Raw genomic sequence first — 138,129 nt, forward strand, 5'->3', positions numbered from 1 at the left:
CTGGGCAAGGGGTAAATAAATGTCACGTCAGAGGAGGCTGTGTCCTCAGGGTTCCACGAGCCTGAGCAGGTCCCAGCACCTGCAGCACCTGAAAGTGGACTTCCACCTGTGCCCTCAGGGTCCTCTTGTCTGGGAACTGGCACAGCCCCCTGTGATCTGGGTCCTCCTGCTTTGCCAAGGCAGGAGATGACTGTTCTGAGGTGGCACTGAGCTCTGCCACAGATGGCACCCCACAATGGCCAAGCCACACCCACACTCTCGCTGTACAGGTGCTACTTCCAAGCCACCCACAAATTCACTCCTTTACTCTAAACCAGGGCAACTGATGCATAGAGGGACCAGGTGCCTCAAGACAGCTGCCTCCTACCCCCAGAACGCAGTTTCTGGGCCAGCTGTAGACAAGAGGTCCCAGGTCCCAGGGCCAAAGTCACTCACTGCTTTCAAAAACTTTTCCACAGTGAGAGAAATGACTCACCTTTCTCCAGGACCTTGTGTTCCTAGCAGCTGGAGCCCTTGACTCCGGAGCCCTAATATGCCCCTGTGTGAAGGCAGATGCACAGCAAGTTGTACACCGTAACCGTGGTGCTGCTTGAGGTGACCCAATCTCGACCATCCTCTTGTCCTCCCTGGAGATGCTGGCAAGCCCTGCCTCTCGTTTCCTTGTGATATGTGAGAGGCGGAGGCACCTGTGCAGGACATGGAGGCTGATGGTCTGTCAGCTGCATGTTAGGCTTCTTAGTCCCAGGAGGTGTGAGAGCTGAGTGGAGCCCCAGGCCTGCCTGGTCCCCAGAGGGGAAGAGAAGAGGACCCAGTCATGTCTCAGGACAGAGAAAGTGGAAGGAGTACAGAGATCCCTAGTCAAGGCAGTTCCTGGCCCCCAAATGTCACAGGAAGCACATCAGAGAGGAGATGGGTCCCCACCAGCATGACGAAGGACATCCACCCACAACAAAATCCTTTCAGGCACCTCCAGGCTGCCATCTCACGCTCTCATAATCTCTAGAGGTCCCAGGACTCCCCAGAGCCAGTGGCCACAGTCGTGATGCCCATGGCTGTTCTTCCTGTCTCCACAGCCAACCCTGGTGGTATCCTGGTCATGAAGTCCTGCTCACCAACCTGTCCCAACAGCACTGTGTCCTCGGATGGCCGTGCCCTCTCCGTCTCCTGTTGCCAGGGCAACCAGTGCAATCGCAACGCTGCCTCAGGCCTGACAGGCAGCCTTGGGGCCCTGTGGGCCAGTGCCTCTGCCAGCCTGCTATGGGCACTGCTTCGAGCCGCTTGGTGAGGGTCTGGGTGGCCTGTCAGCAGGGGTCTGTCTGAAGCCTTGGCAGCATCCCACACCCCACCCAGCCCCAGCTGTCAGTCACCCACCTGGCTTCTCCCAGAACACACACAGTCCTCCCCTCTCCCCCACAGAGGGAGACTACAGGCCCCTAAGGATCCTCCTCAGGGCAACTTCTGACAAGGAGCTCCCCACAGGGAAGTGATTTCCCAAGACCCACGCCTCTAGGAAACTTCAGCCCTTCACTGAATGGGAAGAACCCCTTGCCCTATCCTCCATCTATACTGCAGGCCCTGGGGACAGATCCTTAGCCTTGTCTTGGAGTTTCTATATCAAGCTTTGCCTGACAGGGCCCTGGGAACATGGTTGGGCCTCGGTCTTTCCTATGCATAGGGTAGCCGGGCATGGAGGACATGGTTGTGAAGTTTGGGCAGCAGATCCCTCAGACTCTGTGTGCTCCACTGTTCACAGGCACACGCCTACCCATGCGTGAATGCATCTCCCCACCCACCCACCCACCAATCTGTCCGTCCATGTAGCCACCCATCCACCTGTCATGCATGTACAAACTCACGCACCCACCCATACATGCGCTATCCACTCCTCATTCACCCTCTCACAGGGATCCATCACTGACCTGCCGGCCAGGCCCTCCAAGGGTTCCATCTGTTGGCCAATGTCCCCGGCTCAGGGACTCTGGCCAACTCCTGTCCAAGAGAACACAAGACTTTTCTATGGTCCCCTGGATGCCCACCGTGGGGGGTGAGGCAAGTCTCCTTTGCAGGCACTGGAATGGGGGACCATCCTTACTTGGTATGGGGAAACTGCCCTGTCTCCCTGGCAGCACCATCTTGCCAACCAGCCCCCACCCCCCACCCCCCCACCACACACACACAGACTCCATGCTGTACCAGAAGAAAATAAAGCTACAAATCTGCTCAGTTTGAGATGCCGGCTCCGAAAGCTTTCTGGTCCTTGCTCAATCTCCCTCAGAGTAGGACGGAGACACGTGGGGGCCAGGTGCACTCCTTGATGCCGCAGCCCAGGTGCAGAGCAACGTATCTGCTGCGGAGCCAAGCCTCCTGTGTCTATGCTTGGCCAGGAAGGGGGAAACAGACTTCTACCAGACCTAAAGTTGGGGGACACACAGGATCCCCTGGGAGCTCTTCTGAGCTGTAGTGCCTCCTATCTCTGCTCCCCCTCCAAGAAGCCCACATTCTGCACAGTGCACACAGATCCACACAGTCTGACTGTGCCCACAGGAGACCTTCATCCCTCTAAACAGGCTCCAGGACTCAGGGCCTCACAAGGCCAGATTTTCTTGGAAAGCAAAGCCAGAACTCCCCAGCTCCAGGAGAGTTTCGAGCCCCATTCCTGACCAGGACTCGCCTGTGCGAGGCTTGTCTGTGGGTGTCTGCCCAGGTCTGGAGCACATGCACCTGGATCCCTGGCCCCAGGCCTGCAGGGCCCACCCTGCCCTGCCAACCTGCCGGTCCAGTCCCAGGTCTCTGCCCTGATCTTCTGCCATTTTGGAGCTCAGAGGCCACAAGAGGTGGCTCTTTGCTACGACGTCCACTTCTATACCCTCCCCCTGGGGCTGGAGATGCGGGTCAGAGGTAGAGAACCTGTGGAGCCCTTGCAAAGCCCCGCCTTTAAGCTCTAGTACAGGGAGGAGAGTTTCCCAGGTGACAAGGGACAAATGGTAGCAAGTCTCCACCTGCCTAGCCGGGACAGCTTCCACCTCCCAGGTGAGGCCCAAAGCTCCCTAGGATGGTGCTTGCTTCCACTAAAGGAATCTGGGGAACCTGTGTCCCCTTCCTTTCAGACTCCCTCTGCCCACCTTCTGGACCCCCCCAGGCATCAAGGTGGCACGTGACCCACCTATCTCCCTATCTGCTACTTCCCACCAGACCGCCAGCTCCCTAAGTATTTTCACATATCCCAGCGGGCTCCTTCTAGCCTCATGGGACTGCTGCCCCTTAGGACTCAGACTCAAGCCCCGTGCCTTGCAGGCCCCAAAAGACTGTCCCGAAGAGAGACCCCCCTGAAGCAGCTGGTTCTGAGCAAAGCTCTTGGAGGGTGAGAAGGGCTCCCATAGCTCAGTGAGGGTGCTGTGGTGCTGAGTGAGGTCCCCTTATGGACAGATGCTGACATCCCCCTTGGGCCCGTGACTCTGATGTAACCTTCCCGAGTGCCTGGCCTGCTGCTGGAGGGTCCTGAGGGGAAGTCACCCAGAAACACAGCGAGGGTAGTTTTTGTTTGTTTTCTGGTTGTTTTGTGGGATATTGCTCTGACTAATTTCCCCTTACCTCACTCATCAGAGCAACCAGTCCCCACCCTGAAAGTCCCAAAGAGGAGACCGCAGCAGATGCTCAATGGCTGCTGTTTCTCCTCCCCGGGCTCCACTTATAGAAGTTGGGCAGGACAGGGTGGCAGGGTGCCACAAAACTTGGAACGCTCCCTGACTTTAAGGAGGATGTGGTCGTGCACAGAGCTCTCCCGACCCCCCTCCCCCGCCCTGTGGCTTCTCAGCTGGCAGGTGGTGTAGGCAGCCTGAGCTCACCCTCGGCGCACCCACAGGCCTTGAGCCAGCATACTCAGGAAACCTCCTGCTGCTTTGGGTCCCACAGTGACCATAGATGCCAGCCCTGCCCTTTTGGCAGGAGATGGTCCCGCCAGCAAGATAGCAAATCCACGTAGGTCTCTGTGAGGGACAGCGAGAGGGTTAGGCGCTTGGGGAGAGTGAGATCCTGCTGTGGGAAGACACCACACCTCCAGCCCACAGTGGCATAGCACGGGCAAAGCCTGAAGGCATGAGGGACTGGGACAAGGGACCAAGGGGCTAGAAGGAGACCCAAGGGGTGGGCAGAGAGAGCAGGGCTTCTCCAGAGTGGGCAGCGTGTAGTGGGTATGGCCAGCCCAGGCCAAGCTCACGGGCAAGGTAGGGAGATGAACTTGACCTTAAGAGCAATGAGTCAGTAAGTCAGCAGGGGTCGGGGACTTGGAAAGGGGAGGGGAGAGGGAGTGATGGGGTGGGGGGGCTGAGGGGCACAGTCACAGTGCTGCCCCCTTAGCTGGTGGGGGTGTGGGCCGGAGGAAGCAGAGTAGAAGGGCCCAGGTCCTGGGAGTGTGTGGATAGAGGAGGTGTGGGCACCTGTGGGGGTGGTGCTATCAGCAGGTGGGGACACTAGCTCCCCAATTGCCTGAGGGAGGATTGGGTGGGGGACGGAGGCACCTTGAGCTCATTAAAGCTCAGGCAGAGATTCAACCCTCCATGGAGCCAGAAACCTAGGGACCGCCCCAGAACGAGGCCTGTTTAGACAGCCAGTGTGAAGTTCCACCAAAGACTTGCTGTCTGCTCTCTGTCCCTTGTCAGCCCCGCCCCCGACTCCATTTCCTGCACAGAGCAACCCTCGCTCTAGCACCTCTGCCCCCAAGGAATCTTCCAAACCCCACTTGTGGACTTCTGGATATAAGACACACTTCTTGATCCCTTAAGCTCTTAGGACAGGCCTTGAGCTTCCTGGCAAGCCCCTTGCTTGGGGACCCTCCTCCTTGCCGTGAAGCTGTCCCCACACCCAGAGATGACAAATTCAACATGCAGACTCCTTGTGAACACCCCACCCTTGTCCAGAACCCAGCACCAAGTGGCACCCCTGAGGCTACCAAGCTGAGCCTGCCTGCGCCCACCTCGACCTCCCTAGGTGAGGGCGCAGAGTTTGGCCTTTAGCCCCGGCCATGCCGTGTGAGGACAGCTCACCTGCTGGGCAGGCAGTGCCCATGCGTGGCAGGCGGTGGCAGAGCAGCAGTGCGGAGAGGCGGCTCTTTCTCTCTCAGGGACAGAGTGAAAGACATCTTCCCCTGCCAGCTACAATGGCTCGAGCCTGATGGGGTGTGAGGATTAAAGAAAGACAGGAGACAAGTGTGCAAGAAAGGACTCCAGACAAAGGCTGAAGCTCTGTTTATTTCTCAGCAGTCCCTTTTATAAGCTCTTGCAAACAATAAGCCACCGCACAAAAATATTCCATGACCTTTATATAAGTTGCTATCAAAACAACTTCTTTGTATTACAGAGTCACGCACCTCAACCACATCTGGGTGCAAAAGTTATTCAAAGATTGGGAGATAGACAAACTCTCTTTCCCAGCAATAACTTCCTCATATAAGCACAAGAGTTAAAGGATCGGTCAGCTCTTGCCAGAAATGCTGAATTTACTTGCTTACTTGCCAGTGCAAAAGTGTTATTGCCACACAGCCCAATGCTACAGATTCAAGGCCAGCCCAATGGCTCCTGACAGCCCCCCCCCCCCAAGTCCTGGCCCAGTCCTGAAGTTATCATATACACTTTAAAAAGACCATGTCCAAGCCTAAGTGTCCCAAGTCCCACAGCTGCCCTCCATGAACCCCAGTTCCTGCCTGAAGCATCACGTTTCTCTTGTCAGGGTAAAAGAGAGGGGAGGACTGACCAAGCAGACGCGTTGCTGGGACTGCTGGGTCCCCAGGACAGCAAAGCACACTGTGAGGACCCAGGCTGCGGACAGTGTTCGCAGGCGGAGCTGCTGCAGACCACCAAGTGCCCGTCCTTCTGGGACTTCTGGGAGGGCAGTTGGAGCATGTCTGTATTGACTCACAGAGGAGGGCCCGTGAGTGAGGCCGGAACTCCACAATGACTCTGAGAGGATTACAAGGAGTCAGTAGCCTGTCCTGAGGTGGGGCACAGGTAAGGACTCGTCATCTCAGGGAACCCTTCAGCTAAGGGAAACATCCCATCAGCGTAATTCATCCCGTGCCTTTTCCCGTGGTCCCGTTCTTCCCGGACCATAGGTTCTCACACAGCCTCATCACGCCCTGCTCAGATCTCCTTGTCTTCTTAGGCTCTCTTCATACCCAACATCTCAAAATACACTTCACTATCTTTGCTGAATGGAGACCTGAAAATGCTGCCCTGTAAGGTTGGGAATGTACCTTATTCCCATTGCATTCTTTTATGTTTGTTTGTTTGTTTGAGGTAGGGTCTCACTCGAGCCCAGGCTAACCTGGAACTCACTATGTAGTCTCAGGGAAGCCTCGAACTCATGGTGATTCTCCCACCTCTACCTCCTCAGTGCTGGGATTAAAGGCGTGAGCCACCTTTTTTTAAAAAAAAAAAATTAGAGAGAGAGAGACAGCAAGAGAGAGAATTGGCATGCCAGGGCCTCCAGTCACTGCAATCAAATTCCATACCTGTGCGCCCCCTTGTGTGCATGTGTGACCTTGTGTGCTTGCATCACTTTGTATGTCTGGCTTACGTGGGACCTGGACAGTTGAACGTGGGTCCTTAGGTTTCACAGGCAAGCAACTGAACCACTAAGCCATCTCTCCAGCCCCCATCTGTGTTCTTGCATGTTATCCAGCACAGTGACACAAGCATGTCTAGTATTCTCAAAATCATATTTATGGGATAGATAGATAGATGGACAGAGGGGTATGGTGGTGGGTGGGTAGAGAATGGATGGGTATGTGGGTGAACGGATCAGTGGATGAGTGGGTGGCTGGCTAGAGAATGGATGAAGGGTGGGTGGGGTGGAGGGGGAGAATAGGTGGGTACATAGGCGAATGGGTGGGAGGAGGGTGGGTGCATTGAGGAATGAAGGGATGGATGAGTGAGTGGATGGATAAATGATGGATGGATAGATGAGGGTGAATAAACAATGGCTAGATGAATGGCCACATGGATACATGGATGAATGAATGGATGGGTCAATGAGTGGTGGGGGAAGGTATGGATAGAGAACAGGTGCTGGTAACCAGAGTCCCCGAGAATGATCTAAGGCGTAGATGGAGCTATGCCAGGTCCTGAGAAACAGGTGAGCAAAGCCCATGTTCTAGGGCAGTGGCTCCATGCATCAAGGGTGTGGAGGAAGAGCCCTGGGCCTAGAGGCCAGGCCCAGCTATGGATCCGCTCACTAGACAATGCTGGCTAAGGCCCTGCCCCTCTCTGTATCATCTGAGGCCCTACCTCTGCGACTGAGGACAGAACTGGCTCCAGGCAAACAATCTCGTTTGCTGCCTGACTCACAAAACATTCGCCTGGCCTTGCCAAGGAAAGAGGCAGAACAAGGGCGTGGTGGGACATGAAGCCAGGCCCTGATGTCTTGTTCCACCAGCTGATGGAAACTACCCTCAGGTCCCAGCTTAGAGGACTCCACTTAGTCTAATGTGCCCCAGTGTCCCAATCATCCCACTCATGCAGTGTACCCACGGAGTCACAGGTTGTCTGTGTCCCCTCTCTGGCTTATGTGGTTCCCTGAGAGCTGGCCCTGCCTTTCTCCTCTCTCAGGCTGCCTCATAGTCACAGTGCCTGGAGTAAGGTAGTATTTATGAAATATCATGGAATGAAAGAGGGACACTTGAGTTGAAGAGATGGCTTAGTAGTTAAGGTACTTGTCTGCAAGGCCAAAGGACCCAGGTTCGATTTCCCAGGACCCATGTAAGCCAGATATACCAGGTGGCACACGCATCTGGAGTTCATTTGCAGTGGCTGGAGGCCCTGATGCACCAATTACCTCTCTCTCTCTCCCTCTAAAATAAACAAATAAAAACAAAATAAAATAAAAGAGGGATGTTCATCGAGGTTTAGAATAGTACTATGTGGTGGCACATGCCTTTAATCCCAGCACTCGGGAGGCAGAGGTAGGAGGATTGCCATGAGTTTGAGGCCACCTTGAGACTCCATGGTGAATTCCAGGTCAGCCTGGGCTAGAGTGAGACCCTACCTTGAAAAACCAAAAAAAAAAAAAAAGAAGAAGAAGAAGAATAGTATTGTGGCTCCTCTTTGTGCTTCAAAGGTTTTGGCCACTTCTAGCCCAGGGGCTTGACTGTTCATCTGGTGACCTCCTCAAGCCAAGAGCCAGGGCTGCACTTTCAGAAAACCTGCAATGTTACGCTGTGCTGCGCTGACACAAATACTTCACCTTTGCACCTCTTGCTGCCCCTGTGAGCTGAACAGCACCCACATGAATGCAAGGGGAGAGGGAACTTCTGCTCTAGATAGAGGTCCAGGCTTGTCCCTCAACTTCCTGGCCAGCCTGCCAGGGTCAGGGAGCGGACAGGCCTGAGGGACGGGTGATGGCAATGCCTGCCCTGGGCCCTTCCTTGCGCTCCCTGGGCACCATTCTGCTGCCAGAATCCTGAAGGACTAAGTCAGGTCTTGGGGCTATAAATGGCCTGGAAGACCCCATGCTCTCTCTACAAGGGAGGGCGGGTGCTAAGAGCAGATATAATGGACATGATGGTTTTTACCCCCAGTCCATCCCAAACTGCCTCCGAGTTCTCGGCGGGGCCTCACCTCCAAGGCCCTGGCTGACCACACTGCCCTGAAGCGCCCAGACTCCACGCACTCCTGCCGCCAGAACGACACACTTTCCCGAGAGCAGACTTAGTCTGTGACTGTTTCACATCTCTGTCCCGGCAGTGACAAAGACATTCCCACTCTACCATGGATGTGGACCCCAGCTGCCACCACAGGCTCCAGGACCCAACACTTCTGGGAAGCCCGATACCTCTGGGGACAGGCAGGTGGGCAGAGCTTGGGTGTGGGTGCTGGGCCTGTGGTGCACTCCTCGTCTGCCCAGCATCCTGGACCCTCCAGCTCTGCAGGCTCAGGGGAGTTCCAAACCCGTTTTTCCAGCAGCTTCCCAAACTTCCCCAGTGAGTCATCTTTCTCCCACCCGCCATCCTCACCATCCCGCCCTGCCACAGAGCCCCAAGTTCTTTTCCCAAGGCTCCGAATGCCCCTCCCCCTCCGCCCACCCATGATCCCTCTGTGGCTGATGTATGCAGACAGCCCTGAAGCTGGGTGTAACTTTCTAGGGAGACATAGGCTCTGAATTCCAGGCCTGTGACATGACATTCCAGCTCCCTAAACAAGCAAGCCTCCAGGAGCTGGGTGCCAGCCAGCATGACAGGGCCCCTAACTAGGCATGGGAAGAAGAGGCGGGACTGCTTCAAGGGCTCTGACCAGCACCCCTCCCAAAAGCACCGCCATGTGATCCTCTGCCTTCAGGCAGGTCCTGCTAGGCCCTGGCACTAGCTCCTGGAAAAACAAACCATGGTTCCCAGGCAGTACGACCTCTGACCCCAGCAGATGACCATGACTTGGCCCCAGTGAAAGAGCTAGCCCCGGGCAGACAGGGCAGAAGGCCCTGAGGCCTTTGGCTAGATCTGACTGGCCCAGAGTCTCGGGGGGGGGGGGCTCCAAGAGCCCCAAGTCCACTTCTGTGAAGCAGGCCCTGACCTGACCACCTTTAACGGCCACCTGCTCTGTAGGGATGCTGACGGGATGGACTTAGGGTTTCTCTGTATAGGTGGCCAGCCAATTTTTTGACAGCCTGCTCCCCAACTCAGGGAACAGGCACAAGGAAGGCTCTGTAGGGCCCACCACGCTTTCAGCTGGAGAGACAGAGCCAGCAGCAAGGAGGGCAGTCTCTGTCCCTATCAAAACTGAAGCCCAGTGTGGTGGCACACGCCTTTGGTCCCAGCACTAAGGAGGTAGAGGTAACTGGATTACTATGAATTTGAGGCCAGCCTTCTACAAAGTGAGTTCCAGCTCAGCCTGAGTTATAGTGAGACCCTACCTTGAAAACTCAAAAAAAAAAAAACACCCTGGAACCATGGAGTCAAGGGGAAAGGCTCTCCCCTGTGAGTGAAGATGGAGCTTGGCTTACTCTGCTAGAAGACCAAGCTAGTAACTGCTGGGGCCATCGCACAGGAGCTCTGAGCTGTGGGACCAAGCCACAGAGGCAGGGGGATGGCATTGTTAGAACTCTGCTGTCTGCAGGGGGCAGGGGTCTCTATGGGCATGGAGCAAGGGGCTCTGCAGTGAGGGAAATCATGTCTCCCTAACAATGAGTGCCCACGCCCTGGTACCCACAGCCTGTCCCCAACCCATCAGCCCTTCTCCCCACCCAAGGAGAGCCAAGACCCCCATGGCCCGGGGTCTCCATGTCCCCCATCTAGACACACTCAGCAAGCACACAGGCCCCTGCTACCCTCCCCTGCCACCAAGTCCCATAGCCAGCCCCATGTCCTCACACTTCAGCAAAAACTCTTTCCTCCTGGAGGTTTCTTTTTCTTTTTTTCTTTTTTTTTTTTTTTTTTTTTTTTTTTGGTTTTTTTAATGTAGCGTCTCACTCTAGCCCAGGCTGACCTGGAATTCACTATGGAGTCTCAGGGTGGCCTTGAACTCACGGTGATCCTCCTACCTCCACCTCCTGAGTGCCGGGATTAAAGGCGTGCGCCACCACACCCGGCCCTGGAGGTTTCTTGCTCCAAGGCTCCCCTGGGTTGAGCTAGTACCCCTGAGTCCAGAGCAGAGGATGGCAGGCTCTATGCCTCCATACAGGCTGTAACTGGACGAAGCCACCTGCGGGTGGGGAGAAAGGAAAGTGACAAAGAGACTCAGGGACAGACAGACAGGAAACAGCAGAGCTGAGATACGAAGCACAGTTGGAGACTCCGCGGCAGAGCCAGGAACTGAGACAGACTGGGAGGCCACTGTCCACTGCCAGCCCTTCTCAGAGTCGGGTGCAGAGAGGAGGGGGCCGGGAGCCTCAGACCCTCCAGCGGGCAAGAGATGGGCATACTGGGAGTGGCCAGGAAGGGTGGCGTAGGCCCTTCTCGCAGGCCCCTGCCAGCCCCGCCCTGCTCCTCCCACGCCTCCTGCTCCAGCTATAAGGCCTGGGGAGAGGAGGGCCCCACGACTTCCTCATGATGCTTGGGAAGAACGCGGCCCTGCTGTTCCTCGTTGCCCTAGCTGTGGCCACCAGCCCAGGTGAGAGTCTGGACTTTTGGGTTAGGCAAGGGAGGGTAGCTTTGTCCTATGTGCAAGACACCTCAGCCCCAGACAGTCTGGGCCTGACGGAAGGTCACCAGAAGCTGGGAGCTGGAATTGTCTCCGAGAATGCTGACATAGTGGGATGCTTGCCTCTTAGAATGTAAACCACCGGGAACCTTCATCTAACCTCACGGGAATCATGGACTTGCCTCACTGCTGAATCAGGGATTTTTAGCATTGTCTTGTGGATTCATAGTTTGATGGGGGAGAGCCAAAGCCGTCTTAAGAGACCTCCCTTGCTCCCAGGTCCTCCTCCTCAGTCTTGAGCAGCCCTGGGGTACCAAGTCCCTCCCCATCCAGTTACAGGCAGCCATGCTAAGCACCTGGCCTGGCTCAGTTTCTAGAGCTCAGATGGTCAGGATGGGGGTGGCTGGGTCCTTAGCCAAACCCCAGAGTTGCTCCGTGCTCCCTCATCTTCCGTACCTCCCCCCAGAGGTGACCTGGAGAAGGTTCCAGAGCACTGGGGCCCTGACACCCCTCCTGATCTGAGCACAGAACAGGGACCTCATGGGGTTCTAGGGCTAGGGGTGCGGCACCTGCCTAGGGCAGGGGAGGCGGCAGGCTGTCATGGTGGGGCCTTTGCCTGACTTGCTCCTGACCCCTCCTCCCCCAGCCTGGGCACTCCGCTGCCACGTGTGCAGTAGTACCACCAACTGCAAGCAACCCCAGACCTGCCCGGCCAGCTCCCGTTATTGCAAAACCATGACCACAGGTAAGTGGCAGTCCCCGTGCCTGGGGCCCGGGGGGTCTGGCCCCAAGCGTGACGCTGGTGATGGTTGAGTCACAGCAGCAACCATGTCTAAAGCGGAGGGTGCTGTAAGCGGTCGGGGTCGTGTGGTGATGCCCTTGCCCCTCTCGTGTGCAGTGGAGCCTCTGGCAGGGAACCTGGTGAAGAAGGACTGCGCAGACTCCTGCACCTCTGACTACAGCCAGCACGGCCAGGTCAGCAGCGGCTCCGGCTTCACCCAGTGCTGCCAGGGAGACCTGTGCAACGAGAAGCTAAGCAGTGCTGCGCCTGCACGCACCCTGCTCAGCAGCGCCACCCTAGGCCTGGCGCTCACCCTAGGCCTCCTTATCCTCATGGTCCCCAGCCTGTGACACTCACCCCAGATGTACCCTTGCTTGCCCCTGCCCTTCCGGTTCTTGGGGGGTCCACAGCCTCCCACGTAGCCATGATGGAGGAACCAGATGCTGAAGCTGGGGGCTGCCTCCGAAAGCTGGAGTCAGATCCTGGTGGCCTGGAGAGCTGATGACTCAATTCCTGCCCCAGCAGAGGGAGAGGACTGGCGTGGCGGGGAGGGGACAGAGAGGCTCAGTCTCTTCTGATTTTGTATTCATTCCATTTATTTTTCTACTTGAACTTGTGCAAAGAAATAAATGATTGAAAAATATTGTGGCCGTGGTGTAGAGAGGATGGGGCAGGCATCTCGTGGATTTTCCAGCATTGGTCACCACGGACCCGCCTTGGCAGCATGCAGTGGCACCTGGCACGTGGCCTGGAAGGCATATCCATCCTGGGAGGGGCAGCTTCTCCCTCATGCCCCTCTCTTAGAGGGTGGGTGTCCAGCAGTTCCTCTAGCCCAAACATGGGGTGAGGCCTGGGTAAAGCGGGGTGGAGGGCTTGGAGGCATCTCTCAGATGCCTGCTGCATGAGGAGGGGGTACCTCTCGCAGATCCAGCCCCTGACATCCTGGTTCCCATTCTTTGGGCTACTAGGACACTGACTGTCCACAGCTAAGCCTCAAGGCAAGTGCAGCCCCCGGGACTGACCCCTCCTCAGAAGTCCACCCAGGGGGAGCACGGTGGAAGTATGACTCAGGACAAGGTCTGGTGAGAGGCCCAAAGGCCTGGAGGGGCCTGTGCAGAACACAGCCCCCAGAGGTCCAGCATCCAGGTCTTCTTAAGCTCTTGCCCACTGCCGGGGGTTTGGGCAGTTTCCTGAATGTGAGGGTGTGAGGTCAAGGTCCTCAGAAGATGCCAAAACACACAGCCTTCCCTTGTCCTGGGGAACAGGCCAACCCACTCCTCCCCGCAACAACCACTCTTGAGGCCCCTTGGGGTGGGCACAGGACAGCCCCGTTCAGCCCCCCCTTGCATATGGTGGAAGGGTGACTGCTGAAGAGGGGCCACACGCGCCTGTGCATGTTCTTCTTCCCTCCCGCTTCCCTTCGTAATAGGAGTTTGGGGGTTCACGAAGAGTTCTCGAACTCCAAACCCTGTTTTCTCTTATCTATTTTTAACAAAGAATTGAAACAAACAGACTGAGAAGCCAAGATTATAGACTATTGGTTTTATCAGGGGAGTCTGTGAATCAAGGGAGGGGGCTGGATACCCCCATGTGGCCTGAGCCCACATGGAATGCTGAGTATGGGATGGAGGGAGATGTGAAAAGGGCTTTAGGGAAATGAAAAAAGGCCAGAACTGAAAAAGTGCACGCCTTTAATCCCAGCATGTGGGAGACCAAGTAGGAGAATCTCTGTGAGTTTGAGGCTACCCTGAGTCAACAGAGTGAATTCCAGGTCAGCCTGGGTGAGAGGGAGAACCTACCTCGAAAAACAAACAATCAAATAAATAAAACCCTGGGCTGGAGAGATGGCTTAGCGGTTAAGCGCTTGCCTGTGAAGCCTAAGGACCCTGGTTCGAGGCTCGGTTCCCCAGGTCCCACGTTAGCCAGATGCACAAGGGGGCGCACGCGTCTGGAGTTCGTTTGCAGAGGCTGGAAGCCCTGGCGCGCCCATTCTCTCTCTCCCTCTATCTGTCTTTCTCTCTGTGTCTGTCGCTCTCAAATAAATAAATAAATTTTAAAAATAAATAAATAAATAAAACCCTTAAAAGGTAAGGCAGACTGCCCAAGCTGGGGAGGCATGGTCTCACTGAAATGAAGTGAAAGGAAGGGGAGTAGTGTAAATTGCCCCAAGTCTCTGCAAATAATTCCATTGCAGTTGGCTTTGCCCTCAGGCTCAGGTGAGAGAGAGGGAAGGGGGCTGATTAGTCTGAACCCAGGGGACTGGCTCAGGAAGAGGCGAGCACACCTGAGTAGGGACACGAAATCCCAGTTCTGCTGAAGCAAGCCTGTGACATCTCTTCTGGTTCCCTCTATCTGACTACCTGATCTTCATGCACCTCACCGATACCCTGAACTGAACCCTCTGACCACAATGGCACCAGTACAGGGGCATTGGCCTGGAGGCTGGCAGAGGTGGAGTGTGACCTGGGTGGCATTCACTCTTACCTTACCTCCTCTGAGATCCTGGGCCATCACAGAGACCCAATGCTGAGTCCAAAGCATGCCAGGCAGGCACAGTCTGGGGTGAGCTGGGCTGCCTCCACTCTGTAAATCCCCTTTTCTGTGCTCGGTCCCACTTCCAGGTCCCCAGTGGGTGCCACCGAATAAGGTTCTCAGCCTCCTGAAGCCAGGGTTTCCAATCTACACAGGATCTCAGCACCACACCCAGGTCTCACTGCTGCTGTGTGATAAGAGCTGGTTTGCCACGGAGCCTGCCACTCTCACCAAGCCAGGGCAGGGCGTTCACCTACCATGGGTGAGAGAGGAGAAGGAAAGACTGGAAAGACTGTGCCCCAATCTCACAAATCAGGAACACTCTCCGGAGCACTGGGCCCCACCCATGGTCCAGGTGCTCCCCAAGTCTGCCAGCTCTGGAGCTCTTGAGCCAGGTCTGGTGTCCTGGTGGCCTGAAGAGCCTGGCTTTTTTTTTTTTTAATTTAATTTATTAGTTTTCTTTTCAGTAAATACAGGCAGTTTGGTACCCTTGTTTAGGCTCATCTGTGATCTACCCCCTCCCATTGGACCCTCCTTGTTGATGAAAATGGGTCTTGCATTGTGGAGTTAGCCCCCAGTTATTGGTATGATAAATGTCTCTGCAAATCATGACCCAACATGTGGCTCTGACATTCTTTCCGCCCCATCTTCCGCAAAATTTCCCTGAGCCATGTTGGGTTCATTTTTGGTCTGCTTCAGTGCTGAGTTATTGGGGGCCTCTGAGGCTCTGGCTCTCTGATTTGGTAGGCATTGATTCTTCTCTGTGTTGGTCTCCTTCCCCCTTGTGCTGGTATCCAGTTCACAGGAAAACATCACCCTTGCTTGTTTCGCCAGTTGCCGTAGTGACAGTTGGGCTCCTTTTGAGGTATGTTGGGGCAGCTCTCTTCTTATGATCTGCATCTATCTGGAAAAGAGAAGCAGATTCTCCAACGGAGAGTAAGATAGCACCCGGAAAATTGAGATAACACTTACTTTTTTGATAGGCAGTATGATAGGTGTAGGCCCTCTTATACCCCATGATTGATGGTAGCTTGATATTGTAGAGTGTGGCTTTTGAAGGTAATGGCCACCAAAGACTTCATTCCACAAGGCACCTGGCCACACTCGCTACCGCTTTTCAGCAGTGGCCCTGAGATAGCGCAGGCACAGGAAGCCACCAGAAGAAGGAAGGAAAGCAGAGAAAAGGTCCAGGGGAAGCCAGGTCGCAGCCCTAACCATTTCTATGTGAGGAAAACAAGTCAGGGAGAAGGAAACTGACACATATATATCCCAGGGCAGCAAGGACACAGGATTTCTACTCCAAGGAGAGCCACAATGAGGAAGGAAAGGGGCACTATAACTGGTTCTGTCCATTGGCAGAGAGAAACGTGGTCCGACCCCAGCAATGAGGAAGCAGGTGTGTAGGCATAAATCACATGAAGTATCAACACGTCACAGATGGGGGGAGTAACGAGTACCACCACATGGGTTGGGTATGGCTTTAAGTAGCAGTGACAGCCTAAGGGCCACAGAGGCAGCGGAGCACAGCGTGGGGAAGATCTGACAGGGCGGGAAGGGACAAGGAACATATCACAGCACGAAGAGTGGTTTGGACAGTGCACATAACACACACGAGGACTGGGGGACAGTGCTCATATCGCACACGAGGACTGGGGGAGAGTCTCACATCACACACGAGGACTGGGGGACAGTGATCACATCACACACGAGGACTGGGGGAGAGTCTCACATCACACACGAGGACTGGGGGACAGTGATCACATCACACACGAGGACTGGGGGACAGTCTCCCATCACACACGAGGACTGGGGGACAGTGATCACATCACACACGAGGACTGGGGGACAGTCTCACATCACACACGAGGACTGGGGGACAGTGATCATATCACACACGAGGACTGGGGGACAGTCTCACATCACACACGAGGACTGGGGGACACTGCTCACATCACACACGAGGACTGGGGAACAGTGCTCACATCACACACGAGGACTGGGGGACAGTCTCATATCACACACGAGGACTGGGGGACAGTCTCACATCACACTCGAGGACTGGGGGACAGTCTCATATCACACACGAGGACTGGGGGACAGTCTCACATCACACTCGAGGACTGGGGGACAGTGATCATATCACACACGAGGACTGGGGGACAGTGCTCACATCACACACGAGGACTGGGGACAGTGCTCACATCACACACGAGGACTGGGGGACAGTGCTCACATCACACACGAGGACTGGGGGACAGTGCTCACATCACACACGAGGACTGGGGGACAGTCTCATATCACACACGAGGACTGGGGGACAGTGATCATATCACACACGAGGACTGGGGGACAGTCTCATATCACACACGAGGACTGGGGGACAGTCTCACATCACACACGAGGACTGGGGGACAGTCTCATATCACACACGAGGACTGGGGGACAGTCTCACATCACACACGAGGACTGGGGGACAGTCTCACATCACACACGAGGACTGGGGGACAGTCTCACATCACACACGAGGACTGGGGGACAGTCTCACATCACACAGGAGGACTGGGGGACAGTGATCACATCACACACGAGGACTGGGGGACAGTGCTCACATCACACACGAGGACTGGTGGACAGTGCTCACATCACACTCGAGGACTGGGGGACAGTCTCACATCACACACGAGGACTGGGGGACAGTCTCACATCACACACGAGGACTGGGGGACAGTGCTCACATCACACACAAGGACTGGTGGACAGTGCTCACATCACACTCGAGGACTGGGGGACAGTCTCACATCACACACAAGGACTGGGGGACAGTGATCATATCACACACGAGGACTGGGGGACAGTGCTCACATCACACACGAGGACTGGGGGACAGTGATCACATCACACACGAGGACTGGGGGACAGTCTCATATCACACACGAGGACTGGGGAACAGTGCTCACATCACACACGAGGACTGGGGGACAGTCTCACATCACACTCGAGGACTGGGGGACAGTGATCATATCACACACGAGGACTGGGGGACAGTGCTCACATCACACACGAGGACTGGGGGACAGTGCTCATATCACACACGAGGACTGGGGGACAGTCTCACATCACACACGAGGACTGGGGGACAGTGCTCACATCACACTCGAGGACTGGGGGACAGTCTCACATCACACACGAGGACTGGGGGACAGTGCTCATATCACACACGAGGACTGGGGGACAGTGATCATATCACACACGAGGACTGGGGGACAGTGATCATATCACACACGAGGACTGGGGGACAGTGATCACATCACACACGAGGACTGGGGGACAGTGATCATATCACACACGAGGACTGGGGGACAGTGCTCATATCACACACGAGGACTGGGGGACAGTGATCATATCACACACGAGGACTGGGGGACAGTGATCACATCACACACGAGGACTGGGGGACAGTGCTCACATCACACACGAGGACTGGGGGACAGTGATCACATCACACACGAGGACTGGGGGACAGTGATCATATCACACACGAGGACTGGGGGACAGTCTCATATCACACACGAGGACTGGGGGACAGTCTCACATCACACACGAGGACTGGGGGACAGTGATCATATCACACACGAGGACTGGGGGACAGTGATCATATCACACACGAGGACTGGGGGACAGTCTCACGTCACACACGAGGACTGGGGGACAGTCTCACATCACACACGAGGACTGGGGGACAGTGATCATATCACACACGAGGACTGGGGGACAGTCTCACATCACACACAAGGACTGGGGGACAGTGATCACATCACACACGAGGACTGGGGGACAGTCTCACATCACACACGAGGACTGGGGGACAGTCTCACATCACACTCGAGGACTGGGGGACAGTGCTCACATCACACACGAGGACTGGGGGACAGTCTCACATCACACACGAGGACTGGGGAACAGTGATCATATCACACACGAGGACTGGGGGACAGTCTCACATCACACACGAGGACTGGGGGACAGTCTCACATCACACACGAGGACTGGGGGACAGTCTCACGTCACACACGAGGACTGGGGGACAGTCTCACGTCACACACGAGGACTGGGGGACAGTCTCACATCACACACGAGGACTGGGGAACAGTGCTCATATCACACACGAGGACTGGGGGACAGTCTCACATCACACACGAGGACTGGGGGACAGTCTCACATCACACACGAGGACTGGGGGACAGTCTCACATCACACACGAGGACTGGGGGACAGTCTCACATCACACACGAGGACTGGGGGACAGTCTCACATCACACACGAGGACTGGGGGACAGTGCTCATATCACACACGAGGACTGGGGGACAGTCTCACATCACACACGAGGACTGGGGGACAGTCTTACATCACACACGAGGACTGGGGGACAGTCTCACGTCACACACGAGGACTGGGGGACAGTCTCACGTCACACACGAGGACTGGGGGACAGTCTCACATCACACACGAAGACTGGGGGACAGTCTCACATCACACACGAGGACTGGGGGACAGTCTCCCATCACACACGAGGACTGGGGGACAGTGCTCATATCACACACGAGGACTGGGGGACAGTCTCACGTCACACACGAGGACTGGGGGACAGTGCTCACATCACACACGAGGACTGGGGGACAGTCTCACATCACACACGAGGACTGGGGGACAGTGATCATATCACACACGAGGACTGGGGGACAGTCTCACATCACACACGAGGACTGGGGGACAGTGATCATATCACACACGAGGACTGGGGGACAGTCTCACATCACACACGAGGACTGGGGGAACACTGCACTACGGTAAGAACCCCAGCCTTCATATCGCCACAATGTCTTTGATATCGCCTGGATTCTCAGCAAAGTCATATGGTCTCGGGTCTCCCATCCTCTTCTTCACACCTGTCCTCTTCATGTGTCCCCGCTCCTGCCTCCTGGCTGCCTTGATGTTATCTCACTGTGCAGCCTTCTCTGCTCTTAGGCCCAGCCTGGCCAACCCTAACCCTGATCAGAACCCCCACAATCCTGTCAATATGTCCAGATTCTCAAGCCAATGGGAGGCTACCAGCCCTGCCTCTTATGCCCAGTAACCTCCATGAGGGGCAAAAGGAGGAACTTATTCAGGGGGAGCCTAGACCAGACTCCAGGCCTGCACAATGATATCCTCAGTGGGGAAAGCAAAGAGCAGGGCTCCAGTCTCCCACCTCATACTCTCCTAGTGCCCTAGAGTGTGGAGGCACTGACCCCATTAGAAGGACTTGACAGACCTCTGATCCACCCAGGATTCAGAGAGACAATGTTCTCCCTCTGTCTTTCCAAAAATCACTGCTTGCAGCCAGACCCAACATGTAGACAAAATGTTGCTTTTCAGGGGACTCACAGAAGCAGCTTACTGTGTTTTCTGAGACAGACCCCATGCTCACAATCCCTGATCCTCCCAGCCCACCAGAATGAGCCTCCCTGACTGCCCATCCAGATCGCACATCTTGCAGAGTTCATAAGGCCCAGTCAACCACCTGTCCCTCTATTCAGCCACCTGGAGACCCAAGGCTGACTTATGACAGGTCCTCTGTGTGATCATGGACAAGTGTGACCAGTACAGTGTCCCCTCCTGGGCATTTTTAGAACGAGCTTTTGCATACCCATCCTTTGTATTGTCTCAACTTTTCTTTCATTGATTTCTTTTTTGCTTTTGTTTTTATCCTTTTATTACTTTGTTTGGATTTTTCTCTGCTCATTCTAGTTTCTCAAGGTGTAAGTTCTTTCCAGAAACCTTTCTTGTCAAACACAGCGCTTGTGTGGAATCTCCCTCCTTGGTCTGCTATAGTTTCTCTCACTGGCTTTGATGGGACCCATCTTCACCTCACCTGCTAGAAGTATTTTCTTTTTTAATTTATTTATTTGATGGGGGGGCAATGGGCGCACCAGGGCCATCAGCCATCACAAAGGAACTGCAGATGCATGTGCCCCTTGTGCCCATGTGCCACATTGCACACTTGCATCACTGTGCGCCTGGCTTATGTGGGACCTGGAGATTCAAACATAATTTCTTAGGCTTTGAAGGCCAGTGCTGTAACCGCTAAGCCATCTCTCCAACCCTAGAAGTCTTTTCTGATTTCCTGTTTTATGTCTCCTGTTTTTCATAGGTTATTTATCAATATGTAGTCACCCAATTTCTACATATTTTCAGATCTTACTGTCATTAATTTCTTTTTTAACATTGTTTGGAAACTTCCATAAACAGCCAATATGCCATGACCATATCCCAATTTCATCACCTTTCTCAGCTCCCAACCCCACCACTGAACCCCTTCTTCCCAAATAGTTTCTCTTCTATTCTGATGTCATTCTCCCCCCCCACCCCATGCAAGTCTTGGGTAGGTAGCTATAAAGCTTGCTACGTCCGCTGCTGGTTAAGACTGTTGATGACTTTTCCCCACCAACAGGCTACATAGCTCTTTCCAGCATCCTGACAGCTTGTTAGCAGGGAGGAGAATTCCATCTCAGGCCAGCTTGATTTCTCAGTGACCTGCAGGTCAAGCATGTGAAGTCTTTTAGCAGTAGGGTCTTAACCATCTAGTTCTTGTGGGAAACCAGGTGTCTTGGCAAGAGTTTATAGTGTTCTGAGGCATCAGGGGCCTCCCTGGCAAACAGCTCCCACCCTGGCACTGAAATTTTTCTAATAATAATCTATGACTTCTGGGTACAACATCATTCATCCACACAAGATACTTCTGCCCAAACTCACTCATTCTCTCTCTGTCTCTCAACATATATATATGATTATCTAGTGAAAAAGTAGGATTCTAAATGGCTTATTCATAACATCTTGATTTTTTTTAAATTTTTTGGTTTATTTTTATTTATTTGAGAGCAGCTGACAGAGAGAGAAAGAGGCAGAGAGAATGGGCGTGCCAGAGCCTCCAGCCACTGCAAATGAACTCCAGACACATGCACCCTCTTGTGCATCTGGCTAACGTGGGTCCTGGGGAATTGAGCCTCAAACTGGGGTCCTTAGGCTTCACAAGCAAACGCTTAACCGCTAAGCCATTTCTCCAGCCCTTAATTTTTTTTTATTTTTTATAAAGATTTTTATTTATTTATATGAGAGAGACCAAGAGTGAAAGAGGGAGAGAGGGGGAAAGAGAAAGAATGGGCATGCCAGGGCCTCCAGCCACTGCAAACAAACTCCAGACACGTGAGCCCCCTTGTGCATCTGGCTAATGTGGGTCCTGGGAAATTGAGCCTTGAACCGGGGTCCTTAGGCTTCACAGGCAAGTGCTTAACCACTAAGCCATCTCTCCAGCCCATATCTTAAATTTTTATTAACCCTGCTCGCTCTTCACCTCCATCTACTCCCCTGACCCTCTTTAGACCATTCATTATATTGCCTGTATTTTGCACCTCTATTTATATCTATTATACCTTCCCCTTAATCCCTCCTCTCTCCTTCCTGCCTCATATAACCTTTCTACCTTCCTGGCCTCTGCTACTGACTTTTACTCCAGCAATGAGAGACTGTGTCACGGGGAGATATGGCAGAAGAGTAATAGAGGTAGACACTCGCCTCGCACCCATCTACACACGTACACACACACACACACACACACACACACACACACACACTACTACACACACACACACACCACACACTACTACACACATACACACACCAAAAAGGTAAGTGATCTGTAAGATTTCCATCCCTCATGTGTGTATTGAGATTTATTTTGTGGCTGAGGACATTGTCTATCTTGGTGGATGCTTTTTGAAAATGGAATTATGTTCTCCTGTATGGTAAAGTCGAGCCATGCTGGATGTTTGTCTGACCCTTGAACTTTCTGTCAGCTGTGAAGGGGTGGGCGGGCTCTCCCTCAGCTGTTGCAGCTTTCCTTTATCTCTCTTGGGTCCTCCTGACAGTTTCAGGGCTTGGTGTATTTTGAAGCTCAGCTGCTGGACAGTGAACAGTTAAACTGCCCTGTCTTTGTCATAAGTGACCTGGCTGCTTGGAAAAATCCCTCTGTATCTGGCACTAAGCCCACATCATTGGGTATCACTTTAGCCATTCTTGCTTCCTTTTAACTGGTGCTGGCATGGTGTTGCAGTTGCCTTCTCATTGCTGGACAAACACCTGACCAGAAGCAGCTCATGGGATGAAAGGGCTTACATCAGGCTCCCAGAGTCCAGGGGAAGCTCCATCATGGCAGAAGCTGGCTCACTTCCATAGATCCTAGCAGAGAGACACCAACAACAGCCAGAAAACACAAATAATCAGAGCTCAAACTGCTGTGAACACAGCTTAGGGCTGGACAACAAGCTCCACCCCCAATGACCCATCTCTTCACAAGAAAGGTTCTGCCCACTGGAGACTCAAGTTGCAGGCTCTATCTTAATCAAAAACACCTCAGTCTATGAGGTCATATATTCAAACCACAACATTCTGCCCCTGGCACCCATAGACTCATGACCATCCATAGCAGACTGCTTCAGGTTCACTGAGATGAACTTCTAGACCAGGCAATTATGGAAGGACGAGGTTTATTGAAGCTTATCCAGGGGAAGTTCCATAATGGCAGAAGTTGGCTTGCTTTCACAGGACCAAACACAGAGAGAAAGAAAGCCACAAGCCAAAAGCCACACAGCATACTTCAGGAACTCCTGGTGGAACTAGGCACTTTGCATTATCTTTAGATTTTAATTTCAAACCCACCACCATACCTTAAGATCCGCCCAGTGACACCTCCTCCAGCCAGGTGGCTGTGGATCCAAACTACAAACTAATAAAACAATGAACATAGTGGGGGCCATCTATTCAAACTACCACACCATCTCACAATGCAAACTGCACTCAGTCCAGCTTCAAAGGCCCCCATGTCTTTACCAACTTTAACCTTGTTCCAAAGTCCAATCTCATCTGAGATTCAAGACTGTCTCTCCAGCCCAACCCTTGTGTCTTAATGCAGGTGTTTGGATCAGATGAATCATAGTGTGATTGGGTTGAAGTCTACCATCCTGCAGCTTGTGTCCTGTTTGACATTTTTGGTTTTCTTTTTTGCCGTTTTTCTATCTTTGATAAGCAGGTGGATATATTATGATTCTGTTGTACTTAATTTGTTGATCGATTAGATAGTTTTCTCTTTTATCCTTTGCTTTCTTTAGTCATTACTTTAGTGGTCTACTGAGCACCCTTACCTTTTACAAATCCTCTTCAAGTGGCAGTGCACACTTCTAACCTCAGGGTTGTGGTTACCTTCCTGTTATTGGGACAAAACACCTGACCCAAAGTAGGCTACAGGAGAAAAGTTTTTAGTTATAGTTCTAGTTTCGAGGGGATGCTTCATGAGGGCAGAGGAAAGCAGGGCACGAGCAGAGGCCGGGCCTCACTTCTGCCACAGTTGGGGGGGGGGAACCTGTTGGGGAGAGTGAGCTGAGATCTGGAAGGGGGAAGCTGGCTATAACCCCTTTTAGCCTCCCCCAGAAACACCCTCCAGCAAGGCTCCATCTGTGACATTGCACCAATGGGGACCAATAATTTAGAACACATGAGTTTGGGGGGCCATCTGATTCACAATACCACACCTGGCTTTTGGGAAGTTGAGGAGGCCTGCCAAAGTTCAGAGCAAGTCTGGGTAACATACTGAGACCTGTCTCAGAAGTAAAGAAAGTAGGGAGAGAGCGGTAAAGGAGAAATTATGTTGTCTCACACATACTGTAATAAGTTTACAAGGACATACTTCTGTTTCCCTATCCTGGCCCATTTTCCTTCAGCTTGCTAAAAACCCCTTAACACATACTTAACTGTTTGTTCATCAAGCAACCAGTTATCTCCTGAAGTGATTTAAAAATCAGAAAAATAGGGGCCCTGGAGAGATGGGTCAGTAGTTAAGGCACTTGACTACAAAGCCTGATGATCAGGCTTCAGTTCCCCAGTACGCACATAAAACCAGGTGCACAAAGTGGTGCATGTTTGTAGCAGCTGGAGCCCCTGGGTACCCATTCTGTGTTTCTCTTCTATCTTTCTCTTCTTACAAATAAATTAAAAAATACATGTTTTTAAATCAGGAAAACGACCAGTACTGGTGTTCTGGTGCTCTGCACTCCTGTGTAGATCCATGAGGTGTCTTGGGATGTATGGTACATTTGGGGTATGACTATTTGGTAAAGAGCGCCACCAACAGGTCCAGTTAGTCTGAGACTGGATCTCACCAGCTACATAGGGCCCACAAACAAGGTAAAACTAGCTGGACGTTGGTGGTGTACTCCTTTAATTTTAATTCCAGCACTTGGAAGGCAGAGGTAGATCGAAGGCCATGAGTTTGAGGCCACCCTGCGACCACATAGTAAGACCCTCCCTAAAATGAACAAATGGCAAAACAGTTCATTTCTTTTAGAGAGGAAAAACTGAGTTTGGAGTCAAAGGACTGTTATACTTTCTTCCTCTGAAATAAGAAACTGAAAAGTTTAAGGCTCATGAAACCGTACAAAGTGCCTGCCCGGGCGGGGCCTCTTTACGGCATCAGTGGAACAAGTTAGAAGTGGGAGAGATCTGGCCTCAACCCGACCCATGGAAAGTGCGGGCCCTGCATGCGCAGCTCGGGGTCGCGAGTGTGTCGCCGTGAGGCTGCGCAGGCGTCTGGTGCATGGACCGAGGTCAGGACACACGCCCCTGACCCGCGATCGCGCCAGGACCGGCTGAACCGGGCCCAGAAATCTCAGGAGCCGGAGTCTGGCCCGCGAGGGGTTCTGACGTCCTCGAGGGCGGGGCCTGAGCGGCTGGGGCGGGGCGTGCGTCGTCGGGGGCGGGGCTACGCGGCAGGGGCGGGGCGGGGCGTGCGTCGTCGGGGGCGGGACCTGCGCGGCTGGGGCGGGGCGTGGCCTGCACGGCAGGGGCGGGGCGTGTGTCGTCGGGGGCGGGGCTGCGCGGCTCGGGCGGGCGGGGCCGGGGGCCGGGGCCCAGGGCCCAGGCGGCAAGGGCGGGGCGGAGCCTGCGGTGAGCTGGGCTGCGGGTCTCCGGCGGACCGGGATGAGTTTGGCGCTCTGCGGGAAACGCGCGAGACGCACATTCAGCACAAGGGTGGGACCTGGGAGCGGCCGTGGGTGAGTTTCTGGACGGCGGGGACTCGAGCTGGTGAAGGTCACGGACGAGGTCACCCGTACCCCGCCCGCGCCCAGAGCCCTCCCGCAATGGACTGCAGTCTTTGGGGCGGGGCTCCGAGAGCGGGGGCGGGCGGCGTCGGAGCCGCGGGTCTGGCCTGATGCTGGCCCTCAGCATCCCGGGGCTGGCTCCACGAAAACGGGTCAGGGATGGCTGCTTTCTCCGGGAAGTGTAATTAGTACCCCCGGCTGGGGCTGGCTCCTGGATGGAGGGAGGGGACGCTTGCTCCAGATCTCACCATTACCACTTTCCAGAATGTACCCTAGTCCCAAACACCCAACCCAGCCTGCGGAGCTCCTTCTCCTGCCTTGTCTGGTGCCAGTGCCCTCTGGCATGAGTCCAAATTCTGTTTCCCCACTAGCTGGACACGTTCCCCTTACGCAGTGGCCACAGACTCAGGGCCGAGCTCACACCTTCCTGGGAGGGGTCCCCCATCAGGACAACTCCAGGAGCAAATGCTGGGAGAAGCAAGAAGAGACTTGAGCCTGGGGCCCCGCCCTATTCTGGCCAGCACGCTGGGCTGAAGAGGGGGAGAAAGCCGCTGCACCAAGGGAGCCCTGGGTGAAGTTCTGATTTGGATCTTTGCTGTTTAAGGTCCCTGGGACCTCCCGGGCTTCCAGTGATGCTGTCCGCCCCTCCCCTTCTCTAGCTCCGCCCCTCACCTCTTTACCCGTTCTAGTTGTGGGTTGGAATGCCATTTGCCCCGCTCCCTCCTACAGCTCCCTCCAACACCCATCTGCTGGGATCTGGAAACCTTAGGTGACACCCACTGAGTTGGAAGGCTCTTCTGCCTACCCTCCTGCCTTCCCCACCCAATGCTGACCTCTTGTCTCTGTCACCGTGTAGGACTGCAGTACTTCTAGGAGACCTAGGTAGAGCAGGGCGCTGCCTTGGCCCGAGTTGGACCAGGTGCTGGCTTGACTGCTGACACCCAGGCTGCCCTCTCAGCTCTACCATGGCACCCCTGCACGCGGTGTTCCTGGTGGCCCTTGTGGGCCTGCCTCTGGGTAAGGTGGACGGAGGCTGGAGGGTTACACATACCTGTGTGAGGGACGGGCAAGCTGAAAGTGGGGAGGCTGGCCAGAATGATCAGTGGCTACATCACTTTCTGGCTGCCCAGTCCTGGGTGGGTTTGATGGGCAGGAGAAGAGGACTTGCCGTGCTTTGTGACCCCTGTCTCCCGGTCCCCAGCCCAAGCTCTGGACTGCCACGTGTGTGCCTACAATGGAGACAACTGCTTCAACCCCATGCGCTGTCCAGCCATGGCCATCTATTGCATGACCACACGTACTTGTGAGTCTAGCAGCCCCCGGGCCCTACCTAAACAATGGCATGTAAGAGGGAGACTCCCACCCCTGGGTCTTTCATGGGATCCCACACTGAGTACCTTGCCCAGTGGCCCTGCATGCTGGGGCGGTTGGTGAGCTGGGGTTCCACTCCTCTCAGGGCAGCCTTCTTGCCCCCCACCATTCTCTACAGACTTCACCCCATACCGGATGAAAGTGAGCAAGTCATGTGTGCCCAGCTGCTTTGAGACAGTGTACGATGGCTACTCCAAGCATGCATCCACCACTGTGTGCTGCCAGTATGACCTCTGTAATGGGGCTGGCTTTGCCATGCCAGCAACCTGGGCCCTGGCCCCCATACTCCTGGCCACCTTCTGGAGTCTGCTATAAAGTCCTGGTCCCCATGCAGACACACTCAAGAACAAATCTCTTCAGAGACACAGTTGTACCCTCTCACACTACACACCCCCAGACTTCCCCAATACTCCTCAACCACACCCAGGGCCCAAGGCTACCTACAAAAGGACTGCTGATCCCTAGCCACCCACAGGGCCCCAGTGGAAGGCCATGATCTTTCATTTTTAGAAGGCTGATGTGTGTGGCCTGGAGCTCCCAAAGGTGCCTGGCTGTTGGCAGGCTGGGCCTGTCCTCTGTCCAGGAATGAAGACATCTGGAAGTCAACCAAGGAACACTGACTTGATGAAACCAGTGGTCAAACTCCACCTTCTGGGTAGCAAGACCCTGCCTCAGTCTTCCCAGTAGAGGGTAGGTATGCTGGAGGGGTGAGGGAAGATCACGAATGGGCTGAGGGTTATCAGGACCCAACAAAGCAGTCCCCACTGAGTCCAGCAGCTGCCTAAGGGCAGGTGTGGGGTGAGAACTATGTGAGGAAGACCTTTCTCTCTGTCAGCTGCTCTAGGAACCCTGCCAGACCTGGTGTCAGAGCAGCTTGAGCTGTCTTGCTCCCCCAGGCCCTTTGACCTCCATACCCCTACACTACACTGTCTGCTAGGCCCTGAGGCTGGCAGGGATATGGGACAGGTGTCCCATGCTGTATTCAGTCTGGCCTGGACACTGACCAGTGTTATTCTGGGCATGGAGGGAACAGGGAGAGGTAGGGCAGAGCAAGGTTGAGTGGGCCAGTGGGGGAGGGTGGGGGAGGTCAGGGCAGTGTCCAGAGTCGGGTCAGCTGCCTAGGTCCTGCAGGCAGCTCCTGCAGCCCTCTCCCCTCTCAGTGAATCCCAGCAGAACGAATACAAGGGCAGCCAGCCCGAGTCCTTCTGTGACTGCCTAAGGGTCTCACGGGCTCCTTCAAGCCTTGATTGAATCTGTACAGAAGGCTTGAGGTCCACTCTGGCTGAAGCAGCCTGCTGGGTGTCAGGATCTCCAAACCCTAGTCCAGGTTTGGGAGTCTTCTCAACAGCCTCCACGCCTGTGCGGGTGGTCCAGGAACTATTGCCCAGTGCCAGTAAGCCAGACGGCCTTGTCCTCCTCACCGACAGCATCCCAGCTCAGGGGCCCACTGAGAAGACTCCTCAGGCTCACCTCGCTTAGGACAGCAGAACGATGGCCAGTGTTCATCTGCCAAGCTTACCATGGCTGTCTGGGGAACCCTGCAGGTCACTGCATCCCAATAGCTTTGCTTGGATCACCAATCCCTGAGAGTTCAGGACACAGGCATCCATCCTGGGGACTCCCCTTCCTGGTCTGATGCAAGCCTGATTCTGCCCCTGGCGTTGGAGGTGGTCTTCTGCCATTTCCCCCTCTGGAGAATAAGCTGCTAGGGGAGGGTGGGGAGGTGGAATCCTGTGAGGGCTCACCCAGATCCCAGCCACCTTTGCTTCTTCCCCTGATCTGGGCATGAGCTCTCCTGGAGGAAGCCCAGTGCTGTCCCTGAGCTCCCACAGGACACCTGCCAGCAAGCGACCAACCTCAGGACAGTGACCCATGCAGGCCTCAGGGTACAGACAGGGAGGGGTCAGAGTTGAGTTTGACTCAGTGGAATAGGCCTGGGAAGCTGTCATTACCCCTCTTGGGCAAGTCCATTGTCTCCAGTTAGGTGGCACCTGAGCACTTTGAGATCAGCACCTCCCCCTCAACCTGGGGATGATGGAAGAGGCCTGTGGCTCCAGAGTGGCGGAGGGTTCTGCAGGGCTGGAAGCAGCTTCTCTCACCTTTCTCCTGAGTGGATCCAACCTCCACAGTGACCACAGTGCTCCAAGCACCTGTCCATACGGCCACATCCTGCACAGACGCGGTCCTGCTGCCGTGGCCTGTCCTTGGTGTCTAGCATAAAGCATATAGAAGTTGTTCAGCCAATGTGGGACACCCCTCCTGGAGAAGTGTGCACTAGGGGCCTGGGACGGCAATGCTGGCTGGCCTGTCCAGAGCCTGCCTGGGGTGATGAGGAATAGCTGTCCAGTCCCACTGCAGGTGGCTCTGAACACTGCACTGAGAGGTGGGGACCGTTACTGTCCCCTTTGGCCAGCGGAGTACAGAGAGCTGGGGCGCCGCCCACTGAGCTTCACCCCACCACGAGGGCTCTTTCTCAGCAGTGGGGGTTCTTGGGGCTTCTCTGGGCACTGTCTGTATAAACCAAAGAATCTTAGTGTGTGAAGTTACAAGAGCTTATGTGTTAGAAAGCTTAGAGAGAGATCAGCAGTGGAGGCTCAAGAAACTAAGGCTCAAGTCAGGAGCCAGGGTGTCCGGCCGTGGGCACTCTGAGAAGAGGGGCACGGAGTGGACTGCCAACAGAGGATGAAGCGGGACCAGCTGTGGGGCAGCCCTGCCTGTGATGGGGCTGGCAAGGCAGTGGTATTCCTGCAGTGCCGAAACCGGAAGTCTTAGCATGGATGGGTGCTTAGGGCGATTGGTGGTAGATCTGTAGGGAGTCACAACACGGAAACAGCTTGTAGACTTCACAAGGCCGTGTGATGGGACTGTGGTGCCATGAGGTATTCTGTCCGTCGTGGGAGGTGGTAGCCTGCAGAAACAGCCAGGGCTTCAGCGGTCAAAAGCAGACTGGAGGTGGAGAGATGGCTTAGCAGTTAAGGCATTTGCCTGTGAAGCCTAAGGACCCATGCTCAACTCTCCAAATCCCATGTAAGCCAGAGGCACAAAGGAGAGGCAAACACAAGCCCACACATGCCCACTAGGTTGTGCAAGTGTCTGGAGTTCGATTGCAGTGGCTGAAGCCTTGACAAGCCAATTCTCTAAAATAAATAAATGCACAGGCAGACTGGAGCTAAACGCAGCCGCACGCCTGGCGCCAGAAAGGTGTCAGGGAGATCAGTGCAGGGCGCCATGCTGCCGTGCTCACAGCCAGCGACCCTAGACACAGGCCGTGAGGAAGGGAAGCACACAAGCTGTGGCTCCTCCCTCCGCAGCTCTTGTGCTGTGGTGCGTGTGTGGCCTCATCACGTTCCTGAAGCTCCAGAAAGATGGAAGCGCGGCCCCCCTGCCCAACTCATCTCCCTGGGCGGGCAGCGCCCCAGCCCTCTCGTGAAAGGCAGAGACAGCACCTGCCCAGCTGGCCCTGGAGACCACTGCACAGCCCAGTCCACGCAGGTGGCCCAGGAAGATGCATGAAGCTCCTTGCTCCTATCAGATGCCTGACACTTCCCTTGGTCACGTCTCTGCCCCCACCCTACCCATGGCAGGTGCATGGGGCACACCTTTAGGCTGTAGTGTCCTCTTCCCCAGCGCTGGGTTCCCGCCCTTGGGAGTGGTCCTGTCAGCGACTCTGAATGAGTAAATAAATAAGGGATGTGTGTGTCTTCCCTACTCTCTTGGCTCGTTGGATCCTCCTGATTCTGAGGGCCCTGGGCTCATGTCCTGATATTAGAGCCGTCCCAGGCACAGGAACTGAAAGCAGGGTTTCCGTGGCTCGCTGGGAGTCACCCTCGTTCCCTACTGAGGCAGACCCACCAGTTTCCTCCGAGGGACCATCAAGCCTTGGAGCAGACCCCGGCCTGACACTCTGGCTTTCTGCTTTCTGAAGCCGTTTGCTTCTCTCCCTGAGGAAGAGGGTCTCATTCTGCCAGCTCCCCTTGGAATATTCCCTTTGCCCTTGGGCCCGGCCCCCAGGCTTAAAAAGCCCACAAGATAGGACGGAGCAAAACTGCCTGAGTAGCATCTAGACCTAACCACCCGCAGCGCCCAGGCGCTGGAAGAATGAGCTCTACCCTGCAACGTGTCCCTTTAGCCTTGAACACCATTTTGTGTGCACACACACCTTGAGCAGCAAGGGCCCCTCCTGCTATTACTGGGCAAGAACCACAGGACTAGAATCCATGGTACCATGCCAGCACAATACCTTGCTGGGTAACATTCACCTCTCTTTGCTGTGACAGAGTACACTGCCACGCTTCTCAGCCACTCCCAGCCTTATGAGGCCAGGACGATGGGACTGGCAGGCCCACTTGACAGATGAGTTCTGACCTCCTTGCACATCTGGCCACCAAACTCCCTTTAAGGTTGAGATGCCCTAAGCTCCGTCCCCACTTGCTGGGGCAAGAGGCAGGCTGGTTGCCTGTACCAGACTCTCAAAGTAGCCACATGGTGAGGGCAATATGGCTTCCAGCCGGTGCCAGGCCTCTCACAGAGCCTTGGGATAGACCATTGGGACATCCTTTCTTCATAGAGGAGGGAAGAAGGTCCATGGAATTAACCAGGCTTGCCCAAGGGCACAGCAAGGAGCTCTGGAATCAGGTGGGGGACCAGTACCTACCTAGACCCAGCCCAGCTCCTGGTGAGCCAGGTTACAGGTGACTCAGAACTGGAGCCAGCGGGAGGTGAGGGTGGAGTGGAGGCACGGCAGGTATAAGGGGCGGCCAGCGCCTCATCTTCATCCTCACCCCAAGAACATGAGACTTCTCTTCTGCCTTCTGCTGGCTGTGGTCTTGAGCCTGGAGTTGGGTGAGTTCGGGGGGTCAGGCCCCCTCTCCCGTTGTTCTCTCCTATCCCTGTCCTTCTGGCCCAAGCCACTGTCACTTGGAGACCGCTTTTTCCTGTTCCTGCTTCCAACCTAGGCTTCCAGCCCCTTCCTTTCTATCAGCAACTGTCCTCCATCTGTGGGCCTCGCAGCCTTCATTCTAAATCCACCTCTCGCGCCCACCCAGCTCCTCCAGTGCAGCCCTCATGGAGAGCCCCCACTTAGTTCAGAATCTAGTGCACACTCCCAGGCCTCTCTGGTCCCACAGTGACTCCCTTGCACACACGCGCGTAGGCACACACACATACACACACACACACAGGTGTGACTACACCCCTGCTACTTTGACTGCTCTCCAGACCTGGGTCCCTGGCAGCTGGTCTGGGGCTGCCCTCGTGACGCGCTCCCACCTCAGCTGTGTTTCTCCGGCTGTGTCTCTCTGTCTCTCTTGTCTCCTCTGAGCCAGTCCATTCACTCGTCCCCAGTGGGCCTTCTGGCTCCGCCCACATGTCCCAGGCTGGCTCCGTGTCCTGTAGCTGTGGGCACTTTGCTGCTGAGTACTGCACAGCACACCCAGTGCCTACCTTCATGCACAGCCTGTGAGGATCCCCAACTCTGAGGTCTGAATAAAACAAGAGCTGTCCCCTCACCCTGTGACCCACCAGCAACTCCTCCAAACCCAGCCAGCCTTAGCTCTGGTGGAGGGGAGCAAAGCTCCCCTTCCTTCTACTGGTTCAGGAGACCCCCTCTGGGGACCATCCTTCCTGGTCTGGTCCCCATGGGGACGCTCTCCTGAGGGAGGTTGAGCCAAGAACCCTGAATGCTGCCTTGGGGTCGCCAAGGCAGCTCACCTCCACCTTGATAGAGATCCACAGTCCCTCGGGACGCTCAGCTCAAAGTGGGGAGGGCTCTTGTCACCTTCAGGCTGGGACTTCAGGGGGAGTGCCTAGCCTACCCTCCCTGTACCAGCCAGAGCCTGGGGAACCCCATGAGCATCTGTGACCCAGAGAACATTCCCTGACCCTCAGCCCCTCCTCCACGGAAATTCCACCTACTCCCAAGGACAAACCTCAAGCCTGACCAGTGCTCTCCTCCTTGGAAGATGGGAGGACTCTGGCTCCATGAGCCTTTCTCGGGGTGCTCCATATTCATTGATGAGCGTCTGCTCTGCCATCCATGGGCAGTGCTATCTTCCCAGGGTTTACCTCAGCCTGGGAGAGGCCAGGAGCCTCCTAAATTGGCTGTAGTGTCAGCAAATGAGACCAGAGGGAGTCACTTGCCTCTGGCCTCATGGGGGCAGTGTGGGTCCAGAACAGTGGGACTGGACCTAGCTGAACATGCTGTTCTATGGCCCAACCCATTGTTCCTCCCTGGCCTCCTCAGCACCTGCTCTGTGACCTGGGCCCTGTCCCTAGGGCCCCTGCATGCCATGGCCCATTTCCTGATGTGAGCTAAATCTTACCGGCCTTGATATAGAAGGTGCAAAACCCCAACTGGAGACAGCTGTGCTCCCCCCCCTCTCTCTCTCGTTCTCTCCTTCCCCCTCCCTCCCTCTCTCTCTCTCTCTCTCTCTCTCTCTCTCTCTCGTTCTCTCCCTCCCCCTCCCTCCCTCCCTCCCTCCCTTTCTCTCTCTCTTTCTCTCTCTCTCTCTCGTGAGGACCTGGCTCTTTCCTCCTTCCTGCAGTTCAATCGGTCGTTCATTCATTTGTTCATTCATTCATTCTCCAAGGTGTCCTAGCACGTTTTTAGTATGCAGGATGTGGTATTGCAGCATGGGACTCAGTGTGGTGCGGGTGCAGCATGATGGAGGGTGAAGTGAGATCGGGGTGCAGTGTGGTGGGATGTAGCGTGATAGGACGAAATGTGATTCTGTGGTGCAATGGGGCACAGTTAGGGGGATGAAGTGTACTGGGGTACAGCATGATGGGGTGTTGTGTAGTGGGCACAGTGTGATGGATGCTTTGAGGGGGACACAGAGTAGAGGAGAAATCACCTCTCTAGCATCCTCATTTCTGGTGGAGGTAGAGAGAAGACCCGAAGGAAGATGTGATCACAGGGGCAGGGACCCTGCAGACATAGGTGGGGGCATCAAAACACATGAGAGGCCCCTGGGAGAAGAAGGCCTCTGGGCTGGGCTTGTGCTGCCTAGAGGGCAGAAGGACCACCCTGGGCACAGCTGGGAGAGGGAGGGGGTGGATCCTGTACGTAGTTCCCACCACAGCTGGGAGCTGGGAGTGCATGTCCAGCCTGCCAGGTGTCCTTAGGATTGGTGATAAATGCATGGGCTTTGTGGCTGCTGTTGTCACTGTTCGTGTTGCTGGAAGTAGTCTCACTTGCTCTGCCCAGCTAGTGGACAGTCATGACTGGTGCTGAGGCCCCGCTGTGGCAGGAAAGCTCCGTCCACCGTCTGCTCCACAGCCCGCAGACCCAGACAGCTTAGAGCTGCGAATCTGCCAAGAGCCTAGGGGCTGTTAACCTTGGTTCCATGGAGGAGGGTCCAGCTGCTACCCTGACACTATTGAGGCTGGCATAGGCTGGCCTAGGTGGCACAGGACAGGCCTGGGCCTTTCACCACCCAGTGTCCCAAGTACAGAGTAGGTCAGCTCAGGCCTGTACATTGGCACAAGAGCACAGTTGCAGGCGGTTCTGGAGAGGCCCAGCGCCTATGATTGGATCTGTGGTGGAGTGTGTGCCAGGAAAAGGGCAGAGAGCTCCGTGGGCCCCTGACTTCCTTCTGGCTGACTGTCCTGGATTTTTCGATAAGTCGAGGAAGGCTGCGTCACCTCAGACAGCAGGACAGAGACCCTGGGGATCTAAGGATCCTGCTCAGATTCTTGGAAGTGGAAGGGGCATCACCAGGGTAGAGTTCTCAGGTCCCTTCAGTTCCCCACCCTCGCCCCAGAAACCAGGTCCTGCGCACAGTCCCCACGCCTCACTTCTGCTTCTTCCAGTCCTTGGCATGATGGGCAGAGGTACACAGACCAGCTGGCTCCAGAATGTTCCCCTGTGGGCCACACTGTGGCTGAAGCCAGGGCCTTGTTTGGTCCTCAGCCGAGGCTCAGTTCTTGGAAGGAGGGTGACTTGGGAGAGCTGGACCACAGAGCTGGGGGACTTGGCTGAGCAGGGCTCTGGGTAGAAGAGTGGGTGCTGTCCCCTACAGGAGTTACCCACCCACTCCTCTCTGTTCCTCTGCCAATAGCTGCAGTCAGGGGTCTGCGCTGCCACCGGTGCAAAGGCTTCGGCAAGTGCTCCCATGAAGCCAGCTGCCCGAGGGATTCCTCCCACTGTGTCATCATTGCTACCCGTAAGTGCAGCGGGTGGGGTGCGGTTGGCCATGCCCTTCTCCCCCAAGTAGGGGGAGCTGGCTCAGAGGCTGAAGAGCCCCATGCAGGTGTCAGGGGCCAGGCAAGTGTCCACAGTGGTCCCTGTGTCAAATGGGTCTGCGCATTTCACAAGGACAAGGGATTTGGGTAGCCTACAGCTTCAGGGAACACCCCTGTCTCTCTTTTGTCCCCCAGGGGCTCCCATCAGCTTCACAGACCTGCCGCTGGTGACCAAGATGTGTTACAATGGCTGTCCTGATGTCCCCAGCCTGGGCCTGGGTCCTCATGTGTCCATCGTTTGCTGCCAGTACAGTCTCTGCAACCACAACTGATATTTTTCCTCCACGTCCAGCTGGCTCCACACAGCCATGTCCTCCCGGCTAGGCCTGGTCCCCGAAGACTGCTGTCCCCTGGCCAGGCCACAGCGCCTCAGACTTACTCTTGTCAGGAAGTTCTGCAGTGCAGACCTAAGACCCTTCCTGTGTGCTGTTCCCGATCCAACAACTGCGCAATAAAAGGTAGCCAGATCACGTGAGGTGAGCCGGCTAGTGGGAACAGGGCGTCGTGTGTTAGGTCTGAGATGGAAGGGGAGCAGCCTTAATCAGTGGCTCTCCCTGTCTTCATCTTTTGCAAGGCATGCATTCTCAGCTCCGACTGCCTGCTGAAGGCCTCGTCCTTCATCCACTAAGAGCTTCTGCTTCCAGCCAGGCACACACAGTCATGAAAAGCACAAAGGCGGCCGATGACCCAGGTCCTCCAAGCTGGTGCTGCTCGGGAGCAGACGATGAGGGGGAGCTGGGTCTGCAGGCACTTTAGGGGCTGGGGCCAAGCACCACTCTGACCTGGGGCGGGGGACTCCTGTGGAGCACTCCAGCCTGGGACTAAGGGCTAAGGAAAGCCCAAATCTGGAGTTGGGGGCCCAGGAGCACCCACACCTGGGGCTGGGAGCATTTAAGGATCTCTTCTTCCTGGGACCAGTGGCAAAGGAGCTCCTCCTGTGGGGGACCCCAGAAGCCTCCTAGATATCGAGAGCCATGTGGTTTAGGAGGGAAGAGGGTGCCTCCTCGGCAGAGGAGGAAAGGCTGCTGCTGGCCGCAGGCCTTCTGAGAGCATTGCGGCTCCGCTTTCACCCACAGCGGTCCCTGGGAACCCCCGCTGCCTCCTCTATCTGCTGTCTCCAGTGCCGCCTCCTGTGTCACCCCACCCTTTGTGAAATCCCCCTCTGTGTGTTTTCAGAACGCCTGGCTTTGCAAAAGCAGAGCCCTGTATGCTCCTCTATGGACACAGGGCAGCCTGACCACTTACCTCAGGGTGGACATGGGAGTTAAGACGCCCAATGTTTGTAGAGGTTACTCACTCAGCAAACACTTAATCACTGCCTCCTGAGCAGGCCCGAGGCTAAGTTTCGGTTTCAGAGACAGAGGTAGGCCACGGCTGACCCTGCCAGGAAACACAGGCCCTGCCCTCTGCTTGCCTGTCCTCGGTTTGGCAAGGTCCTCATGAAAATTAACGCGCAAAAGGCGATACCCATGAGGAGGGCACTGCCACCAGCAGAAGACCAGGCACAGTGTAGGGTCTCACCATCATTCTAGACATGGAGAAGGAGTGCTGATGCCCACACGAGCCCCAGTGCAGAGGGGAGCCAGGGTGGTGGGTCATAACCACAGTTGTTCAGAGCAGTGGGGAAGGAGAGTTAGCTGACCCCCACCCCAACACACACACACACACACACACACACACACACACACACACACACACGGAAACAAGAAGTGTGGGTTCCCAACCTCTTTGTCTGACCAAAGACATTCCAAGTGAACCAAGAATTCAACGTAAAAAGAAAGCGATCTTTTGTTTTGGTTTGCTTGTTGATTTGAGGCAGGGTTTCACTATGTAGCCCAAGCTGTCCTTGAACTGGTTTCTACTTTGCCTCCTGAGTGCTCTGATAATGGATGTATTCCCCAAGTCAGGGCTGGAAAGGGATCTTATAAATGCTACTCTCATTCCTTAAATGCAGTCCTCTACTTTCATAAGTGGCCAATTGAAGCCATTAAACCCAAAGTTACGGCCCGACACACCAGGTGTGCTCTGCACCTGACCCCAGCGGCAGCAATATTCACCCAAATCGGCCCACTAATGGCCAAGCAGGGTTATTCCCACATAGTGGCCATGAGGGGAAACCCAAAGACCCATCTCCTGTGAACGGCCACATAGGAGGTGACTCGTCCAGGCCTTGGAATGTTAAGGAACACTGCTAGTTAAGCAGAGGAGTAAGGTATTGTCACACACTACAGCATGGATGACCCCTGAAGACATCACAACAGGCAGAAGCAGGACACAGAAGACCCTGGACTCTAGGATTCTGTCCGCACGCAATAGCCGAGCGGGAGATTGGTACGCTCCAAAAGTGAACCAGCTGGTTGTGTGGGACAACAGATGCACTTCCTGTTCTCACGACATTCCATAACTCTGATCACCAAAATGACTGTACATTGTTATTATTAAGTATTACTGTTATTGCCAATCTAATTTATTGGGGCTAATGGAGTTGGAACACATGTGCCATAATGGAGTCCAAGAGGTTGAGACAGGCTGGGTGCCAGTTGGGTGGGCCTGGAGACCTGAGGCAGGACTTGGTAGCAGCCGGCCCTGGCAGGGACAGGCGGCCCTGTCATGCTGCGTCCAGAGCATCTTGTCTGACTTGCTGCGCTTCTACAAGTGTGTGTCCATGTGCAGGGTATGCAAAGGATGGGTGTGTACGGAGCAGGGAAACCCCAGCAGGGCTCCTGGGAAGTCTTTGAGAAAGTGCTGGTGTCAGACAAGTGAATGGGCGCCTTCCCACCAGACTCTGTGTGTAGTTTGGCTGGGTCTGACAAGGAGGTAGTCCTGTCCACCAGCCATCTGACAGCAGACCTCAGCCGGGCATCCTTCTTCAGCTCAACAGGACACCAGCTGCCCACAGGCAGCACCAGACCCCAGAGGTCAAAGGCTTTGTCCCCAAGATTACCCTTCCATTCAGGTGTCACTCTCAAGCCTCTGGCTGTGGTCTGAACCTCTAACAAACTATACACCCCATTTCTTGAGTTCCTTTAAGGGGCTCCAGCGGATGGCAGAACTGAGGCAGCACTGTAATGGTTTTACCGAGGATGTGATAATGGACACCACGTGGGATGATGCGGAGAATGAGCACGTGGGAGTGGCTAGAGTCTCCATGCACTTTCAGACACACGTACTTCCCCAAGGACTTCCTGGGAAGTGCAGAACCTCCTCTGTTCAGCGGTCATCCCGAGGGCGTGTTGATTATGTGGTCACTGACCGCTGGTGATCGCAACACCTTCAGCTCCTCCGTTCCCCAGAGGAGGCTGCAGGTGAAGCTGAAAGTCCATAACCTCCGATGATGCAGAGTTCTCTCAGGTGACCAGCCCCATCCTGGAACTACCTAGGGCGCCCATCCACCTGTCACTCGTCACCCATTGACTTACCAAAGACACTCCTATTGCTCCAGAGGTTCTCGGAGGTTTTGGAGCAGTGTGGCAAGAAACTGGGATGAAGACCAAGTATACATGTCACAACACCACAGGGATTGAGGGACAGGGCGGTAGCTGGAGGCATGTGGTTCCCCTCTGAAGTGATGGGAATCGCCAGCCTGGCTGCAGATACACCAAAGACTGTTGAATTGCGCACTGGAAAACTTGTGTGTGTGTGTGTGTGTGTGTGTGTGTGTGTGTGTGTGTGTATGTGTGTGTACATGCTCATAATGCACATGTATGGAGGTCTAAGGACAACCTTGGGTGTCTGTGTGCCTGTGTGTATGCATAATTGTACCACAGGACATGCACACAGATCTGAAGACAAACTTGTGTATATGTCTGTGTGTGTGTGTGTGTATTTTGAGTGTGCATTCGTGCCACAGCACATGTATGCAGTCTGAGGACAACCTTGTGTGTGTATGTGCGTGTGTGTGTGCACGCATACCACAGTACTTGTATGCACTCTGAGGACAACCTTGTGTGTGTGTGTGTGTGTGTGTGTCTGCATGCACGCATGCACTCGTACCACAGCACACAAATGCAGGTTGGAGTGTTTATCCTCTCCTCCCACCTTGCTTGAGAAGTGTTTCTCTTTTTTTTTTTTTTTTTTGTCTCTGCATGTATGCCAGTCTAGCAGGCCCTTAACATTCCAGATTCTTCCGGCTCCATCTCCCACTGATGTAGGCACATTGGGATTACAGGTGCACATGTGACTTTGTGTCTGACTACCTGGGTGCTGAGAAAGTGAACTCAGGCTGGCAGGTTTGGAAGCAAGTGTCTTTGACCACTGAGACATCTCCCCTACCCTATTTATTTTAAGAAATATTCTCATTATGTAGCCCAGGCCAGCCTAGAACTCATGGCATCCCTCTTACCTGAACCGCCTATGTGCAAGGATTACAGGCAAGCATCACCATACCATAAAATTATACACTTTTTAAATGACTGAACTGCAAGACACATTCAAATTAAACTGCTATAAATTAAAAGAAAGCTGGAGTGATGGCTCAGCAGTTAAGACACTTGCCTGCAAAGCCAAAGGATCCAAGTTCAATGCTCTAGGACCCACATAAGCCAGATGCATGAGGTGGCGCATGTGTCTGGAGTTCATTTGCAGTGGCTTGGAGGCCTTGGCTCACCCATTCACTCTCTCTTTATCTGACTCTTTCTCTCTCAAAATAAATAAATAAATGCACTTTAAAAAAATAAAAAGATAAACAAGATGAAAAATTCAAATTGGGAAAATTCACTAATGAATACATAAAAATACACATGGAAGCCCGTCATACTGGCTCACCTCTATTATTCCAGCACTGGGAGGCTGAGGCAGGAGGAAGGAGAGTTTGAGGCCAAGCTGAGATACATAGAGGAACCCTGTATCATAAAAAGGAGACAATATCACCACTCAAAACAAACACACTTCTTTTTTCTTAGTCTTTAAACTTACTTAGCATTTTCCCATAGATTGTACCATACCCTCCCTGCTGGTCCCCTTTCTCTGAGGCCGCCTCTGTAGGGGTATCCGTGTTCACTGTGGGGTGACTGGGGCCTCTGTCTCCAGAGGGAGCTGCCGCTGTCCATCACAGCCCCTGAGCCTTGGCGGGTGCATTAGCCATCAGTGTTGACACCCCTGCAGCCTCTGTGTTTCTGTTAGGATGTGCTTGGGTTCCCTGTAGTGTTTGTTGCTATTTTCCTGGGTGTGGATGTCTGGCTAGCGTTGAGAGCAACATTCCTGTCGCTGCCTCCTCAGCAATGTCTTCTGGGTCCCGATGGTGGTGGTGGAGGTGGCGCAGCTCCTTGAGAACATTCAGCTGTCTTTTCTTGTGTTGATGGATCTTGGGTCTCCCTAATAGTCTCTGCCATCTGTAAAATAAAACAGATTCTCTGACACAGGGTGAGAGTTTTGATTAAAGGGGAGATGCCCAGGAGCTCAAGAACATTTTGATGAGACTTCCCTCTCGACCTGTGCAGGGAACACTGGGGGCTGCCCTCTGGGTTCTGTGATTTCCTGACCATGGGGTGCTGACTTGGTTCCCAGTACCAGTTAGAGTTCTATCCCACTGAGCAGGCCTCATGTCCAATCGGAGGGCAGTTGGTTACCCACAACAGCTGTGTGCCACTATTGCACAAGTGAAAACAAACACGCTCGGCCAGAAGACTGTGAGCAAAACGGAAAGGCAGAAGACCAAGCAGGAAATTCCTGTGCCGTACGTGCGAAGACGCGTGGGCCTGACCCCGATACTCACCATCCCCAGGAAGGGCAGTGCCGCGGAAATGGGCAGAAGACACGCACAGGGAGGCAAAGAAAAGGGGAGTAACCAGGTGGGCGTGGCTGGGCCTCATCATCACCTTCACCAAGGCTGTGACAAGTGAGCCAGAAAGCACCCTGTGAAGATGCCGTGGGTGCTACCTGTGGGTGGGGTAGGCTGGGGTACTGCCCCTTGGAGTGCAATCAGCAAGACTATGAAGTGTCAAAGTTCTGTTCAGTGGGGCTGGAGAAATGCTTGGCAGTTAAGGCATTTGCCTTCAAAGCCAGAGGACCCCAGTTCAATTCCCCAGGACCCACGTTAGCCAGATGCACAAGGGGCGCATGTGTCTGGAGTTTGTTTGGAGTGGCTAGAGGCCCTGGCATACCCATTCTCTCTCTCTCTCTTTCTGTCTCATAAATAAATAAATAAAACATATGAGCCGGGCATGGTGGTGCACGCCTTTAATCCCAGCGCTCAGAAGACAGAGGTAGGAGGATTGCCGTGAGTTTGAGGCCACCCTGAGATTCCATAGTGAATTCCAGGTCAGCCTGGGCTAGAGTGAGATCCTACCTCACAAAAACAACAACAACCATATATATATATATATATATATATATGAAAGTTCAGTCCAATGCTAGCTCTACAAAGTGTGCTCTAGACACGTTGCAGCTCCCAGGCCTCAGGAGCAGTTTTAAGACAGGCCTTCTGGGGAGGACCTGGTGGAGGCTGGCTGAGGGCCTAATGAGCAGTCTAGAAGTCAGGGCCAGGCTAACCCAGCACTCACTCTTGCAATCACAGGCTGGCCTCGAACTCACAGTGATCCTCCTACTTTTGCTCCGCAGTGCTGTGGTTAAAGGCATATGTCACGACATCCCTCCCAGCCCCGTACTTTGGGTATAGTTAGTCTAATGGCTTTTTCTGAGGTGTCCACACGTCTTTAGGAAGGGCTTGTGATTATTTGTAGCTTCTTGTCACTTTTACCTTCTTGGGAGCCTACTGCAAGGTCGAGCTCTGGTGATGAGGACTTGTGGGGAGAGCTTGTCATCTGTCTGCCTCAGGGCAGTTCCAGATTGACTGGGGCTGAGCATTTTCCTTCTAGAATCCCAGCCCCCATGCCTGGTTAATGGATACAAAGAATGGGTACAGAGAAGATAGTCATCACCTTTTTATTTTTTTTTTCAGAGAGAAGCTATACATTTCACACTCATGATCCTGGGGGCCAGCGAAGGGGGCTCATGCACACCAACATCCTTCGGGAAGGACTCAGGAAGAATGGGGCACAGGAGCCTCTTTCCAGAGTATCATCCCATGGCTTTTTGTAAACCCACTTCCTGCTCAATATGGAAACATTGACTTGAGAGCCTGTCCACACTTCTGGATGCCCCTCAGGGGAACAGCAGAGCCAGAGACTGTGTGGAAATTCCCCTTGGCCCTACTGGGGTCAGCAAAGAGTTCAGACACAGGTCCCCTGAGCCTTCTGGGGAGGAGAGCAAGGGGTATCATTCCCCAGGGAAACACTCTGGGGTGAGGTTCAACATGGCTAATGTGGCTGAGGGTCTGTGGGTAGGGGGCTCTGCCAGAGTGGATGACCACAGGCCGTGGGATACTGGGTGGCAGGGGACCCTGGAGATGATGTGACTGTACCCATTCCACCTGGGCACTTTGACCCACTGAATTATTACAGAGCCATGGGGGCAAGGGGTGACCCCTAGTCATGCCCTCCTCAACCACCCAAGAAAGGAGACCCCTCCCTCTGACCTGCAAGGAGGGGTCTGAACAAGAACTGGGCACAGGTCTCCTTAGCAGAGTCCCAGTGTGCCCAGAAAATAAACAGCCATGGTGTAGGAGAGAGGCAGAGGGTGTGTTCTTATCTCTAGGCCACAGTTATGTTCTTGAGGTTAGCATCTCTCCAAGAGAAACCATCATGTCCTAGCGGAGCAGAAATCCTGTGGAGGCCCTCCTTGATCACCCTCTGAGTCCTGATCCTGCTCACACACTGAGCTTGGGTCCAGTGAAGGTAAGGGTGTGGGCCCCTCACAGCAGAGGCCTCCCCAACAGAGCCAGTCTGGATCCTGGCTGGCCACATTCCTCTGGGCTCTAAAGGAGGAGCAGCCCTGCGCAGAAAGTCTATGCAGCCAGGTGCAGCCCGCTCGTTCAGGGGTCAGTGGAAACTCAGAGGAGGCACTGCCCGGGGCCCTGCATGATCGGGTAAAGCAAAGGCGGAGGCCCTGGGCCCAAGGACAGGAAGGAGTTGAGCTGGGCCAGGCGTGCCAGAGGAATTAGGTTAGGCTGTGGGAGGTACCTGGGTGTGTGTGGTGGGTGTCTAATCTAGTTAGCTGCAGCACATCCACGCTCACTTCTGCATTGCCATGGCTGCACAGTAACCGACTTGCAAAATCAGACAGGCTTGGACTGCTGCCTGGCTTGCCAGGTGACCTTACCTAAGTAATTAGCTACTTGGAGCCCAGTTTCTTCATCTACACAAAACGAATGAGAGCTCTGCACCTGCAGAACTGCCACAAGGAAAAATACAGCCTCTGACCGAGTAGTCTCTCCTTGACTCATGCCAGGGTTGGGGGAGCTCCGAGAGCCCACAGTCAGTCTGCCTGGCGCTCAGGAAGATGGGTTTCCAGGCTGGTGGAAACCAGACCCCACTGGTGCTGCTGCATAGGAAAAATATTTTTATTTATTTATTTTTTTTTTAATTTTTTTATTATTTATTTATTTATTTGAGAGTGACAGACAGAGAAAGAGGGAGGGAGGGAGAGAGAGAGAATACGGGCACGCCAGGGCCTCCAGCCACTGCAAACGAACTCCAGACGCGTGCGCCCCCTTGCTCATCTGGCTAACGTGGGTCCTGGGGAATCGAGCCTTGAACCAGGGTCCTTAGGCTTCACAGGCAAGTGCTTAACCGCTAAGCCATCTCTCCAGCCCAGGAAAAATATTTTTAAATTAATTTATTTTGTTTATTTGGTGGAGGGGAAAGCAGATAGAGAATGGGCATACAAAGATGAGGCTGGAGGCCATCAAAGACCACTTCCGTTGGAGGAAGAGAGGAAGAACAGAGAGCCTCCCTGCCGCAGCAGCTGGGGCAGGCCCAGACGGAGAGTGAGGGCTGCCCACCCAGCCAGGCTGCAGTCCTCCCGCAGGCCCCATCAGACTGTGTCTTGATCCCCAGGGAAGAGCAGGCCCCTGTCACTGTGGTGCCCTCCCCCTTCCCGTAGCTATGGGACTTCAGCTGAGGGTGCTTTAGGGAGATGTGTATGGGGAAGGGAGGCGCTGGGGCCAGCAGGTCTTGGGGAACCACTTTCCTGTCTGAGCCTGGGGCCTGGACGCACGCCCTGCCTTCTTTCCCATCTTTCCCTCGTTCCTCGGTGGAAGGAGGTGGATCTGCTAGGAAGTCTTGCCTGAAAGCAACCCATGAGCCATTAGAGGCCAAGGCGTCCAGATCAGTGAGGAGGGACTGGCCCTCCAGGGGACATGGAATAGCATTGCTTAAGCAAACCTAGGTCCTGCCCACTGCACCCTCCCTCCGGGACTTTTCCTGTTGACTGGGCAGATTGTCTTTGTTCCTTAAGCGGCAGAGCAAACTCCAGACAATTGAGCTTCTCCCGGGCTGGCCACTTCAGCAGGGAGGAGCCTTAGACTCTAAGCTGGAGTTGCCAGACCCTGCCCCTGCCCTGGGGACAGAGCAGGACTCAAGGCAGAGGGTCCTAGACACATCCAGGGGTGGGAGAGAGTGCCCCCCTCATTCCATTCCAGGCACTCTGGAGGCCCCTGGCCCAATTCAGGGGAAGAAAGATTCCCCTGGAAGGAGTTGGAGGGAAAGCAGCCCAGTACTATGGGGGTGTGGAAGGTCAGCAAGGGGTGAGAGGACACCCTAGAGGGTGGGGGTGTCAGCAAGGGGTGGGAGGAGCACCCTAGAGGGTGGGAGTGTCAGCAAGGGGTGAGAGGACACCCTAGAGGGTGGGGGTGTCAGCAAGGGGTGAGAAGACACCCTAGAAGGTGGGGGTGTCAGCAAGGGGTGGGAGGAGCACCCTAGAGGCCTGGGAGAGCCCCAGGGCTGGGGCGGGGTCTGCACAAATCCACCCTCCAGAAATTGGATCCCACTAATCTGCACAGCCAACCGGTCAGACCACCGCACTTGGCATCCCCACTGGGCAGGCCAAGAGCAAGCTCGGACCATGCAGGGGACCTGGCTGGCACTGATGACCCTGGCGCTGGCGGCCTGCGGGGAGCTCGGTGAGCAGCGCAGGAACATGGGGGCATTAGAGGGTGGCGACTGTGTTCCCCGGGACTCTCCTACACTGTCTCGGAGAGAGATGCACAGGAACCTGCTGAGGAGGGGAGCAGGGCCATGGGGAGCTGAGCGAGTGAAGGGCAGGGTCCTGGGCCCATTGACACCTGGAAGGAGCTGGCCAAGTGAGTCCCAGCAGAGGGCTCAGGCAGGTCCCCCAGAAAGACACGGAGCTGGGGAAGGGAGGGAACACCTGATAGGATGGCAGAATAGATCTGGAGGTCACAATGGAGATGGAAAGATAAGGGGACCCACACGTGTCCCGAGATGGGGGCCATAGGACTTGGTGTTGGAGAGAACAAATGGGTTCCATGTGGTGGCCACATTAATTCTGCTACAGACTTTGCAGAGGGAGGAGTGGACGTTGGCTGGGGCACAGCCCTATGACCAGGGCACTGGGGCTTATGGCTTGTTTTGTGCACCTGGGCTGCTAAGACCAGTGGAGGCACCTGGTCCACTGGCACTCTTGTGGTCGGGCAGAGACGTTGACAGAGTCCAGCACAGCAGCTGAGAGCCAGACTCTGTCCGAGAGCCCCTCCCCTCAGCGGGAGGACATTCCTGCTAAGCTGGCCCCTGTGGGCTCCCAGGCATTGTGCCCACCGTGGCCTCCATGGATGTGTTTGACCCTAGGGAAGGCGGCCCTTTAGTAGGGCACTCTGCTGGTGAGGAATCTGTCCTAGTCATGCCCACCTAAAAGCCCCCCGTCCCCGGGCCCCTGTGACTGGAGAGACCCTGGCCTCCATGATACTATCCCTCCTGAAGGGCATTCCAAAGCGGCTGTGCCCACCTGGAGCCCAGGCTGAGCCCACCACTCCAGGGACACACTGCTCCAGGGATCTAGGATCTGTCAGAGCTTAGCCTGTCTACCCTGAGCCTTTTCCAGAGGAAACTTGATCCCTGGCACATGTCCTTGTCCTTGTCCAACTGAGCCCCAGGTCAGGGCTGAATGAACATTATTTGCAGACTGTCTCTGGGGTTGGGGAGCAAACTTGCTAACTGGTCCTTCACCATCTCCTTCCTAGCAGTGGCCTTGAAGTGCTTCACCTGTCATGAACCTGAGAGCGTGTCCAACTGTGTCACCATTGCTACATGTCATGAGAATGAAACCATGTGCAAGACCACGTTATACTCTCTGGAAGTGGGTCAGTAAGACAGGACTGGGGGCTAGGGTCACAAGTTCATGGGCCAGCACAGTCTCCCTGGCAGCTGGGCTCCTGCACAGCCTAGAGCCACCACCTCACTGTTTTCAAAAGGAAGATCCTTGTCCCAGCCCACCCCACTCCATGTACCCGCACCCCCAATAAGAGGCACTTGGGAGTCCCTTGGAAGGGCCAGCTGACGGCGGGGCTTGCCCTCTCTATTGCTCGGTGGCCCAGTGGAAGGGTAACCTAGACCACTGTGGCTTGGAGGCAGAAAGGAGCAGCATTTCGACCTGACACCGCCTCTGTTCCACAGTATTCCCTTTCCTGGGGGACTCCACCGTGACCAAGTCCTGTGCCAGCAAATGCGAGCCCTCGGACGTGGATGGCATCGGCCAAACGCGGCCAGTGTCCTGCTGCAACTCTGAGCTGTGCAATGTGGACGGAATGGCCTCCCTGCACCGTCCCTCCGGCCTAGCCCTCGCCCTGACGCTTACCTCACTCATGGGTCTCCTGCTCTAGAGCCCTGGCCGACCCTGCCCAGCCCAGCCCCATATGCCCTGAACAAACCTCCACCTTCACCCGCCTCCTGACTTTGCTTTGTGAGTGCTTAACTGCTCTGCAGGCAGGGAGAGGGGCCGCCTGCTGGGTCCCTGCCCTCACCCGGCTTTTTCTCTCCTGTGATGGGTTGGGGCTCCATGTCATGAGCAGAGAGTCACCAAGCCTAAGACACCCATTTAGACTATGCCAGGCAATTCTTTCTGCTCTTTGAGCCTTGGGGGCTGTGGGCAGGCTGACAGGTGGGCAAAGGCCAGGCCAGAGATAGCAACAGATCACTGAGCAATATCCCCTCTCCCACACGGGCATCCACCTCTCCACCCTGTCCTGCAAATGGCTCTGCAGGCCTCCGCCAGCCCTGCCCCACACTCCTGCCTGGCTCTGGGCCCACGTGAGTCGGCTCATCATCGGGGGCATTTCCTGCACGGACAGGCAAGGTGGTCTTTTCTCCTGTGCTCCCCCAACCCCCAACCTGAATGGGGGGGTCTGTCCCTTAGCCATCATCCCTTTTCAGGGTTTCTGGCTCCTGGGTTAAAGGCATTAAAGTTCTCACAAGTTCCTATGGTTGGAGAAGGCCCCTGTCCCTGGAATCCTTGATGCCTGTAGGGCTTGACGATCCTGGGCTATCTCTGAAGAACGGGGCCCCCACAGCCCAGTGAACCCTCTATTTGCCCCAGGAAACAACCAATCCTGCCTTGGCAAGGGCCGGCATGTTCACTGTCTGTCTGGAGGACCCTAGGGTACAACCAGGGCCGCATTCCAGACTGGAGGCTGGGAATTTTGTCGCTGATTGGGGCACCCCCACCTCAGGCTGTGACACCTAGTTCTGTTAACAGGGACATGTGGTTCTGTCACGTGTATACCATTTCCTCTTGCCTTGCTTTTCTTATACCACACGAGCACCCAACAAGGGCCTGTTCCCACAGAGACTGGGGACAAGGCCCACCTATGATCAAACCTAAGTCTGTGAAATGGGAGCAAGGCTCTGTCTACAACCAAGAATCAGATGTTTTTTAATTCATTTATTTACGAGAGAGAGAGAGAGAGAGAGAATGGTGCACCAGGGCCTTCAGCTGCTGCAAAGGAACTCCAGACACATGTGCCACCTTGAGTATCTGGCTTACATGGGTCCTGGGGAATCAAACCTGGGTCCTTTGGCTTTGTAGGCAAGCACTTTAACCGCTAAGCCATCTCTCCAGCCCAAGGATCTGTTTTTTTCTGTTACTAGGGTTAGGGCTCAGTGTAAGACATGGGAGGAGTTCAGTTTGTGGAATGTGCATAAGCATTGGCAATGTGGAGGCCTTCAGACCCACGTTGTCCTCCCTCATTGGCTGTGAGCCTATCTCCTGGGGGACTTGTTCCTGTCTCGGGACTAGCTACAGCCTAACTCCTTTAGCTCAATCCCTCCCTGAGTCACTGGTCAAGAAAGTCAAGGGCTGGGCAGAGACCCAACACCTCCCTAGTATGGTGGCCTGGCAGTTTCACAGCCAGTAGGAAGTGGACAGGGCAGGACTTGGTCGGACATAGAAGAGAGGAGCTGATGGCCCCAGACTTTAGCTGGGAGAGGACACAGGCACAGGCAGGGAAGAGCTGAGTTCAGTGTCTGGTGGGGCTGTCCAGACGGCGTCTGACTGACGTAGCGGGCTCTTGCTTCTCTCAGCATCCCTCCCGCAGCCCCATCGCCTCTGGCCCTGAAATCACAGGTGCTAACACCACGTCCCTGGTCCCCAGCCTTGCCCTTGCCCTGAACAACAGAGGTATCTTCACTGTGACAGCCAGGAGTGAACACCCCACTTCACAAACCCCCACCTCTTGCCCCCAGGCAAGGGAGGTCTGGGTCTGAGGTGCAGACCCTAGGGACCACTGGCTGCTTGGCAAGCCTGGACATGAGGTGCTTAAGGAGAACCAGGAGATCTTGTTGTCCCAACAGTCCCACTTGCCCTCTGCCTGCTTTAGGGCTGTCATTGAACCCTCGTGCTGGGAAGGCGGTAGCACTCCCCTGAGCAAGGGCAGCCATCTTGAGGAGGAAGGTGTGGCACGGCCTCCTCATGCTGGGGCACCCTTGGCAACAGTACTCCTGTCAGTGACAGACTCTTCCTCCTCCTGAGCCCGCTGCCACCAACCCCCCTAAGTCCTTATTCCATCTCCTTGCTTCCTCCCTTCTCACCCAGCTCACTGTCCAGCCAGCCACTAGACCTGAGAGGGTCACTCAGTAGCTGTCCCCACCCCCTAGGGTCAAGCCCTAGAAACAACCTGGGGGGCTGGCGGTCACAGTGGTGGGGCGTGGCTGGTGAAGCAGCCTGCACACAGGGCCAGGATCAAAGGGAAGGCATCACCAGGCCAAGTTTGAGGTCCCAAGGAAGAAAGCCTAAGACAGATGTGTCTCCGGCGGGAGCTCCTGAGGCAGTGGGATTTCCAACCCTAGATGTCGACACCTATGCTAACTGAGCTCTGACAGGCTCCCAGGATGCCATTTGGACCCTGGGGAGAGATGAATTCCCAGATACAGGATACGCAGGGATACTCACGCATCGCTCTGAATCACCACTATCCTTCCATGCATCTTCCCATCCATCACCCTATCCTTCAAACATCTACCCATCCATCCTATACCCGTTCTCTCAGTCAACCTGTCTGTCTACTTATCATTTAATCTATCCACCCACACACCTGCCTCATCTATCTTACCATCTGTCCATCATCCATCCATCCTCCTTCCTTTCATCTGTCATTTTTTCTGTCTACCTACCCTTCTCTTCATTGTCTACTTCTCCATCTAACTACTCATTCTGCCCATCCCCCACACCTTCCTCCCTCTCCAGCAAATGCTCTCAACAGGTAGCATGGCCTGGCCTGGGCTGTACGAGGGCAAGTCTTTGATCCGTGTTCCTCCTCCTGAGGAGCAGATCTTACAGCAGGCAGGCAGGGTAGGCAGGCGCTAGGCACCAGAGCGTAGAGCTTTGCATCCTGAAGGTGGCAGAGCTTCAAGGAGGGCTCCTGAGAAGAGCTGTGCATGGTGCAATTACATCTTAGCCAATTCCTCTCAGCAGAGGGTGTGGCCAAGGAGGAGGAGGAGGAGTCAGGCTCCTAGAAACAGGCAGGGTGACCTGGCAGCTGTGTGGCGCAGGATGTGAACTGCACAATGGTCCGCTGGATAGGTCAGAACAGGCAGGGAACAGGTGAAGACTGCCTCACTGATGGGCCGAGCCTGGAGAGGAACCGGAGATTTCTCTCTGTGCTTCCCTCTTGGGGTGATGGGGCAGGTGGCATGAGGTACAATGTGAGGGCGCCCCTTTGCAGGCACTATCATTTCCTGCAGGCAGTCTTGCCTGGTCTGGGTAGGCCTGTCCCAGACTACCCCACAGAGCCTGGCAGGGCCAGGACTCCCTGGGTTTGTGGAGTAGCTCTGTTCCAAGCTCATGAAAGTGAGCTCCCCCCTCCATGTTACACTGTGCCCTGAGCAACTTCAAACCTGGTTTCCTGGTTCACATCCAGAGCTGCTGGGGAGGGTGTGTGCTCACAGAGCCTGCCAATCTAGGGCATAAATTCTGTCCCACCTGGTGGTGTCTGACCCAGACGCACTACTGCTTACCCATCTGCCAAGAAGGGCTGGGATCAGAGAGTGGTGCACTCTGCCCACAGGGAGGATGTGTGTGCGCCCACGTGGGCATGTGCCCTCTCCTGACTGCTGTGCTACCCACCACTCCCAGCCTCGGCAAGTGGTCCCTTCAGGCAGTCTGGTTCAGGCTCATGTCAGCGCCTCCTATCCTCAGCCCAGGCCTGTACCACTTGGCTGTCCCCGCCCACCCCAAGTTCATCAGCTCTGTGGTCTCCGAGGCCACACAGACCCACTGAGGTCACCTTTGCCAAGCACCTGCTAGAGCGATGTTTCTCTGTCCTGTTTGCCAATGAAAGAAAGGTGTTGATGGGGAGGAGTTGCCAGCAGGAGCACATGGCTGGGGAGGCCAGGGCTAGGCACTGACGGCCAGGCTAAAGAGGCAGATATTCCTGTTCAGTGAGTGGCTGAGGTCGGTGCACAGAGCCCCAGGGAAGAGCCTCCGCACTGTGTGTCGTAGCTGGAGTCCTGCCCTTTGTAAACTGCCGCACAAAGCCTTCGGCTGCTAGCCTTCAGCCCACAATGCCAGGTCACTCTGCCACGGCAACCAACAAGAAACCAAGGGGACCACCTCAAGGCCATGACACAGAGCTGTGCAGCCGAGAGAAAGCTCTGTCTTCCTAGGACCCATCCAGACAGGACCACCCTCCAGTGCCCACAGTGAATGCCAGCCTGCCCATCTATGCAGTCACCCGTCTATCATTACTCAAGATCTGACTGTGCCTCCCATATGCTGAGACAGGACCACCCTCCAGTGCCCGCAGGGACAAGCGCCAGCCTGCCCATCTATGCAGTCACCCGTCTATCTTCACTATTTAAGTCAACCAACAGCCACTTATCTACCCACCCTACATCATCTTCCCATCCATTCACCCAAGCACCCTCCATTTAACCCTCCACGTATCTTCCACTCTCCCAAGTCCATCCATGCATCCAAGCATCCTGCATTTATCCATCCAATTTCCATTCATGTATCTTCCATTCTCCCATATCCATCCATGCACCATCTATCCATTCTCCACTGATGTACCCGCCTTCCCACTCACACAGCCACCCATTAAAACCTTGGAGAACAGAGAGGTATGTAAGAGGATTCAACTAGCAGGAACTGTGGAGGAGAGGCTCGAATGGACAATGGGACACAGCAGACCAGCCGGTATGTCCTTGCTATGAGAGGCCAGGCACAGGGAAAGGAGCGTGAACAGTGTGGTTGGTGTGTGGTGAGAGGTGGGCAGGAGCTGGTGGGTAGAAAGGGCCAGTCCAGGGCCCCATACCCATCAGCACGCGCATAGAACGTTCTTTACACCAGGCACTCCCTCTTTCCCACACTAGCTAGATTTCTACTCTGTGGGAAGGAGCATCTGCTAGCAAGAAAGTCTGATGGTAAAGCAGACCAGCCTCAATCCCTGCAGGGCTCCCTGCACCAGGCACGGCCGAGGCGGCCCTATGCTGGGTCCTCCAGGGGCCTCAGAGCAGAAGCACCAGGCCTAGGTGAATGGCCCAGACACAGTGGGAAGGCCAAGGGGTTATCGAGGGCCCTGTGCAGAGCAGAAGGAAGACCTCCCGGCTGGAGCTATTCCAGGACAGAGCGCTGGAGGGCTGCCAGCAGAGGCCTGGTCAGAGCCATCAGACGGGGCTCCCAGGGAGCCCACAGAGGGGCCCCACCCTGGAGCTGGGGAGTGATGACAGCTCCCGTCCATGGCCCACGTTCCAACACTGTGCCTCCCTACTGAGTCATGCCGGTTCTGTGAACGCCTAGGACCCAAAGGAGGACAAGGTATAAATCTCACATGGGGCCAGACAGGGCTCCCAGCTCCTAAGCACCAAGGGATGGCCTCCTGCTGGGCCATGCGGATTCTGCTCTTGGCAGCCTGGAGCACTGGCTGGGGTGAGTGGCTGGAGTGTGGAGAGTGGGGGGATTGTGCCCTGGGCCTGGCTTCCCCATCTCCTATAGGGAAGGTGATATGGGAGGGGCCGTGGATGAGGGCACCTTTAGGATCTCAATGAGTCTCCTGGCTTTTAGAGCCCAACTTTTCCCTGTCACAGGAGTCAGGGCCAAAACCCTTTCCCCAGGGAGGAAAACTGAGATCTTGTGGGGCAGGGGGGGACGTGCAGTGTTCAAGGCATCAGTCAGCCAGCTGGCCTTGAAGAATATGATCAGATCTCTTTGAGCCCATGGCTCCTGGCTCCAGGATGGGCCTGAGGAGCCGGGTGGTGAGGCTGTGCCCCAATGCACGCCAGGTGAGGCATTCAGTTGTTACACATGTGAGAAGCCCACGCCCATTCATTCGTGCAAGAATATCACTCAGTGCAGTCTGGTGGACACGGCCTGCAAGACCACACTGGAGAAAGTGGAGTCTGGTAAGGCCTGGGGGTACACAAGGGGCAGACCCCTCCCCAAATGCCTCCTTCCATCCACCCTTGCTCCTCTCAGCCTGGGAGACAGAGGGGTAGGAAGGGAGGGTCTGGAGGTTTCTCTGCCCTAGAAGAGCTGTCTAAGCTACCCCCTCACCCGCCGTAGACACACCCCTCAGGCACCAGAACTGGGTGGATGGAGGTCTCCGGTTTGGGTGCCAGGGTGTGCTGTTGCAGCTCGGGCTGGGGCTCCCGTCTCGGGCCCAGGCCCTGCCCGTGCCCCCTGGCAGCGGGTGTAGTCGGGGATGGGAAGATGTGAGATGGCGCCTGCAGGTCGTGACTGGAGAAGGGGCTATGGGAAGAACGTGTGGAGCCAGGAGGGAGCTGGAGTGGCCACAGGCTCTGACACCTCCTCATCCTGCAGAATATCCCTTCAACCAGAGCCCCATGGTGACCCGCTCCTGTTCAAGCTCCTGCCTGGCCACGGACCCCGATGGCATCGGGGATGCCCACCCTGTCTTCTGTTGTTTCACAGACCGGTGCAACAAAGGGCATCCAGGCATGGCAACAGGGCTGTAGCCACACTGGGCCTCACTCCCCCAGAAGCTTCTCTCCTGGCAGGGCCTGGTGCCACCTGCATTCCCTCTGCCTGCATGGCTCTGTGAGCAGTTTGCTAGGCCTCAGGTCCCTCCCTCTACCCAAACATGAACAGAAATAAATAAGCCAAACCTGGAGGAGACTCTGTCCTTCCTGGGCACTGGGAGCCCAGAGCTGGCTTACAAAAGCACTGGTCTGCGTTCCGAAACTCTGACTCTCATTCTCATCCGGGGACTTTTATACTCAAGTTCCAGACAGAGAAACAGACCCGAGGGCAAAAAGGCCTGCTGAGCTCCCCATCCTGCAAACCAGTACAATGACTCAAGCCAAGACAGCTTCCTCAGCTCAGAATACCTGGAGATCACCCCTAACCAGGGAAGAAAAGAAGCTTCAAGCTAAGATACCATTGCTGTCCTGGGAGGGTGGGTCATGGCAGCCGGGCCAGGCCATGATAGAACTCAGCAAGGGTAGGGCGGAGCAGGGGGAAGCGTGGACAGCCTACTCCCTGACTAGCAAGCACCTGCTTGAGTGGACATCCCCACTGGCCTCAGTCCCTCCCAATGGCCTGTCCATCCCTTTGGGACAGCTGGATAAGATGACACTGCAGCCAGTGTCACCACGCCCCTGGGACCCCAGGCCAGGGCTGCATCCATGCCACGCTGAACCACAACACTGCTAGGCACACTGGCCAAGCCTGCTCCTGAGGGCAGAGGGGAGAGGGGACAGCATACCCTCAGGGGCAGACTCCTCCACAGGGACCTGAAGTCCTAGAACCCCCAATACTGGCCTTAGTGGCTGTCCCTTCCCCAGTGTGGCCCCAGCTGTCCCCTCCACCATACTCTGTCTAGCATGTGACATGTGGCAGCTGCAATTCCTGAACCAGCCCAGGCATGGTGCCCTTCTCCAGAACCACATTCCCATCACTGAGCACTTTCTGGGTTCCCCCAGTTAGTTCCTGAAGCCTCAGGCTCATAAGCCAAGACCGGGAACCCGACTCGCACTGGAGGGAGGTGTAGAAGGAAGCGGGCTGCCAGACAACCGCAGGGCCCAAGAGGAACCAAGACCCCTGAGAGCCCAGGGTCTCTGAAGGACTGCGGTTGGTCTCCCCACCCACTGACCCAGGGGAACAATATCCTGGGCAACAGGAGTTCCCAGCCTGGTCTCCTCCACACCCACCACTCCCCTTGACCCCACTGTGGAGGGGCACTTCCAGGGCCCACCCTTGCCTATAGTCCCCCATCAATGCCACCCTGCACTGAGGCTAGACACACAGAGCTCCTCTGAGCCGCACCAGACTCAACAAGCCAGGACTCCCACCTCGCTGTGGGGACTAAGGAGACATCATCGCTGAGAGGAACAGCAGGATGGTGTCTCTAGTCTTAGCAGACCCGGAGGAAGGCAGAAGACCCCAGGACGGGGGAGCCCTTGCTCCACGGTCAACCTTGGGCACCTCCACTCAAGCTCCTGCCTGACAATGCTCCTCTTTAAAAAATTGGATTGAGGGCTGGAGAGAGGGCTTAGCGGTTAAGCGCTTGCCTGTGAAGCCTAAGGACCCCGGTTCGAGGCTCGGTTCCCCAGGTCCCACGTTAGCCAGATGCACAAGGGGGCGCACGCGTCTGGAGTTCATTTGCAGAGGCTGGAAGCCCTGGCGCACCCATTCTCTCTCTCTTCCTCTATCTGTCTTTCTCCCTATGTCTGCCGCTCTCAAATAAATAAATAAAAAATTTTTTTTAAAATTGGATTGAGTATAATCTTGGATATGTTGGTACCATTTCCCTGCTTCCTGCCCCCATTCCACTGAGGGCCCTGCTCCGTGGAATTGCCTGTATTCCCCACGGGGTGTGGATCATGGGTTGGCAACAGCAGTCAGTCATTGTGGGGGGCAGTGACCAGTGTCTCTGGATCCTTCCCCCACCACCCTATAGCTCTTAAAATTTCTCTGCCCTCTCTTCCAAAACACACCTGTCAGGAAAAAGTAAGAAAAAGCAGGAAAAAGTAAGAGCTGAGAACGAAATGTGGGGACAATTTACAGGGTAAAAACCATCCTCTCCCACCTTGAGTGCCTGTCCTGAACCCCTGCCCTCCCCTGGCCCTCAGTGGCTCTGGGCTACACTGGACAGGTGTGCAAGTTTCCTGAGACTTGATGGGTGTGTTTTAACTCCACTTTCATGTTCAGCTCTCAGAAACTTCTAGATATCTGCTCTGGTGCATTGTCAGTATCCTCAGTGTCCATCGCCCTGGTGCAGGTCTCAAGCTCATATTGAAGCAGTGCTCTTGCTCATCTCACCCTCCCCTGTGGCTTCATGTGGCTGATGTGTGAGGGGTGGCTCAGCTCATGATAGGGAGCCAGATATCTTTTCTTGTCTTGTTGATAGTTTCTGGTGGCCTCAGTTTTCTCTGCCTTCTGTACAAGTAAAACAGATGCTCCACCATGGGTGAGGTTAGACTCCGTTAAGAGACAAGCATGGTTAACTAAGAGAGAGCTTGATGGGCGTAGACGGCTTTTGGCAAAGACTAGTGGGAGCTAGCCTCTCGTTGGACTGCAGGATCTTGGTCTCCATCGGATTCTGACTTGCTTCCCAGTTCCAGCTATGGGTTCCTTTCCACTGAGTGGGTCTCTTAGCCAATCATGGAGCCTTTGGTTTCCCACCCAGGCTGTGGGTACTATTGCACAGGTGTGTCCATCTTGCCAGGCAGGCTGCTTTCGTAGGGCGGGGGCCCCTGCTTGCTGACAACATCATTTGCTATTTCCCCCCGACAGCTCCTGCAGCACTTTCCAGCACTATATGGGCTAACTGTCTGAGACCTGGCTTCCATCCAGATTCCAGCTGGGTGTCTCCATGTTCTGCCTGCAGCATGCGGTGTCTTCAGCAATAGGGTCTTATCTTTTACCTCAGGAGGGTAATCAAGTGCTTTGGCAGAGGCCTGACTTGTTTGGGGGACCTCATAGACATCTCTGACCAATAGCTCAATGTGGTTTGTTACCAATTTCTAGTGCTGGGAATTACAAGCCAGGGCCAGTTGTTTATGATTAGGCTTCACCTCACCCTCCCCAGGGCCCTTCCTAACAGACAATACCCATACTCCTACTGAAGGTTATGTCTTACTCAGCTGTCCAGGAGGAAGGTCTCTATAATCTTAGTCAGCTGTCCAGAAGGAAAGTTTCTAGTCTGACACTAAGCACAGAACACTTGTCCTGCCCCTGGGCATCTCTAACCAGTGGGGATGCTGCTGAGCCAGGGACTGGGAACTGCCCATGGACACGGTGCTGAGCAGGGAGTCACGGGTGGATGCAGGAGGCCCAGGCAGCTCCCAGGACTTCCTGTCTGGAGCTCCATCTCGAGTTGTCCTGTCTCCCAACACTCAGCTCAGACCCCTGCCATGTTTCACTGCACCTTTTCTCAATCTTAGACTACATCTGCCTCTTTACACCTTGCTGGTGTCCCAACAGCTCCGCCCTGAGCCCTCACAGGCAAAACCTGTCTCCAAAGCTCCTTAGATTAAAACAAGTACCGGCCGCTCTGTGAGCCAGGATCAGAGCAGGAAAAAGTAAGAGCTGAGAAAGAAATGTGGGGACAATTTACAGGGGCAAAACCATCCTCTCCCACCTTGAGTGCCTGTCCTGAACCTCTACCCTCCCCTGGCCCTCAGTGGCTCTGGGCTACACTGGACAGGTGTGCAAAGCATGAATAACCCCCCTCCCCCCAGGCTGCACTCTCCTGCTCTGGGTCTTGGAAGGTGCTGGGCTCAGGAAGGCAGCCTTGTGCATGGCTTCCAGCCTCTGTGACTTTGCTAGACAGCACATGGCCTCTCTGAATGAATGGCATTGCAAGGACGTCAACTGGGGACCAGTTGCTTGGTCTCCCTGTTCTTAGGAGCCCTTCAGCTGGCTCTGCCCTATTTTCCCTGACCTAAATTGACCCTCACTAGGCCCTGCTGCCTGAGTCAGGAACAGACCCCAGAGCCAGCAAGTGAGCCCGAGCCATACCCAGAAATGCTCTGTCGTGTCTGGCCATATACAACTCTGACTTCAAACTCATAGCCACCTGGGGCCACTGAAAAGTTTAATCTACAGGGTCCCAGGGAGCAGAGCTGGGTCATGACAACGATGTCACCAGCTACCTCATGGTATGGCCCAGCACAAATAAGTCTAGTCATTTTGAAGGTGGCTGGACTGGTCCCCAGCCCATTTCATCCAGGAGCCCGCTTTGCGTGATGAGAGGGGCATGGATACAAAGAATTGGCAGTTGTTGGTCCATTTGGACATCATTGAACCCAGTTCAGCATGGAGGTGCTCTGGCCACACCACAGAAGTGTCCCTTTGACATGTGAGGAAACTGAGGCACAGAAAGCTGAGGTTCTGCCACCCACCCAGAAGGACACTGCTCAGCAGTGAGTAGCCTGCAGCTTCCTCAGGGCAAGGTCTTTACAAACCAGGGAATCTTAGTTGGGAAGTTGCCAGAGCTTATAGGCCAGAAAACTGAGGTGGGAACCCCAGAAATGGAGGCGTGCAAAGCTGGGGCTGGAGTCAGGAGCCAGGCTGCCCAGGCTCGAGTCTGCATGCAGGGAGAGGGGCAGGGTGCAGTGGCATGGAGCAGGGTAGAGCCTCATCAGTCCCATGAGCCTGACCGTGCTCTGTCAGGGATTTAGGATTCAGGCGGCTGGTGAGGCAATGGGCATTCTGACACTGTGGGCAGCAGGGAACCCTCCACCCACATGGGTGCTCAGGGCAATGGGCAGCTCTGTATGGAGCCTCAATGCGGAAGCAGCTTGGAGGTGTCTCAGACCGAGCCACTAGCGGCTGAGCTCAGGGTCCGGCTTGGAGTAGCAGCGGAGGGGCTGTCATGCGGGTCCCAGTCATACACAGCCTGGCAGATCTGGCTGCACTGGCCTGCAGGTGCGGTGTGCGCCCTCTGCTGGCTGAACGGAGGCAGTGTGGAGGACCTCAGGCACTGCCTGGCTGCTCCTGCAGCCCCAGGGAGGTAGGGACTATAGGGCTCTGCCAGGCCTCCTCTGCCTTCCATGTGATTGGTAAGAACAAGAAGACAATATCCCTGCTACTCCACTTGGTGGCGACATCTGCTCAATCTCCATGGTGATATGGTAGCCCTGGCTTCTTGAATCCTAACCCTGACTCTCTGGAAGTCAAGGCACAATGTAGGCGATTGGCACTAATGGAGAAACTGTAGGCAGGGGGTGGGCTCTAAGAGCGCTCCTATGCATGGAGCCAGGGGTACTGTGTAATTCTGTGGATATATTAAGCCACTGAGCAGCTAGAGGCAATGACCTGCAGACACAGCCACGTGGCACCATAAGTCAAAAGCAGACCACGGAGTTGGTGAGATGGCTTATCGGTTAAGGCACTTGCCTGTGAAGCCTAAGGACCCAGGTTCTACTCTGCAGTACCTACATAAGCCACACACCCAAGGTGACGCATGTGTCTAGAGTTCGATTGTAGGGACTGGAGGTCCTGGTGTGCCTAGTCTCTCCCTCTCTCTGTGTTCCCCCAAGTACCTTAACATGGTGGTAAGCAAGATCCAGGACTGCTTCCAGAACTTCTGATCTGGAGAGCCTGTCTGAGTGTGTCCTATCTCACAATGCTCGGCTCAGACCTGCCATGACCAGCTGCACCCCCACGAAACTCCCCACACGTACTGGCCTCAGCTCCTGCCTTGTAGCCATACTCCTCCCTCATTGAGCCTTAAAAAGAAAAAAGCCTTCTCCAAAGATCTTAGTTTAAAAGACATTGCCAAGTGTGGTGGTATATACCTTTAATCCCAGCACAGTCATTAAGGAGAGAAACTCCTGGATCACGTTAAATCTATTAACCATTAGCCCTCATAGTGCGGAAAAGTACTAAGAAAGTGGCTGGAGAATAACAGTCGCCAACTGATTGACTGAGCACAAGATCCTGCCACTTACATAACCAGCCAAACAAGAAGTATACACACTTGTGCAATAGTGGCACACAGCCAAGGTAGATATCCAACTGCTCACAGATTGGACATGAGACCCATTCAATGGGTTTGAACTCATATCTGGTTCTGGGAACCCAAGCCACAGTCCCTAGAACAGGAAACCAATAGGTCCTATAGAGAACCTCCAGTCCTCTCTAACTAAGAAGAATGAATATACACACATAAATATATCTTTCTAATGACTAGTCTTATTCCCTTTTATTCAAACCATTCTCACTTTTGGTTGGAGAATCTGTTCTATTTTACAGATGGAGGAGATTTCGGGAGAGAACAAGGAGACGTTGCTACACCAAGAAGAGAGAGACGACTGTCTACTGGGCGATGGGTCACCTCCAACTCGTCTGCCCAGACCCCGACCTCATTACAGGGGGAAGTGGTGACATGAATACTGCTCTCACAGCTAGCCTGAAAACCAGTTCCAGGGAGATGGTGACAGACACTAATCACTCAACCCTCATAAAAACAGAGTTCCAGGGCTGGAGAGATGGCTTAGCGGTTAAGCGCTTGCCTGTGAAGCCTAAGGACCCCGGCTCGAGGCTCGGTTCCCCAGGTCCCACGTTAGCCAGATGCACAAGGGGGCGCACGCGTCTGGAGTTCGTTTGCAGAGGCTGGAAGCCCTGGCGCGCCAATTCTCTCTCTCTCCCTCTATCTGTCTTTCTCTCTGTGTCTGTCGCTCTCAAAAAAATAAATAAATAAATAAATAAAAAACTTTAAAAAAAAAAAAACAGAGTTCCAGAGAAGACAGAGAAAGCAACACTAAATTAGATCTCTATTTAGTGCACAAGTTTAGGAAGCATTGCAGAAAAGGTGATGGATAGATTGTAGGCCCCTCACGATGGGTGGGGATAGCCTAAAACACCATGTTTCTCCCATCCCTGCGGACACTGACCGAGGCATACAATGACTACCAACAGCCCCTGTGAAGACCCTCGGCAAAAGTGGGGCATGGGCAGGGGTCTATGTGTGTCACCTTTTCGTGAAAAATAAGTAAATGTTAAAACGGCCATTAGCCATTATGATCCAGCCCTTACATATAACACATTTACTTTTGTATGTGATGTGATGCTTACGTGTGACACTTAGTAGGAGGATCACAAGCAGCAGGTGACGGAATGGAGAGAATGTTGAAGGGGAGAAAGGAATTTTTAGTTTGGATAAGAGTGAATTAAAGGCTGGAAAGATGGCTTAGTGTTTAATGTGCTTGCCTTTGCAGCCTAAGGACTCAGGTTCATTTCCCCAGTGTCCATGTAAGCAAAATGCACATGGTGGTGCATGCATCTGGAGTTCGTTTATAGTGGCTAGAGACCCAGATGTGCCCATTCTTTCTCTAATACATAAAAATAAATATCTTTAAAAAGGAGTTAGTTGATGGCTGTAGGGATGGCTTATCAGTTAAGGTGTTTGCCTGAAAAGCCAAAAGACCCAGGTTCGATTTCCCGGGACCCACATTACCCAGATGTACAAGGTGCACACTCATCTGGAGTTCGTTTGCAGTGCCTGGGAGCCCGGATGTGCCCATTGTTTCTCTTTCTCTCTCTCTCTCTCTTTCCCTCTTTCTCCATCACATAAATAAATACACAAAAATAATTTTTAAACTTTTTTATTTTTATTTATTTATTTGGGAGCAACAGACAGAGAGAGAAAGAGGCAAAGAGAGAGAGAGAGACAGAATGGGTGTGCCAGGGCTTCCAGCCACTGCAAATGAACTCCAGATGCGTGCACCCCCTTGTGCATCTGACTAACATGGGTCCTGTGGAATCGAACCTCAAACCAAGGTCCTTAGGCTTCACAGGCAAGTGCTTAACTGCTAAGCCATCTCTCCAGCCCCCAAATAATTTTTTTTTTAATTACAAAAAGAGTTAGTCGAGGGCTGGAGAGATGGCTTAGCAATTAAGGTGTTTGCCTGCAAGGCCAAAGGCTCCTGGTTTGACTCTCCAAGACCCATGTAAGCCAGATGCACAAGGGGACCCATGCATCTGGAGTTTGTTTGCAGTGGCTAGAGGCCCTGGAGTGCCCATTGTCTCTCTCACCCTCTCGCTCTCTCTTTTTCTCTACCTCTTTCTCACTCTCAAACAAAGAAATTTTTAAAAACCGAGCTAGTTGAAATTTTTAGATATATGAAGATCTAGTTTACGCAAAGTAGGAAACATAAAGACCTAGCATTTCAGCACACTTGGAATATCCTGAACAATTTAAAATCATATTTGAACATGAGGAATTTAAGACAATTAATCAATCTTGTCGTATTTTATTGTTTTTATTCATTTATTTGAAAATCTTGCACTGTAGTCAGCTCCATGTTGCTGGACGTACCTCCAAACAAGACATAGCTAGGTGAATTCTCTGATCTTAATTTCAGAGGAGACAAGTCCCCCAGCCCATAGGCTCATGCTGGAAGCAATAGCCAATCCTGCCAGTAGTGGGATCAGGACTGGGACACATCTTTCTCAGATGAGATCAGAGTCCAGAGTGAGTCGTGGATGGTCTCTGGGTAACATGTACTAAGGGCTCAAGAGAGCAGGGCACAATGCTGCCCAGTCTGATGGCACACATGAGCAGGCAAGGGGCCCCACACAAATACAGTGAGCAGTGGTCGGCTTCATGGTGCTGGGAGGAGCCTCCAAAGGAGACTCAGTGTGTGGAGAAGCAAGGCCTCTCAAATGAGAGCAGAGCGCTGCAGGGGTGCCGGCAGAGGCCGGGTCAGAGCCATCAGACAGGGATTCCCCGGGGAGTCCACAGAGGGGGCCCCACCCTGGAGCTGGGGAGTGATGATAGCTCCCGTCCACAGCCCATGTTCCTGCTACTGGGCTCCCTAATGAGTCAGGCCGGATCTGTCGACGCCTAGGACCCAAAGAAGGAGAAGGGATAAATCCTCCCCATGGGGCCAGACAGGGATCCCAGCTACTGAGCACCAAGGGCTGGCTTGTGAGCAAACTAGCTGAGCCTCAGGTCCCTCCCTCTACCCAAACGGGCAGAAATAAATAAGCCAAACGGGGAGGAGACTCTGTCCTTCCTGGGCGCTGGGAACTCTGAGTGAAGCAATGGGCTGTATTTGAAACTCTGACTCTCATTCTCATCCGGGGATTTTTAGACTCAAGTTCCAGACAGAGAAACAGACGTGAGGACAAAAAGGCCTGCTGAGCTACCCATCCTGCAAACCAACACAATGACTCAAGCCAAGACAGCTTCCTCAGCACAGAATACCTGGAGATCACCCCTAACCAGGGAAGACAAGAAACTTCAAGCTAAGATAACATTGCTTTCCTGGGAGGGTGGTTCATGGCAGCCGGGCCAGGCCATGCTGGCCCTCAGCAAGTGGAGGGCGGAGCAGGAAGCCTGGGGAAACGTGGGCAGCCTGCTCCCTGACTAGCAAGCACCTGCTGGAGTGGACATCCCCACTGGCCTCAGTCCCTCCCAATGGCCTGTCCATCCTTTTGGGACAGCTGGATCAGATGAGACTGTAGCCAGTGTCACCACGCCCCTGGGACCCATAGCCAGGGCTGCATCCATGCCACGCGGAACCACAACCCTTGGCCTCAGTGAAACCCACTGCTAAGTTGTCAGAAGGAGTGCTGCCTACTTCTTGTCTCCTAAGACTTGTTTTGAGCCCCTGACTGGCATGTGCAGGTGATGCATCTAGCAGTCAATTGAGCGCACACAGCAGGGAGCCTGGGGACGAAGTAGTATGTTCAAGCCTCCTAGGGCTGTCTTCCTAGATGAGTCAGTTGATGGATCTGTGTCACCGTCACCTTGGCACTGTGTGCAGGATGAGAAGCTTCTTGTTGGGCAGCCTCTACCAGCCTTTTTGTCCCCTTATCTCTTGTCCACTGTTCTTCGGTGTTAACTGGGGAAGAGGGGAGCTCAGGTGCGGCAGGACCTTGGCACTCGACTTGGAGTCTGCCACTTGACCTGATGTATTGGCGGCTTCTTTTGCAGTCTGGTCAGCGAGTTGATGCCCTCTACTGAGAGGGTTAGTTGCCTTTTGGTGGCCTCTACAATGGATGACTGCTATCTGGACAGGCCTCCAAACAGCCTCTGGTAACTGAGAATTTCTCCTTTGTTTTTGATCTCTTTTCCTCTGCCATTGGCAGTCCCCGAGTTTTGTGGATGACCCCATGGATATACAAAGTGGCAAAGGCATGTTTGGAGCCAGTGTAAATGTTGGCTCTCTTTCCCTCCGCATATCTCAGGGCGCAGAGCAGGACTTGCTGGGACGCCGTCCTCAGGTAAGGCCTCTGCTTGCAGGACTTTGTGGAGGCTGCTGCATATTCAGCCCTGCAGTGTCCATCCTGGGCAAAGCTGCTGCTGTAGGAAAAAACCCCCGCAGGGGGTCCCCCACGCTCTGCCCAGATAAGGCGACACCCCCAAATCACTCACGAGAAGCGGTCTTGATGCAAACTGCAAGAGGATTTTATTCCAAGCGCGCTGGGGCCCACAGTCACACACCTCACAAGGGTAGAGGACTGCAGAGCCCCGAACGCAGGAACAGGGCAGTTTTTATAGGGTTTCTAACAAAGCCTGTGTATTAGACCAATCATTATTTAATATCAGGAGCCCCTGCAGGGTGTTAGCCAGTCAGTTTGTGCCACCCCACAGTTTCTAAGCCAATTAGTTTACTTTGCTCAAGCCCCTCATGGACCAATCACTCTCTTATGACCTTGGTGGTCAGCGTTTGCGCAGGTCCTTAGGTGGGAGTAGCAGAGTGTGGTACCAGTCTCCTGTGACCTTGGGGGTCAGCACTTGTGCAATTCCTTAGGTGGGGGTAACAGAGTATGGTATCAGCCTCCTATGGCCTTGGTGGTCTGAGGCAGGCTGCTACAGCTTATGGTGCAAGTTACTAAGGCTTACAGTGTGGGCTATTAAGGCTACTAAGGCTTACAGTGTGGGCTATTAAGGCTTATGGTGCAGGCTATTTACAGAAACTAAATAAGTGGTTTACTTTATTACTTATTTCCCATCCTTGAGGGCTATCTCATGCCCTTTTTACCTAGTTTTATATTAGGAGTGGGCTCTGATATAATGAGAAGAGGGATTCTTTACTTGCTTCTAACAGAGAGTAAAGCCTGGAGTTTGAGATATGCAGGGGGCCCGCTTAAGCTCCCTTTGGAGCGTGATAGTATTTCTAAGCTTCTGAGTTCTTGGGCCTTTCATTTCCCACTTCTTCTCTTGTCAATAGTTCTAATCCTAGAACTTGGAAAGACTAGACATAATCTTCCTCTCTGCTCTGAAGGCCCTTATATTGTTGTCTAAGTACCATGATCTGGACCGCACTCACTCGTTCTCTAACAAAAGTAAAAATCTTATTAAGTATGTAAGGCCCAACTGAAAGCATCAGGAGCAAAACCATTAGGGGTCCCATCAGGGTGGAAAGCAGAGTAGTCATCCAGGAGGACTTGTTAAACCATCCTTCAAACCATCCTTGGCAGTTTCCCTCTCCCTTTGACGCTTTTCTAGTCTTTCTCTGAGCTTGCTCATGGAGTCTCTGATAGCTCCTGAGTGATCTACATAAAAGCAATATTCTTCCTTTAAGGCTGTACATAATCCACCTTCTTTTAGGAATAGTAAGTTTAATCCCCTCCGGTTTTGTAAGACCACTTCAGATAAGGAGGTCAGGGACTCCTCTAGATTACTAACAGATTTCTCCAAAGCTTGGAGATCCTCATTTATGACAGCATGTAGTTCACCAAGCCCTCTTTCTAATTGTTGCGGTCCCGTGACCAGGGCTGTGGTCCCTGTCCCCACACCGGCGGCTATCCCTAAGCCAAGTATGACTGCTAGGGTAAGGGTTACAGGCTCCCTTTTGGATCGGGTGGGATGGTAGTCATATTCGTCGATGACTACTTCCTCAGGATGGTAGTAAACCCGGGGGACAAGCTGGACCATTATACAGAAATTTTTGGATGGGTTAAAAACTGAAGTAGAAACACAGGGAGTCAGCCCAGTATCACATGCCCACCACCTGTTATACCCTGGCACGAGATATTGGTTGTCTGAAGGCTGACTATAGGTCAGAGTAACATTACAAAGATGTTGGTGGGATGGGGGGGCCTTCCCTATACATGCCCCCCTTCCTGAGACCTCGGGGAGAGTCAACTTGTTTTTGGTCCCCCATGAACATCGGCTATTATGTTCTTTAGTTATATTAAACTCTCCCATAGTCGTCATCCCCTCATAGTAGGGTGGTCCTGAGGATAAACAAAGCCAGCAGGCAGAGGTAATGTTGGGGTTGGTGGCATTTATGGCGAGGAAGGCCCCTTGGATTAGGCTAAAGAGCCTCTGTCCTGTCCCGTGTGGGGCTTCCGAGAGTGGGCTAGTCAAAGGGGTTCTAGCAGTTATTATGTGATGGGTCTTAGTTGCCACTGTGGGTGGGAGCTTGGGTAATGTCATTTTAGGGGGTCCCTGTTTTACCAAAACTTTATTAGGTCCTACTGGTCTTGGGGTGGGAGGCTCTATCTTAAGTTGCATAGTAAAGGTTAGGCCCGTATCCCATCCTGTCATATAAAACCTGAGTCCCCAAGTTTTTCCTTTTATCCAATCTCGGGACGCTCGACCTTGGGGGGTGAAAGAGATGTTGAGAGGAACTGCTTGTTTCCCATCTAATCCTTCCTGCACAGTAATCAGGTCCCAGGAGGAAGCTGGGTGCCAGTAGGTATTGCCTGTAGTTTCACAACCCCAGTGTTTACAATAGAACTCTTTTGTCCCTCCATAACTTCGTTTAGAAGTTCGGGGGCAGACATAAAATGGGGTATGCTGCAACTTACGTTGGGTTGGCCCAGAGCTGCACCCCGGGTTGTCTGCCATATATTGACCTTGGGAGATGACCCCTTGTGTGAGTGCCTGCTTTGCCACATGAGAGTGGACTTCTCTAGAGACCTTCTCTGGGGTGAGCTCTGGGATATCCCAAAATTTTATCCCGGCTACCAGGGCACAGATGTCTGGGGTCAGGACAGGCCATCAAGTCCAGGGGGGCGCTTCCCTAGTTGTAGTCTATATTATATCCCCCATTTGAGAAAGCACTTGTCAAGTCAACTTTTGGGGGGCATGGGGATTGGAGGCATCACCTAGCTGGAGAAGGAGAAGCCACACGGCGAAGCCTGAGTTTAAGGGGATTGTCTGTCCTCTCGGCTTGCCATTCGGGGCCCGGTGGCGGAGCAGGCTTGACGTGAGATGCATGGATCCAGGCGGGTATTCCTTCAACTTTTACGGCCGTTGGAGTAGTCAGTAGGACGAGGTAGGGGCCCTTCCACCGAGTCTCAAGGTTTTCTGCGCGGTGACGTCTGACAAAGACCAAATCTCCCACCTGGAAGCGATGTGGGACCTGTAAGTCTCCTTCTCCTGAGTAAGCCTCCCGGAGTCGCTTCCACGCTCGTTGTCTCACCCACTCGAGCGCCTTGAGCCTAGAGAACAGAGGCTGGGAAAGTGGCACATCAATACTATGTATAGAGGTTATTTCTACCAGTGGAGGAGGCCCCCCATATAGCAATTCATAGGGGGTCAGTCCAAATTGTCTAGGTGTGTTTCTAACCCTAAAGAGCACAAAGGGTAGGAGAGCTATCCAATCATTAGCGCCAGTCTCTGCGGTCAATTTGGTGAGGGTCTCTTTAATGGTTCTAGTTATCCTTTCTATCTGTCCTGAGCTTTGGGGTCTGTATGTACAATGTAATTTTTAATCAATCCCCAATACTTTGGCCAGTCCCTGACTTACCTGGGCAACAAAGGCTGGACCGTTGTCTGATCCTATTACCTTGGGTATCCCAAATCTTGGGAAAATTTCTTTCAGTATTTTTTTAGCCATCACGGTTGAGGTTTTTTTTCTTGGTAGGATAAGCCTCTACCCATCCTGAAAAAGTGTCTACAAAAACTAGTAAATACTTATTACCATATTTAGCCGGTTTTACCTCAGTGAAGTCCATTTCCCAGTGAGCACCTGGGCTGTCTCCCCTTAGCCTCTTCCCAGGAGGCATTCTTGAGGGATTAGCATTGACCATCTGGCAAGGTACACAATGTTTGACTACTAAGCCAGCTATCTCTGGCAACCTCAGAATATGGTAAGGAGACGTCTGCAGCAGTTTTTGTAGATGTTTGGCTCCCAGATGGGTTAGGCAGTGTATTTGTTGAACGTACTTTAGTCCCTTTGCTTGAGGTAGAATCTCTTTTCCCTCTGGGGTAAAACAGGCCCCCTCTGGAGTTTCAGAGAACTGGCCCAACTTTCTGACTTCTTGCCAGTCACTTGGGGTATATCGTTGCTCACTTTTTTGGTTTTTTGGTTTCTCAATTATGGGCAGAAGGTTGACCCCCTGGGCAGCCTACTTGGCCGCTTGGTCAGCCATCTGGTTTCCTTTTGAGATAAAATCTTTGGCTTTTTGGTGGCCAGGGCAATGCATAATGGCCAGTCTTTTGGGTAGATGTAGGGCTTCTAGCAAACTTAGAATTTTTTCTTTGTTTTTAATTTCTTTCCCTGCTGAGGTAAGTAGCCCTCTCTGTTTGTAGATGGCCCCGTGTATGTGTGCAGTAGCAAAAGCATACCTGCTGTTCGTGTAGATGTTCATAGACTTTCCTTCAGCTAATCGTAAGGCCTGTGTGAGGGCCATGAGCTCAGCTTTTTGTGCTGAAGTTCCTTCTGGCAGACTGCTGGCCCAGACTGTTTGTGTTCCGTCTATTATCGCCGCCCCAGCCATCCTCTTACCTTCTACAATGTAATTGTTTCCATCTGTGAACCAGGTTAATGTTCCTCTGGTCAGTGGGACATCTGTAAGATTCTTTCGGATCCCAGTTTCCTCAATCAGCAGTTGATGACAGTCATGAGTCACTGTCTCATCAGTTTCTTCAGGCAGAAGGGTAGCGGGGTTGAGGATGGCAGGAGAGGCAAACGTTATCCTGTCGGTGAGGAGCAGGCTCTACCGGGGATGAGTATAATCGATACTCATCATCTAGCTGGAGGGTCAACAAGGTGATGGGTCGACCTCCAGCAGACACTTCTGGTTTTTCTGATTTGAAAGAAATTTGAACACCCATCTTGGTTAATAAGTCCCTTCCAAGGAGGGGCGCTGGACATTCAGGAATGACTAAGAATGAGTGGGTTACCCGTCCCACTCCCAGGTCAACGGTTCTTCGGGTAGTCCATGAATATTGCCGTTGTCCAGTAGCACCCAGAACCCAGGATTTTTTTATCTTTTAGCCCTCCCATTGGTTCCAAAAGCACTGAATGTTCAGCGCCAGTGTCCACGAGAAATCTGACTGGCTTCCCCTCCACCTTCAGAGTTACCCTGGGCTCGGGGAGGGGCTCCGAGCCCCGTCCTCCCTAGATTTCATCTTCTCCAAGGGTTAGGACCCTAGGTCTTTTGCTGTTCTTCTTAGGGCAGTCTCTTGCCCAGTGTCCTCTCTCCTTGCAATAGGCACATTGATCTCTATCAAGTTGGGTCCTGTTACCCAGGTTCCCTATCTGCCTAGGGCCTGTTCTAAACTTGTGAAAATTTCTCTTCCTTTTTCCTTTTTCTCTACCACTGTGGCCAGGATCCTGGTCAGATTTTTCTCTTGTCGTCTATTGCGCCTATCCTTTCTTTTTTCTCTTTCTCATGTCTCTCTTTACGTTCTTCTCTCTCTCTTTCTCTCCTTTGCTCCTTTTTCTCTTCTGTCTCCCTTTTGTAATATACCTTTTCTGCCTCTTTTACTAAATCACGTAACTCAACTTCCTGTAATCCCTCCAATCTCTGAAGTTTCCTTCTGATATCAGGAGCTGACTGTCCTATGAAAGCTAATGTTACTGAGCCTTTTTGAATCTCAGAGGTGGGGTCAAAGGGTGTGAACCTCCTAAATGCTTCCATGAGCCTCTCAAGAAACATTGAGGGAGACTCCGTTGGCCCCTGCATCACCTCTCTTACCTTGGCCAAATTGGTGGGCCTTCTGGAGGCACCTCGGAGACCCGCCACCAGAGCCTGGCGATAGATTTTTAAGTTCTCCCTACCTTCAGCCGTATTGTGGTCCCAAACAGGGTGAGTCAGAGGGAACCCCATGTCTATCTCATGTTGCAGCTGTGTGGGTCGCCCATCGGCCCCAGGGACATTTTTTTTCTGGCCTCTATTAAAATTCTCTCTCGTTCCTCGGTTGTGAAGAGAGTCTGCAACAGCTGTTGGCAATCATCCCAGGTGGGCTGATGAGAAAACATAAGAGATTCCATCAGCCTTGTGAGGCGTTGGGGTTCCTCTGAAAAAAGGGGGATGGTTAGCTTTCCAGTTATAAAGATCTGCAGAGGAAAAAGGCCAATATTGGAGGGGTTGTAGTTGGCCCCCCAGCATGGGAGGATCTGCCTCGTGTAGCGGCAGTGTTACAATTCCATTTGCTCCCTCTGGGGTAGCATCTCTCCGGCTCTGCGTCCTTGCAGTTGGCCCTCCCATTTCTAGGAGCTCCGGAGGGGCAGGCTGAGTCTCCGGCTAAGCCCGGACAAGCTTGGGGGCGGAGGCTCTGGGAGGAAGGGGGGCGGAGGCTTGGGAAGGGTGGAGGGCGGAGTTTCAGGAGGGGCAAGGGGCGGAGCAGTCACGCCGGAGCGTGGAGCTTCGGGAGGGGCGAGAGGCGGAGGCATGGGAGGGGCAAGAGGCGGAGGTGTGGGAAGGGTGGAGGGCGGAACTTCGGGAGGGGCGAGAGGCGGAGCAGTCACACCAGAGCGTGGAGCTTCGGGAGGGGCGAGAGGCCCTCTCTCAGCTCCCGGGACTAGATAAGGGGGGGGAGGGGCAGGCTGAGTCTCCGGCCAAGCCAGAGGAGGTTCCTCGATCTCAGGGTAGATGCGAGGGGGAGGCGTGGGTTTTTTTTTTTTTTTTTTCATTTTTAAGAGTCAGGACTCTGGAGCTTGAGTTCCTGGGTTTATTCAGCCACGGCCTGACCCACGGCGGGGGGTTGTCCATCAAATCCTTCCAGGTGAGGATATAAGCCTCTTGGTTGGGACAGGAGCCTGGTCCATTCTGAAAAATAATATCTTTAACGGCCAGAATAGTCTCAGAATTAAAGGTTTCTTCTGGTGGCCATCCGACCTCATAAGTTGGCCACTCAGAGGCACAAAACGTTTGCCAGGGTCTCCTTCTAACCTCAACTGACAAATTATGGGCCCTAGTTTTAACTTCAGTCCAGTGGTCAAGAGTCAAGCTAAGGGGCGTCGTCACCGTCTGTCCCATCTTAGAACTATAGACAAAGACACAAAGAACAACAACATACACAACTGAGACCAACAAATCCAGATACCAGCGACCGGTCCGCGTCTTCCACAAGCAGGCAAAAGAATCGGACGGCCACGGAGGAGGAAGCCTCCGCTCTAATAACAGCACCCAGTCTTCTGACTGGGTATAAGAGACTGCCAGGCGTCCCTGGGTCTCCTCACCTCCCAGGGCGTCCCCCAGGGTGGCAGCCTGTGATCCTCCTAGCACGTCTGCTGATCACGGTCCTCTGGTCCTTTACGGCCCTAGAGGACGGCTGCAAATCAGACTGAGCCAAAAGCGCGCATCCCAGAAACCAGAGGCTCAGAACACAAACACCGGCCGGCAGAAAGCGCACGTCCCAGAAACCAGATACTCAGAACACAAACACCGGCCAGCACACACTCACTCCAGAAGGGGCCCCCTTACCTCCAAGTCGGTTCTCGGGTGTGTGGGGGGGCCTTCACATCCCGGGCGAGCCCCCAATGTAGGAAAAAACCCCCGCAGGGGGTCCCCCACGCTCTGCCCAGATAAGGCGACACCCCCAAATCACTCACGAGAAGCGGTCTTGATGCAAACTGCAAGAGGATTTTATTCCAAGCGCGCTGGGGCCCACAGTCACACACCTCACAAGGGTAGAGGACTGCAGAGCCCCGAACGCAGGAACAGGGCAGTTTTTATAGGGTTTCTAACAAAGCCTGTGTATTAGACCAATCATTATTTAATATCAGGAGCCCCTGCAGGGTGTTAGCCAGTCAGTTTGTGCCACCCCACAGTTTCTAAGCCAATTAGTTTACTTTGCTCAAGCCCCTCATGGACCAATCACTCTCTTATGACCTTGGTGGTCAGCGTTTGCGCAGGTCCTTAGGTGGGAGTAGCAGAGTGTGGTACCAGTCTCCTGTGACCTTGGGGGTCAGCACTTGTGCAATTCCTTAGGTGGGGGTAACAGAGTATGGTATCAGCCTCCTATGGCCTTGGTGGTCTGAGGCAGGCTGCTACAGCTTATGGTGCAAGTTACTAAGGCTTACAGTGTGGGCTATTAAGGCTACTAAGGCTTACAGTGTGGGCTATTAAGGCTTATGGTGCAGGCTATTTACAGAAACTAAATAAGTGGTTTACTTTATTACTTATTTCCCATCCTTGAGGGCTATCTCATGCCCTTTTTACCTAGTTTTATATTAGGAGTGGGCTCTGATATAATGAGAAGAGGGATTCTTTACTTGCTTCTAACAGAGAGTAAAGCCTGGAGTTTGAGATATGCAGGGGGCCCGCTTAAGCTCCCTTTGGAGCGTGATAGTATTTCTAAGCTTCTGAGTTCTTGGGCCTTTCACTGCCATCTGTAAAAGTCCCAGGGCTGGAAGAGGGGTGCCAGCCAGGTCAGGTATTGCTGCTTCTTGGTCATAGTTCAGAGGCCCTTTCTCAGCTGGCAGGAATGTGGCTGGGCTCACCATTCATACAGCCTCCAGGTTTCCCCCGAGGGGGTTCACAAACATTCCTTGGTAATGAGTCACTCTGGAGCTGGTCAGCCATTTGTGTCCTTGGCTACTCATGCAGGCTGTGGCTGCGTGGGGAACCTTGGCCTTTCTGTTTTGTCCTAGGGTGAGCTTGCCAGCTTCTTGGACCAGAATCCCAGTGGCAGCCCGGGCTTGGAGCCTCGGTGCCATGCTGACAGTACCAGGTCTAGGCATTTGCACAGGTAGGCTAGTGGCCTCTGCCATGAGCCCACAGGCTGAGTTAGCAGTCCCAAGGCAGTATGTGGTTCTTTTCATGTGTGAAGACATGACAATCCGTAGTCACACCTGGCCCGTGCGGGGTGGGCACACTCGTCAGGTGTCTCTATCCCTGTGAAGGCCACCTCTTGGTCAGGTCCCCATTTCAGAGTGTCTTTGTGAGACCCAGTCATCGCCTCATACGTGGTGCTGGCTGTTTCCCAGGACCCAGAGTTCCAGATGCCACAGGATCCTGCAGCTCAGAGGGACTCCCAGACTTCCTTTCTTCTTGTTGTTTGTTTTCGAGGTAATGTCTCACTCTAGCACAGGCAGACCTGGAACTCACTCTGTAGTTCCAGGCTTGCCTCTCAAACTAACAGTGATCTTCCTGCCTCTGCCTCCCGAGCACTGGGATCAAAGGCGTGCGCCACTATGACCAGCTTAGGGACTTTTTTGTTGTTGTTCTGGACTTTCTCCTGGTGCCCAGGCTTGGTTTGGAACAGATAGCCTGTTTCCTTCCCAGTCCTGATGCCCAATGTCCTTCTGAGATGAGGAGTCCCTGGTAACTGACCCTCCATTGACTCATTTGGACCTTCTTCCATGACCTTGCAGCCAGTGGCAAACAGTAGAGTCAGCAAGGCCTTTGTCCCTTTCTGGCACCTTCTGGGGTGGGGCTGGCCATAAGCAGATCAGTATGTAGACACTGCCAGTACAGTACAGTTGAGGGCTTCCCTGGGAAGGGCCATCAGGTCTTACCTAAGGCCTCTCTGAACAAAGTGGGGGAGTTCTTGAACCCCCGTGGGAGCCTCATTCAGGTCGGCTTTCTTCGTGACTGTTGGTGCTTCTCATCCAAAGGCAAAGGCTTAGTAACCGGAGCCAGGTGGCGGCAGAAGTCATCTTTAAGACTGAGGCAAATGAGCCAAGTCTCCTGGTGGGGTAGAAGACTCAGGAGGGTGTATGGGCTTGGCACCCCAGGTGTCAAGTGACGACAGCATTGCTAACTGCTTACATGCCCTGTACAGGCCAATTCATTCCCTCCTGCCTTCTTTGCTGGTAGTAGCAGGGTGTCCAAGGGGGCTGGCAGTCTAGTAATATTCCTGCATCTTTTAGCTGCTGGATATGGCCTTGGACCCCAACACATTCCTCTTGCAAGACTGGGTATTGTCTCCACCTAACCAGGAGGGCCCCAGCTTGAGATCCACCGTGACAGGTACATGGTTATAGGTGAGGCCTGTGGGTCTGTCACTGCCCGGATAGCAGGGACATGGTCTAATAGTCTTTCTTGCTTTGTCTGATTTTCCCTTTCTTCACAGCAGTCAAGCTGCCAGTCTTCCTCCTAGAACACAGTCACTGCCATCATCAAAGGCCTCAGTGTCTCTAAGGGGAGACTGGCAATTTCCCCATGGTGCAGGTGATCTGGCCTGAGCTTCATCAGTAGGTCTTGCCCTGGTGAGGGCAAAGGGCACCCCAGCAAGCACAGGCATTCCTGAGTCACCAGATGTCTTCCCAGCTAGCAGGTCTGAGTGTAGCAAAGTGACAAGAGACCTGTGCGCCTGTGGCCCTGACAATCATAGCCTTTTGTCTCCTCAGAGCAGCCATGTGCATGGTCACTACTGAATGCTCCATAAAAGTCACTGGTTGGCCCGCCACTCCTCTGTTGACAATGGGCTCTTGGGAACCAAGTAGCGGAGAGCCGGTCTCTCCTAGTCTGATCCAGTCCCTGCCTGGCCGATGAGATCATGGGCTTCTGACTCTAGCTGCTATTTCTTGTTTCTCAAGGGCCACTGGTTTGGGAAGCCCCAGCTTGATTTGTGATGGGGGCATTTTTGCCCAACTTCAATCCCTCTGTAGTGCCCCCACAGGACTCATCCCAAGGAGGCTGCCTCCCTGGCCTTCCTTTGTGTGAGTGCACTGGTCACCTAGAGGGCTCTGGATTGCCTGGAGTGGCTGCCAGCAAAGACACTTTTTGCCTTTACTATCTTCTGTTTATCAGGTACCTCTGGATCAAACTGGGAAAGTACCCAAAATGCCTCACAGTCTCCTATAGAAATCTGTGGGTGATTCTTCCAGTTTATGGAGGACGTCTGTGGTCTTAAGACATATTAGTTTCTTTCCTGGCTCCTGCCCTCACTCCTTGACGCAATGCCTTTTGGTATTCATGCAAGAATTCCTATCAGGCCTCAGCATGGAAGTCCTAGTTTGGTCTAGTCTCAGGCGCTGCCCCTGGAGCCATTTTCTGTGTCTAAGATGTCAGCTGGAGCCACTTTCCAGTCGCCCTCATGACCTGCCACCTCTCTTCCACATTGAGAGGATCAGAGGAGTTGGCAACAGACATCCTCTGTCAGCTAGTGGGTCTGGAAGATGGGTTATAGGAAGTTGGTCATGGCTGTGGCTTCTCAGAATAAGCTAGTGTGCTGTCTCAAATTCAAGAGGTCAGTGGTGCTAAGTGGTGCTAGTACATGATGGAACTGGGAAGAACTGAGTCATCTGGGCCCTCCTGCAGGGCTCGCAGAGTCTCCTTCTGGGGCATCTGAAGAGCAGGCTGGGAGGCAGGCTGCTGGGCTGACCGCAGCCCATTCCACCAGCTCTAGACTTGACTCTTGAGGTGGAGAGACTGATGATGGAGGTGTGAGCGATTCAGCAGCAGGAGGGAACTGAACTGAAGCTGGTGGAGCAGCAGGGAGATACGGTGGAGGCAAGGGAGCTTGATTTCTGGGTCCATCTTGTAGATGGACTTTTCAGTCCGAGTATTCTTTTGGCCCCGTGAAGCTCAGTAACTCTCTTCTGAGGGATCCTGAGGCTGGGAATTATGCAGACCCACCAGCACTAAGAGGTGCCTGAAATATCTGCATAGGCAGAGGCTAGTGTGCACTCAGGGCTGCTCTGTCCAACCTGAGGCAGCTCAGCAGCCTCCATTGAGGGGACTGGCCCACAGGCCAGCCACAGCCCAGCACTCGGGCAAAAGCTGGGTATGGGGAGGGAACGAACCACAGCAGAATTCTCAGTGCAAGCCTGTGTTGTGCCCGCTGTGTCCCCAGGGGCACCTGTCCTGCTGTGCTCCACACTTGGAAGGATGGGGCCCTTGGGCTGGGTCTGAGGAAGGTACTATAGGCTCAGCCCAAGGCCAGGAAGGACCTTTACCACCACGCAGTGGCTGTGGGCCTCATCATCTGCAGCAGGCCTCTGGAATCTGGAGGAGGAGGACTGGATCCCACTTCCACTGAGATCCCTCCAGAGCAGAGTTCATGCAGCAGCTGTGGCACTGCTGAGACTCCCTTTGTCCTCCTTAGACACCCCCTCTCTCCTTCTGTTTGTTGGTGGGTCTGACTGACCCAGGAGCCCTCACCAGGGTTGATCACAGGCCTCCACCCTGGGGGGCGTCACTGATGACTTTGCCTTCTTGGTGCGCATACCTTGAAGAGCCAAGGGGGCTATGAATGTAAGAGAGTCTCAGGGCCCTGGCTACACGATGGTGGTGGGTGGGTCCTGGGCACTCAACAATGTGTGCTGTTTCCCAGCCTGCGGTGGTTGGCACTCGGCAGTGTAGAGGGGCTGCTGCCTGCCCAAAAGCAGCCCTCTTGGAGAATAATCTTTGATCTCTACTTTGTTCTGGACAAGTCTGGGAGTCTGGCAAAGAACTGGACAGAAATTTCCAATTTGTCCAGCAACTTAGGGAGAGATCTGGGAGCCCTGGAATGAGATGTCTTTACCTGGGTTTTCTTCTCAAGCAACCGTTATTTTGCCACTAAGTGGAGATAGAGACAAAGTCAGTAAAGCACTGTAGGATTTAAAATGTGTCACTTGGGCTGGAGAGATGGCTTAGTGGTTAAGTGCTTACCTGTGAAGCCCAAGGACCCCGGTTCGAGGCTCAATTCCCCAGGACCCACGTTAGCCAGACGCACAAGGAGGTGCATGGCTCTGGAGTTTGTTTGCAGTGGCTAGAGGTCCTGGCACGCCCATTCTCTCTCTTGATCTCTGCCTCTCTCTCTCTCGCTCTGCCACTCTCAAATAAATAAAAATAAAATATTAATATAAATAAATAAAAATAAAAATGTGTCACTTCAGCAGGAGAGACATGTGTCCATGACTGAAACTAGTGAACAAACACATGAAGAAGGCAGGGACTTAAAACCTCCAGTATGAAGCCGGGTGTGGTGGCGCAAGCCTTTAATCCCAGCACTCGGGAGGCAGAGGTAGGAGGATCGCCATGAGTTCAAGGCCACCCTGAGACTACAGAGTTAATTCCAGGTCAGCCTGGACCAGAGTGAGACCCTACCTCGAAAAACCAAAAAAAAAAAAAAAAAAAAAAAAAAAACCTCCAGTATGATTGACAGCTGGGAAGGTGGCCAGACAGGCACCATCATATGCAGAGTACAAGGCAAAGAAGTCTGGGTTACTTGGAGCTAAGGCTTGTGTTGGGGGTCCTTGATTTTGAACAAGCTCAGCTTTAAAGAATTGCTGGTTCCCAGAAGATCCACTGGCTGAACCTGAGGACTATCAGCCACATTGGAAACGCAGCACCCCACTCAAGCTTCAACTTAAACACTCCTGATCCTGACTGTGCTCCTAACTGTACGTATTGTGGCAGCCACTCCCCACCAAGTTTATAATCTGACCTGGATAATAACCAACACTGCCACGGGGGAAACTGCTTACTCCTGATTTGATCTTCGACCTCCATCCACTAGTGGGTGACTCATAGGACTCTGTGGCAAATCAGGAAATTTCTTATTTCTATGTATGCCCTGGGCACTTAGGAAAAGCAAGAATTAAAGGGGGCTCTGGGGGACCTGAAGCCTTCTACTATGCTGGCTGACAATGTGTGTCTACCAGAAGGGTATATTGGAACCCGTCTACTAAGGGGGACCTTATCACCATGACACTAAACCAAACCAGGGACCAAAATGCACCATGTTACCTCCCTCCCTTGAAAGGAAATGAGACCTGTAATTTCGTTTCTCGCAAGTTTACAGCAAAAGGGAGACAGGTGTCCTGGGATAATGGAAAGACCTGGGAATAAGACTGCATACTACTGGGTATGATCCAGGTGCCTTATTTACTGTCCGGTTGGTGACATTTCCCAAGGCAGGCCTGGCAGGAGCAGGAACAGGCATTGCAGCACTCACCCTTCAAGGAAAACATTACAATGAGTTGAGAGAAAGTATAGACATAGCCATTCAGGGGCTGGAAACATCCATTACTCAGAGAAAAATGTAGATTCCTTAGCTGAGGTTGTATTACGGAACAGACGGGGGTTGGACTTATTATTCCTCCAGCAAGGGGGACTATGTGTGGCCTTAAGGAAAGAATGTTGTTTATATATCAACCATTCAGGTATAATTAGACTCAGTGGCAAGGGTATGAGAGAATTTGGAAAGAAAGAAAGAGAAGCTGATAGAGGATGGTTTGAGTCATGGTTCAGTCATTCCCCATGGTTAACAACTCTGCTGTCTGCTTAAGCAGGGCCATTACTTTTATTTTTGTTGCTAATCACAATAGGGCCTTGCATTATTAATAGATTAGTTGCTCTTGTTAGGGGACGCATTACAGCTTATGGTTTTAAGATCACAATACTCCATTCACTAACTCAATCAGGATCCAAGATTGGCTCCTCATGGTACAAAGAGAGGGGGGAATGAAGGACTCGGGAACCAGATGGAAGCCATGACAGGCTTTAGAGTCCTCAGTAGGCCTAAGTTTCTGTTTCCCGGCAAGGTTTAAGTTTCTGTTTTTTGGCAAGGGTGGGTTTAACAGTTACTGGAAACTGATCACACCATACATTCCTGTAGTCATAGATAAATTCAGTTCTCCTAGCCCGAGCCCACCAACTTTGCCTGCCAAAATCCTAAGCCAATCAGAAGAGTACAAGTGCAGTTACTGTTTAAATCAACCAATCACGTACCCATCCCCTTCTTCTATGTTCAGATCCCTACCCTTCCACTCCTCAGGGCTCTGGTACAGATCCACTGCATTGGTGAAGTCAAGAGACCAAGTTTTAGCCTGAAATAAGGTCATGGGTCAGAAAAACTAAAAAAAAAAAAAAAAAATCTCCTTGCCCTTGCAAAAAAGAAGAATTGCTGGTTCCAAGGAACAAGTTTCCCCTGTAAAGGTGGATTTCGAGCTCTTAAAGGAATAATACATTCTATAGTCACTCAATCATATGTTCCAGGCCTAGCATTGAGTCCCTCACGTGCTTATGCAGGGGAGAAGGGTGAAGTTGTTCTGAGGAGAGGAGGAGTCGTGGTGGGCGCTCGGCCGGCAGTGGGCTCCGAACTTCCACTGTGAATGACACATCCACAATGAATGAAACCTGTAAGTGAACAACACAATGCTGGGCCCTGCCTTCACCCTGAATGAAGTTGGAGAAACACTTGCTGCTTCAGTGATGGGACATCTGTCATGTCAAGCTTCTTAGGAAGCACAGCTACAGAATGTTCCAGAAGGATCACAGCAGCCATTGTTGTTTTGGTGGTATTGTCACTTCTAGACATCACTTTGCTGTGGTGGTTGTCAAGGGTCCTTGTCCACCTTCTCCTGTACCCACAGAGAAGGAAGAGCCTCTGCCCAATAAGAAGTGACCAACTGTGCATGCTTCCCGTTATGGAGGTCATGGGTCAGAGAAACTAAAAGAAAGGTTTGCTGGAACAATAAAGGGTTCATTGAGGAAGACGCAAGACTAGAGAAAGCCAAAAATGCCATGGTGATGATTCCTGAAAAGGAGACACCCACCCCACCCAGAACACCTTGGCCAAGTCCTCATACCAGACCCTCAGACATAGGGATGCATGTTGCAGTCCTGTTCACCTTGCTGGTAGAAATCACCCAGCCACAAGCAGCTTCTGGGAAAAAGAGATTTATTTTGGCTTACAGGCTCGAGGGGAAGCTCCATGATGGCAGAGGAAATGATGGCATGAGCAGAGGGTGGATATCACCCCCTGGTCAACAAAAGGTGGACAATAGCAACAGGCAAGTGTGGCAAACACTGGCATGGGGAAACTGGCTATAACACCCATAAGCCCACCCCCAACAATACATTTCCTCCAGGAGGCGCTAAATCTCCATCAGCTGGGAACCTAGCATTCACAACACATAAGTTTTCAGGGGACCCCTGACTCAAACCACCACACCAATTAAGGGATGTCTTAATGCACTTTGGGCTTTGCTTGTGAGACAGTATGACTGGATGTGGTGTTTTAAATCAGCTGTCTCCCATAAACTCATGTGTTTTGAATGTATGATCCCTAGCTGATGGCAGGTTGGGACACATGAGTTTAATTAATATAATTAAAGGCAACAGCAAGTAGCGACCTTGAAGATTTTGCAACTTTTAAGGCTTTTTGACATTGAATGAACCATTACTGTATGTGCATTACTTGGAATTTAAGGAGCCCTACACCTTGGTTATGATTCAGCAGAGGAAGGAGGTCCTTTCTTTAGGTTATCAGTTAAATTTTCTGGGGGAAAACCATAAAGCACATGGAGAGGAGAAGCTGTGACAGAGCCAGTCGCGCTGACCACTGCCTTATGCCCTAGACCACTGGCAGAATGGGCTCCGAATTACTTACAACAGAAAAACAGCTGGCTTAAAACTTCAAGCAGAAACTACCTCCCAGTATGGTGGAAATTTGGAGATGGCCAAAGAGCAATTCCCTAGGCCCCAGCCTTTGTCAAAGAGTTTCACCAGGAGTCCCACATTGACCAGGTAGCTCTCAAGACCATACTGGGATTTTGACATCCTTAACTCTCTAGAACAGCCCAAGTGGTGTGCCAACACCATGAAACACGTGCCTGAAATAACTCACATTGAGGACTAATTAGGTCTCCCCTGGGGTACAGACTGTTGGATGGGCTCCATTTGAAATTACTGTTGTAGACTTCACGGCACTCCCCCAGGTTCAAAGCTGTAAGGATCTTGGTCTTTCTGTGCACTTACACAGGCAGGGTAGAGGCCTTCCTACTCCCACAGACAGGTCAAATGCAGTGGCCCAACTTCTCATAAAGGAAATCATTCCTCAGTTTGGAATCCCAGTCAGCATGTGCTGTAATTTACTTCTTGTTGAAGAAATGAGAAAACACCCAACCAAAGGCAGCTTGTGGGAAGAAAGGGTTTATTTTAGCTTACAGACTCAAGAGGAAACTCCATGATGCCAGAGAAAAGGCTGGCATAAGCAGAGGGTGGGCCTCACCTCCTGACCAACATCATGTGGGCAATAGCAGCCATACAGAGTGCCAAACACTGGCAAGGGGAAGCTGGCTATGATACATGTAAGCCTGCCCCACAAAACACAACTCCAACAAGGTTCCAATTTCCAAAATGGCCATCAGCTGTAAATCAAACATACAGAATACATAAGTGTATGGGGACACCTGAATAAAACCACCACATTCCACCTCTGACCCCCATAAACTGATAACCATCCATCCATGATATAAATGAAATGCATTCAGTCCAACTTTAAAAGTCCCTATTGGTTTTATTAATCCCAGTGATATTCAAACATCCCCATAGTCCAAGGTCTCCTACTGAGCCATAATACCAACAACAAAAAAAATCCCATAATGGCATAAAACAAACATTCACCCTGAAAATGATGGCATTGGGCCTAGCAAAGAAATATTCAACCAATACAAGATTTAAAACAAATAGGGCAAACATCAAACTCTGTAACTCCAAGTCTAACATCTACAACCAGTGATGAGTCTCCAAATTTGATAATTCTAACCAGTGACAAGTCTCTGGAGTCCCAATTCAACACCTCCAGGTTGACTAATCAAGGCCCTAGGTATATTTCATCTGGTGCTGGCAACTCTCGTTGGCACCATCACACAGTCCTGGCATCTCCATTGAGTCTCCACTGCAACCCATGGCTCATCCTCATGGCTCCATCAGGCCTTCATGCACATAATCCAATAAGCCTACTTCACACTGCCCATGGCCATTTCCCCGCAAATGAACCTATGTTGCAAATCCAACAATCCTCTCTTCCCTACTTTGTTATACTCCATAGTACTGGGATAGGCTACCAATTTGTTAATCCAGGGTGGCAATAAAGCTGACATTGATACTCCTTCAGCATCCAGGTACCTTACTTTCAAGACTCCATATTTGTTTGGCTGTCCTAATGCAGACTAGCTGGTCCAATCTCAGTAGTTGTAATCTCTCAAACAATTGCTGCTCAATGGGCAGCAATTTCAGCCCAGTGATTTCATTTTGTTCTGTGTCACATCCCTCTGCCCACACCAATCCATTTCTTTTCTTTTCATTATTTGAAATCTTTTATTTTGGAATTGAGAAGTGGAAGACAGAAATTGGCTAGGCATCTGTATTAGTCAGGGTTCTCTAGAGGAACAGAATTACTAGAATGAATTATATTATAAAGGGAATTTATTGGATTAGCTTACAGTAGTCCAATAGCAGTTGCAGGCCTGAGAATCACCGAACCTGGTAGCTGCTCAGTCCACGTGGCCAGAGGCCTCAGCAGTCCCGACCGGCACTGCAGATGGTGCCGGAAAGCCTGGAGGCCTCCTGAGGAGCCGGGAAGCCTGGAGGCTTCCTGAGGAGCCGCCGGGTTTCGATCCACGCGGGTCTTCAGTAGATGTTGGTCTTTAGTCCGCACTGGTCTTCAATCCACGCTAGAAGGTAGGGAGCAGCTCCGGCAGCCAAGTGGAAGGAAGGAAGGAAAAGAGGGAACTCTTCTACCCAGAGCTTCCTTACATCAAGTCCCTCTCTGAGCGGGGCCGCCCACTCTGGGGGAAGGGCTCACCCTGGGAGAAAGACCTCCTCCTTTAGTTGATCCTTCCTAGAAGCAGCCTGTGGATTACTAAACAGATCAAGTTGACAATACCTTAACTATCACAAGTCCACCCCTTGTCAACTTGGTATCAAATCATGTCTCCTGACATCATACTTAATTTCCAAATGAAAACAGTAACAAGCTCATAATTCCGCCTAACATCGCATAACTATCCCACGTACAACCGGAACTGCAAAATCTTCCCCCCAACACAAGCTTAGTCTCTAATACAATGGGTCTAATATAAATTCAACAGTTTAGCTAATGATACAATCTTAATATTGGTGTAGATACAACACTCTGTTATCAAGGCAGGACAGAAACATTGCAATCACAGTCCTCGTTTCTGTAACTGATCACGTGGCCTTAGCGGATATTTGTAACTGCCTTCTTCTACTACCCATTCTATATTCCCTCCACCTTCAGCAAGCACCTTGGCAGGTCTTGGTTCTTTACCTGGAGGGGTAACCCATACCTTCATTCCTGAAGGATCTGGGCCATTTATCACACTACTTCTATTGGGTTGTTGCAGTCGTCCATTGATTTTGACAACAGGACATGGTAACACTAACAGACGCCCTAAAGGATCTCCTGCACTCCAGGCATACTCTTCCTTACCGCCATTGTGGAGGAGCAGCCCGATTTCCCCCTGGTAATCTGGATCAATCACCCCTGCAATCACTGTAACTCCTTTCTCAGCCTGTTCACTCAAGGGCATTAGGAGCCCAAAGTGACCAGGGGGAAGTCTTAGCTTCCAGTTCAATAGAATGTTCTTTGTGTCTCCTGGCAAAAGCACTCCCCCCTCTGGGACCAAGACTTGTAGTCCAGCAGAGCGTAAGGTTGCGGGAACAGGAAGCAAAAATCTAGCTAACGGGTCACTTGGAGTGATGGCAAGTGGAACCATTCCCATTTCCACCCCTTGATTCCTGGACCCGTGAATCCGGGCTATAGGAGAAACAGTACCATATATAGGACGCTGATTCAGAGCATATACAGCCTGCTGGAGGACACTCCCCCAGCCCTCCAAGCTGTTGCCACCTAGTTGGCGCTGTAGCTGTTTCTTCAAAAGGCCATTCCACCGTTCTATCAAGCCAGCTGCTTCAGGATGGTGGGGGTGGGGATACAACTGGTGCTAAGGGAGGGCAGGTCATATTTTCATCCAAAACATCTTCTTCAGAATCTAACACTTCAATGTCCCCAGGTTCTTCAGGGTCTTCCCACACATCACCATCCCAAGTCACAGGATCCCACTCTTTTCCAATCAGTGCCCTCACTTTAACTTCTGATAGTTGGTGAGGCTGGGATTTAAGCTTACGTTGCAAGTTAGCTAATCTCACAATGAGAGCTTGGGTTTGGTTTTCTGCAATTTGAGCCCTGTTCTGGCTAGAGAGGAGACTCTCCTCCAGGGCACCTTTAGAAACCTTGAGATCATGTATGTGGGTCTTAAGCTTGGAATTTTCCTTTTTGAGCTTCTGCTGTTCCCTCAGTAGTTTGTCTAGAGATGCTAAAAGCAACCAACCAGCCTCATCATTGGTCTTACTTTTCCACAAATATTCAAATGTTCTAAATACAGAGTCACTAAATTCCTTGCTCCTCACAAGACATGAGTCAGGGTCACCAAATACATCTATCTCATGGAGTTCTTTAAATAGTTCACACCATGGATTATTAGTACCCTCTTTATTTCCAGTACAGGCACTCTCCTTATCACCAGTAGGGCCTTTGGTAGCACTGAAATTGGAGAACCAACCCCAGATAGCACTAAGCCCATTAGAGAAATCCATCCTTACAATTCTGTTTCTCTAGAACCACTCCTGGTACCAAAATCTGTATTAGTCAGGGTTCTCTAGAGGAACAGAATTACTAGAATGAATTATATTATAAAGGGAATTTATTGGATTAGCTTACAGTAGTCCAATAGCAGTTGCAGGCCTGAGAATCACCGAACCTGGTAGCTGCTCAGTCCACGTGGCCAGAGGCCTCAGCAGTCCCGACTGGCACTGCAGTTGGTGCCGGAAAGCCTGGAGGCCTCCTGAGGAGCCGCTGGGTTTCGATCCACGCGGGTCTTCAGTAGATGTTGGTCTTTAGTCCGCACTGGTCTTCAATCCACGCTAGAAGGTAGGGAGCAGCTCCAGCAGCCAAGTGGAAGGAAGGCAGGAAAAGGGAACTCTTCTACCCAGAGCTTCCTTATATCAAGTCCCCATCTGAGCGGGACCGCCCACTCTGGGGGAAGGGCTCATCCTGGGAGAAAGACCTCCTCCTTTAGTTGATCCTTCCTAGAAGCAGCCTGTGGATTACTAAACAGATCAAGTTGACAATACCTTAACTATCACAGCATCTTAGGATAACAAGATCCCAAAATTTCTCCTTGACTAAATGCCTGAAGTGTCACTGGGCTCACAAAGAGAACCTGGTTTTCCCCCTCTTATTTCCTTCCTTCCTGGAAAGTTACTCCTCTTCCCCATTACAGGTTCCTAGTGATTTAAGACTGTTAGAGAATCAAGCTCGCACCCTTCCTAGAGAATTAAAATATCTGGGAAGAATACCTTTTCCAAGAAATCCTGAGGCCAGACACCTGACACCAGGACTGGACTGACCAGACCAGCTGCTCAGCAAACACGTTCTCCAAGGGCTGGGTTGGGCTTCTCATTTATGGGTCTTATCCCCTTTTTGGACAAGAGCTCTGAATTTGTTCCTTCCCTTAAACTCTCCTTCTCTTTTTGTTACACATTTCTTATTAGATATGGATATAGTTTGTATATAAACAACACATGTTGATATCAGCCTTTTTCTCTTCCCTGACCCTTTTCTGAAGAGGCCTTCCTCATTGGGGATGCAGATCAACCCCATAGAGATTGTGAATCTTACATTATTGGGCGAGCAGTCAGTTAGGGGGAGAGGCAATGTCTCTGTGCAAAATGTCCCAACTTGTGGCTCTAACCATCTTTTCAGCCCCCTCAGTGTCTCTCTCCTTCACCCTTGTGCTTATATTAGATTCACTAAGAAAGTAGCACTCTTGTTCAATTTCCCCAATTCCTCTGTGGTTTCAGCTGGGGCCGGAGTGAAGTGCGCTGGGTGGTTTATCTCCTCAGGTCCAGCTCCCGTCTGAAAAAGAGAAGCAGATTCTCTGATGGAGAATGAAGTCAGCACTAGTTAAATGAGATAACCATTATTAATTTAGAGAGAATTAAAAGGGTTCAGACCCTCTTATAGTCTAAGGTTAGTGGGAGCTGGACAATGGAAAGCAGAATCATTATCTGGATATGATTCTGTCTTGTTTCCCAGTTCCAGATGTGGTTTCCTTTCCACTGAGTGGATCTGTTAGCCCATTCAACAGCAGTTAGTTACCCACCATGGCTGTGTGCCACTATTGCACTTGTGTGAGCATCACGTTAGGCTGTTTGCTTCTGAGTCGCTTAGACTTTGAGTTGCTTGGACAGATGTTGGCCACTTTCCCCCAGTAGCTCATATAGTGCCTTCCAGCGCTAGATGGGCTAATTGTCTGGGGATTGGCTCTTTTCCAGAACCCAATCATGTCTCTCATGGTCTGTGCCAACAACCTCTGGTGGGTAATCAAGTGCTCTGACAGAAGTCTGTCTTGTTTGTTTTGGGAGATCTAGTAGGTCTCTCTGATCAACAGCTCATTGTCCTGTTTCTCTTTCTTTGTCTTTTTCCTTTTCCTGGCCTGTAACACCAGTCCATTTCTATACAACACAACTGTGCACTAGTTCTCAGGACACAGCAAGGTTCTCCCACAAACTTCCTTTAGTCAAGTCTAGATGAAGCACATTCTTCTCCTCATAAGCCAAACCTCACAGTCCATAATTCCTACTCGATTCTGGTCTTTCAAGTGTAATGAGAATCATCCATGTAGCTTACTTACAGCACTGCAAAGTATCTCTTAGGCCAAGGTTTCAAACCCTTCTACATTCTTCCCACAAATCAGTTCCAACAGGCCAAAAGCCACATGGTCAAGTTTCTAGCAGCAATGATTCCACACCTGGTACCAATTATACTGTTGCAGTCAGCTTCTCCTTGTTGGCAGAAGACACCCCACCAATAGCAGCATGTGGGAAGAAAGGGTTTATTTTGGCCTATAGACATGAGGGAAGCTCCATGATGGCAGGGGAAATGATGGCATGAACAGAGGGTGGACATCACCTCCTTGCCAACACCAGGTAGACAACAGCAGCAAGAGAGTGTGCCAAGCACTGGCAAGGGGAAGCTGGCTATAACACCCATAAGCTCACCATCAACAATATACCCCCCAAAAGTTCCAGTTCCTAAATTTCCATCAGCCAGGGATCAAACATTCAGAACACAGGAGTTTATGGTAGATACCTGAGTCAAACCACCACATGATGGGATCAAATAATGGGCTGGTGTTCATGGCTGGGGTGGTGCAATGGTTGCAAAGGGACTGAAGATCACCTGGAAGTTACATACTACATACCATTCCCAGAGCTCCAAGAATGCAGAGTGACCTCTAAGCACAACTAAGCAAACTGTGACAGAAAACCCACCTACACAGGAACCAGCTGTTGCCAATTATTGTTAAGAATTAGGTTTAGTGCTTGCTTCAGCAGCACATGTACTAAAATTAGAATAATATAGAGAAGATTAGCATGGCCCAGGCCCAAGGGTGACACACAAATTCATGAATGTTCCATATTTTAAAAAGGAATTCAGTCTATCCCTAGTAGATTGGCAGTGTTCTCTACTAAGGAGGTGCTTTATGGAGGCCCCCTCTCATTATCAGAGACATATGGGAGATCTAAAAGAAATGGGCAACAGGACTGCAAAGCAATGACTACAGGCTCTTGGCTCAGCTCTAACCACCATACACCACTGGGTTGGGAACAGCTACCTGTGAGCCCTTGGCTCAATGACAAGAAAACTAAAACAGGCAGCTCCAGGGTCACATAAGTCACTGAGGTTCCATGATTCCTTGCCAGAATATAATTTCTAGAGTTTTGTTAGACAGACTAAAAGGAGTGCAAAAGACAACCACCACAGTTGCCTTAGGCTTACACCTTGGTACTTCAGGTTACCCTACATGTCATAAGATGTCACGCCATTCAGGGGACAAGTTGGCTTGTGTCATCATGATTCATGATCCTAAAAGTAAAACTTTAGCTCACTGATGTTAATTTGTTCATAACAGTTATAAAAACTATCTTGAAAGTGTTTAATCAAGATAGCTATGTACCTTTATCTGTCAAGCTTTGAACTTCTAGAGAAACTGAGCCTTAAAAATCAAGATTTATTAGCTGCTAATCATATCTGAGAACACCCGAAATTTAAAGGTAATTTAAAGGTAATTGTTCATGCTACCTCTGCCAAATAATCATCACTGGGTTTGTCATTTATGTTATAACTCTTGTTCCTAAAGAAACAAATTAGAATCCATATTCTAGTGACTATGTTTAAAGCCCTATTAATGGTCCCTAGTCAAAATGAGCTAATCCCAAGTTATAACACTTAACCCTATTATTTGCAAATAATGTTGGTGCCATTTAGATCTAAATTGTTAGCTTTCTTGCCTAAGACTCACCATAGTTTTAGGTAAAACGTAACAAGTGCCTTATAGTAATCAAAGATTATTCTAATGTGCAAGATTAATGGCTAGAATTTCATTCAGGATGAAGCAAAGAACATTGCTTATCCATCTGTGGCTTTGCAAAACAAATTTATTAATGGTTATATTTTGTCCAGCTTAAACAAAATAGTTACTTAAAAAAACTAAAGTGTTCTAATATTTCAAGGATTGATCTGTTTTACTCTTTTAAGATATAAGTAATTGTCTCAGATCTAAAATATCTTCTATTACTTAAAATAATGAATTAATTAACTCTCAAGACATGACATCTCCTCCCAGTTAGAGCCATATGCTCAAATCAGTTACCTTCTTCTAGACTCTGCTGTTTCAGAAAGTCTGATGTCTGCCGGGTGTGGTGGTGCACGCCTTTAATCCCAGCACTCGGGAGGCAGAGGTAGGAGGATCACCATGAGTTCAAGGCCACCCTGAGACTACATAGTTAATTCCAGGTCAGCCTGAGCCAGAGTGAGACCCTACCTCGAAAAACCAAAAAAAAAAAAAAAAAAAGAAAAAGAAAAAAGTCTGATGTCTGATGTGTCTGTCTCGGATTTCCTTCAGTAAGGGCATACTTGCCTCTAAAGGTATACAAGTTAACAAAAGTATTTTAAACAGAGTTACCAAGATGTTATTATGCTTTTAACAATTTTCTAGGAACTTTCTAGCTCTCTACTAAGTTGATTAATTACAAATGTCTTTAAATGTTACTAACCTGTATTTATCACTGCTAAATACAATGTGTGTGTGTGTGTGTGTGTGTGTGTGTGTGTGTGTGTATTTATTAAAGTTTTTATAAGAGAGAGACAATTGGTGAGCTAGGGCCTCCAGGCACTGCAATCAAACTCGAGATGCATGTGCCACTTTATGGGCATGTACAACCTTGTACACTTGCATCACGTTGTGCATCTGGATTATGTGGGACCTGGTGAATTGAACATGGGTCTCGAGGCTTCACAGGAAAGTGCCTTAACCACTAAACCATCTCTCCAGCCCACAATATATATATATGTGTGTGTATGTATGTATGTATGTATGTATGTATGTGTATGTATATATATATATATATATATATATATATATATATATGGATTTTTTTGTTTAGTTTTTGAGGTAGTGTTTCGCTCTAGTCCACACTGACCTGGAATTCACTATGTAGTCTTGGGTGGCCTTGAACTCATGGCGATCCTCCTACCTCTGCCTCCCAAGTGCTGGCATCAAAGGCATGTGCCACCACACCCAGCTTATATATTTTTTTTAATCAGGTTTACATTTTAAATTTTGCCTAATTATAGCTTACTAGGGTTTTATTCAGAGTTCTTCTTATTTGAGCCTTAATTAAATGATATACAAAATGCAAAAATACAAGATTAGTGTAACTGTTCTTCTGGGGTCCCTTTCATTATACCTTAAAGCCTAAAAGGCAACAAGAATAGGGACCCTAAAGCCCCTTTGTCCGTCACCAGTCCAAAGGAGCCAGAGTCGATGTTTATTTCCTGAATTATTTGGATCTCAACTCTTAAAAATGGACAAGGGCAGATGCCCAGTTAGGCTTAGAGGTCAGTAGAGGACTGACCAAATTTCCTTTTTCAATAGCAATATTAAGAAGAAAAGAACCTCTTCCTCCTATCCAGACAACTGGCCCTAGACAGATAAAAGACTTATTATAGAAGCATGTCTAAAGTAACTTTCTATTGTTTTTTTTTCCAAGGTAGGCAGGGTCTCACTCTAATCCAGGCTGGCCTGGAATGCACTGTGTACTCTCAGGTTGGCCTCGAACTCACAGTGATCCTCCTAGCTCAGCTTCCTGCGTGCTGGGATTAAAGGCGTGCACCACCACCCCTGGTACATCTAAATTAAATTTCTACAATGAAATATTCAAGGTTTATTAAATATAAGTCTGCACTTAAGATATTGCTACACTTTTGCTGATGCTTGCAAAATTGTTTCTCTGGCCACAGCAGCAAGTTTCTTTCCTAAACACGACTCTGCTTTAAACACCTGAAGCCACTCATGACCTATGCTTAAATGCTATGCTTGCATATTTACCACAGGGGAAGTCTGTTACTTGTTCCATGTAGCACCTGAATCTCTGCACTTAATATTGCTCTGATCCCATGGCTAGAAGATAAAAAATATATTTATTCTAATAGACTAATTGGGCCTAATTATACAAAAGTTTGTGGTTCCTATAATCAAATCTCTTACCATTTCCAAAAGCTGCTTTGAGCCAGGCATGGTGGCCCAAGCCTTTAATTCCAGCACTCAGGAGGCAGAAGAGGATCGTCAAGAGTTTGAGTCCGGGCTGGAGAGATGGCTTAGCGGTTAAGCGCTTGCCTGTGAAGCCTAAGGACCCTGGTTCGAGGCTCGGATCCCCAGGTCCCACGTTAGCCAGATGCACAAGGGGGCGCACGTGTCTGGAGTTTGTTTGCAGAGGCTGGAAGCCCTGGCACGCCCATTCTCTCTCCCCCTCTATCTGTCGTTCTCTCTATGTCTGTCGCTCTCAAATAAATTTAAAAAAAAAAAAAAGAGTTTGAGTCCACTCTGAGACTACATAGTGAATTCCTGGTCAGCCTGAGCCAGAATGAGACCCTACCTCACGAAAAAAAAAAAAAAAAAAGAAAAAGATAAAGAAAAGCTTCTTTGGCTCGACACACTTACAGGTCTTCAAAATCTGTGCCCTTTTAGCCTGTACCAAGTAAGTGAAAGACTTATTTCTAAGTACGCTTCCTTAATTCTACAGACAGCACTGCTTGTTTACTACCTAGGTCAAGCTCTACTTTCAACCTTAAATATAATACTTGCACAATGTGTTACCTGTAAAGTCTTTGACTCCACAGGACAAAATCTGGAGACACCCAAAATTCCTGGTGCATTAGCAGAAGGCACTCCCTCTTTTCCACACTAGCTAGATTTCTACTCTGTGGGAAGGAGCATCTGCTAGCAGGAAAGTCTGATGGTAAAGCAGACCAGCCTCAATCCCTGCAGGGCTCCCTGCACCAGGCACGGCCGAGGCAGCCCTATGCTGGGTCCTCCAGGGCCCTCAGAGCAGAAGCACCAGGCCTAGGTGAATGGCCCAGACACAGTGGGAAGGCCAAGGAGTTATCGGAGGGCCCTGTGCAGAGCAGAAGGAAGACCTCCCGGATGGAGCTACTCCAGGACAGAGTGCTGGAGGGCTGCCAGCAGAGGCCTGGTCAGAGCCATCAGACGGGGCTCCCAGGGAGCCCACAGAGGGGCCCCACCCTGGAGCTGGGGAGTGATGATAGCTCCCGACCAAGGCCCACGTTCCAACGCTGTGTCTCCCTACTGAGTCATGCCGGTTCTGTGAACGCCTAGGACCCAAAGGAGGACAAGGTATAAATCTCACCATGGGGCCAGACAGGGCTCCCAGCTCCTAAGCACCAAGGGATGGCCTCCTGCTGGGCCATGCGGATTCTGCTCTTGGCAGCCTGGAACGTAGGCTGGGGTGTGGGTAGTGGGGGGACCCTGCCCTTGGTGTTTCCCATGTCCTCCAAGGAGGATGTTGGAGGGTATGGTGGCTTGATTCAGGTGTCCCCCATAAACCTAAGTGCTCTGCATACTAAGTCCCCAGCTAATAGCAATTTGGGAATTAACGCCTCCTGGAGGCAGTGTATTGTTGGAGGCGGGCTTATGAGTGTTATAGCCAGCTTCCTCTTGGCAATGTTGAGCACACTCTCCTGTTGCTGCTGTTCACCTGACGTTGGGCAGGAGGTGATGTCCACCCTCTGTTCATGCCATTGTTTTCCCTGCCATCATGGAGCTTCCCCTCTAGTCTGTAGGCCAAAATGAACATTTTTCCCCTCACAAGCTGCTCTTGGTTGGGTGTTTTCTGCCAGCAATGCAAACCTGACTGCAACAGAGTGTTGTGGATGAGGGCACCTCTGAACCCTCGGTCTCTTGAAGTTTAGCTTTTCTCTGGGACAGGAATCATAGTCAAGACCTATTCTCCAGGAAGAAAGACTGGGGCTTGGGTGGTAGATGCAGTGTTCAAGTGTGCCAGCTAGCCAGCTGGCCTCAAAAACTATCACCAGGGGCTGGAGAGATGGCTTAATGGTTAAGGCACTTGCCTGTGCAAAGCCTAAGGACCCAGGTTTGATTCCCCAGGAGCCACATAAGCCAGTTGCACAAGGTAGCACATACATCTGAAGCCTCTTGCAGTGGCTGAAGGCTCTGGCACGCTCATTCTATCTACCTTTCTCTTGTAAATCAACCAATCAGTCATCAAGCCTCTTCCACCTGGCTCCAGGACAGGCCTGAGGAGCCAGGTCATGAGGCTGTGCCCCCAATGCTTGCCAGGTGAGGCATTCAGGTGTTACACCTGTGAGAAGCCCACATCCACTCATTTGTGCAAGACTCTCAGTGCAAGCCGGAGGACACACGATCTGCAAGGCCACACTGGAGAAAGTGAGTCAAATAAGGCCTGGGGGTACACAAGGGTCAGACCAAAACACCTTCGATCCACCCTTGCTCCTCTCAGCCTGGGAGGCAGAGGGGTAGAAAGGAAGGATCTGGAGGTATCTCTGCCCTAGGGAGGCTGCCTAAGGCCCCCCCATACACACCCTCAGGCACCAGTGCTTGTAAAGAGTGGATGGAGGTCTCCAGTTTGGGTGCCAGGGTGTGCTGCTGCACCTCGGGCTGGGGCTCCCGTCTCGGGCCCAGGCCCTGCACGTGCGCCATGGCAGCGGGTGTAGTCGGGGATGGGAAGATGTGAGATGGCGCCTGCAGGTCGTGACTGGAGAAGGGCCTGTGGGAAGAATGTGAGGAGCCAGGAGAGAGCTGGAGTGGCCGCGGGCTCTGACACTTCCTCATCCTGCAGAATATCCCTTCAACCAGAGCCCCATGGTGACCCGCTCCTGTTCAAGCCCCTGCCTGGCCACAGACCCCGATGGCATCGGGGATGCCCACCCTGTCTTCTGTTGTTTCACAGACCGGTACAACAAAGGGTATCTGGGCATGGCGACAGGGCTGTAAGCCACGCTGTGCCTCATTCCCCCAGCACCTCCTCTCCTGGCAAGGGCTGGTGCCACCTGTATTTCCTGTGCCTGCATGGCTCTGTGGGCAGTTTGCTGGGTCTCATGTCACTTGCTCTGTCCCCCAAACCTGTAGACAATAAATCAAAAGTGGAGACAGCGCTGTTTTCCCTGGGCACTGGGAGCCCAGAGCTGGCTTAAGAAGCACCCTCATTTCTCATCCAGGGATTTTTGGACCCATGTCCCAAACAGAGAAACAGACCTGAGAACAAAAAGGCCTCCTGGACCACCCGTCCTGCAAACCAGTCCAACAGCTCAGGCCAGGCCCCCTTCCTCGGTTCAGAAAACCTGGAGATCAACCCCCTCCCAGTGAAAAGAAGCTTCAAGCTAAGATTCCACTGCTTTCCTGAGTGGGTGGGTCATGCCCAGGCCATGTTGTCCCTCAGCAAGAAGGCAGAGACCTGGGGAATTGTGGGCAGCCTGCTCCCCTTGTTCAGGTCTTCTTGGGTGAGCTTCTCCACTGGCCTGCCCATCCCCTCGGTACAACTGGATCAGATGAGACTACCCAGTGCCAGCTTGTCCCTAGGAACCACGGGCAGGACTGGAACAATGCCATATTAAATCGCTGCACTCCCACGTGCACTGACCAGGACTGTACCCAAGGTCAGAGGGTGGAGGGGAGGGTGCACTCTCCGGTGTAGACTCTCCCTCCAGGAGCTTGGGGTCCATTGAATCCGGAAGACGTTTCTCAAATGCTGTCCCTTCCCCAGTGTGGTCTCCGGCTGTCCCCTCCACAGTACTCTGCCCACCATGTGATATGTGGCAGCTGTGGGGTCTGAGCTAGCCCAGGGACTAAGGCCCCTCCCTGAGCTGGCATTCTATCACTGAGCACTTTCTGGGTTCTTCCCAGTTAGGCCCTGTGGCCTCAGGCTCTACAAGTCAGGGTGCCATGGATCTGATTCCCACTGGGGCAATTTGCAGAAGGAAGCAGGCTGGTCAGCAGACCACAGGGGCAGAGAGGAATAACCAAGACCCCAGAGCGCCCCAGTGTCTCTGAAGAAATGCGGTCGGTCTCCCCACCTCCTACTACCACAGGGCAACAACATCCTGGGCAACAGGGGTTCCCAGCCCGTCCACCTCTGTGTCACCCCCTTTTCCTGCCACTCTGGCGTAGAGGCACCTTGAGAGCCTGCCCCATGCCTGCGGTCTCCCCACGAGGGTCGTCCCATGCGTTGCTGACAGACATCCAGAGCTCCTGAGCTCTGAGTTAAGACTCAAGAAGCCTCACCACTGGGGACCGAGTAGATGTCGCCACCAAGGGGAGTAATGAGGATACTAGCTCCTTGCTCTTATGGGTGCAGAAGAAACCCTGATGGCAGAGCCCTGGAGGTCTCTACTTCCCTGGGGCAGCAGGAGCAGCCATGCAGTGCCTGAGGTCCTCCACACTGCCTCCATTCAGCCAGCAGAGGGCGCACACCGCGCTTGCAGGCCCGTGCTTCCAGATCCTCCAGGCTGTGTATGACTGGGCCCTGCATGACAGCCCCTCTGCTGCTACTCCAAGTGGGGCCCTGAGCTCAGCCACTGGTGCTCCAGGCACAGTAGCTCAGAAAGCCCTTGCCTCATGGCTGATCTTGAGGATACCTGTCCATGCACATTCTTGGAAATGCTCTTCTTGGTCCAATACTTAAGCCATGAATACCACATCTGGGCCAGGAACACTCCAACCCTGGCAGGCAGCTGCTGAGTCAGGGACCTGAGTGGCGCCTTCATGGAGTGCTAAGCAAGATTGGGAGCCACATTCTGCTCCCAGCACTTCCTATCTGATGTGCCCGTTCGAGCTTGCCCTGTCTCACATCGCTCAGCTCAGACACCTGCCACATCCAGATGCACCCTCTAGGCAATCCCCCACCCCCAGATTATCCTTGGCACCTTAATCTAGCCCGTGTCCCTACTCTGCGCCCACTAAGACCTAAAAAGGCAAAAAAAAAAAAAAAAAAAAATTCCTCCAAAGCCAGTTAGATCAAAACAGCAGTGACTGGACGCCCATGCACCCACAGGCTCTGGGTAGGGTAACGGTGGGAGGTGGTGAGAGGTGTGGGGCACCCCTTTCAGGGTGTAAATCACCCAGGTCCACATGACTCAGCGGTCACCACTAATCACTCACCCTCCCCGGGCCATCAGAGCCTCTGGCTGCGCTGAGCAGACGAGCGGTACTTGGACATGAGCTCACTCATAATACACACAAACCTACCAGAGATTCTGGGCTCTCACCTGTCCCACATCTGACTGAAGGACCTGCACAACGGTCCCTGTGCTCTCCGCACACCCGCTGTTCCAAACCTCCAAGGGACAGCCTGTGACTCCAAGGCAAGAAGCAGAAAACCTGGGCCAGGCGCCTGTGGCTAAGGCTACAAGGTTCATGAGCTGGGGATGGGAAGGAGGTCACAAGGTAGGACGGCCAGCAGGGGCTCTGGACATCTGGACAACTCCTGTGCTGAGCCAGTCCAGGCAAGCCCTAAGCTCACAGGAGCCCATAAGCCTGCATACCCCAAGCTGCCCCCCAAAGAAACCACCAGGTATCTGCCCTGCAGGACCATGGAAAGAACGCCTTCCCAGCACACACGCCTTAAAACGCTTTAATCCTGTGTTTTCTATAAATAGAACAGCTGCAGCTTCCCTGTGACAGCACTAAGGCAAGCACAGCAGCATGAGGGGGGTGCAGGCAGGGGTCAAGTGCATCACTGAAGCTGGAAGCTCTTGGCTCTGGTCCAAGTGAGGGTTCCACAAGGGCAGCAAAGAGGCACTTCTGGCTTCCAGCTGCCATCCTTGTCCTGAGGTGATGGACCAGGTGCTGGGCACAGGCAAGAGACCCCACATCCACTCAGTGACCCAGTGAGGCAACATACGTCCTCTCTGAACACAGGGCATTCCCAGTTCAGCGGGGGCCCTTTCTCACTCAGCTCTCTGTTCTCAGGGGCCCTTGGGCTGCTCCTGGCCTGTCTTCCCTGCTATAAAGTGACCCTCTAGAGGACCACCTGTCCCTGAGTCAAGGGCAGGCCTTAGAGCCAGCCTGGGAGTGCCCCAGCCATACCCAGGGCTGCTCTGGTCACGTGCAACTCTGATGTCCAGCTCCTGCTCACCCAGGCCTGCTGGCATGGCCACACTACGGGGATCCAGAGGCCAGAGCTGGGTCAGCCCAATGTGCCCAGGTACCCAGCCTGGGGGCCAGCACAGAGGGGGTCAAGCAGGTGATGGGCTGGGTCCAAGGCCATTCCAGCTCAGAGTCTATTCTTTGAAACAGGCCAGCTGACAGGCGGGGCAGAGGGGGCCCGAGGGCAGTCACTGGTCCTTCGGCGCATCGCCAATCCCACTCTCTGCACGGAGCAGCTGGCTGCTGGCCTCATTGTAGTTGATCCAGTGCTGTAAGTCCTCCGGCAGCTCAGGAGGCTCCACCTGCAGTGGCACAGGAGGGAGAGAATGGAGGGTGAAGGAGGAATGCAGCAAGGGGGCACCCGGAGGATGCCGCCCTCCTCCCTCTGTCCTCACCATGTGCTAACATGTGACCAGGGCCTCACCACAACCCTCTCTCCACCCCACCTGCCTCTGTCAGGCCCCTTCAACGAAGCCATGCTCGAGGCTCTTCATCTGCAGAACCAGCCTGGGGGGGCTGAACGACAGAGAGGGCAACAGGCCACCCGCTGCCTGGGAAAGAGCAGGATGCTGGGCTTCCTCAGGAACATGCCAGATAGGGCTTTCTGTGAGGCCTTGCAGATGGGTGTCCAGAGTGCCGGGGTGAGGGACAGGATGGGCAGACAATCACCCCACCTCATGGTGAGTGCCACACAGAGGGCAGGACCATAACCCCTGGCTTCAAGGCCTCGGGCTACAGTCCAGCTGGTCTCAAGTCACACCAACCTCTGCCTAGCACCCAACGCAACTGGGAATGCATGTCAGTAACTAGGGCAACACTGTCCATCCCCAGGTGCTTCATACAAGCCAGACCACCTCAGGGCGTGCCACTTCTACATCCTCTACACCCTCACACCTCGTACGTGCATTGTGCCAACAGCCCCAGGGAGGTGCATGACTCGACAGAGACAGAAAGCTGTGCCCACGATCAAGTGCTGGGCAGCCTGGGCCAGTGGCCACTGTCAGTCACTGTGAGAGTCTGTGTTCCCCTTCAGACACGGCCCCTCCCTAGTGATGTGAGGCCACCTGTGCTCTGGAAGTGCCCCTCTGGAGCCAGAGAGCTCACCTGGACCCCCCTCAGGAGCCTGCCCTGACAACCATCGCCACCTGATCATCCCTAGGGCTGTGGTTACTATGCTGCAGCTGCCAGCTTTGCCTCCATGCTGACAGGGCCTTAGGGAGCAGCCTTGCACCCCGCAGGCACAAGGCTCTCTTCTCTCCATCCACGCAGACAGAAAGCCTTGTGGTACTCTGGGGCCAGTCCACCCCTAGGTCCAGGGGCCTAGACAGCCCCTCAGCTCTAAGGGGTGAAAAGGTGGTCTCAGGTCCCCAGGGTTCCTAGCAAGTGTTTCTAATTTTTCTTCCATCTCATGCTCAGAATTAAGTACCAGAGTGCATGCTCAGAAGTCCAGGCCACCGAACACCAAGGTTCAGACAACCTGGGGTACTACCTGATCTGGGTGTCTCAGTTCTAGAAGAGGAGGAGGAAGATAAAACCCCGAAAGGCCATTTACAGGTTTAAAATTGCTAAGCCTGGACAGTAAGCCTCGATTCACAGACCCTGGGGACACCAGAGGGGCCCAGGACCCAGAGAGACAAGCAAGGGCTGTCTAAGCAGAGACCCGGCCCGTCGAAGATGTGCAGATCGGGAGCCCCCCATGGGGGGGGCGCAGGTGGGGACGGGGCTGCTCACCTTGCGCTTGCACAGGTGCTGCACGACGCGGTCGGGCGAGGTGCCCAGCACGTGCTGCCGAGAACGCAGCAGCGCGCACAGGAAGCCATCGCGTAGGCTGACGAAGCGCGCCTCCAAGTAGAAGGCGCGCTCGTCCCAGCCCAGCAGGCGGGTGCGCACCTCGAAGGGCTCCAGCAGGCGCAGCGAGCGGCGGTAGCGCGCGCACGACGCGGCCAGCACAGCGTGCGCCCCCAGCTCGCGCAGCGCCCCGAGCACGCCGCAGCGGGTCAGGTGCGCGGCGCGCGCCACGTCGGCCTCGCGCAGGTAGCGCGCGTTGTTCATGTGCAGCAGCAGGTCCAGGTCGGAGGGCAGCACACGGCCGGCGTAGCGCTGCTCGGCCAGCAGGTCGCGGACGCGCGGCTGCAGAAGGCGCGCGCGCAGCACGGCGCACGGCACGCGCACCAGGTACCAACCGTCCAGCAGCGCGAAGAAGGCGAGCGCCAGGGCCAGCGACGCCACCAGCAGCCCCAGCATCGTGGCGGCGGCGGGGCGCCGGGCCGCGGGTCCGCAGATGCCCGCGCCGCGGAGGGACCGCCAGCAGCAGCGGGCCTGCCTGGGAGACGAGCGCCGGGATCGGAGCGTACCACCTCGCCGCGCCGTCTGAGGGGGAGGCGCGCCGGAGCCCAGGGCGCCAGGGCCAGAGCCCCGCCCGCAGGGCCCGGGTTCCCCCCGCGCCCTCGTTGGTCCGGCCCGCGCCGCTTTCGCTTTTCCCCCCGGGCGCAGCGAGCGGAGCGCCACAGCGCCCTCTGGCGTTCACGCCTGGCGCTGCAGGCGCGGTGGTGCCTGCGGTCCTATCTGTCCCTGGTGCAAACAAACCCTTCCTGCATCTCTCCCTAGGACTTGAGATGCCACCTCCTCCAGGGATTCGGTCGTTCACCTGAAAGTAGCCAAAGAGTCTAGAACTTCTCGGGCAACAGCTTGAGAGGCTTTTCGAGGAAAATGGGACACGGCTGGTCCTCAGCTCAGCTGCTGAGGGTTCCTTGAGCGCCACTGCTCCAAGCTTCCTGGGGCGCGCAGGGCCAGGGTCCCTTGGCGTTGGTGAGACAGCGGGACGAGTTGTATTGAGCTGTCGTGTTCATTTCAGTCCCAGTCCGCAACCTCATTACTGGCCCTCCCTCTCCACCCCTCTGTATTCGCCCTTTGCAGGCTAGTAATCTTGATGATCCCAAGCTCATCCCCAGAATTTCCACCCTGTGCCCCTTTTAACAAAGGAATGTCCGAGATGAAGGCGAATGAGCGAGGCTGCCAGCCTGGGCATGGGACGCTGCCCTGCGGGCACATGAGTGCCCAGTGTCAGCCCCTTTCCTTCTAAGGTGAGGGGAGGCCCCGAGAAGGCCTGGCTCTTCTTCGTGGTCCCCGGGGCTCTGCAGTGACCTCGTATGCGGGCGCTGTGTGCCAGTGACTGTGAAGGGAGGGGTCCCTTCCGTCTGAGTGAGGCCCAGAGACGGGTCCTGAGGTGGGGATCTCGAGCCCAGCCCCAGCCCAGGAGGCTTCATAAACCCTTGAATTCTTGTAGTGCGCCTGGACTAAGGTTGCAGAGCACTGGCAGATGTGCTCCCTGGGCAGTTCCCGCCGATGATGGCTCATGCGGCCCCACCGCACTGTCCCGCAGCCAGACGAGGAGTGTCTGTGTCCGGGAAGGACACGGACCACATTCACTTCTGCTTTTGCTTCTGAGACCAGTAGCTGTGGTACTGTGGGTGCCTGGGGTCTACTTGGATACTCCCAGACACAGGGAGCTTGTGCTTATCAGAGCAGCTCCACCAGACCTGAGGAAGAGCTTCTCCACTCGGCTCACACCCTGTCGGCTCTTCCTCACCCGAGGCCAGGTCCTTGAGCCAGGACAGGGTATTGAGTAAGAAACTTCCTGGGAGCTGGCACCCCCCTCAGCCATCCTCCCAGCTTCCTCTGTTCCTGCCTGCCTGCCTCAGTTGAGCCGCTCCCCATTGGAGCCTGGAGGTGCAGCTCTTCCTCCTCCCATTTTCCCCTTCTCCCCAGCCTGCGCCAGACCCCAGGGCTCTCCTCTTGCAGGGGCCCGAGTGTGCCTTACTGCAGTTTTACAAGTAAGCAGGGGAGGCTTATCTCCCCACTGGACTTTGGGACCAAGGCCTGGTCACCTTTGTTGATTGCAGTTTCCATGGGCTAGGCTGACCCAGGGCACACAGAGACTCAACACACCGGAGTGCGGGAAGGGCACCAGCCTTCCCTGGCCTCGATCATCCTACCACGTCTTCCCAATGTGTGCAGTCATCTTGGGATGGGTCACGGTCCATTTACTGGGGATGAGAAGGAGTACAGGTCAGATGCAGGACTCAGAGCTGAACTGGGTAAGCACTTCCCTCTGCCGACACCTGGCAAGTGGGGGCCAGCCAAACCTTGCTGCTCAGTGTAGAAACTTCAGGCAGGTGTCCTCCAAGACCTTTGGCCCCTCAAAGGTGTGTGTGTAGAGCCCAAAGTTACTACCAAAGGTAGGCTTGTTGTCAGAGTTCTAATGGCCACTGGCTGGGGTTGAGGTTTCATGACTCAGAGGAGCTTGGGCTCAGGGCAGCAGTGTGAATAGCAGCTGGACTCTGCCCATCTTACCCTGGCTCTGCCTCGCTGAGTGTGTGGCAGGGACCTTGGTGGCTACACCCAGGAGGGGACGACTAGACCTGCCCAGGTCACAGGCTTGGCCTGTCAGGGTTCCTTCGCCTGCTGCTCCAACCCTCGCCCTGGCTCGAGTGAGTCATCACATGGAAGTCTCCAGGACAGGGCATGAGCTCCTTGTCCTTCCCGCCTCTGGCGCTGGCCTGTGGGAGCTGGTAGGCTCCAGTCCTGGGCACCGTGTCCCCCTCTACTAGGAGGCAGCTGATGCTGGCCCTGGGTGGCCAAGTCTGCTCAGTGGAGTGGTCATCCTCCTCAGGCCAGGCATGGAAAAGCTCATCCCTGGATTTATTTTCTTCTATCTGGCTTTTGTTGCCAACAGGCTACTCAGCTCTGCATTTAGTATTTATCTTATTCATCTGAGTCCACTGCCCTGCAGGCTCCATGGGCTGGGGTGGCTCTAGGGTGTCCAGGGGAGCCCAAGTGATGGTTGCATGTGGCATGCCCGGAGCCCGGGCACGGCATCTAAAACCCAGCAGGCGCCCTGTAGCTGTGCTTAGCAGATAGGGGCCAAGCAGGGCCCAGTGCCTTGTGTCACCCCAGCAGGTGACAAGACTGAACCACGGGTCCTGGGACTGTGACCACAAGCACCGTCTTGAACACCCACTGCCCTGCAACTGCTGTTGACCACATGGCCTGCCACAGCTGGGTGTGAGGTTCTGCTGGGGGACCCCCAGATCTTCAGTGTCCTCTTGAAAATGCCAGACCCCCTTAGGCCCTGGACTTGGCCCTGGATAAGGCAGGCCCGTGTGCACAGGAGTGGGTAAGCTTGTGGTGCAGCTACAGCGAATATAAACTTGCCATGGGAAGGGTGCATAGCAAATTGAGCTGGGTTGGAAGCAAGTGGGGGCTGTGAACACTCAGGGTGACTAAGATGGTAGACCGGGGAAACTGTGCCACCCTGACATGCTCCCCTCACTCCAGGGTCAAGTGGCACTAGCTAAGAGCAGATCCCTGGGGCCCCTGGCGAGGCTCATTCTCAGCATGACCCCGGCCCCACCAGCTTCTGGGTCTCCACCGTCACTCCTGAGCTCTAGGACCTGGGTTCTGATCCTGATCAGTACACAACGTGGACACCTGGTCCCTTCTCTTAGAGTCTCTGTGCCCCCCCCCCCATCATATCATGAACATGTCACCTCATGAAGGTCCCGACCTGGGGTCTAGGCTGTCCTCCAGTCCCAGGATACAAGTCAAGCTGCCTTCAGTGGTATTTCCCAGGAATGAGAAAGAAAGGAAGGGAGGCTTGTCCTTCTGGCACTTTCAAGCCCCCAAAGGTGTGGACATGGACACAAGGGGTGTGAGGATCGAGCAATATGATGGACATGCAAGAATGGCTGCGCCTAGGATAGGTTTGGGATGGCTGATGGCTTGCCCCTGGGGACCCTTTTGTGACCTGTATTTACTGTGGGCTGACAGCTCGTAGCTCTTAGAACAGTTCACTGATGAACAGGGTCACTGAGGCCAAAGGGAGCCTCTCCTTCCCAAGGGCAGTTGTTCCCTGTGAGGACTCCGGGCCTAACTCACGCACGGAGGGCTGGAGAGAAGCCAGCCCCCAGGGCCCAGAGAGGCTTGCCAATGCACATGAGTCTGCACAGCAAGGGCCAGGAGTTCTGGGAGATGCTGTCCCACCTCCTGCCAGGTGCCACACACACTTGCCAAGGCCAGAGCTGCAGGCCAAGAGGTCAAGGGCATGCCTACTGCCCTTGACAGACAGGCGGGGCCAGACATAGCCTGGGCTGCTTAAGAACAGAGGCTCTCTGAGACGTACCCTGCAGGCATTTATTAAGGGCAGCGCACCGATGCTGTGGCCTTGAGGACCCTTGAGCATGGGGCAGGTTCCCCCTCCCGCCTCAAATCCCAGGCTTCCCCAGGCCTCCCAGCCTTGCTTCTACTCTGTTCACCTCATCTCACACTTTGCCAGGCCCTCCCCAAGTGCCGCCACACATGTTGGCTCAGCTCCTGAAGGGGAAGTGGTGAGGGCACCCGGCAGCAGAGATGCCCGAGCGAGTTGGCGGGGCAGAAATGCCAGCTGTGGGAACAGCAGCCTGAGAATACAGCAGAGAGGAGCCCCGGAGGAAGCCATGGGAGGGTAGGGACAGGGCCAGACCCATGTCTGCACACACCTGCAGAGACCGGGGGTGGGGGTGGGGCGTTCAACTGGGCCAATGGATCAGAGGAGTGGCCTGGGGAACCTGGACACCCTTGCCTTCTGTAGGCTACAGCAGCACCCTCCTGGAGTCTACAGCTGGCTGGAGCCCCACAGCAGCAGGCTGCCAAGTGTGGCCAGCAGCCCCAAGACCGTGGCCGGCTGCAAGCTGTGGGCCCCACTCGCGTTGCACAGGTCAGTGGAGCAGCACGTGATGTTCTTCTTGCCTACGTAGTAGTTCTCCGCGTCGTCCATGCAGTTCGAGCTGCAGCCCTTACTGATGACTGTCACGAGTCCGATGGCACCTGGGGAGATGCCGCAGTGGCTGGGCGAAAGGGCAGGTCCTGGGCCTCACCCGCATGCCCCCCCCCCCGCGCCCGCCCCGGAGCTGCCCCACCCGCCTGAGCACCAGAAATGTGTGGTGATTGCATGAGCGTGACGGGGTGGGGGGGGGGGAAGAGGTGATGGGTTTCTGGGAGGCTGAGCAGGTATGCCAGGCAAATGGGCAGAAAGGCCGGCAGCGAGGGCAGGCGGGCGCGGCAGCACTCACGGACACGCGCCGTCCAGCACTGGGTCTGGGCCTGGGTGCAGTTCTGCACGTTCAGGCAATCGTCGTTGTTCACCTGGGCTGTGCATGAATAACACTGCAGAGCGGCACCTGGGGCGAGGCAGGGGGGTGCGGTGAACCTCAAAGGCTGCCAGGGTGACCCACCAGTTGCTCTCCCATCCCTTGTCCCCACACAGAGCTGAGAGAAGATGGCCAGCCTCTTGAAGAGAGCTCAGAGAGCTGACAGGCTGCACGGGAGGGTTCCCAAGCAGTCCTGCACCCTCCTACCAAAGGCTTCCCTGCGTTCTTCCCCTCTAGGCACCCAGAGCCCACCACCCATGCCACAGCCTGCTCTTGAGGGATTTTAAGCTTTGTTAAGACCGCATGCTGCACAGGGAAGAGGTGACAGGCCCCAGGGAGTGTACCTAGGAGAGGCCTAGGTGGGCTCTGAGGAGGAAGGAGATGTAGAGAGACCCTTCCCCACCTTCCTCATGCCACCAGTCACTGGGGTACACCTGTCCTTGTTCCCTAAGGACCAGCAGGCTTCGTGGGCCATCTTGGCCTTTGTGATGCTATGTGGACCCAGCTGGACCCCTAAGCATAGATCCATCCCGTCCCAGGCTTAGAGGGCCCCACTGCCAGTATGTCTCCTTTCTTCAAAAAGAGAAAAAAAGACAAAGCTGTGGCTGGAGAGATAGCTTAGTAGTTAAAGCACTTGTCTGAAAAGCCAAAGGAACCAGGTTCCATTCCCCAAGACCCATGTAAACCAGATGCACAAGATGGCACATGAGTCTGGAGTTTATTTGCAGTGGCTAGAGGCCCTGGTGCACTCATTCTGCGCCCCCCCCCCCACATCTGCTTCTTTCTCAAGTAAACAAATAATGTTTTAAAAACTGGCAAAGCTGGGCTGGAGAGATGGCTTAGCGGTTAAGCGCTTGCCTGTGAAGCCTAAGGACCCCGGTTCGAGGCTCGGTTCCCCAGGTCCCACGTTAGCCAGATGCACAAGGGGACGCACGCGTCTAGAGTTTGTTTGCAGAGGCTGGAAGCCCTGGCGCGCCCATTCTCTCTCTCTCCCTCTATCTGTCTTTCTCTCTGTGTCTGTCACTCTCAAATAAATAAATAAATAAATAAAATTTAAAAACTGGCAAAGCTGGATTCAAGTAACTCCTGCAGAAACCTGTCTTTAGGGTCCCCAAACAGTCCCCTGCTTAGGTCTCCAGTGGCTTTGGGGACAGGTTTCATGATGCCTCACTGAACGGGGAAGTGTGAGAATGCAGTGACTGCCCCAGGGTCACTTGGTGGGGGCCTTGGCACAGCCAAGCAACTCGCATGCCCTGCCCAGCAGCGCCCAGCCTGGAGGAAGCAAAAACCAGGACGGGGTCAGGCGTGCAGGTCTACTCCTCCTTCCTTCCTTTGGGGTGCTTCTCTGCTTGGAATGCTTTGCCCTCAGGGCTCCTTGGCTATTGGCCAGCAGTCAGTTCATCTGTCCATCATAGGCCTCTCTGGGAGCCTCTCATGAGGAGGAGCAGAGGTCCCCATTCCTTCCTGGCCTCCTCCTTCCCCGGCCCCCTCCTGGTCCACTGGCCCTTCTGGGTGCCCCTCCGGCCTCCCTCTCTCGCCCCTCCCCAGCCCTGCTTTCGAGATGGCTGAGGCTCACCTGGCTGCAGGGCCAGGCCGATGGCCAGCAGGGCAAGGAGCGCAGCCTTCATGATCCCAGTGGGCAGCAGGAAGTGAGCGTCTGGAGGCTTTATATGTCTTCTGTTGGCAGGGGAGGCTGTGCTGCCCACAGTCAACAGTGACGGCTCCCCACAACCAGTGAGGGCCCAGGGCTGGGCTGATTTTAATCTCCCAAACACCCCTCCCTCTGCCTTTGTCCTTTTCTCTGCTTCTGGAGGGCAGAGCCAACCCAGGGAGGGGCTGTTGTCCCTGCTGGAGGCCTTTTCTCAGCCACCCACTGGGCAAGGGCTGAGAAGTCCTTGGGCATCCTCTGATTGTGCTCTGTTTTAAGTGAGGCCACCCCAGGGGCACCATTTTTTGAAGCCATCCACTCCCCAGTCTCTTGGCCAAGGACAAGGATGTACCCTTGGGGCCCCTGTACTCTGCTTGGAAGCTGTGATGCTCTCCTGGGAGTCACACGCCATGAGGGGACACAATTACAGAACCCCAGACAGAGCAGCCGTGACTGCTGCAAGTTTCAATGGCTGGTTTTTAGAGGGTGTCATGGACTGGGGACTGCTCGGAGGCCGCCTTCCCTGGGAAGGGGACCTGGAGGCTAATGGGAGTTTACCAGCCACAGGCTCACATTCCAGGGCCCTGGGAGTGTGCCAGGCCTGGGCTAAGGGCTTTACCATGGGGCTCCAATTAACAGCCCCACCATCACCCAAACGAACTTTAGCTCCAAGAGAGTCAGGAGAGACAGCTTCCAGCAACTTTCCCAAGGGAAAGCCAGAGCAGCAGTGGTTGTACTCTGCACGCTGCCCCCCATTCCATTCCGTGAGGCTCATCCAGCTTCCCTAGGCAAAGCAGGAAGCGGCAGAGGAGAGGCCATTTCTTCCTCTGGCACCCTACCTGCTGGGCTGCAGTCTCAGTGACTGCCTCCCTAAGAAAGCCCCCATTCCCCGTGGGTCAGCCTTTCCCAGCCAGCTCTGGTTCCCATTCCTTTCATTCTCTCTACGCCCAGTGTTTCTCACTACTGTTGGCCAGGGGTGATTCATGCTTCCTTTTGTCCAGCTTAGCTTGAGGCTCACCTAAGTTCACAGTTCCTCTGCCAGGCACTCCCAGTGGTGCTCCTGGGCACAATGTTGTTCTAGCTAGATGCCAGTGCACAGAAGTGCTGACAGTGGCCACTGCCCACATGCCCATGCCATTATTTCCTAATGTCCGCTTGTCCTTGCTGATGGGCTCCTGACTACTTGTTCTCCCTTGTCATTTTTGGGCTACGAAGGTGTTGAGGGAACCAGCTCACCCCCAACATGGCTGGACAGTATCTAGGAAGACTAAGAGGCACATGTGCCCTGGGGTCCCGGGTACAACAGCTCCTAGGAGGCACCAGAGTTCTGGGTCAAGACACGAGGCCTAGATCCCATTCCTGGCCTTCTGTGGGACCCACACAGAGACCTGTGGGCAGGAAGCCCCAGGGCCTCCGTGAGCCTGCCTGCCCAGCTCCCTAAGATTCCTAGGCTGGTGTCTTCCTGGAAATTCTCTCTCCTTTGCTAGTGAGGACCCTGGGGCTCTGAGATGGGCAGATCCTGCTCAAGGTAACACAGGGCAAAGGTGGCCTCCCCTGGAAGCGTTCCTTTCCTATCCTCTGTCCGCCCAGAAGTTCTTCTGTAAATGCCCTCGCCCTTCACAGGCCTGTCAACCCAGTGGACTCCACTGAGATGGTACAGGTGTTCAAGGCTTGGCTGTTTCTTCCGTGTCTGCCCCACCCACTGAGATGGCTGGCCCTAGACAGGCCTTTCTTATCTGCTTTGGCAATGGAGGCACCGGTACCCAGCACAGGCCGGAACATTCATTCCCCAAATATTTACAGGTGTGTAAATGTTTGTCATTCAGGTTTGATACGAAGTGGGTACTTGTAAGGCAGTGATTTTTCAAATGGAGCCAGTCTGCACTCCCACCTCTCCATTTGACAATGCCTAGAAATGGTTTGGTTCTCTCAACACCCCTGAGGGACTTGCTGTCTCAGGATCTACTCAACACTGCAATGCACAGAACGCCCCCCCCCCCACACACAAACACCAACAGAGTCACCAGCCCCAAATGTCAATGGCAACTAGTGTGGGAGCTCTGGTCAAAGGGTGGCCTCGACTCAAGGACTGCAGAGTGCCTGTGACTTCCCTGAAACCCCACCTGTGACCATGGGCTGAGCTGTGGCCTCAGCCCAACATTAAGCCTTAGCTTGAGTTAGTCTTAACTCTGACCCTGATCCCAAATAAGCCAGGATCGTGGTCACATCCCGAGCCTGTCTGGCTCTGATTACAGGCTGAGCCCTGATCCTGCTTGCACTCTGAACCGTCGACCCTTGTCACACACTGATCCCTGATCCTGGTCGCACTCTGAGCTCTGACCTTAGTCACAGTCCGATTCCTGCCCATCGCCATTCAAGCACCAAATGCAATCCCGGAACCTGAACTGAACGTAGATGCTCCGGTGGTCCCACCTACTGGGGAGTTCAGCACAAAGCACATGACTCCCTACAAATACCTCCATGAGCAAACCCGGTCTGGTCTGGGTGTGTCTTCAACACGACTCGCCCTTAGCCTTGGTCCACTTCCTGAGACTCCAGCTTTTCCCGTTTTCTCTGGTTCTCCACCTACCTAGCACTGCCTGTCACCCTCCCCGGAGAGCCAGCCTGTTCACATAGCAAAGGAGCCACTGTTCACTGGGTGGGGACTCTAAGCCAGGCTTTGTTGCCAGACCTTTGCCTTCCCCAGTAGCCACCATGTGGTCCCCTTGCTTGGACACACACATCAAGTTAGGTGATTTTTTTTTTTTAAATTTCATGCAGAGTTAGTTTTTAAAAGTAAAGACAGCTCATTAATTACAGAGTTACAACCAAGTTCCATTTACAGCACCACAGACTTTTCCTCTGGAAAAAGGGCCTACAGCTCTGTGCTGACCCCACTCAAGGCCAGGTCACTGGAGTTGGGGTCCCCTTCCAATCCAGGCTCCCACACTGGGTCCTGGAAGTTAAGGCCATATTTTGCAAACTGTGTGGCATATTGGTGTACTGTATGTAAACTTGTGCAATGTGAAGGTGTGTGGCATGGGTTGTTCAAGAGTGCACACGTGTACAAATGTGTTGGGAGATGGGTGCCTGAAGGGCTCCTGGGCAGAAGGCAGGTGGCCCTGCTGTGACACTGGCTCTGATCCCCATGAGCCTCGCTTGCCTTTTCCTCAAACATCCTCTGCATCCCTGTCCACAACACTCCCCTCCTGCCTGCCGACCAGCGATGGCTACCCTTCTACTTCATGTTGCTTAGGGATGCCCCTGCCTCCCCCACTTCTCTCTGCGTGCTCCCTCTCCACTCCTGGAGGGAAGTTTGAGCCAAAGAGAGATCTTGGCGGGGGGCAAGCTGGTGATTTCTCCACCTGAGGCCTCAAGAACCTGAGAAGAACACCCTGGGGGTCCTATCCCTACCCCAGAAAAAGGCTTGCAGGTAGGGGGAACAGCCCACATTTCGGGACAGTCTAGGGCCTTGGGAGATGACCACGGGAGCTGGACCAGGGGTGGCCATGTGACCAAGAAGACCTGAGCTTTATTCGAGGAGGATGAAGGATCTGCCCAGAATAATACCAACCAAGGCCACTCTAGCTGTGCGGGGATGGCTAGTCTGGTTGGAGGGGAGGCTGCAAAGGTCCAAGCGTGGTCTCAGGGGTTTGAGTGTGGATTGGAGTCAGGGCTGGGAGAGAGAAGCTCTCAGTGCCAGGTCCCAGGGCCACCAGCATATTTCTCCTTCCCTTCCTCTTTCTAAGACCTTCTTTTCTTCACTGTCAGAGGGAACTTGCACTTGAACCTGGCGAACCAGTTCCAAGCCAAGTCTCACCTTGTGAAATGTGATGCCACGGCCATGAGGCGGCAGTAGAGAGCCACACACAGGAAGGGCCTGGCTGTCCAGGAGCACTAGGTTCCAGTTCTACTCTGTGCCTGGTGTGCTTTATGACTCAGTTTCTTCCTCCATCAAACACTTAACTCTACCATGCAACTCCTGCCCCAGAGGGTGATGTGCTGTAGGATGGTTGCTTCTTCAAATCACCATTTCCGGTGGCTCACGGTGCAGAAGCAATAGCTGATAACGAGGTACAGACAGAAACTAAGGAACCAGGGAGGAAACAACAGTCAATCCCAGGGGATAGACCAAGGCTCAGGATGCTAGATGGCGAGGGGCGGTCAAAGGACAGATTCTGTGGGCAGGACCGATTGGAACTCCTGGTTAATTGGAGTGTGATGGAAAGAAATGATCCTAAGTGATAGGTGGAGCCTCATTTGCTGAGCCGGGGAACACTACAGGTGGAGCTAAGCTGGGCAGAAAGATCGCGAGCTCTGCCTTGTAAACGCCGCGTGTGAGGTTTCTGTGGACAGCCTTGTCTGCCGCTGGGCAGTATGAACTGTAGGGAAAGAATCCTGGCAGGGGACATGAACTGGGAGCCGCCAGCCTTCTCTAGTCTGAAAGCATAGATTCTGCAAATTCTCTGGGGAGCATAAATGGACAGAGAAAAGACAGCCAAGGATCCAGCAAGGGAGGATGAGGACAGAGAGGCACGCGGTCCAGGGAGCCAAGGGAAGATGCAAATTAAGCAATTGCGAGTTTCCAAAATCTATTTATAAGGCATGGTAGCAAATCATCACAAATGCAAAGCCATAAGACAACACAGGGTTATCATCTTGCACTTCTGCAGGTTGGGGGACCTGAAGTGAGCCTTAGGGAGCCAAGATTAAGGTGTCAGCAGAACGGCTTTCCCAGAGAACCTCTCTCCTGCCTTTTACAGCACTTGCCGCTGGTGGCCCTCACTCCATCTTCAGACACATGGCCCAGCCTCCACTGACGCTGCTTTCTTCACCATGTCGTCTTCTGATGGACCTCCTGTGCTAGTTCACACATGTGGCGCAGAGACTCAGGCTTGAATTTTTGAAGCCCCAGTGGGCAGAGCAGTACTGGGGAGGGGGCATCACTGGAGGGGGAACTTGGAGTCCAGCCCTAATATGTATTTGGGGGAAGGTCTTGATTCCAGCCCGAAAGGCGTGGAGAGCAGTTTGAGCTCTGGCGGTTCGTGCTCGCTGGTGCTGGTGTGAGCCGGCTGTTTGGTGGTGTCTCCCTGCTTGGATCCATGAAGGAGATCCAGCTTCTTCTGACATCTATGGAACTTCCCCTGAACGCTATAAGACCCCTTCCCCCATAGGCTGTGTCTGGTTGGACGATTGTCTTAGCAACAAGGAGCTGACTACAACACCATCTATGGACCCTTGTGATCATATGGGGACCACCAGACAATCAGAGTAAACTCCCTACTTCAAGAACATTAATTTAGTCACATCTTCTAAGTCCCCTTTGCTACACCGGGGCACATATTCACATGTTTTAGGATTTAGGATTTAGGTGCGCTCAGGGAGCCAACCACATACCCACAATACACTCCCCCTTAGCTAGATGCAGATGTGTTCCACACGCAAAAGGAATTAACCCCTTCTCGAGTCTCCACGAAGCACCACGTTTCAACACCCACCATCAAAATCATCTGAATTAAATACAAGCGAGGCTCAAGCTAAATAACGGTCCTGCCAGGGAAACTGGCTCATGGCAATCAGCAGCTATCCTTGGCAAACAGCTCAAGCAGTGCGCGCCCTGCATTAGTAGCCTCCTACCACAAGGTGGCGACGAACTCCAGGCCTCCTAGGGCCCAAGCTCTGTCCCCGGCCTTGGGTCTTCCTAAAACCTTAGGCACCGTAGCCTGGCTAGGTAGGCCCCTCTTGCCAGTGTCACATTTTAGGCAAGCAGCCTCTTCCCGCTCTCAACAGCTGTGACAAGAATCCCCAACGTGCCCAGACCTTTGAAATCCTCACTGTTAGGGAAACTAAGTCCCACTTCCCCAGAGTGAAGATATCAAGGAATGCTACCTCCTTCCAGTCCTGCCTGTTGCCCAGGATGGAGAGGTAGCACTCCAAACCTCACTTCCTCCAAGAAGTTTAGCAGGTGCTCCGGATACCTGGAGGTAGGCTTGGAACCTAGATGGCCAGCTAACCCTTAAATCCCATATGGGCAAGGCAGGGATGCTCCTGGCAACACGAGATTCCCCTCCTCTCCCGAGAAGCCTGTAACACCACCCTTTCCTTAGTAGGAGTTCTGAACCCCCCCTTTCCTATGGCTTCAGGTCTCGCCATTCCCTTGTCTGGTTAACTAAATACTGTGACCTTGAGAAACCACCCCGGTGCAGAGAGGGGGAGGATTAAAGGTCACATGTGGGGGTTGGAGAGATGGCTCACTGGTTAAGGTGTTTGCCTGCAAAACCTAACGATCCGAATTTGATTCCCCAAGACCCACGTAAAGCCAGATGTACAAAGTGGTGCATCTGGAGTTTGTTCGCAGGGGCTGGTGTGCCCATTCTTTCTCTCTCTATTTTTTTCTCTCTCTCCTTGCAAATAAATAAATAAAATACTTGAAAAAAAAAAAGGTCACAGGGGGCATGAAAGTGGAAGAGCAACTATGGGGGGGGAGATTAAAGGAGATGGGGGAGAAGAGAAGGAAGTGAAATAAAAAGCATATGATAATGCCATAATGAAACCTAATTATCTACATATGTGTATGCTAAAAATATAGATTGCATTTAAAGAAAGAGTTAAAAACAGCCCGTCTCCGGATCGTGTATTCTGCAACCCAAACCGAACTGCCCCCAGCCCCGGGTTCACAGAGGCCGACACCACCGAGGCGGAGCCTCCCGCGGGCTAGAACGTCCCGGAAGTGCGCCGGGACGCGGGGAGGAGCGGACGGCCGGCAGCCTCCCGCGGGCGCTTCCGGCGGCGGCGCGGGGCCGCAGGTGAGTGGGCCGGGCGGGTCGAGCGGGGCGCCACGCCCGCGCCCCGTCCTGCCTCCCGCCGGGGCCGCCCGCGAGCTCCCCGGGCGCGCCCTCCGGGACCGAGTCGGTCCCGCGACCAGCCTCGGGAACCCGCGGACCCCCCGAGCACCCCCCCCGCCATGGCGGCGCACCCCGGATGTTGGCCCTTCTCCCTGCGCGCGGGCGCCGACCTCCCGCCTGTTTTGTCGGTGTTTGGTTTTGCTTGGTTTTCCCCTGAGCTGTCCCTCCGCCTGCAGGCCGCAGGTGAGAGGTGGTTCCGTGCCCCTCCGACCCCAGGGTAGGTGCGGATGGCAGTGAAGGCCTCCCGCCTTCCCTGCCCAGCTCTAGCCCTAGGCTCCCCTCCCCCGGTGTTCTGTCCCCCAACTCCTTCCTCTGGGCAGCAGAGAGTAGCACCAGCGCTTGTTCGCGTGGCCTTGAGTTGTCAGTTCTCACTTCAAACCCCCAAGGTTAGGACGCTTCCGAAAGTGTTGCAGAGCATCATTTCATGTCGTGTTTGCCTGTCTGCTCTCTGTGGGTCAGGCTGGCCTAGAACCCGCTGTGTCGGCCCGGTAGGCTTGAACTGGCAGCAGTCTTCCCGCACCAACCTGCGGGCTAGCTCTCAGGTTACAGGTGCGAGCCAGCATACCTAGCTCAGGAGGACTTAATTGCTGAAGGAAGTGCGTGGTCCTCAAAGCTGGAACACAGTGGTTCAGCCACCTATACCACTGCACCTACCTGCGGGTCATTGCTGAGAGACCATGGGTGCACAGCTCCTGCTTCAGACACTTGTCAGCCCCTCCCAGATTGTGACTGTGACTTCTGCTGCTTGCTGATAAGGTGTGCATAGCATATCTGTGCCTTGTGTCCAGGCAGTCCGCATACGGCTGAATGAAATGGGAGGCCCCCAGTGACCAGTACCAAGTTCTGTACACTGGGAGCTGGCTCAGGGAAATGGGCTCACTCAGAGATGCCTGGTGGTGACAGACCTGGTGTGTGTCTTTATATATTTTTAATTTTTTTTTAACTTATCTGAGAGAGAGAATGGGCACGCCAGGGCCTTCAGCCATTGCAAACGAACTCCAGATGCATGCGCCCCCTTGTGCATCTGGCTTATGTGGGTCCTGGAGAGTCGAGCCTGGATCCTTTGGCTTTGCAGCCATCTCTCCAGCCCTGGTGTGTGTCTTTGGAGCCCTACTACATTTAAATAACCCTCATTTTTCTTGCATTATGGTCTTGGATACATTTCTGTACTGCAAAAAAAAAAAAAAAAAAGTAGTCATCTGGCTTCTTGTCTTGGGCTAGGGTAGAGGGAGCAGACCAGGTAAGGTTTGTGGGGCTGTTGGGAATGCATCGCCACTCCTGTGTGCCTTTTGTGAAACATGGGTGCTGTGGTTGCTGGTGCTGCAGGCTCTGGGCTTTAGTCCTTGCATGAGAGGAGCCAAGAGGCCAGGCTGGAAGGAGAGAGGAAGGGAATCGGGGCAGGTGAGCAGGACTAGGTGGTAGCTCTGCGTTGAGCGGCCCTCTTGTTTCAGGTGTCCTGGTGTGTCTGATCCGTGTCTTTGGTTAGACTGGTAGCACTCCTCTTTCTCTTCTGCTTTCCAGTTTCTCAAGGGCAGTGGCTGAGACATCGTTGGGGCCCCTGGAGAGAAGCACTTGCCGCTCATGCCATGAAACCAGCATTAACCTGAAGCCTGGGCACCCTGTTTGAGGGGCGCTCTGCCATCTGTGTGGGGAAGGCCAAGGGCTCAGCCACGCTCCACAGCCCAGGGCACCCTTGCCACTCACCTCCCTTACAGAGAAGCTCCCTGAGTGTGCCAGAGCTCCAAGGGGAAGCTGAGGCAAGACACCGCTACAGGTGGAGGGCAGAACTGAAAAGGGACACGGCTTGAGCCTGAGCTAGGGAAGAGGAAACCCAGAGAGGAACGTGGTGCTGGAAGGAGAAGGGCCCAACCGAGCCCACAACCTCCCTCCCCATGGCCTCCAGGAAGGCTGCGGCAAAGGGCCAAGGGGGGAAGCGGAAGCGGGTGGTGCTGACGCTGAGGGAAAAGATCGACATCTGCATGCGGCTGGAGCGCGGGGAGAGCAGGAAGACACTGATGCAGGAGTACAACGTGGGCATGTCCACCCTGTACGACATCAAGGCACACAAGGCCCAGCTGCTGCGGTTCTTTGCCAGCTCGGACTCGCGCCAGGCCCTGGAGCAGCGGCGCACTCTGCACACGCCCAAGCTGGAGCACCTGGACCGGCTGCTCTACGAGTGGTTCCTGGTCAAGCGTGCCGAAGGCGTCCCCGTGTCAGGCCCCATGCTCATCGAGAAGGCCAAGGACTTCTACGAGCAGATGCGGCTGACGGAGCCCTGCGTGTTCTCCGGAGGGTGGCTTTGGCGCTTCAAGGCCAGGCACGGGATTAAAAAGTTAGAGGCGTCTAGTGACAAGCAGGTGGCAGACCACCAAGCTGCTGAGCAGTTCTGTGGCTTTTTCAGAAGTTTGGCCGCCGAGCACGGACTGTCCCCTGAGCAGGTGTACAGCGCCGATGAGACTGGCCTTTTCTGGCGGTGCTTGCCGAATCCCAGCCCGGACAGTGGAGCCATGCCCAGCGTCAAGCAGGGCAAAGACAGGCTGACTGTCTTGATGTGTGCCAATGCCACAGGCTCTCACAGAATCAAACCATTGGCCATCGGAAAGGATGGTGGCCCCAGGGCCTTCAGAGGCATCCAGAACCTGCCCGTCGCCTATAAGGCCCAGGGTAATGCCTGGGTAGACAAGGAGATTTTCTCACACTGGTTCCATCACATCTTTGTCCCCTCAGTGAGAGAACACTTTAGAACCATAGGTTTGCCCGAAGACAGCAAGGCCATTCTCTTGCTGGACCACTCCCGGGCTCACCCACAGGACTCCGAGTTGGTGTCGGATAATGTCTTCACCATCTTCCTGCCTGCCAGCGTGGCCTCCTTACTGCAGCCCATGGAGCAGGGCATTCGCAGAGCCTTCATGAGGCTCTTCGTCAACCCTCCCGTCGCCCTGCAGGCCTGCTCCACGCGCCTTGGCATGAATGACGCCGTCGTCAATGTGGCGTGCGCGTGGAATGCTGTGCCCAGCCAGGTCTTCCGGCGGGCCTGGAGGAAGCTGTGGCCCACAGTCACGTTCACTGAAGGCTCCTCCTCAGACGGGGAGGCTGAGCACTGCAGCCCCCAGGCTCACGGTGAGACCTTGGCCCACATCCTTGAGCTTGTGAGGGAAGGGCCATCTTGCCCCAGCAGCAGACTCCAGAGCAGCCCGGCTGAAGAGCAGGCTGTGGCAGGGAGGGCGTTGGATGTCACCGGCGTGGTGGCGCCAGCCCAGACAGTCGGGCGTTCGGAAAAGGCGGAGGAAGACCCCGGCGAGGACGAGGAGGCCGCCTGGGAGCGGGCGGCTGCGGCCTTCGAGGCGGTCCTGCACTTTGCGGAGCAGCAGCCGTGCTTCACCGCCCGGGAGGTGGGGCAGCTGCGGGCGCTGCACACGGTGTTCCAGAGACGGCAGCGGCTGCGGCTGCGGCGCGTGGCGCTCAGGGCTGCGGTCAAACTCGAGGCCCGCCAAGAGCGCCCCGAGGGGTGTGTGCTCACAGCCCGCTCTGTCTTGCCCTGCTCATCCACGGCCGGTGACAACTGAGTGCCGCGTGCAGCCAGTACGTGCACTCTGCTCCACCGCGTGCACGCTCACACTGTCGGGGTGACACTCAGTCACGCAGAAGGGCCCGGTCCCATGTTCAGGCTGGTTGAGGTTTTCTTGTATCCCCTGCCACAGATGCCTGATTATCTGAATGCAGGAGACCAACACCCTGTCCCAAGCTCACTCCGGCCTCCTCGAGCTGCATCCGGGGCTGGCGGGCCCATTCTGCCTTGCACATTGGCTGGCCAAGCGATGCTATTGGGTTGAGGTGTGTCTGTCCATAAGAATTGCCCTGCTGGCTGTCCTCAGAAAGGCTCAGTCTGTCAGACTGATGACCCCAAGCCCAGTCCTAGGGGCATTGGCTGTGGGCTGCAACTCAGCTTATGGCCTCAGTCCTTGTGTCCCTCCTAGGGACCATGCTGTCCTGGTAGCGTGTGTTCACCCCAGACAGGAGTAGCCATGCTCAGCAGCAGGCCTCTGCAGTGTCCCTCTCAACAGCAGGCTCCCCCTTTTGAGTCTGGATCCCATGGTGTCGGAGTTGATGGGATGAGAGCTGGCGCCGCCTGGTCGCGGTCACCCTGGGGACTGCAGGCACCACATGTTAGTCTGAGCACTTGGCTCAGAGGCCAGTACACATCCCAGAACGTCACAGCTCTAACTTGTATGTGAACAGTCCTTGCACAGGCACGTGGAAGTTAGTCTGAGATTTGCACCAGTCCCAGAGCCCTGACTCAGGGTTTGAGCTCTGCGCTGGCTGGCTTCCCTGAGGCCAGCCATCAGAGGCTGTGACTGTTTTCTCCTGCCCTTGTAGTCGATTCACAGCTTCCTATCTTGGTAGCACCATGGCCACTGTGACTCCCTTTGTGGGTAGCGATTAGTTCTCATTGTACATGAGGCAACTGTATTTTTCTATGTTCTTTCACGGCTTTGCCCTTGACCTTGCATCTGAATTAGCACATAGTTCCTTCCCGTGTTATCACCTTCACTGAGGCTATTGCCCCAGAGCCCCTGAGAGCCAAGGAGTTTGGGAGACAGTTGGTCTATGTTTCTGCATCTGTCTAAGCATTGTGGAGGTCACTGCCATCCTGTCTCTAGTCATGGGGGGGCATCTTGATTTGTGTGTGTGTGAACATTGTAACAACGGATGGTTGTCGAAGACTCTGTTGTGATTTTTGGGCTCTTCACCAGGGGTCATGTTGCCACCACGCCACTTCCTGTGTGCGCCTGGGGTGCCGTGTGCATCCCTGTGTGCTGCTTCTGGCTCACCCTGAAGACTTGCGGCTGCTTGAGGTGCTGCGGAAGGCCTGAGGTCGGGAGCCACTCTTGCTGGCAGCATCAGATGAAGGACATGTGGCCGGCATGTGTCCCCTCTGGGAGAATGAGGCATGGCTGACAGAGTTGCCCACTCTCCTAGGTCCCTTGAAGGTTTTTGCCCATCAGGCTACATCCCAGGAGCAACGCTGACTGACTGAGAACCCGTTCCTGACCATTGCCACCTGACTGGTTGCATGAATTCTGGCTCCAGAGCACCACTCCATCCGTAACAGCAGCAGCAGGAAGCACCCTTAGGCTTGAGGCTACGTGTGTCAGGGAGGGACAGGGGCCAGCCTCCTCTACAGCCATTGGCAGCTTCCTCGGGGCGTGTGCTGGAGATGCCCAAGGGAAGGGGTGTCAAGTGCCTGGTGGGAACTCACCTTGGTGCCTTCTCCCTCACATCCTCTGAACAGCCTTGTCCTCCACTTAGGACCAGCTTCTTAGAAGCTCAGGTGGCCCGATGGTGTGTGCTGTACGCCATCCATACGCCCTTGACACTGTCGTGTGTGGAGTGCAGGCTGGCCTGGGACTTGCAGTCCTGCCATAGCCGCCCGAGTGCAGGCATCACAGATGGTGTGGGCCACTGTGCCCGGCCCTTCCTGTGAGCTGGCCTACTGCCTTGCCTTCTCGCCATGTAGAAGCCCAGCTCGCTGTTGAGCAAGTCTCGGCCTCTGCAGTGTCACAGGTCTCCTGGCTGCTCCCTTCCCACCACAGCCTTTTCTTCCTGTGTACATGCCCTCTACCCAGGCACTGCTTACACACTTGTCCTAGATCTACCATTAACCTCTCGGGACCCTAAGGGCAACTTTCTGGGTGGTCTGTTTGCCAGGTCCGCTCCCCTACCCCCCCTGCTTCATGAGGGTCAGGATGATGGCAGACTGTCCTCAGAGAGGTCAGAGCAGGACTGCCCCTCCTGACGGCACGAGGACCTGGCATCAGCAGTGGGGCCCCATCCCGTGAGGCAGGCACGGTCTTCAGGCTGTGTAGACCGCCATGGCACGGGTACCTGACAAGTGGGTGTGTTAATGGGCAAGTGGATAACAGATGGGCAGCAAGGAAAGGGACATGCTGCCTGGATCACTGGGCTTCTGTAGGTGTCCTGGGAAGACTGTCCTGCTGTCATCTGCTTGGAGAAGGTTGTCCCTGTCTGTGAGGGCATGGAGTGCACCATTCTGATCGGTACTTGGTGCTAGGTACAGGAGCAGACGTGCCATGCCATAGCCCTTTGTGTGCACTTCCCACAGAAACACACTTTGTCCACCAGCCCTTGTCCATGGCAGGACCGGAGACGGGGCCACATGCCTGTTCCCGTGAATGGAGGGTGGTCATGAGTGGGAAGAAGGGCTCAGGAGGTGAGTGGGTTGACAGGTGGGTGACTTAATGGGTGAGTGGATGACAAAGATTAGTGGGAAATAAAAGAAGTTGCTGCCCTGCCCTTGGCAGTTACCCAAGTGAAGGCCAGAATTGATGTGGAGACAGCTGAGGGCCACTGCGGCTAGTTTGAGGCCAGCCAGATCTCTTGGCGCCTGAGTGACCTGGTGACTGCTCCATGGGAGGAGTTGCCCCAGGAACCACCCTCTGAGAGCCTCTGGGACTGGGGGGGGGGCGGTCACGGTGTGACCCTACAGTGTGCAGTCAGAATGCGGACATCCTATGGGTTGGTACAGCATGGTAGCTATTACTGGAGGCAGCTGCCTGGACAGGCTGCTGTCATCTGCTGACCCAGTCAGTGTCCCTTGGGCCTGGGACTGCTTCACAAGGGCTGCGTTTTCCTTCTTACCTTGGGGTGGTCGGGCAAGCCTGTAAGGCCTTGTCACTCCTCAGCCCCTGCACACCTCACACCTGTGTCACTGGCCAAGAGCCTCCCAGGTAGGCCCACTCCTTTGCTCTTGGACACTATGTGTGGACCTGACCACGCCTCTTCGGCCTGGGCCTCAGGCTCGGTGTGTCTGTTGTCTGCCTTGCAGGCCAGTGTGGTGATAGAAATAAGGTCATTTCCATGCAGAGGGGAGAGGTGCAAGTGTGGGACCACAACCACCAGCTCCCAGTAACCACCTCTGCTACCTTGCCCTGCCCTCACTGTTTGACCTTGAGCAGGGCCCTAAACTGAAACAGAAGGTTGAAGACACCCTTTGACCTGCCTTTGGGGGACCACTTTGTGAGCATGGCTCCATCAGTTACGTGGTTGCCCCTGGCCCAAGTTGCTCTTGCTAGGGCCTGCCTTGGAAGGTGGTGTGGCAGACTGCTGAAGTCTTCTCCCAGTGCCAGGTCAGGGAGGCCCATAATTTGAACTGGGTGTTCCCTTAGCCATCAGCATGTCCTCCACACAAGATGCACGTCTGTGGTCAGAGTCCTGAGCAGCTCAGGTTGTTGGGTGTGTAACGGAAATGGGACGGGATGGAGGTGCTTTGCCCGAGGCCAGAGCAAGGGCTGCAGAACAACCCAAGTCATAATGTGGGCTTGAGTTGTTCATCCGCCCCCTGGGGCCTCAGATTCCCTACTGCGGAAGCATGTGGAAGGAATGCTTGTTCCCAGGGCAGCTGTGGGCTGGCAGAGGAGGCCAGCCTCCTCCTGTGACATAGCTTTGTGCCCTGAGAGCTCTGGAGAGAAGACAGGCACAGGCCATCATCCCAGCTACTCAGAAGTTTGAGGCAGGAGGATCATGGTTTAAGGCCTGCCTGGGACACAGAAAACAATCCTAGGCAACTTAGTGAGACCCTGTCTCACAAACTGCACATCAAACTAATGTGCTGAGAAGGATAAGGTTCTAGGGCACATGCCTAGCTGGCACCAAGCCCTGGGTTAGTCTCTAGAACCACAATCAGAAACAGGATCCTAGCTCCCCACCGGTGGGAGACGGTGCATACACACCGGTCTTCTTGCCCACCAAGCAACAAAGCTCTGTTGTTTTAGGGCACTGTGGCCTTTGAGGATGTGGGAAGAGTCTGTGATCCCTATGTGATGCAAAGGTGAGGTGTGATGATGTCAGAGTGTCCTGCGGCACTGTGGGCTTCAGTGGAGGGCCTGCTCGCTTCATGGCAGCACTATGACCAACTGCCTGTTTCTGTCCTCCCAAGTTCACGTTGACTTAACAAGTCGGCATTAGAGGAGGCCTTTGGGAGGTCACAGGGTGGGGCCCCCGTGAGATGGGAAGGCAGGGAGAGCAGAGCTAGCTGTCCTCTGCTTTCAAGAAAGTGGCCCTCAGCAGACAGCGGGTCTAGCAGTGCCTTGATGGTGAGAAGTCAGCCCCTGCTGCATCCACCGCCCATCTGCAGCTTTTGTTACAGCAGCTAAAGATGGGGACATGCAGAGCCGAGAGAAGAATCCAGTCAGCTCTGGGTCCCACCTTGCAGCCTCAGCCCCCACCCCAGTGCCACTCCCAGGTGAGGCACAGGGGAGCTCCTGAAGGCTTGCCGGGTCTCTGGAGGCAGACCTACCAACACTGGCCACCGTGACCCCAGCAGAGTCTGCATTCTGGAGGTCCCCCTGGGTTTTGGTGGCGTTGGTCCCACAGATGACGGCTCCAGCTCCTGTGCATGCGCACACACGAGGTAAGGAAGGGCAGGTGGTAAAACAGCTCTGCCGGCACCTCTTCACCGTGGTCTGGACAGAAGTGTCCCCAGTGTTCACGTGTCCAAGGCTTCCTCGAGCTGGTGGTGGTAATGACCAGCTATTGGCTCACGAGGGCACTGTCCCCCTGTTAGTTCGCAGCTGAATGGCTTGTTGGGAAGTGAGCCTGGTTGGAGGAAAGCAGTCAGTGGAGGGGTGTCTTGAAGGGGATCACGCCACCTCCCCAATTTCTGGCTGCCATGGAAATGTCTAGTATCATTGCACCCTTCCACCCTGTTTCTGTTTTGCCACAGGCCTAAAAGCAGTGGAGCCCAAAGACTGTCGTCCAAATCTTGTGATCCCCTTTTCCTCCCTGGTTTGACTTTGTACACTGGCACTGCCTTAGCTCACTGGCCCGTGGGAAGGGAGCGCCAGCTTCCTCTGAGCACCCCTGGGCTTGCAGCCACTTCTCCCTGGTCAGCGTGGCTCTAGGGCACACAGGATACGGCACCCTGAGCCAGCTCAGGCTTGCCTGGCACTGAAGCAGCCCCCTGAGGCCTCAGCCCCTTCTCTGTGGGGCCCAGGTGGGCAGATGTATAAGCAGAGCCACTGGAGGTTATAAGAAACAGCCTCGGAGGGCCTCAGATTGGGGGTGGGCTGCACCTGAGAGCTGTGCTTAGTGCTGGGCTACTTCTACCAAGCTTCCAGTTCTTGAAGTAAAGATGTCACCCCGAGATGTGACTTTGGCCCCATCTCAACATCAGCCCTATGAGGCATAGCTCAAGGAGCTTCAGATCTCTGCAGCAACTGACTACATTTGAGAAGTTCAAGTCCAAGGGTGCTGGCAGAGACTGAAAACCATGGGCCTCGGTAGTTCCCCTATGTGAGGCTCTGGGTTCCATGCCTAGCCCCAAACAAAACGGGCTTGGAGGAAAGGCACCCAGGAGCAGTCAGCAGCTTCACTGGTGACACAGGCTGAAGGCTGGCTGGCTCAGGAAACCACACACTGACCTTAGCAAACTCGCCATAGGAAGCCAAGTTTGGTTGGATTCATCTATGAAGCAATTAATGCCCAGGCCATTAGTTATCAGCTGGCTGTGGGTGTGGTTAAGGAAAACAAGCCAGTGTGGCAAGGCTCGGACCACAGTCCTGGGGTGACTTGTGTGGCCGGTTGCACCTTGGAGAGCAACATCCCAGGGTCCTGCAGATACTGCACGAGTAGGCGAGCCAGTCACTGGGCAAAGGAAACAAATAGTGGTCATGCCAGCACCCAAAATTGCTACCTACCATCTGTCCCTGATAAAGCACTGAGAGAACATGACAAGGCATGCAGACGGAGTAGACCCATACGTAGGGGAAAGTGGACCAAGGAAGTTGCCTGTGAGCTGGACATGCCTGTAATCTCAGAGCTTGTGGCCAAGGCAGAAGGAACCTGAGTTTGAGGTCATCCTGGGTGACACAATGAGACTGTCTCAACAACAGAAAAGAATCAAATAAAGGTTCTGGAGTTGAAGAACCCTGAAGGAGAAACTTCCCCAGATGCACCCAGCAGAGGATCCGAGCAGGCATAAGCAGGAGTTAGTGAGGGCCTGGGGAGACGGCTCAGCCTTCAATGTGTTTGCATGCACAGGGTGCTGGCCAGGACTCAATTCCCCAGTACCCACATAATCCAAACTCACAAAGTGGTACGTGCATCTGGAGGTCATTTATAGTGGCACGAGGCCCTGGCATACCCTTTCTGTTTCATAAATAAAAAGAAAAAGGGGATTAGTGAAATTGAAAATGGGCTGTGGGAACTGTACATGCCGAAGAACGGAGAAAAATGACAAAGTCAAGAGAAACACGGACATCAATAAGCCACCAACACACTGGGGATGGGAGTGGGGGAGGGCAGAGAACAAGCGGGACCTATAAAGAGCTAATGGCCCGAACCCCAGGCTGAAGGAAAACTCTTTTTGAGGCAGGGTCTTAGTTTAGCCCAGGCTGACCCCAAACTCACAGAAAGACTCTTACCTTAGCCTCCCAAGTGCTGGGATTCTAGGTGTGAGCCACCATACCCAATGAAAACTTTTGTACAAACCCAGGAGGTTTTGTTGAGGCCACTGGGATAAACAGACATCCACTGCTGCCAATCTGGGCCCTGTCTGTAGCAGGCTGCAAGGTGCCCTGTCTGGAGAGGCCAGCAGAGTGCAATTAGCCTCGGAGCTCTGTGAAAGGCCGTTGTGCATTAACCCCACGGCCCTGGGATCTCATGGCAGCCTTGCCAAAGGCACCTTTGAAACTAGGATGCAAGACCTGGACCTTTAGCTAGCCCTGTGGCTCTCTTGACTTTGGGGTTTATTGGGATATGTCAATTGCTAGACCGTTGGTCCCTCTCCCAGACGGCTGCCAGCTAATGGATGTGTCCCAGTTCCGAAGGCCTAACAGGCACCTGGGTGCAGCGGAGTGGTAACTTCCTGTGTGGGGGAGGATGGTGGTCCTTCAGCTTGAACTCAGAGTAACAGGAGCTCCGCTGGGTACCTGTCTGTGGACGAGAGCAGGCTGGGGTAGCTGGGACAGTCTGAGCAGTGCCAGGCTGTGTACCAGTCACCCCAGGCAGTTCCCCTGCTGGCCTGGTTTGGGTCAGTTCCACTAGCCGCAGGGAACCCAGGGCCCAACCATGTCCATCCTACCCTGCTCTGCCCTAGGCTACAGAGCTCCCCAGACCACCTCCCCCAGGGCATGCTGCCAGGTCTCTCATGGAGACAGACTTAGACATGGACAAACCTATCTACTGTGGAGGGGCCATGGCCAGGGACTAGCAGGGTATGGTGCTGTGGCATCCGGGTGGTCAGTGGCTCTGTGGAAGGGTACTCTGACCACCACACTATCCCACATAGCTGACTGAGGACAGGGAAGCCTGGCCATGCCTGGAAGGGAGAGGAACCTAGAGGGGACTGTGATGGCTGCTGTTGCCTCCCCTTACAGACGAAAGCTGAGCTGAGCTGAGCTGAGCTAAAGGAAGCCTCTGAGGCCACAGCGGGGCACATGTGTGTGGGACTTGGAACCGGTGTCGTCCTCTACAGAGCCTGGCCCTTGGTGACGGGTGATAGGTGTGGGCAAGTCTCGGGCTGTGGGGTGGGCAAGCTCCCCTTGGTCCTTGCTCTGTCTCGTTTACAGTCCAGCCTTCTGCCTGCTCATCCTTGCCTGTGGCCAGCCCCACCAACAGCATTCTCCATCTCCACAGATGAAGCTGTCCTGCTGCCCCTGGTTACAGGACAGGAAGTCATAAAGCAGGTTTGTTTTCCCCGTGAGGCTGGATTCAGGGCTCCCTGTTCAGTCACAGGGACGGCTTCCGTCTGGCTGCATCTCAGAAGCCTGCTCACAGATCTCTTGTCTTTGTTCCAAAGATGTGGCCCCATCATTGTCATCAGCTCTTGTACTTCACTAAATAGAGAGGGGAGCTCAGGCTTCCACGAGACATGGGCTAGGGTGGGGTGCCCCTCAAAAGAAGGAATGCCTCCCAGATTGGGGCCACGGTGGCTCCTGTGGGATGGGGTGGGATGTGCCAGAGTCCTGAGGCCCCTTGGGGATGCACAGCCTTTTGGGCCACCTTGAACTCAGTACAGTCATCTCTGCAGGACTCCAGGGATACAGTTGCCCTCCCATTAAGTGACCCTGGCCTGCCCAGCCCCTAGCTGAGAGTAAAGTCCACTCCCGTAGCCCCACCTCCAGCACTTGTCCCCTGGCCCTGGCCCACAGAGGAGTTTGTCCACCCAAAGGGAACTGCCCTGAGATGAGAGTTTTGTCCACAGCTTTTGAAGGACTTGATGTGGAGAAGACATACTTGCTTTGTGCAGCCAAACCCTTAAAGACAGCTTAGGTGGTTTACTAGTTAAGGCTGTTGCCTTCAAAGCCTAAGGACCCAGGTTCGATTCCCCAGTACCCATGTAACACAGATGCACAAGTCATCAGCACATGCATCTGGGGTTTGTTTGCAGGGGCTGGAGACCCTGGTATGCCCACTCTCCTCTCTCTCTCTCTCTCTCTCTCTCTCTCTCCCCCCCCCCCTCTCTCTCTCTCTCACATACACACACACCTGCCTCTCAAATAAACAAATGACAAAAACAAAAACAGCCTTTCTTACTATGTGAGCTCAGTGAAAGCCCCAGATAATTGAATTGAATAATTGAATGCCCCAGGGGCAGTCAGTGTGTTACATGCTCATCAGCCATCACGGCTTGCACCTGCGTGTGCATCTTGCTCACCCATCATGGCAGCCCAGGGAGAGGTGCAGAGCGCCGTGTGGGTGGCTGTGCCCTGCCCTTGAGGATGGGTCTGAGGAAGCCAGCCGCAGTGAGGCCCCACGCTGGGCTGCAGCCTTCTCAGGCACCAGGCTAGCCTCAATAGGTGCCCCCCAAGGATGGGCTGTGCGGGGTGAAGGACAGAAAAGCCAAATACCACCATCTGTGCGCACAGTGAAGCCAGTAACACTTTGGGTGCTCATCCTTCGGGGAGTGGGGTTCCTACAAGGGTAAGGACCTATGGTGTGAGAGGGAACCCTGCCCTCAGAGCACACACGCCCGCCTGCTTCTGTTAGAGCCCCTCCGTACATCCCTGTGTGTGCAACTGCTCACACGCATGTGCCAGGACACTAGTAACTAGGCTCCGTAACAGACTGAGCCCTGGGCAGTCCCCTAAGCCTTGCCATTCACATCCGCAGCCCCTCATTCACTCTCCCCCAGGGGTACCCCACAGGTCTGGAGGTGAGCAGGCTTGTGCCCACAAACCCTGGGGTCGGTGTCTCTCCGTTTGGGGGGAATATTCCAGAGATCTGAGCAGCTAGAAACCCCTCCAAGGCCTTGAGTGGTCTGGTCCCTGGACAACTCTGGATCAGGGAAGCAGTCAGCCCACATGCCCTGGTCGCTACCTGCCCCCAGTGGGCACTCAGTAAGTAAGTGGATGAAGGGGCCTTGCAGTTCCTAGGTACCTATCCCCCATGGGCTCTACCCTGGCCGCCTGTGCCCTGTACTGTGTGCCAGCTATATTATAGCCTCGGCATCATGGCTCAGCCATTACGTCACCCAGTTGCCAGGTCTCTAGTAAGCCCCTTCTGTTGCGGTGGGGGAAGCCAAGCTCTGAGCTGCTGCTGTGATCACGGGCTTCTGGACCTTTCTTACTCATTGAATTTTATTTGCTGACATTAAGTGGTATGTTGGTTGACAGGCCTGACTTCCTATTTGACAAATGGCATCAGAATGTTATTGTGAGTCCTTTAAAAGCTTTATAAAGGGCAGCTGTGCCTGACACCATGTCCATTGTGTATCCCTGTGCCAACCTCCCAGGGTCTCCACTCACCTCCTCCCTTCTCCGTGTCCTGTTGGTTGGAATGTCCGCAGCTGCCAGCCCAGCCCCATTTCCCGTGAGCTCTGAAGGGCCGGCCGGTGCTTAAGGCTGTAGGCCATTTGCGTAGTGAACCACAACAGGGATGTGAATCCCCATCTGTGGAGGATCTCAACAGGTGCAGTCCCTGGGACAGACAATGCAGTGGAGGTTACCAGGGCCTGGCGGTTGGAAGGCTGGTGTCTCATGGAGCCAGAGCTTCTGTTCTGGAAATGGGTGCTAGGGAAGGCTCCAGGACTGTGAATGGCTGTGATGGCTAAAATGGCCCCTTAAGGCATGTGTTACTTAGCCAGTGAGCCCCAAGGAGCACAAGTGGACCCTGGAATGTAGGGGGTGAGGCTGGGGCTACCAGCAGCTCCTGTGGCAGTTTGATTCAGGGGTCCCCCACAAAGTTAGGTGTTCTGAACGCTAGGTTCATATCTGAAGATTTGGGAATTAACGCCTCCTGGAAGTGGTGTATTGTTGTGGGTGGGCTTATGGGTGTCATAGCTAGTGTCTCCTTGCCAGTGTTTGGCACACTCTCCTGTTGCTATTGTCCACCTTATGTTGGCCAGGGGGTCATGCCCACCCTCTTCTCATGCCATCGTTTTCTCCTGCCATATGGAGCTTCCCCTCTAGTCTGTAAGGCAAAATAGATCCTTTTTTTCCCCAAAGCTGCTCTTGGTTGGGTGATTTCTGCCAGCGGTGAGAACCTGATTGCAAACAGCCCCTCAACAGTAGTAGGTTCCGCAAAGATCAAAACAGCAGACAGGGTTACTGAGTCCAGGAAATGAGCCACTACCAGAGAAATGACCACAGGCAGAGAGGGAGGGAGAAGGGCCTGCCTGTGCCTCCTCCCGCCTCCCTTCCTCCCAGCAGCACAGAGGCAAGGCCCCACCAGCCCGCGAGCAGCCCGCGAGGCAGAAGGGAAGGGGAAGGGGATGGAGGTGAGGAGGCAACAACGGAGTCATTCTATCAGCAAAGGTTGACCACATGCCAACAGAGAACCAGGAACTGCTGGCTTCTGATCTCAGCCCATGGGGTGGGTTTAAGCCTGGAAAAGCCAGGGAGGAGCTAAGGGGTTAGATGCCAGGGCGGGACACCATGGATGGGTGACTGCCAGGGGCTTTACTGTCAAAGGGTGTTAGCTTTCTATCCTGGCATCCCCATGTCCCAGGGGTTCTGTCTTACATCAGTGAGGAGGCACTGTCCAAAGGAGGCTTCTGTGACTCCTGGGGGCTCCTGTTGTTCAACTGCCCCAGAGTTACCACATTCTGGGGGGGATTACCATAGGCATCTTCCTCAGCCCCCACCCCTTGCCCTCACTGGCCTAGCTCAGCCCAGAGCAGGGCTGCATTGCCTTTGGGAACATGGTGGCTCTTGTCTGTCTTCCCTCTCACAGAGCCCACTTCCTTCCAATCCTTTACTGAACACCTGCTGCATCCCAGGTCCTGGCCTGGGCACTGGTGCTCCTCAAAGGACCCAAGATGTCAAGGGGTATGGCTCTCAAGACAGTCGTGTGCTCAGGCATGATGTAAATGCCACCCCTGTTGGGCATCTTCAAGGTCCAGGTTCCCTGCTTGGCCCTGGACTGCATACCTGCTTCTCCCCATGCTTAGGTTAGGTCGAGGTGGGTGTGGATGTGTTTGGAGCAGGATGGATGGACTCAGCTTCCTGGAAGCTAATTGTTCCACTGACCAGAGCCAGCGGGCAGTTTGGCTTAGAGCTGCGCCTCCCCCACCCTGCCCTTTGCCTGGAGACATGGAGGGCAGCTGGACTGTGCCTAGTGGTGGTGGGGGGGGCCAAGCTCCGTGAATATGGCCCCAGGACACATCATACCACAGGCTGCCCATCCCAATCCTCAGCCTTCTCAGGGTCCAGGCGGAGGCATTTCTCCATTATGGAGAGACCTGGAGACCAAGACTTTGGGAAGCCAGAGCCCTGAGCCCCAGGGACTATAGACCAGCCTTGCAAATGGCAGTCTTGCCCTGACATCACCTTGGTTCACACAGGGAGAAGGAAGGCTATTTGGGGGATGGATGTGGGTTTTGCCCTAAGGAAGGGACATACTGAGTGTGTCCAGGGGAGGAGGCAGAGGCAGAGGCAGGAAGCCTTCCGAAGAGGGCTTGTGTTATTGAATTCACTCCAGCGTCTGAAAACAGCTCTCTGCACACAACCAGCCAAGGGACAGAGGGACTGCAAGAGTGTCTTCTTGCCCCTGCACCTCCAGCTCTCTGAAGCATGTGCCCTGGAGCTCCTGCTTGCCTCCCTGGAGGAAGGTGCTCCAGGCTCCAGCCGGACTCCTTTGGCCCTGGGCCCTTGCCTGCTCCGAGGACCGCAGTCTAACCCCAGGTACTGTCAGACAGCAGCTCCCGCCGCGCACGCGCACAGGGAGTCAGCAGGCCCTGCTGCCGCCTCTTCTCTAGGTCTCCTTGGCATCACCTCCAGGCATCCCAGGGAGGCGCCTTACCTCAGGCTTTTGTGCTTGCTGCTCATTTTCTTGTCTGGCCTTCATGTCCTTGGAGGCTGAAGGTGGACTGAACGTCTGCTGTGTGCTGCATGGCTTCCTGAGGTGACAGAGGAGCCAAGCCAGTCCTGCGGGCCTGCATGGTTGGAGCCACAGCTGTGGAAAGCACAGCCACTGAAGAGGGGTCCGAGAGGGCCCCGTTATCCTGGGGGCGCTACGGTTTGGATGCGTTTTATCTCCACAAAAGGTTTGTGCACTGAAGGCATAGGACCCCATGTGGCAATGTGAGAGGTGGTGGGACCTTTAAGAGTTGAGGCCCAGTGGGCAGCGACTGGGGATATGCCATCAGGTGTTCTCATGGGACCTTCGTGAACTCTTGTAGAGGGTTGTGACAGCTGAGCAAGCAGCTGAGCTGGCCTCTCCCCTGTGTCTTGTCTCACCATGTGACCTCCTTGCACACACCATGATGCCACTGGCCGTGAGGCCCAGAACAGACAATGGTGGCACCAAGTCCAGGAGCCTCCAGGACTGTGAGCTCAGTGCTGTTGTGACCTTTGAGTTGCTGGGACAAAACACCTGGCCAAAATCAACTGGGGGAAGAGAGGGGTCATTCTGACTTATAGTCTTGGGGGAAGCTGCACCATGGCTGGACAGAGGCTGGGCAGCTGCTAGCAGGAGGAAAATAGCAAGGCCTGGCAATGGGGAGCTGCCCTAACACCTCAAAGCCCCCTCCCAACAGCACACCTCTTCCAGGAAGGCTCCACCCTCCAAACCAACACCAGCTGGGAACCAAATATTCACAAAACACGAGTTTGTGGGGAGCATTCATCTGATTCAAACCACCACATGAAGAAACCTCTTTTCTTTAGAAAGTACCCCACCTAGGACGGTGTGCTGTGGTGATGAAAAACGGGCTGATGCAAAGAGCTGGGTGAGAAACAGGCTTGTATGTAGGATATAGGTGGAGCCCTGCATGTTCTGTCCCTGCCTCTCCTAGAAGACCCTATGACCCTGCTGAAGTCCTACTGTGACAAAAGCAGGGTCACAAGTGGGCCCTCTCCACATGTCCACCCACTGTCCGCATGATGATGTGGCTCAGCAGCACCCTACGAACTGGTCCTGGTCCTCCCACCAGATGAGAAGCAGCCAGCCTCGGGCCAGACCCCAAAGCTCCGGGTAGGTCCTCAAACCCAGCACTCTCTGAGCTTTTGAGCATTTGCTTATGACCTTTGCTTGGCTTGGGGACCCTCCTGAACCTTTAGATGGCCAGGTCCTGTCACCCTCGGGCTCAAGCCAAGGTCCTCCCAAAAGACTTCACCATATGTGCCGCTACAGTGGGTTCCCATTGCCTACACCACTGGCCAGGCCAGCTGCCTACTCTCACTGCCTGGAAGGACCCCCTGGGGACAGGCTTCCGGCTGCAGGGCTGCTCACCGTAGCGGAGAGGCTGTAGCTATGTCCCCAGGAAGGACCCAGCAGTCTTCTCTGGGCAGACAGGCAGGACGGTAGGAATCATCCCACAGCAGAGGAGGAACAAAACCTTCATGGGGGAGTGGGGGCTGGGGAGCTGGCTCAGTGGTTAAGATCATTTGCTGCACAATCATGGGGGTCTGAGAACTTCCCCAAGTTCAATTCCCCACCTTCCATGGAAACAGCTGAGTGTGGCCACACATGGGTGTAACCCCAGTCCTGCAGGGGGGTAGATAAGGGAGAGTTGTTGCGGGCTTGTTGCCTGGGGTGGAGGGCAGTGACAAAACTATCAGTTCTGGGTTGCTCTGACTCAAGGAAATGGGCAGAGGAGTAAAAAGAGAAGGACACCTGTCCTCACGTGCATTTGCCTGTGCGCCACACCACGCATAGCCCCCCAACACACGTCAATAAAAATAGTCATAAAGCACAGGATTTTAGCCGGTCACATAAACTGAGATCGGTTGGGCCGTGGCTCCTATGGGGGCCGGCTGCTGGGCTTCAGGGCAGTGGTGTGCTGGGGGGGGGGGGGACTCCCTAGAAGCCGTTGTTCCACAGGAGACACAGCAGGTGTTCACAAGTGCAGAGACGTGTGAGGGTTGCTCTGATCTACTCCAGGGACAATGGAGGGCAAGGCAGGAAGAGGGTGTTGTGGGTGTTAGCACAGTGGGTCCTCACTCCTGGCTCTCTCCTTGATGTGCCAACGTTGCCATAGTGAGCCCTTCCACAAAGGCCCTGGCAAGGGGCTGCATCTGCCAAGCGCCCCTAGGGAACTCTGCACCCCTGGGTTCCGGGGCCCCCGGTGTCAGTTCAGGGTCAACACCCACTGTAGACACTGTGTCCCAGGCTCCATCCGGATGCCTGTTGCCCCTGCTCACTGACGCCAAGGTTCCTAGACACAAAGGTCTCTTTCCGATGAAGAGGAGGCCTGGGTACCTGGGAGCTGAGTCACGCGGTGAGGGTGAATAACTGCTTGCGTCAGCCCAGCTGCACAGGCAGTGCCAGGCAGCCACACCTGGGGAGAGGCCCTGCGGTGCAGAACAGGAGTGAAGGGAGGGAGAGAGCAGAACAGGGAGGTGGAGGGAGGTAGAAGAGAGCGATGAGGAGAGGGAGGAAGGATGGGGAGATGAAGGCAGGGAGAGAGGCACTGGGTTTCAGTACTGCCTTCATCCACTCCTCTCCCTCCCAGCCGCCCTGCTTTTAAAAAATGTAAGAAAAGCTATCAGCACTTCCACATATAGGGACAATAAAGCACAATCCCCTCCCCTCCCCTCCACTGATTCCTTCTTCTTTCCAACTAGTCTCTCTTCTACTTTGATGACCTGGTTCTTTGCCCTCCTATCCTGCAGGTCTTGTGTAGGAAGCATCAGCCACTGTGAGGTCATGAGTGTCAAGGCCAGTTTAGATCCTGAAGACAGGACTGTAAGCAGCCCGCCCCTTCCCCTGGCTCTTACATCCTTTCCAACACCTCTTCTACTGTCGTTCCTGAGCTTTGGGTGGCGTGGTGGAGTGTCTCCCTTAGTGCTTATCCCTCCACTGTCCTTCCTTTCTGCTCAGCACTTTGGTGAGTTTGGAATCACCACTGTGGTTGCTGCCATCAAAAAATAAATACAGGGCTGGAGAGATGGCTTAGCGGTTAAGCACTTGCCTGTGAAGCCTAAGGACCCCGGTTCGAGGCTCGGTTCCCCAGGTCCCACGTTAGCCAGATGCACAAGGGGGCGCATCCGTCTGGAGTTCGTTTGCAGAGGCTGGAGGCCCTGGCGCGCCCATTCTCTCTTTCTCCCTCTATCTGTCTTTCTCTCTGTGTCTGTCGCTCTCAAATAAATAAATAAATAATTTAAAAATAAATAAATACAGAGAGAGAAGCTTCTAAAAAATATAAGAGAAAGAAACTTCTCTAACCAAAAGGGAGAGCAGCATGGCATGGCAGACAGCGTCTACATTGCTGGGAGGAACATCCAGCCAAACACACTTTTTTTAAAAAGGTATTTATTTTGTTATTTATTTATTTGAGAGAGGAAAAGAGGCAGAGAGAGACAGAGGGGGAGAGAATGGGCGAGCCAGGGCCTCTAGCCACTGCAAACGAACTGCAGACATATGTGTACCCTTGTGTTGTGCATCTGGCTTACGTGGGTCCTGGGTAATCAAACCGAGGTCCCTTAAACACCTTAACAACTTAGGCCATCCCTCCATCCCCAAACACAGTTTTATGGAAGGAAGGGATTTATTTCAAGTTTACAGATGTAGGGGAAGTTCCGTCCATGGTAGGAGAAGCTGGCTCCCATTCATAAATCCAAGCAGAGAGCAAGACCACCACCAGCCAGCAACTCCAAAAAGAAGCAGGCAGGGACCCCTCCACAGCTCACGCATCTCTGCACAACTCTGGCTGGAATTCAGCTCCACCCCCATGATATACACCCCTGTAGCAGGAGTCTGCCTGCTGAGGGCTGAAGCTACAAACTCAAGCTTAATAAAACACCTGAGTCAATGGGGCCATGCATTCAAACTACCACACATTAATATACCAGCATAAATATAAATATTTAGGGCTGGAGAGATGGCTTAGCGGTTAAGCGCTTGCCTGTGAAGCCTAAGGACTCCAGTTCGAGGCTCAGTTCCCCAGGTCCCACATTAGCCAGATGCACAAGGGGGCGCACGCGTCTGGAGTTCGTTTGCAGAGGCTGGAAGCCCTGGCGTGCCCATTCTCTCTCTCTCCCTCTATCTGTCTTTCTCTCTGTGTCTGTCACTCTCAAATAAATAAATAAATAAATAATTTTAAAAAAATTTTAAAAATATATATATAAATATTTAAAGGATAGTTTGGTGGGCATAAATATATCCATTTAGTGAGACAACAGTAGTAGTCACCCCGCCCCAGGCTTACATCCTCCCAGCCATAGGTTTTCATTAGGTTTTCAGTACCAGGCATGAATTGCATCCTATGGAGCAGGCCTCAAGTCCAATCAGAGAGTAGTTGCCCCCCCCCATCAAGCAGACATGCTGTTATTGTTCTAGTTGGTACATTTTGGTACCTGCCTGGCCAGCTGTAAGACTTGCAGGGTCCACTGCTGGTTAAGACTGTTGATGACTTTTCTCCCTCAGCAGGCTGCATAGCTCTTCCCAGCATCCTGACAGCTAGTCTACAGGGAGAAGGCTTGTAGCTCAGCTTCAGTTTGATTTCTCAGTGATCTGCAGCCCAAGCATGTGGAGTCTCCAGCATTAGGGTCTTACCATCTGGTTCTGGTGGACAACTAAGAGCCTTGCCCATAGCCTATCATGTTTTGAGGGCATCAGGGCCTTCCTGACCAACAACTTGCTGGAAGGTATCCCAACCTTCCTGCCTCCCTCTTGTAAAGGCTGGTCTGTCCTCTCCTGTGACTTGGCTCAATCTAACACATTTCACCCACAGTCAGTGGCAGAGTGGGGCGCCAGGGTCTCCTGCCAGGCCCCACTATGGAGAGAAGATACATCACGCATTGCCAGAGCAGGTTATGTATGCTCAGATGGAGAGCAGTGCAGGTGAGCAAGATGGGCCAGTCCTGGTGGACGGTGGGCCAAGGGTTGTCAGAGTTACTGTGGGGTCAGGGAGGCTCTGCAGGGGCTACTGAGGTCTAAGCCCACTAGCCACCCCCCAGGAGGAGGCCATTGTCACTACCTCATTACATCCTGAGTGCAGTCCCTGGGAACAAAGGTAGTGTCACTGGGTACAGACATGGAGGGCTGTGACCCTCACAGACCAGGGTGCTTTCCTGATCTGGATGGCACTGCACACCACCTCCTGCTGGTCTACTGAAGAAATGCAGGCCTCACCACCACAGATGCCTTGCAGTGTGGGGTAAGAGAGGGGACCAAGGGAAGGCAAGGCTTCTTTTTTTCTCACAGCATGTCACCCAGCACCAGACTGACTGTACAGCAGCTCCAGAAACACCCATCCCTGAGTCTGGTCAAGGCATGGAATGTCTCTTGCCAGACACATCCCTTGACACCAGACACAAACCGAGCTCTGATCTTAGTCACACACTGAGCCCTCATCCTGGTCATGCACTGGGTCCTGACCCTGGGCTTAGGCCAAACCCTGATCTAGTCTCCATGCTGAGCCTGGATCCTATCTTATGTGGGACCTATAAGACATGAGACCCACAAGCTAGGAGCCCAGAAGAGAGGCCCAGAGCTGTCTTACTGCCTTTCCCCCACATGACTCACTGCAGTCCTTAGCCACACTCCCCTACTCACTCACACCTCCCCACACTCAATGAGATTCTGGGTCCTCTGGGTGGGAGTGTCCTGGGGGTGTTGGGAGACTGCCACTGATTCATTGCAGAGTTGAGGAAAGTGTGAATGCCATAGCTGGGCTCCCACATTCAGACTCAGGGCGTTCCACTAGTTGGCAGGGCATCCCAGGACGTCCCAGCACATCCATGAGATGTGGCCTCTCCATTCCAGGCTCTGTCATCAGGGACCATAGCGTGCTGGGCTTTGGCTTCCACTCAACAGGAGCAGTGGCCCACTACAGTGATCCCAAGAGGTTCCCGGGGCATGCTGAAGAGACCTGGGATCCAGAGGAAAGGCCCTGAGAGCTATGGGAAGAAAGGGCAGAAGAGACTTCGAGGGAAAAGGGGGTGGGGCTCCGTGGTTAAAACCCAGGTTTGATTCTCCAGTACCCATGTGATGCCAGATGTACAAGGTACCACATGTGTCTGGAGTTTGTTTGCAGTGGCTGCAGCCCCTGGCATACCCATTCTCTCTGCCTGTCTCTCTTCTTCCTATCTCTCTCTGCCTGCAAATAAATAGATAAAAGTATTTTTTCAAAAACAATAGATACTCTAAACTCTGTGTGCCCCATCTCAGCTGGAAGTAGACCGATCAACCTGACACCCATCTCACAGATGATGGTAGAGTCTCAGCTTTTGAGCGAAGAACATTAGGTCGCCAGACAGACGTTAGCAGTCATGGAGGCCACTGAAAATGGATCCAGCCCTTGGGATATGCTCTGCCTTTCCTTAAGTTTTAAAATACTATATGTGCTGGGTGTGGTAGTGCACACCTTTAATCTCAGCACTCAAGAGGCAGAGGTAGGAGGACTGCTGTGAGTCTGAGGCTACCCTGAGTCTACAGAGTGAATTCCAGGTCAGTATGAGCTACAGTAAGAACTTACCTCAAAAAAATAAATAAAAAATAAAACAAAATACCATATGAAAGGGAAAGGGTGGATGTCTCAGGGCTTTGTTGGGAGGTAGAGCCTTACTGGGAGAGGTGTGTCACTAGGGGAGGATCTTGAAGTTTATTAGCCTAGTTACAAGCCCAGTATTTAGACAACTTCCACCCAGAAGTGTAACCCAGCTTCCTGCTCCTGCCATATTTTCCTCCTTGCCCCGAGGAAGTTCCCATCCAAACTGTCAGCCTGAAATGCCCCCTTTACTCCCCCGTGCGGTTGGGTGTTTGGCCCAGTGACGAGAAACTGACCAGAACACCCACTGGTTTAGCAACCTAACTCCTTGGCTTATTCACTCCTCATTCGTGCGCCTAATGCTTCTGTGATCTTGGGGCAAAGATTTGACAATAAGAAAGTTGCAACCATGCGACAAGGCTGGAGCTCACCAGGCAGAGCAGCAGCTATGCCAGATGGAGTCTTTGTCCTTCTCAGCTGCTTCTCTCCTCTCCTGACCCCCACGTTAAAGACTGTGGTCGAGACACAATGCCATCTCCACAGGCCCGAGCAAGCAGAGATCCCTGGTCCTCCTGGACACAGCTCATGCCTCTGCCAGATTTTACCCTGTCCCTTCTGACTGTGAGCGAGATATGTTAGATTGAACCAAGTCACAGGAGAGGACAGACCAGCCTTTACAAGAGGGAGGCAGGAAGGTTGGGACACATTCCAGCAAGTTGTTGGTCAGGGAGGCCCTGATGCCCTCAAAACATGATAGGCTATGGACAAGGCTCTTAGTTGTCCACCAGAACCAGATGGTAAGACCCTATTGCTGGAGATTCCACATGCTTGGGCTGCAGATCACTGAGAAATCAAACTGGAGCTGAGCTACAAGCCTTCTCCCTGTAGACTAGCTGTCAGGATGCTGGGAAGAGCTATGCAGCCTGCTGAGGGAGAAAAGTCATCAACAGTCTTAACCAGCAGTGGACCCTGCAAGTCTTACAGCTGGCCAGGCAGGTACCAAATGTACCAACTGGAGCAATAATGGCATGTCTGTTTGGTGTGTCGGGGGAAACCAACTACTCTCTGATTGGACTGAGGCCTGCTCCACAGGGTGGAATTCGGGCCTGGTACTGAAAGCCTAACTAAAAACCTATGGCTGAGAGGATGTAAGCCTGCGGGGGGTTGGGGGGTGACTACTACTGTTGTCTCACTAAATGGATATATTTATGCCCACCAAACTATCCTTTAAATATTTATATTTATGCCAGTATATTAATGTGTGGTAGTTTGAATGCATGTCCCCATCGACTGAGGTGTTTTATTAAACTTGAGTTTGTAGCTTCAGCTCTCAGCAGGCAGACTTCTGCTACAGCCCCAGAGTATCCATTCCTCCTGACTTCCAGGCTCAGATAGTGATCAAGGAGACCCAGACAGATGGAGTTAGATTGCCACAAGACAACCTGCAAGACCAAGTAAAGTTAAGACAACAGTTAAGTATCAGTCCAAAGATGAGCAGAATCATCGCTAAGATTATAATAGACAGAACCTACTTCCACCATGAAGTCCAGAAAGCCAACTCCAGCTCTTGTTACCAAAAGGAATGGTGTCTGTCATGCTTGAAGCTGACTTCATAAATATTGCAAAACAGATGAGGCATTAGCAGGATTACGGGGAGCATACACACAGCACCCAGAAACAAGAAAAAGCTTCCAGGGGCATACTTGGCTTTGAAGGACAGCCAAATAGTCTGTTATGACAAGACCAGGCTGTACTTAATACCAATGCCTTCACTGCCTCACTACAGGTAAGGTGACCAGGCCCTGTCACCCTGGAAGCAAGTGGACCCTGGGCTTTGCAGCATGGTCTGTGAAGGGTACAGGTATGCTACACTGTGGCCCGAACCATCCATGGGACCCTCAGAAAGCCTCAGAGGGGAGCCATTATTGAACCCCATCAGAGCAAGAGGCTGAGGTGGCTCTTCTCTGTGGCCTGATATGGGTTAGAAATGGCTGCTCTTCCCTCCCTCTGCTCTCCCTTTTAACTCAGGGTTCTGTGGGGAACTTTCATCAGATCCCCAGGGGAAAAGCAGTGTTCCCTTCAAACAGCCTGGAGTGACCATGGGTGATTTTTTTTATTGTAGCCTGAACCAGCCATCAAGAGTGGTCACGCTGTCCAAGGTGCTGAAGTAGGGGCGATGGCTCGTGGTCTTGGACGACGGTGGGTCTGATGCTCTGCCTGCTTGCGTGCACACCTATGTGCTGTACCCCAGCACACACACGCACACAGAAGAGGCACAACTTGGCCCAGCCTGCCTGCCGTACTGCCCCGATTCAGCTCTAAGACCACAGTCAGGCACTGCACACCCGTCCTCCAGGGACTGCTCTCTGGGCTCTTTGGACAACTTGCCATGCCTGTCCCTGACCTGGGGTGGTAAGAAGCAAGCTGACATCAGCCCAGCCCTCCTGTCCTAGCTGGAGAGTAGGAGCACAGAGTGGTGGGAGGGCATAGGGAGCATTTTTAAATGACCCTATGGGAACTTCCTGAGCCTGCACATAGGAAGTACTAGGTCCATTCTCGATCTTCCCTTGGCCCACCTCCCACACCCCCATCTCTGTCCAGGGACATCAGGACACATGTGGTGTCCTAGAACAGAGCAGGAAGCTACAGCCCGTGGGCGACATCATTGCAGAGAGATGGCACAGGTCACACCACCTACTTCTCTGTCTTCAGAACTTGTCCTATCTCCCAGGAGCCCTCCTGGTTCTGACCTGGCAGATGCTGGAGGGGGCTGAGCATTAATGCACTGCCAACATGGCAGTGCTGACCCCAGGCCAGTACCCTGCACTGCAGCCCAACCCCCCCCCCAGCTGTCCATCCCATTCCCCCATGAGGGTAGGGTGTGGCTCATGCCAACTCCCTGTTTCTGCTTGGTCCAGAGATGGTCCTCCATGGGGAGGGTCACAGACAAGTGGGGAGTATTGGAGGGGAGTATGGCTTCCCACCTGGACTGCAGCCAGAACAAGGCGCAGTGAGCCCTCACAGCCACTTGGCACCTCCCCTATGTGGGCAGCCAGCTTTCCCCTGGGCTGCAAATGCTGATCCAGTAGAAAGTGGGAGCTCTGCATGCATGTGCTGACCGAGCGGGACAAGGCACCATTTGGGAAGTTGTGGCCAAATGGAAGGAGGTTCGGGCTATGAGTCACAGTGCTCCACTGGAGCACCTTCCCTGCCTCAGGCTTCCCTCTGTGAAAGGCTGGGCTGGTCCCTGCCAGGCCCCATCCCATAGCATTGTTCACCTGCCCAGGGCCCTGCAACTCTCAGCATTTCTTCCTGTGATGAGAGTCACTTGTGGACAGAGATGTGACGAGTCCACCCTGGCTTTCACCAGCACTTGGTCACTAAGGGAAGTCAACAGTAAACAACTAGTAAGCAAGAACAGTGACTTGGTGGAAGCGTCTTTGGACAAGTAAGCTAGCAGGCAGAAAGGCATCTGACCTCTGGCTGGGGACCTGATGGGATTTTCCTCCTGGGGTCTCTGGCCTGAGCTCCTCCCATCGTGCTCCCAGCGAAGTGGCCTTTCTGCAGGTTCAAACAGCTGCCC

The 138,129-nt window shown here is 53.7% G+C and overlaps 8 protein-coding genes and 1 non-coding gene across 19 annotated transcripts; 7 read left to right on the top strand and 2 right to left on the bottom strand.

Moving 5' to 3' along the window:
* The first annotated feature begins 11,002 nt into the window (after positions 1 to 11,002).
* On the top strand, positions 11,003 to 12,547 carry Ly6d (lymphocyte antigen 6 family member D). The gene is made up of 3 exons (XM_004661398.2): positions 11,003 to 11,093; positions 11,770 to 11,868; positions 12,022 to 12,547. The coding sequence occupies exons 1-3, from the start codon at positions 11,030 to 11,032 to the stop codon at positions 12,252 to 12,254; spliced, it is 396 nt and encodes a 131-aa protein (XP_004661455.2). The 5' UTR covers positions 11,003 to 11,029; the 3' UTR covers positions 12,255 to 12,547.
* Positions 12,548 to 25,454: 12,907 nt separating this feature from the next.
* Lynx1 (Ly6/neurotoxin 1) lies at positions 25,455 to 30,716 on the top strand. 5 transcript variants are annotated; one of them, XR_006635790.1, is made up of 6 exons: positions 25,455 to 25,578; positions 25,998 to 26,197; positions 26,483 to 26,643; positions 26,828 to 26,929; positions 27,116 to 27,687; positions 30,309 to 30,716. XR_006635790.1 is itself a non-coding variant. In XM_045144227.1 (5 exons), the coding sequence occupies exons 3-5, from the start codon at positions 26,592 to 26,594 to the stop codon at positions 27,310 to 27,312; spliced, it is 351 nt and encodes a 116-aa protein (XP_045000162.1). In that variant the 5' UTR covers positions 25,455 to 25,578; positions 25,998 to 26,197; positions 26,483 to 26,591; the 3' UTR covers positions 27,313 to 28,982. The 5 variants fall into 5 exon arrangements, 2 of the variants coding, with proteins under 2 accessions (XP_045000162.1, XP_004661398.1); XR_006635789.1 differs by lacking the exon at positions 30,309 to 30,716 and adding an exon at positions 28,425 to 28,982; XR_006635791.1 differs by lacking the exon at positions 30,309 to 30,716 and adding an exon at positions 28,542 to 28,982.
* Positions 30,717 to 31,784: 1,068 nt separating this feature from the next.
* On the top strand, positions 31,785 to 35,708 carry Slurp2 (secreted LY6/PLAUR domain containing 2). Its single transcript, XM_045144228.1, has 3 exons — positions 31,785 to 31,839; positions 35,055 to 35,159; positions 35,374 to 35,708. Exons 1-3 carry the CDS (start codon positions 31,788 to 31,790, stop codon positions 35,508 to 35,510), a joined length of 294 nt encoding a protein of 97 aa, XP_045000163.1. The 5' UTR covers positions 31,785 to 31,787; the 3' UTR covers positions 35,511 to 35,708.
* A 6,782-nt stretch (positions 35,709 to 42,490) lies between these two features.
* On the top strand, positions 42,491 to 47,024 carry Lypd2 (LY6/PLAUR domain containing 2). The gene is made up of 4 exons (XM_045143560.1): positions 42,491 to 42,517; positions 42,956 to 42,971; positions 46,277 to 46,393; positions 46,707 to 47,024. The coding sequence occupies exons 1-4, from the start codon at positions 42,491 to 42,493 to the stop codon at positions 46,910 to 46,912; spliced, it is 366 nt and encodes a 121-aa protein (XP_044999495.1). The 3' UTR covers positions 46,913 to 47,024.
* Positions 47,025 to 52,394: 5,370 nt separating this feature from the next.
* Slurp1 (secreted LY6/PLAUR domain containing 1) lies at positions 52,395 to 53,498 on the top strand. The gene is made up of 3 exons (XM_004661338.1): positions 52,395 to 52,452; positions 52,806 to 52,925; positions 53,344 to 53,498. Exons 1-3 carry the CDS (start codon positions 52,395 to 52,397, stop codon positions 53,496 to 53,498), a joined length of 333 nt encoding a protein of 110 aa, XP_004661395.1.
* A 10,202-nt stretch (positions 53,499 to 63,700) lies between these two features.
* Jrk (Jrk helix-turn-helix protein) lies at positions 63,701 to 116,377 on the top strand. Of its 6 annotated transcripts, none has more exons than XM_045142624.1 (2): positions 63,701 to 63,720; positions 113,177 to 116,377. In XM_045142624.1, exon 2 carries the CDS (start codon positions 113,548 to 113,550, stop codon positions 115,219 to 115,221), a length of 1,674 nt encoding a protein of 557 aa, XP_044998559.1. In that variant the 5' UTR covers positions 63,701 to 63,720; positions 113,177 to 113,547; the 3' UTR covers positions 115,222 to 116,377. The 6 variants fall into 6 exon arrangements, with proteins under 6 accessions (XP_044998559.1, XP_044998558.1, XP_044998554.1 ...); XM_045142623.1 differs by lacking the exon at positions 63,701 to 63,720 and adding an exon at positions 111,524 to 111,556; XM_045142619.1 differs by lacking the exon at positions 63,701 to 63,720 and adding an exon at positions 111,701 to 112,411.
* LOC123459034 lies at positions 86,751 to 86,856 on the top strand. Its single transcript, XR_006635964.1, has one exon. It is a non-coding gene; the product is annotated as a U6 spliceosomal RNA (small nuclear RNA).
* Positions 95,385 to 98,159, bottom strand: Them6 (thioesterase superfamily member 6). 2 transcript variants are annotated; one of them, XM_045142625.1, is made up of 2 exons: positions 97,806 to 98,159; positions 95,385 to 96,217 (listed from the first exon to the last, which is right to left on the bottom strand). In XM_045142625.1, exons 1-2 carry the CDS (start codon positions 98,157 to 98,159, stop codon positions 96,104 to 96,106), a joined length of 468 nt encoding a protein of 155 aa, XP_044998560.1. In that variant the 3' UTR covers positions 95,385 to 96,103. The 2 variants fall into 2 exon arrangements, with proteins under 2 accessions (XP_044998560.1, XP_004661394.1); XM_004661337.2 differs by having other exon boundaries at positions 97,647 to 98,159.
* Positions 102,094 to 104,843, bottom strand: Psca (prostate stem cell antigen). The gene is made up of 3 exons (XM_004661336.2): positions 104,679 to 104,843; positions 103,025 to 103,132; positions 102,094 to 102,779 (listed from the first exon to the last, which is right to left on the bottom strand). Exons 1-3 carry the CDS (start codon positions 104,728 to 104,730, stop codon positions 102,568 to 102,570), a joined length of 372 nt encoding a protein of 123 aa, XP_004661393.1. The 5' UTR covers positions 104,731 to 104,843; the 3' UTR covers positions 102,094 to 102,567.
* Positions 116,378 to 138,129: the final 21,752 nt, after the last annotated feature.

This window comes from Jaculus jaculus, chromosome 2 (genome assembly GCF_020740685.1).
Source record: "Jaculus jaculus isolate mJacJac1 chromosome 2, mJacJac1.mat.Y.cur, whole genome shotgun sequence".
NCBI classification, from domain to species: Eukaryota; Metazoa; Chordata; class Mammalia; order Rodentia; family Dipodidae; genus Jaculus; species Jaculus jaculus.

What these genes read in the sequence shown, in the direction of transcription:
- Ly6d (XM_004661398.2), top strand. Translation starts at nt 11,030, where the DNA reads ATGATGCTTGGGAAGAACGCGGCCCTGCTGTTCCTCGTTGCCCTAGCT. An exon ending in AGCTGTGGCCACCAGCCCAG is followed by an intron (nt 11,094 to 11,769) that starts GTGAGAGTCTGG and finishes CTCCTCCCCCAG; the next exon opens with CCTGGGCACTCCGCTGCCAC. An exon ending in TTGCAAAACCATGACCACAG is followed by an intron (nt 11,869 to 12,021) that starts GTAAGTGGCAGT and finishes TCTCGTGTGCAG; the next exon opens with TGGAGCCTCTGGCAGGGAAC.
- Lynx1 (XM_045144227.1), top strand. Translation starts at nt 26,592, where the DNA reads ATGGCACCCCTGCACGCGGTGTTCCTGGTGGCCCTTGTGGGCCTGCCT. An exon ending in CCTTGTGGGCCTGCCTCTGG is followed by an intron (nt 26,644 to 26,827) that starts GTAAGGTGGACG and finishes CCCGGTCCCCAG; the next exon opens with CCCAAGCTCTGGACTGCCAC. An exon ending in TTGCATGACCACACGTACTT is followed by an intron (nt 26,930 to 27,115) that starts GTGAGTCTAGCA and finishes CATTCTCTACAG; the next exon opens with ACTTCACCCCATACCGGATG.
- Slurp2 (XM_045144228.1), top strand. Translation starts at nt 31,788, where the DNA reads ATGAGACTTCTCTTCTGCCTTCTGCTGGCTGTGGTCTTGAGCCTGGAG. An exon ending in GGTCTTGAGCCTGGAGTTGG is followed by an intron (nt 31,840 to 35,054) that starts GTGAGTTCGGGG and finishes CTCTGCCAATAG; the next exon opens with CTGCAGTCAGGGGTCTGCGC. An exon ending in CTGTGTCATCATTGCTACCC is followed by an intron (nt 35,160 to 35,373) that starts GTAAGTGCAGCG and finishes TTTGTCCCCCAG; the next exon opens with GGGCTCCCATCAGCTTCACA.
- Lypd2 (XM_045143560.1), top strand. Translation starts at nt 42,491, where the DNA reads ATGGCTAATGTGGCTGAGGGTCTGTGG. An exon ending in GTTATACTCTCTGGAAGTGG is followed by an intron (nt 46,394 to 46,706) that starts GTCAGTAAGACA and finishes TCTGTTCCACAG; the next exon opens with TATTCCCTTTCCTGGGGGAC.
- Slurp1 (XM_004661338.1), top strand. Translation starts at nt 52,395, where the DNA reads ATGGCCTCCTGCTGGGCCATGCGGATTCTGCTCTTGGCAGCCTGGAGC. An exon ending in AGCCTGGAGCACTGGCTGGG is followed by an intron (nt 52,453 to 52,805) that starts GTGAGTGGCTGG and finishes AATGCACGCCAG; the next exon opens with GTGAGGCATTCAGTTGTTAC. An exon ending in ACTGGAGAAAGTGGAGTCTG is followed by an intron (nt 52,926 to 53,343) that starts GTAAGGCCTGGG and finishes CTCATCCTGCAG; the next exon opens with AATATCCCTTCAACCAGAGC.
- Them6 (XM_004661337.2), bottom strand. Translation starts at nt 98,159, where the DNA reads ATGCTGGGGCTGCTGGTGGCGTCGCTGGCCCTGGCGCTCGCCTTCTTC. An exon ending in AGCACCTGTGCAAGCGCAAG is followed by an intron (nt 96,218 to 97,646) that starts GTGAGCAGCCCC and finishes GTGCCACTGCAG; the next exon opens with GTGGAGCCTCCTGAGCTGCC.
- Psca (XM_004661336.2), bottom strand. Translation starts at nt 104,730, where the DNA reads ATGAAGGCTGCGCTCCTTGCCCTGCTGGCCATCGGCCTGGCCCTGCAG. An exon ending in CGGCCTGGCCCTGCAGCCAG is followed by an intron (nt 103,133 to 104,678) that starts GTGAGCCTCAGC and finishes GCCTCGCCCCAG; the next exon opens with GTGCCGCTCTGCAGTGTTAT. An exon ending in GTGCTGGACGGCGCGTGTCC is followed by an intron (nt 102,780 to 103,024) that starts GTGAGTGCTGCC and finishes GCATCTCCCCAG; the next exon opens with GTGCCATCGGACTCGTGACA.
- Jrk (XM_045142624.1), top strand. Translation starts at nt 113,548, where the DNA reads ATGGCCTCCAGGAAGGCTGCGGCAAAGGGCCAAGGGGGGAAGCGGAAG.